Source organism: Equus asinus, unplaced genomic scaffold (genome assembly GCF_041296235.1).
Source record: "Equus asinus isolate D_3611 breed Donkey unplaced genomic scaffold, EquAss-T2T_v2 contig_1, whole genome shotgun sequence".
NCBI lineage: Eukaryota > Metazoa > Chordata > Mammalia > Perissodactyla > Equidae > Equus > Equus asinus.
In genome coordinates this window covers 1,933,305-2,066,652 of record NW_027224738.1, presented here as the reverse complement: position 1 = coordinate 2,066,652, position 133,348 = coordinate 1,933,305, and the positions used below count along the sequence as shown (strand labels likewise).

The window sequence follows — 133,348 nt, the reverse complement described above, 5'->3', positions numbered from 1 at the left end:
GAAAGAAATGACCCAGTTTTTGGAAGAGTGGTTGAATACTCATTTTGATATAGGAAAGCTTAAAAATGGCATCCAGAAAGAAAATGATAGGATTTGTGAAGTGAATATCTTTTATAATAAAAAGATAATTGTAAGTAGTACTTTTTTGGTGCTCATTCTTTTTTTTTGTTTGCTTTAATTTTTCTGCCTCATTCTTAAAAAGACTTAGAGCAACTTAATTTTAAGTATATTTTCTTTCATTTATTTGTATATGCTTCTTTATTTTTTTATTTGAAAAAGAGTGACTGTAAATGTGTTCTTCCTCTAACACATTTTGCTTCCTTAAGGTAATTAAATATATCAACTTGTAAAGAAGATAATAAAATGTTGCAGTATAACAATCCATTTCCACTGGTGAAACCTCAAATCTTGCCATTTTCCTCTGTCCTTTCTCGCTTCCGTAGGACCTGAGCCTTTTCCCCCAAGTATCCTCAAACAAGGTGAGATGCTAGCCTGTTTCAGGGCTGTGGGCAGCACCTGTGGTCAAGCCAAAGACAGCTCTAGTCCACTAATTAGTGAGGCCTTGTGCTTCTCACCTCGGTGCTGTTGCTATCATACGTGCTGATCCTTCAACTGTGAGGTTCAAACATGTGGTTTGTATCATTGTTCCCAAGGTGACCAGCCCTTGTGGACAGATTCATATGAACCAAGATTGCTTGAGATCAGTTTTATTAATTTGTTTTACTTTCCACTGATGAGAAGATTCATTCGGCTTTCTGAAGTAATCTCTACCTCATACACCTGGTAAAATTGTCATTAATCAGAAAGTTGCTTGTTATATAGGCAGTTGGAGCAAAGGGAGCTAGATTAATATTATAGCTCCTAAGATTGGTTTTATATTTCATTTGTTTGGGTAGTTCTTTCCTGACACTTTAATTTCATCTGGAAACTATACTTAAATCACATTGAAATGTAGATAACATTTTTAAAAAAGGTTTTCCTGTGGATAGTGAATCCCATTTGTCGAATACCCCAAGCTAGCAAAACAGTAAATGAGCTTTTAAAATAAAAAAAAAATGGTCCACAATCAATGAAGAAAAGCATAAAACCAGTGTTTGGGATAAGATAATTTCCATATAATTCAGTGTTTTTCTCATAATATTGAGGGCTCACTTGTGGTTAGAAAGTAGAGATTTCTGCTCTGTGGATCAGCATGGATATGTGGCTTCTTCCACCATCTGAGCATAGCAATTGATAACTTGGTGTGGTGTGGGGTCAGTAGTCCAGAACCAAGGAGAGTCCAGGGTGCCAGCAAGAACACAACTAATTTAGGATCCGCATCTCACAGAACTACCATAAAGCCACAAAGAAAGATACAGGTAAGGCCAAGAAGGCATTCATGATGAGAGCAAAAAGTACATCCCATAAGAATAGGAAGTAAAAAGATGCTAGAAGCAATTTCAGAGTGAGTCAGCCTTTGATGTAACGAGGGTATGGATTGGCTGTTACTCCCTGCACGGAAATAGAAGATTTTCAGATTACGAAAAGTCAGTAAATTTTTTTCCTTATAAACACTGAGGTTTGAAATGAAAGAGGAAAATAGATTGTTATTAAGTTTACTGGGTATGCTCTGCTATTAGATGTCAGTTAATGTTTATATATGACATTATATATGTCATAACATACATAATGATTTTAACCTGACCAGTTCTTCAGATTCCTCTTCATATGTCAGTGCTGATCTAATAGAATGAGATTATCATCTTGCAAATCAACATGAATCCTCTCTAGTCCTTATTCTTCTTTTATTCTCATAATCAATATCCAGCGTCTTCTGAAATGTCAGGAACTGGTGCAAGCCACAAAGAATGTTCACATTCTTTTAAAGTACTATTCTAGAATGTTCTGAATAATGAATTTCAACATATGCCTTGTCCTAGAACTCTAGTATTTTCCATAGTGGTTTTTTTAATACGTAATTCATTTTAGAAGCTATAGTGTTGTCTTTACTACTCAATAGGCTATAATAAATGAATCAACAGAGTTTGAGGAAAGAAATGTGACCATCACCAAAGAATGGGAACATGACCTGAAATCAGTGAAAGAGAAAAATGAAAAACTGTTGAAAAACTATCAAACTTTGAAGATCTCTCAAACATCTGGTGCCCTTGTTAATCCTACTACACAAGGCGATAAGAATCTTCATGTCACATCAAGAGCTACACAACTAACCACAGAGGTATGAGATTTCTTATAAGATGTTTTTCAATTTGCAGCTTCATTGTAGAGTTAAAGATGTATCATATGTAACATTTCAGAGCAAAATCACAGTATTGAAGGTATTAGGGAACATGCATGATGGACTTGTTTTTTAAATATAGTTCTATTGGGGCGCTCACTCAACTAATTATAAAGCTACATGTTACATAAGATCTTACCTTTGAATTATAAAATAGAAGTAACTCATGCCTTAATTTGATTAATAGGTATGTATACCACTTAAGGTGTTATTACCATACATTATAAGTTTTCTAAATCATGTGACTTTCTATTAAATTATAATCTATGTCTATAGTACCAAACTAGTTTAGAGAGAAAGAGCAATTTAGCTTTTCTCTAATTATCATCAGTGTCTTTAATATTGGTTAATGTGATCAAAACAAAAATGGAAGAGGCTAAAAGTATAATAAATTTCTTATACAGATTAACCTGTGCCCAAGAATCAGTACATTATTTGAATAATCCAATAACTGTATTAACTGCCCTTACTTGGGAATCTGTACAGCAAACACGCTGTTTTATTTTGTTAGCACACACGTCTTAGTGGGGAACCCGAGTGAATTACAACTTAGCATTTTTACCAAAATAAATATTTATAATAAAACATCAACTGCCAGTTTAATAATTATTACTAGTGGAAACTAGAAGATCACTAATATAGAGTTTATTGATTTGCTGATCACTACAGACCTCAGTCAGCTGCAGAGGTAAAAATAGTGGAAATATGAAACCCATCTTCCAAAGCAATAAGATAAACAAGCACAAGGAAATCCCATTTTCAATGACCCCAGGAAATACCCCATCAGATAATAAATCGTATGTTATTAGTTTGATAATTAGGCCAAATCAGAGTAGCACAGAGCAGGTCAGTGATGTGGAGGTAGAGCAGTGGGGCAGGCAGAGAGTTGGGCAGTCCACCCAAACAAGTAGGAGAATTCAGTGCATGACAGTAGGAGCAGTCAACTCAGGGGGGAAAGATAGTCTGCTTAATGTTTGAATCAGAACAACCAACTAGCCATCTTAGAAGAATAAGTCTGGACTCCTACCTCATTCATTAAACAAAAGTAAATTCCAGGTGGACCAAAAAGAAACGTTTTCCAGGAAAACCTGCATGTGTGTATATGTGAACAGTCTTATATTATGAACAAATTAAGATATTTTTGTACTTATAAAAAACTGGAAATAACCTAAATGTTCATTAGTAGGTGACAGGTTAACTAGTTTATAGTACCTCCATGAAATAGGATATATTTACCCATGAAAACAAAAATGCGAGAGATCTATGTGTTGATAATGAAAAGATCTGGAAAATATATTATCAAGTGAAAATAAAATTTTTAATTTTTTAAAAAGCAGGAGGCCAGCCCCATGGCATAGTGGTTAAGTTTGCATGCTCTACTTCGGCGGCCCAGTTCATGGTTCAGATCCCAGGCACGGACCTACACCACTCATTGGCAGCCATGATGTGGCAGCAATCCACATATAAAATGGAGGAAGATTGACATAGATATTAGCTCAGGGCTAATCTTCCTCAAGCAAAAAAAGAGGAAGTTAGCTCAGGGCTCATCTTCCTCAGCAATAAAAACCCACAAAAAACCAGAAGTATATATTTATTGTTGTTATGTGCTGTAGAGTCAGCTCTGATTCCTGGCAACTCTATGAATGAGTGATGTCCAATATCCTGTCCTCAAGAGCCCTACTCAGCTCCTGTAGACTCACGCCTATGGCTTCCTTTCTGGAATTACGCCATCTCGTATTTCGTCTTCCTCTTTTCCTGCTGCCTTTTACTTTTCATCATGTCCCCAAGGTAGGATAGTCTCAGTTTTACAATTTTTGCCTCCAGAGATAGGTCAGGCTTAATTTGCTCTTGGACCCACTTGTTCATTTTTCTGGCAGTCCAGGGTATCTGTAGAGCTCTCCTCCAACACCATATCTCAAATGAGTCCATTTTTTCCTGTCAGCCTTCTTCACTGTCCAGCTTTCGCACCCACACATAGTAATTGGGAATGCGAGGGTGTCGATAATCTTGGCCTTGGTCTCTAATGATACTCCCTTACTGTTGATGATCTTTCCTGATTCTTCCATCGCTGCCCTTCTGAGTCACAGTCTTCTCTTGATTTCTTGGCTGCGGTCTCCATTTAAACTGATGACTGAACCAAGGGAAACAAAACCTTTAACAATTTCAGTGTCTTCATGGTCTACATTAAAGTTGTATAGTTCTTCTGTAGTCATATCTGTCTTCTTCATGTTCGAATGCAGTCCTGCTTTGGCTCTTTCTTCTTTCACGCTATTCTGTGTGAACTTTCTTCTTACACACTATTGTGTGTGTGACTTACTGTTTTTGTAAACTGTATATTCACATGCGTAGATACATATAGAAAATTTCTAGAAGGATACACTTGAAAGAGTTTAGTAGTCATCGCTTTAGAGTCAGTGGGGGTTCTGAGATGGGGGAACTTAATCTTAATTATATGCCTTTGGATTTTTCCACATACTTGTATTTTTCAGCATAAAAACTAGGTAATAAAAATAAAGGGAAAGATATGTTACATGTATTCCTCTAAAGTGTCAATTAACAAATATACTTTCTGTAAGTAGTGTTAATTTAAAATGTAAGTGCCTATTTAATATGCTTAGCACCATGCTAACTAGTAAATAAAATAAGTACTAACCTTATATAAAATCTGGGCCTCTTTTAGTCCTAAATGATCAGCTTCTAAATGAAAAAAATAATACATGTATAAATTGAGTGACATTTGGAGTCTCCATCTATCCTATGTTGATGCAATCTGAAAGATTAATACCTATATATGATCTTTGTTTCATATAAACTGTGATTCTGTCTTCAAGGCACACCTTATATATGTGTGTTTTTTTTAATAGAAGATTCAAGAGCTGGAAACTTCACTACGTGAAGCTAAAGAAACTGCCATGCAAAAGGAAGACAAGATTATAAAGATGCAGAAAGAGCTTGAGATGACTAATGATATAATAGCAAAACTTCAATCACAAGTTAATGAATCAAATAAATGCCTTGAAAAAACAAAAGAAATGATCCAAGTACTTCAGGTAACTTAAAACTCATTTTATAAATAAAGGCATAATTTTATAAATTATGCATAATAAATATAAATAAATGCATACGTTTATTTTCATGCCAAATAATGATTGTTTTCATCTTCCTGTAAAAATTATTTTTAAAAAACATAAATATTCTTGACAGTTTAAAATATATCTTATTTTTTTAATTTTTTTTAATTTTTTTACTTTTCAAAGTAAGGAAATTTTTTATTTTCACTTTAATTTCTGAATGCCAAAAATGTAGAGGATGTATGTTTGTATATCTCTAGTAGTATATTGCAACATTTTTTCATAAATATGTTTTTTTTTAAATTTTTTATTATTGCAGTAACATTGGATTATAACATTATATAACTTTCAGGTGTACATCATAATATATTTCGAATTCTGTGTAGATTACATCATGTTCACCCCACAAAGACCAATTATCCATCACCACACGTGTGTCTAATCACCCCTTTTGCCCTTCCCCCTCCTCCCTTCCCTTCTGGTAACCACCAATCCAGTCTCTCTTGCTCTGTGTTTGTTTGTCATTTTTATCTTCTACTTATGAGTGAGATCATATGGTATTTGACTTTCTCCCTCTGACTTATTTCACTTAGCATAATACCCTCAAGGTCCATCCAGGTTGTCACAAATGGCCAGATTTCATCATTTCTTATGGCTGAGTAGTATTCCATTGTGTATATATACCACATCTTCCATTCGTCCCTTGATGGGCACCTAGGTTGTTTACAAGCCTTGGCTATTGTGAATAATGATGTGATGAACATAGGGGTGCATATATCTTTTATGCCTTTGTGTTTTCAAGTTCTTTGGATAAATACCCAGCAGTGGGATTGCTGGATCATATGGTAGATCTATTCTTAATTTTCTGAGGCGTCTCCATACTGTTTTCCATAGTGGCTTCACCACTTTGCACTCCCACCAGCAATGTTTGAGGGTTCCTTTCTCTCCACATCCTCTCCAACACTTGTTGTTTCCTGTCTTGTTAATTATAGCCATTCTGACCAGAGTGAGGTGATATCTCCTTGTAGTTTTGATTTGCATTTCCCTGATAGCTAATGATGTTGAACATCTTTTCATGAGCCTGTTGGCCATCCATATATCTTCTTTGCAGAAATCTCTGTTCAGATCTTTTGCCCACTTTTTAATTGAGTTGTTGGTTTTTTTCTTGTTGAGACTTTCTTTTTATTTTTCAAAAAAATATGCTTCTTATCTAAATATTTAATACTCTGTTAGATAAGTACATTTTAAAATTATATTTTTTTCTACTTAATCCCCTGTTATTGAGTCCCACCTGGTAGCCTATGGGCTTAATCTAACCTGTTTTCTCTAGAAAGAGCAGAGTTGAAATGTTTTTGAGCTTGAATGCCGTTACACAAGTCGCACCCTCCTTCATCACAGCCTTCCTTCCTCGTCTGAGCCACAGCTACTTCTCACTCTTCTGCTACTTGGGTCGGATCCTAATAGGCATTTTGTTCACTGTTCCTGCTCCAGTGTCTCTTCTCTTCATTCCAAAATTAGAAACAAGCCAAGAATGCCTACTCTTTTCATTATTTAACATTGTTCTAAAAATTCTGGTTCTTTCAATGAGACATGAAACAGAGAGGCAAGAGAAAATAATCTTAATTTTGTTTTTAGAAATTGTTAGTATAGCTAAAAACCAAGAAAATCAACTGTAAAGCTTTAAAATCTTTGAGAGTAATTTTTTAATACTTCAAATAACTAAATGATCACATTTTTATTCATTCAACAAGTATTTGTTGAATACCTACTATGTGTTGGTCATTGTTCTAGATGCCATGTGTACTGCAATGGAAAAAAAATAAAGCCTCCTTGAAGAGGCTTACATTCTGCTTCATGAAGTCAGAAAATAAACAAGTATATATGTTTGTTAAACGGTGAGAAGTGCAATGGAAAAATATTAAGCCAGACAGAGGTATATAGGTGCAGGGTGAGAGTGGGTGTGAGTAGGAGTGTGATTTTGTAAGGGGAGTTGAGGAGAGCCGCACAATTAAGATGACGAAGTGATGGTGTGAGCTGTCTGGTAGGGAAGGGCCTTCTAGGCAAAAGAAGTAGCAAATGCGAAGGCCGCAACACAGAAGTAGTTGAGATGTATTCAAGGAAACAGCAAGAAAGCCAGCGTCTCCTGAGCAGCGTGGGCAAGGATAGAAAGGGAAATAGGTGAGAAGTAGCAGAGAGCCAAATCATAAAGCATCTTGAAAGCTATTTGTAAGCACTTTGGGTTTTATTCTGGATGAGATGGGAAGTCATCAGAGGATTTTGGCAAAATGATATAGTCTGACTTAAATTTTTAAAGGCTGCCCTTTGAAAATAGAATCCAGGAAGGCGTGTTTGTTAGTGACGTGCCAGCTCCTACAACAAAGGGAACCACAAAATGCAATGGCTCAAACAAAACAGAAGCTTATTTCACACGTAAAAGTGTGGGTTCCAGCTTGGCAAGTGGCTCCTTTCCACATGGTCATTCAGAGGCCCCCGTTTCTCCCATCTTGTTTCTCCAGCACTTCCTTGGTGCTGTTTTCATCTGCATGGTTAAAGCCCAGTTGTAAGCTGTCCGTGCTCAGGCTCACAGAAAAGGGACAAGATGGAGAAGCTAAAAATTGTCTTAAAATCTGTACTCATAAAGGCTCTGGCCCAGAAGTGGCACATGTCTCTTCCTCTCATATTTCCTTTTTTTTGCAAAATATTTAGATTCAATTTATCAAAGAGAAAGCCAAACACGTACCTCTCGTATTTCTTGGAGTCAGAGATGATTCCAAAGTTTTTGGCCTGAGCAGCCAAGAAGATAGAGTTGCTACATACGGAAATGGGAAAGACTGCCAGAAGAGGAAGTTTGAAACCAGGAAAGTTCAGTTTTGGACATGCTGAATTGGAAATGCCCACTGGGGACACCCAAGTTGAGATATGACTTAGGCAATTGAATATCTGAGTCTGAGCAAGATATAGGCGAGAGGTTTAAGTTTGGGGAATCATCAGCATATAAAAATCATGAGACTGGACGAGGGCATAAGCATAATGGAGAGGAGATGTGGAGTAACCAAATGATACTGAGATGGAGCAGCCAGTGAGTGAAAAAGAAAAGGGGGTCTGGGCAACAGAGTGGTTCCAGTTTCTTCATATAAGTGAAGCTAGTGTTTCAAGAAAGAGGGAGTAAGCGACAAATTTCTCCACACTCAGTATAGATTGGTACAGGTGTCTATGGAGAGAGGAATATCTTTCCTGCATACTAAAAGTAACCATTTAGATAATATAATAGAGTATGCCATTGTACAGCATCCATGAGGAAAGAAAGCAAAGTATAGGGTATCCATAAAATCTTTATACAGTTTGAATTTTTAAGAATCTGTTTCTGTATTTTATATAAATATTCTATAAAATGCAACAGTATATTTAACTCGAGATTTGGCATAGTAAAATGCAAAGATATTAACTTTTAACCTATTCACCACTATTTTAATTCACCTGGATATAGCTGTCCAATATAATGTAGGGTTTATTAAGTGAATATAGAAGAAAGTAATTTGAACAAATGACTCATTAACAGTTTTGTTTAAATCTTGATACATTTCCTCTGTTGTATCTTTACAAATTATTTATATCAAGTAGCAGTAAATTTGTTAAAAATTCAAAGTGTGCTAGTACTTTAGGGACATCCTGCACAGTGGGAAAAAAAGATCTTATTTATAACTGGCACAAAATATAAAATGCTCAAGTGACTAACCTTAACAAAAAATGAGGCAACATATATGAAAAGAACAACAAAACTCTAAAAGGAAATATAGGAGAGCATGTGGTTTAAAATAATAAATATGCCATTTCCTAGGTTGTAACCTAAATACTGTACAACCATCAGTTTTTCCCAAATTAATTTCTAAAGTTAATGTAATTCAAATCAGAATCTCAAAGGAATTCTTTTTCTGGTAGAGCAAAGAAAGTTTCTCAGCAGACTCCATCTAAAATAGGATGAGCAGGTGCTGTTCACTGAGAACACAGGCGCTCAGACTCCTCAGGCGGCTAGAGGATGTTTAAGGCTGTCAGCGCTTCTGAGTGCAGCTTGGGCACACGTCGTGTGTTTGAAATAAGGAATTCTCACTGTCTTTCATTTCTAAGAGAGTATTTCCAATTTCAATTTCTTTTACTCAAGAATTGTTTTAAAACTGTTATATATGACTAATTTATTTCATTATATTGTGGCAAAAAAATTACTGCAATTTCTCCATTTTTAGAATATATTGAAATTTTCTTTTAGGTGTCATAAATGAATAAATATTTTTAGAGTTCTTTGAACTTTTAAATCAAAATGTATACGAATAGATCAATGGAACAAAATAGAGAGCCCAGAAATATATACACACAAATATAGTCAGTTCATCTTTGACAAAAGAGCAAAGGCAATTCAATGGAAAAGGGTAGTCTTATCAACTAGCGGTGCTGAACAACTGGACACCTTTCACAAAAATTAACTCAATTGATTGTAACCTAAATCTAAAACACAAAACTAGAAAATGCCTAGAAGATAACGTAGGAGAAAATCGAGGTGACCTTGGGTTTGGCATTGACTTTTTTTACATACAACACCAAAAGCATAATCTATGAAGGAAAAAAATTGATAAACTGGACTTCATTTAAATTAAAAATGTTTGCCCTATGAAAGACAAGCCACAGACTGGAAGAAAATCTTTGCAAAACACATATCTTTCAAGAACTGTTATCCAAAATATACAAAGAACTCTTAAAACTCAATAATTAGAAAGCAAACAGCCTGATTTAAAAATAGGCAATGGATCTGAACAGACACTTCACCAGAGAAGATACACACATGGCAAATAAGCATATGAAAAGATGCTCCACATCATATGTCATTAGAAAATTGCAAATTAAAAAACAATGAGATACCACTGTACATCCACTGTAGCTCAAAATATAATGGCCAAAATCCGGAACACTGACTACACTAAATGCTGGCAAGGAGTGGGGCCAGGAGCTCTTGCTCACTGCTGGTGGGAATGCAAGTGGTACAGTAGCCACTTTAGAAGAGAGTTTGGCAGTTTCTTACAAAACTGACACCACTCCAGCCAGTCATATGCTCAAGGAGTCCCTGATATCAGCATCTGGTCCAGAAAGCCAGGGTATTTTACTGGTGCCATGACTGAGCAAATACTGGGCTCCTCCCAGAATGGGCTTATCTGACCTAGTCAGCAACCCTCTTAAGCTGAGCATCTCAGCTTTGGAAGCTTGCATCTTTTTAGTCTTTGCTAACTACGTGTGTGTGCAAATGTTTTTATAGGCACTGGGGGTAACGCCTAGAGGAATGAAGAGCTCTCTGGGTCCCTATTTAGATGGGTTTATTTTTGTATTCAATATATAATAGTAATCCATAGTATGGCTGTGGTAACAGCAATAAAAGAAATGAATGATTTATTCAGCAATAATAAGAAATGAGCCATCAAGCCACAAAAGACATGGAGGAACCTTAAATGCACATTGCTAATTTTAAAAAGCCCATCTAAAAACACTGCATACTGTATGACATTCTGGAAGAGGCAAAACTAGGCGAACAGGAAAAGATCAATGATTACTAAGGGTTCTGGGGGAGGGTGGAGGGATGGATAAGTGGAGCACAGGAGATTTTTAGGGCAGTGAAACTATTCTGCATGATACAGTGATGATGAACACGTGTCATACATTTGTCAAAACCCATGGACTATACAATGCAAACAATAGACTCTAATGTAAACTGTGAACGTCAGTTAATAATGTATCGATATTGGCTCATCATTTGTAACAATCATACCACACTAAGATGCTAATAATAGGAGAAACTAGGGGAGGACACGGGTATTACCGGGACTCTATGTACTCTGCTCAATTTGTCTATAAACCTAAAATTGCTCTAAAAAGTTAAACCTATTTATTAAAAAAGATTTTTGTATATGTTTGTATGTATATATGACTGATTTTTTTTCTGAGTCGAAGTAGATGTATGGCTAGATTGAACCAACCTTGAGTACAGAATATCCCCAATAATGTTATATAATATTTTGTGCCTTGAATTCAGTTCTACTTTGATATTTATATTACTGTTCATCTCTTGTCTTATTTTCCTGATTTACCTTTATCTACCCATTTCATTCGTTTCAACCTTTCTGTTTCATTTTGTTTAAGTATATTGTTTTTTAATTGGGAAAAATATTTGTTTTAAGAAATAGAAGTCATAGGTTTTCTAATTACACATTAGCTTCCAATAGCTTCACATGTACTTCACATCAAATATCTATTTGTTACTCATTTTAGGGTTAAAATTTGTGCCTTTCCTCCTTTTCATATGTTTGGAGTTTGCTGTTTTAAAATGTTCCTACTATATTAGGTAGTTAACAAGTCTTTGAAACTGCTCTAAAATTACTTTATTTCTCTTTTCTCTAAAACCTTTAGGACAAAGTTGCTTTAGGAGCTAAGCCCTATAAAGAAGAAATTGAAGAGCTCAAAACAAAGCTGGTGAAAATAGACCTAGAGAAGATGAGAAATGCCAAGGAGTTTGAAAAGGAGTATGTCTTTGTCTTAATTGAATATGACTTTAGTAGCTTAAACTTCCTTTCTAAACTGTATAAATTTAAAATATATTAAGATATTGTTATTGCTTTTTATAAAATAAATACAAACATCTACAGATTTTAAAGTTATTAAATTCTCATTATGTATGCAAAGGTTTTGAAAACAAGCACAATTCTGATCAATTACTGACATACTATGTCTTTGGATACTTCTTGTTCAATCATATAGGAACAGCTTAAAAATGGCCTTTTTTGTTTGAAAGTGAATATTAAGAACGTGTGTGTGTTTTTAGCAGTTTGTCTAAGGTTTCTGTTGGTTCTCTTAATTTCATTTGTTCTTCCTATTGTATTTTTGTGTAAGGTTTTATTTCCTTTTAAATTGTAGTACTTAGTGCCCAAGAGCATATTCCCTTTTTATTGATTTATTTATGTATAGTACCATATACAATAGCATGCCTAAAGTTCTTTGTGGTATAGCATAATGAAAAGAACATTAAACAGAGAGTCAAGGAAACTGAATTAGAAATATAATGTTGCCACTTATTAATATGTCACCTCTGACTCCTCACACTTTTTATTCTTCCTGTAAATGTTTAATAAATGTTTAATGATGATATCTAATTTTGCCCAAAAAGTCGCACTCTGAATCTTCATGCATTCTAACCAGCCTTCTATTGATAGGACTGTTGGTTTTAGTGGAGCATCATTAAAAAGGCAATTTTAGTGGCCAGCCCAGCGGCACGGTGGTTAAGTTTGCACATTCCACTTCGGTGGCCCAGGGTTCACCATCCTAGGTGTGGACCTACACATCACCTGTCAAGCCATGCTGTGGTAGGCATCCCACATATAAAGTAGAGGAAGATGGGCACCGATGTTAGCTCAGGGCCAGTCCTCCTCAGCAAAAAGAGGATTGGTGGCAGATGTTAGCTCAGGGCTAGCTAATCTTCCTCAAAAGAAAAAAAATTTTTTAAATAAATGCAAAGCAATTTTATATAGAATAGAATCAGCAGATACTTTCAGTCTCTAAGAAAGGCAGAAAGTCTCATAATTTAGCATTGCCAATTAACACTCAAGCAAATAATTAACAGAATGTCTTTTTCTCCTGGGTGCAATGAGCAGACTGTGACCTCTGACTGTGTCACCTCAGATCAGAGCTGCAGTCGAGTGTGCTTTCCTTACAGTGTATACAGAAGGTGCTTTTGGTTTTACGCTTTGGTAATTGTTGTACCTTCAAGAGGTTTCTAGGACCTCATGATAACAACCCAATTATTTGTTTTATGGTGCCCCTGAATGTAATTTTGCTCAATATCCAGTTAATGATACCTATTGGGCTTTCAGAAATTTTAAAAGAATTGGTTTCTCAATGTTAAAAAAAAATTGCCCCTGCAGCCAAACAGAACACTTCCAATTTGATGGTGTTATTTATGGCTATAAAGTGCATGATACCAGGGGGTATCGTGAGGGCTTACCTACTGCTGCTTATGCATATCATATCAATGTGATGTATCTTATCAGAAAATTCTTGACAGCAGTTCTGTTTATTCTTCCATTAAAAATTAGTGGCTGGCCTTTTACATATTTCTGTTGTTATTCTTAATAGAATTACTTGTACAAAAGCCACTGTAGAACATCAAAAAGAAGTTATAAGGCTATTGAGAGAAAATCTTAGACGAAATCAGCAGGCCCAAGATACTTCAAGTAAGTAGAAAATGCTGATATTTCCAGATCTTTTTCCATCTTACTTCTCAGTATACTTACACATTTTGAAGACTGCTACTATATATATGACAGTCAAGAATAAACCTGTTAATCACTAATTTATAAAGAACTATTTTTAAAATGAATTCATTGAGATCATATTTATCCTGTGATACCTCCTTAAGTTTCCTGTAATCTCAACTATTTATCCATTATAGATTCTTAAAAACTATGAATGTAACCTGTGCGCTATCAGATCTTTACATATCAGTGAAGATACCTTCAGTAGTATACAAGAATGACTTACCTGTCAAGGTAGACGTACCCTTCCCAATAAAACACAAGCATATCTTAATAGATTTTAACCATGTGCACTGTAAAAACATAGTCAGTATACAGTAAATATTATCCTACTTGTTGTTGGTACTGAAAATACAGACTTGATGCTTACTGGCAAACTCTTTGAAACTTATCTTAGATACAGTTTTCAAATCTAATCATCAAATTTCTGCATATACATTCCTCAAACTGTATCTTTTCCCATATTTCTGTCTCTTATGTTTCATTTGAAAAGAGAGAATGCTGAACAGTACTTGGGGCAGCTTTGTGTAGTGGGTCCAGCATCGAAATAACGTCACGAACAGTTCTCTAAGCTGACTGCCCTCACTTAACAGCCTGTGAAATCATGAGGAGAACGCCTGACCTTCTAGATTGGATATAGACTTGTAAGGATCAGGCTAAAAGTTGTGTGTGAAAGCACACTGAAAATTCTAAATGTCAGGCAAATGCAAGATGATGTTTGTGTGCATTATTGTCCACGCATTGTCTGGTGCTTGTTTAGTTTGAACTGCCCTAGTGTCCATTGCAGGATAATTGCAGCTCCTACCTGGAAAACTTCAAGGGGTAAAAATAGAACTTTTGTTGTTAGAGAAGGGTCAGGATGATTCCTTCTAATTTGTGACTTTCAGGTACGTGTTGTACCTGAATTCAGAATAATTCAAAAGGAAATGGACATTGAGTGTCTTCCCCACACTCATCTTGCCCCTCCCTTGTAAACAGTCAGTGACCCAGTGGATCATTCCACTTTCTAAGCACCTCACACTTTTATGCAATTTTACCTAAAATTTACAAAACAGTTCTTTACATTACTTGTACACATATGGTGTAAAATACTGAATAGTATATTCTTTAATAGCAGTCTAAGGTTTATTTAGTTAACAAATACGTGTTGAGTATTGGGAGCACATTGACTGCCTTGGGGTGGACCCCACACACGCTGTGTGGTGGAAGCAGCCCTCCAGGGGACCCCACTGGCGTCGAGAGTAGACAGTGAAGGGCAGCTCCGACTGCTGCCGTCACCGTGAGTGATCCTAGCAGGTGGTGGTGGTGGAGGTAGTGGATGGAGAGAAGCAGGGGTTCCGCAGATACTTAGAATCCATGATGGAATTGGCATAGGAGGTGAGGGAAGAGGAGGAAGTCAAGGATGACGTTCAGGGAGATGGTGCTGAGATGTTTTGTTTTTTATAGTGATTTATTGAACTTACTAATGTTTCCTTTATTGTGAACTTTGGAGATAATTAAAATTATCACCTGTCTGTGTGTTTGCCTCCCACAGTGATATCAGAACATACTGATTCTCAGCCTTCAAGGAAACCCTTAACCTGTGGGGGTGGCAGCGGCATTGTACAAAGCACAAGAGCTCTTATTTTGAAAAGTGAATATATACGGCTAGAAAAGGAAATTTCTAAGTTAAAGCAGCAAAATGAACAGTTAACAAAGCAAAGGAATGAAATGTTAAGGTAAGATCTGCTTACCTGATACAGGAATTATGCTTATGGTGGTACGTGTGGGAGAGGATGATGCCTACACATGCATATATATTTTTTGCAGTGGGCAACCCCTCACACATATAGGGGAAGTAATTTTTAGAGCTCATGTAATGTGTCTTTTTTAAAAGGAATGAGAATATGGTAGCACCATTCCAGAGGTTTGCTATCCATCAACTGACCTTTTTTTTTTCCTGAGGAAGATTCGCCCTGAGCTAACATGCCAATCTTCCTCTATTTTTAGTATGTGGGCTGCCAGCACAGCATGGCCACTAACAGAGTGATGTGGGTCCACACTCGAGAACCAAACCCAGGCTGCCAAAGTGGAGTGCCCGGAACTTAACCACTAGGCCACAGGGCTGGCCCATCAACTGATTTTAGCTAAGCCTGTTTTTAACTAAGCCAAGAACCAAAAAGTAAACCAAGATCTTTGAGGGGAGCTTAAATATGCCACAAATATGCCCAAGTCAGTGAGGCTTTACTCAAAGGAGAATCCCTGAGGTCCATTATTGTAGCCCATTAACCTTTATAAACAGTTGTAAAAAATTTAATTAATTGGCTTCTACCAAAGATTAGAATCTTGTGCTAATCTTTACTAATGATGCAATAGAAGAAAAATAGGCATTAAATAAATATGCAAATAGCTACTGTTCTGTGTGAGGCTATTAAACAACAAAAAAAGCAAACAGGACATTATGAAAGGGTCCAACAGAGGGATCAGACCTTATCTAGATGTGGGGAGGGGCGGTGATCAAGAAACTAATATGTAAGAGTAGATCTGAAAATGAGTAGCAGTTAGGCTTGATGACAGGAGAGATGGCTAAGCCTTCTAGGCTGAGGGAACAGCATGTGCACAGGCTTTGAGTCAAAGAGGAAAGTGGAACAGAAAGACATGCAGTGTGGCCAGAGCATACAGAATGAGGCAGAGTAAGTGCAAGATGCGATGCCAGAGGCCACTGGTCCAGATTACACATTGCAGGTCATTCTGAGGCAGCTGGGGTGGTCTCCTAAATGTAACGGGAGGATTACCACCACTGGAGGATTTTAAGCTGGGGCCTAATGAGCTCATACGGCGTCTCTAGCTGCTAGAGCAGAATGGGGGGGGAACCCAAAAGTGTGAGGTTGTATCAACACACTTGGCTGACTGATCAAAGAAAGGAGAGCAGGGCCTAGGATTGCTTCCCAGGCTTCTCTGAAGGAGTGAATAAATGCAGGCAGCATTTCCTGTGGGAAGCAACACTATAAGTAATCCAGAAAAGCACAGTGTAATATATCTTTTAAAATAACAAAGGTACATTAAAGATTCATCCATCCAGAAGACTAACTTATCAAATTATTGCCACAGAGTATCAGTAGATAAACCATGCTGGACGACATCACTGATTCATTTGAAACCTAATATCATACTTTTCAAGATTCTGTGATCACGGAGATTTAGTACAATTTTTCAATTTATATTGACCTGATTTCATTTTCTGAACTGTGGAAATAATCCAAACCTAGGAAGCATTAGCTTGAAATTAAAATGTAAATATGATAAAATGGTAAATTATATGTCACATATATTTTACCACAATTAAGAAAAAAAATTTTATGTAAATATGAATATATTTCTGGAATTGAGCAGTCTTACAGTCTCTTTTATTTTTCCCCACATTTAAGCAATAATCATCATCTTTCCAATGAGGTCAAAATGTGGAAGGAGAGAACTCTTAAAAGAGAAGCTCACAAAGAAGTGACTTGTGAGAATTCTCCAAAGTCTCCTAAAGCGACCGGACCAGCTTCTCAAGAGAGACAGCATACGCCTTCTCAATGCAAGGAACAGAATTTACAAGATCCTGTGCCAAAGGACTCACCGAAATCTTGGTTTTTTGATGGCCGATCAAAGTCTTTCCCAGCACCTCACCCAGTTCGCTATTTTGATAACTCAAGTCTAGGCCTCCGCCCAGGTGGGTAAATATACTGGTTACTTGGGGATCGGGGATAACGGTTGGAACTCATTTGTCACCTGTGGCCCCAAAGGGCAAGTTTAGACAAGAGAAGATGTCATGGAGAAGCTGCACTGCAGAGATGTCATTTGCTGTCTCTGTGAGAAGTTTCTCCAAAGCACAGCACTGAAGTGAAATCACTTTTTACCCCGAGGGAAGTCTTATTCTGCCTCCTGAACCTTCAACTTTTCCCTCAGATAGACAAGCAGCTCTCGAGGACACAGAGAGACACCATCCTACAAACATAACTACTTTTACTGCAAAAGACCTTCTTATCAATTCAATGGGCCAGTATTTCCAGTAGCATTATATTCATTTTACACAAGCCAGATCATAGACTTATATCATTTACATATTCATTCAATGAACAGAAATTTTTGGTCTCCACCTATGTGTCACATATTGCACCCTGATGGTACATTGATAACCAAACCAGATATGGCCCCTGCCTTCCTGGAGTTCACAGTCTAGTGGGTATAGACGGTGATCAAGTAGTCAAAAAAGGAGGTACAGTTCTAGAGTTCAAAAGCCTATGAGTTTTTAATAGGTTGTTTTAGGAACATAAGGAAGTCTTCCTTGAAGAAGGGGACTGAGATCTAACAGGTTAAGGTGAGTTAGCTTAACAAAGAGGGGAGGGGAAGGCGATTCAGGCAGAGGGAACAGGGTCGGCCCAGCTGGGAGAGACCGTAACCAGGGGAAGGGTTGGAAAACCACGTGTGGCCAGAGCGCAGTGCACACAGGTTCCTCTGGGTGAAGTCGGTGAAGCCAGAGAGAGAAGAGCCAGATGCGCAGGACTTTGTGGGTTGTGGAGAGGAATTTTTACTTCATCCTGGGAGCATGCTAGAGGAAGCCGTTGAAAGATGTTAAAGAACAGCAGGAGAACATAATGGGTTATCAATTTGAAAACATTACCTCAGCTGTAAGGTAAACTGTATATAAGCTGTATGTTGTGTTGCAACCAAACGTGTTTTTTAATAAGATGACTTTTGCTTTCCATTTTTTTCTCAGAAGAACAAACTGCTGGAGCAGAGAGTGTGGATCCTCAGCCAGGCCCTTGGCACGCCTCCTCAGGACAAGCTGTGCCCGAGTGCAAGACTCAGTAAACTCTGCTGTCACTTTTCTAGGGGCCTAGTGTTCCTTATTTAGAAATGACTGTATTTGTTACTTTATTTTTCTATCCCTGGCAATGATGTCACAGTCCAACTTAATTTCAATTCAGTTTGCACTTTGCCATTAGAAATTGAGGCATTCCAGTCATTTAGAATGGTGATAGACTGCCTTCTTCCTGAATGTGGTAATACTTTAGAAGTTGAATTGTTTTATTTATTTATATATTTTGTGAAGAATAAAGTTATTGAAGGAAATTTCCAGTCTTTCCGTGTATACATAAAATGTATACATTTTCATTAATCTCGTTATCCACATGTGACTTAGATAATACATAAATTAAAGCATCATTTAATTAACAAAATTCCTAAACCTGGGCTCCCCGCAACACATAAAGCATCTATGGATGGGCTTCACACAATCTGTAAAACCTCTGAAATTTTATCTTTTGTGTGTGGATTCAGTTTTCTAGGATACTAGGGTCCCTACTTTCTTATAACATACTCTCTGAGAGGTCTGTTACTCTATAAGAGGTTAAGAACTGTGGTTTTAGAGAGTATCTGATAGTACTTTTATATCATATGACTTTGAAAAACCATATAAAACAGCAAGTTGCATAAGGTTTAGAACAGAGTTAGTGATTTCAAGGCATTCTTGGCTCTTTGGTAAGAAGACTTATTCAAAGGGAGAGATTATTAATTGTATCATAGCCATCACTGTTAAAGTCTATGAATTGGTTATTTCCCTTACCTTAACACACTGTCACAGGTTCACTAGGGTGAAGTGAAACTGTGCCTTCCTATAACGCTGTCCCTCAGGCCTGTCCCTTGGGAGTTTGGTTTCTCCTCTGCACCCAAACCAGACATGATTACAGAGCTGCAGGTTGATTCTCTACGATGTTCACTCCTCCACTGAATAAGAGTAATGCAAAGTAGTAGGTATGTTCACCTGGGTAATAAAACGACTTTAAGGCCATTAAAAATATAATCAGTCTTAAAAATAGATGATGACATAAAGAGATGGAAAGAGATTCCACGCACATGGATTGGAAGAATAAACACGGTTAAAATGTCCATACTACCCAAAGCAATCTACAGATGTAATGCAATCTCAATCAGAATCCCAATGACATTCTTCATGGAAACAGAACAGAGAATCCTAAAATTCATATGGGGCAACCAAAGACCCCAAATTGCTAAAGCAATCCTGAGAAAAAAGAACAAAGCTGGAGGTACCACCATCCCTGACTTCAAAGTGTACTACAAAGCCATAGTGATCAAAATGACATGGTACTGGTACAAAAACAGACACACAGATCAGTGGAACAGAACTGAAAGCCCAGAAGGAAAACCACACATCTATGGACAGCTAATCTTTGACAAAGGAGCTGGGAACATACAATGGAGAAAGGAAAGTATTTTCAACAAATGGTGTTGGGAAAACTGGACAGCCACATGCAAAAGAATGAAAGTAGACCATTATCTCATGCCATACACAAAAATAAAATGGATCAAAGACTTGAAGATAAGTCCTGAAACCATAAAACTCCTAGAAGAAAATATAGGTAGTAGACTCACTGACATCAAACTTAAAAGGATCTTTTTGAATACCAGGTCTTCTCAGACAAGGGAAACAGAAGAAAAAAATAAGTGGGACTTCATCAGACTAAAGAGCTTCTGCAAGGCAAAAGAAACTAGGATCAAAACAAAAAGACAGCCCACCAAGTGGGAGAAAATATTTGCAAATCATATATCTGACAAGGAGTTAATCTCCATAATATATAAGGAATTCACACAACTGAACAACAAAAAGACAGCACAATCAAAAAATGAGCAGGGGATAAGAACATTTTTCCAAAGAAGATATACAGATGGCCAAGAAACACATGAAAAGATGTTCAACATCACTAATCATCAGGGAAATGCAAATCAAAACTACACTAAGATACCACCTTACACCTGTTTAAATGGCTATAATCACTAAGACTAAAAATAACAAAAGTTGGAGAGGGTGTGGAGAAAAGGGAACCCTCATACACTGCTGGTGGGACTGCAAACTGGTATAGCCACTATGGAAAACAAGATGGAGGTTCCTCAGAAAACTAAAAATAGAAATACCATATCCAGTTATTCCATTACTGGGTATCTACCTAAACAACTTGCAATCAATAATCCAAAGAACATATGCACCCCTGTGTTGATAGCAGCACTATCCACAATAGCCAAGACCTGGAAGCAACCCAAGTGCCCATTGACCAATGATTGGATAAAGATGATGTGGTATATATACAATGGAATACTACTCAGCCATTAAAAGAAGACGGATCCATCCCATTTGCAACAACATGGAAGGACCTGGAGGGAATTATGCTAAGGGAAGTAAGACTGAAAAAGACAAACACCAGATGATTTCACTCACATGTGGAATATAAACAAACACATGGACAAAGAAAACAGTTCAGTGGTTACCAGGGGAAGGGGGGTGAGGGGTGGGCATAGGGGGTGAAGGAGAACACTTACGTGGTGACAGACAAGAAACAATGTACAACTGAAATTTCACAATGATGTCAACTCTTATGAACTCAATAGAAATTATATATATATATAAGATCAGTCTTCAGATATCCAGTCTAGTAGAATGTTGCTTAACTCTTGAATTTGGATATCTTTCATTCCTCAGATTTGGGAAGTTTTTGGCCATTATTTCCTCAAATAAATCTTTTGTCCCTTTCTCTTTCCTTCTGGAAGTTCCATGATGCATATATTGGTCCACTTGCTGATGTCCCATAAGTACCTTAGGCTCTCTTCACTTTTCTTTATTCTTTTTTCTTTTTTCTTCTCTAACTGAGTAATTTCATATGACCTGGTTTCAACTTATTGATTCTTCTGCTTGATCAAGTCTGCTATTGAACCCCTCTGTGAATTTTTCATTTTAGTTATTTGTATTCTTCAGCTCCAGAATTTCTGTTTGGTCCTTTTTTATAGTTTCCATCTCTTTAATATTCTCATTTTGTTTGTGCATCATTTTCCTGATTTCATTTAGCTGTCTATTGGTGTTCTCTTGTAGATCATTGAGCTTCCTTAAAACTATTATTTTCAAGTGTTTGTCAGGTATTTGTTCATAGGTCACCATTTCTTTGGAGTTGGTTTCTGGAGATTTAGTTTGTTTCTTTGATTGCATCGTGTTTCTCTGTTTCTTTGTGTGCCTTTTGATTTTTTTGCTGACTTTTATGCATTTGAAAAATAGCCACCTCTTCCAGTCTTTGTGGGCTGCTTCATACAGGGGAAGACCTTCATCAGTCAGCCCAGTTATAGATTGTGGGCCCTCTGAAAGCTTTTGGGCAGATGTGACTCTCTAGGCTTGTGTATGTGATTTGCCAATTAGAGAGGTTTGCCAGTTTCTTTTTCAGGAGCTCATAATCTCTTGCTCCCTCTAATATCTGTCTGTAGTACTGCAGCTTCTTTGGTGCTGCAGCAGGAAGCCACCCCACTCTCCTTTGTTCTCATTGGCCCCCAGGCATCCAAATTACGTCAGCTCCCATCAGCACCCCAAATCAGGTGAGATAGAAACCAGTCCCAATGGCAGCCCTCCAAAACGCTGGCACATAAGACACACGCTCTGCTCTCCTCCCTCCCTCCCTCCCGAGGATGAAGCTTCGAGTTGGGCACCTACTCCTGATGGTGCTGAGCCACACTAGGCTCTGTCTGGTGCCAGACCATGCCAGTTCCATCAGCAGTTCGGGTCAAGTGAGACAGAAACCAGTCCTTCAGGCAGCTCTCCAAAAAGACGGAACTGTGACTGAATTTTCGTCTCTTTTCTTTCCCCTGCTCCTCACGATGGAGGAGCTGTAAGCAGGGGTGAGCTGTGCTGGCTTGGGGGAGAGGTGGTCGCAGGGAAAATGAAAGGGCTCTTCTGCCTAGTTTCAGGGTGGAAGTTGTTAGCTTTGCCCTTACCCAGGGGACTGCAACTTCTTACCTGGCTTCTGAAGTTCTCACAAAGATACTTTGGTCCATGTATTGCTGTTACGACAGTGTCTCTGTCAGGGAAAAAGAGCCGGGACTTTGTATTCCTCCGTCTTGCTGATGTCTCCCTCAGAATGTTGCTTAACTCTTATGACCTGAGTTTCAGTGTCATGATGAAAGATTGTGAAGGAACAATGATGAAAGTTAGCAATGGAAACTTGCGAGAATGTTAAAAAGCAATAAGATGGTCAGACAACACTAAAATCTGAAAAGTCAAGTCAGGACCAGAGAAGACAAAATACAGTATTGTTCATAGGAAACATTTTCTTGAGAGCCTAGCAGAATCATGTTCAGGAAACTTATTGAGAGCCTGCCATTCATACTCAAATATTTAACTACCTTCTACTGTGTGCTGATCACTGGTCTAGGCACCGAAAGGCACTGCCTTTGTGGGACTCATGTTGTAGCTGGAAAACAAATAACTCATACTTTTAATATGAGCTGATCACAATGTAAGGGTGAAAAAGATATGGTCCCTAACCTTAAACAAATTTAGTCCACTGACTATACAGAGGGGTAAGCAAATATCTGCAATACCATGTGACTTAGGCGGTCGTAGAGTAAGCATAATTGTTGAAGATCTGTGAATAAAGGGAGGCTGAAGACAGCTGCATCGAGAAAGAGGTACCTGAGTTGGCCTTGATTAGGGAACTCTCATATTCATAAAAAGTCTATTCCAAAATCCTCAAAAGTCAAAGGAAAGGTATTGGCGCTGGCCCCATGGCCAAGTGGTTAAGTTCGCATGTTCTGCTTTGGTGGCGTGGGGTTCACTGGTTCAGATCCTGAGCGTGGACCTACCACCGCTCATCAAGCCATGCTGTAGCAGTGTCTCACATAGAAGAGCTAGAATGACCTACAACTAAGATATACACCTATGTACTGGAGCTTTGGGGAGAAAAAAAAAAAGAGGAAGATTGGTAACATGTTAACTCAGGGCCAGTCTTCCTCACCAAAAAAAAAGCATAAAAAAAAAGAAAGGAAAGATGTTGTTAGGAACACAAGGAGCACAGCTGCGTGTGATTACAGTCATTAGACCCAGTGTTAGAAGCTACAGTGGGGCAATGAGAGACAGTTTTACCAAAGACCTTATGTGAACACAAGCAGAAACTAGGGCAGGGTTTTAAAAAATCTTTAAGGGTAATTTTTACCATCCATTATAATTGAATTTCTAATAATCATTCACATTTTTAAGTACAAATGTAACAAATATTGTACATGCCAAGTCCTTCCTCCTCACAACATCCCTGAGGTAGGTGCTATGCCTACCTTCATTTTACAGACGTGAAACAGGTTTGGTCAGCTGTGTAACTTACTCACTTAGCTGGTGAGGGAAAGATGTGGGACTTACCTGCATCTTTCTGACTCCACAGTCTGTTCTTAACCACTGTGACTGTTACGGATACACTTAGCTCCAAGAACGAAAAACCTGAAAAGTGACTAAAGTTTATTTTTCTCACATAAGAAGTCCAGAGGAGTTAGTTTAGGGATTTTGTCTTAAGCCTGTCTTCAAGGAACTAGGTTCCTTTTCTTCCCTATTGTCCTTAGTGTGTGCCTCTGACCTCAGACCAAGTCACAAAATGGCTGCTAGGTCCCAAGGCATCATATCCACGTTCCAGGACCGCCCCCCCCAAAAAAGGAAGGAGCAAAAGCCAAAGGCCTTTCTATCCAAGAAGAAAGGCCTCCTCAGAAACTCCAGCCCACATTTCATTGGCCAACCCTAGCAGCAAAGGAAGCTGGCAATTTGAGAGTTTTGTTTTCAGCCCCTTGACACAAATAATCCACATCAATCTACAAATCAAAATTGGGGTGAATTTATTATGAGTCAGGTCTGAGGACTAGCCTGGGGCCTTCCTCCCCCAAGGAAGGAAGGGCACCAAAGAAGTGGGGTGTACCAAGTGGTTATACACAGTCTTGGAACAAAGAGCATCCATCATATATGGCAGGAATATCCCTTTTACAATTATCGCGAGATGCTTTGCTGGCCCAGCAGGTCAGAGGTCAGTGGTCACAAGGTGGGTGGTCACACGGTGAGCACAGCAGGTCCATAATTAATCCTTAGTTTAGGGAGAGATGCATATTAAAGGAAATGCCGATGTGGGGGGAAGCTACCTCCTTATCTTTAAGGGCATTGTTCTTATCTTTGGGACATTGTAAGCGTTTAAAGCAGATGTACAATGCATGCTCAACAGACCTTTCTGGAAAAACAAGGTCAGGTCAAATTAGTTTCAAACCAAATGGCTTCCTCATATCCTCCAATATAGCCTACTGCTTGTCATTTATTTATCACCCTTACAGTGTAGGAGGCAGGTGAAAGTGAGTTGGGTGGGTGCTGAGTGAAGCCACTTAAACAGCACGTGCACAAACAACCTACACACTCACTCTGCTCAGTTACCTGCCTGAGAAAGTTGGAGTTACGAAGCCTAGTGTAGAGGGCTCACGTGACCCAGTCCTTTCTTTTCCTTCTTGTGTCTCTGTTCTCTTCAGCCAGACTTGGCTTTTTGCTCTTACCCAGCATGTTCTTTCCTTGAAGCCTCCACACTCCCACTGAGGCTCAACCTGCTCCCTGACGCCACCGCCAGTGCAGTCAGGACGCCTGCATTCCGCCACTAAGCGTGTATTAGTGTTAGAAGAGACGGCGCGTCACAAGAGAACCACAACCATACCTTCAACGCGAGAGAACGTGTGCTGCCCTCTCAGCAATCATGTCAAGGGCCAGGAGAGAAGGCTCTAGTATCTTCAGTGACCTGGGCTCCTTCTGTTTCGCGGCTCTGCCGTCTTCCACGTGCGACTTCTGCCTCATTCCATCTTGAACACCGCAGAACAGCACGTAGTAGACACAAACGACAGGGACTGAGAGGGGTCAAAGCCAAGGGAGTGGTTTCCAGTCCTGAGCATGCTGCGGGGGCTTTTTCCGCTTTTCACCGTTTACTCGGAGTTAGCAGTTCGACCTGAGCTCCACTAGACGGCAGCACGTACACACATTGAGTATACCAATGTGCGAATCCTTAAAAACTCAAGGAAACAGAACCAGCAAACTAGGAAGAAACCTGAACTACACATCCCAGCATTCATCATTAAGCGCCTGACTTGTCTGCACGAAGGTCGGTCTCCGTTTGCCGCTCGCGCAGTGACCTGGAGGACGCCATCCACCTGCTGCTACTCTAAAGTAAGATTTCCTGGTATTTTTTCAATGAAACTTTAAATGGACTGGGAAAAGGAGATGTTTAATTTTTAGATGTTGCTTTGCTCTGCACGTTACTTATTTCAGGAAATCTTAGCAGTTAGATCAGGATAAGGATGCATTTGGAAGTCTGGTATCTTAAGTTTTTCAAAATAACCAAAGAAGAGAGGATTTTTCAGTGTTTTAAGTGAACATTTTTCTTCCGGGCTCACGAAGACAGAATTCCTGAAAATGCTCTGTCTCTGATAATGAAAAATTAACACTTTGATTCCAGTGTTTACAGTAAGAAAGCCATCAAGTTTGCTTTTCATATTGGATTTTACCATTTCAGTCTATGTTTGCAACTCATTTTCCCAAAAACTCTGTTTTAGCGTGGCAGTGCAGTTGACCTAACAGTAAACCTTCGGCTCCAAACTCCAGGCCCAGAAAGGCAGGGAGGCCGCCCGGAGCACGGCGCCCAGAGCCGCGGGGCGCACGGTCTCAAGTCACAGCGTTTGATCCGCACGCTCAGGACTGGGGGTGGGTAAAGGTTCCTGGAGTCTCTCATTCCTAAAGTACATACTGAAAATATCTCAACTCTCCCCAAGTTTAAAGTGAGTATGAACCTCTCGTGTAAGAAGGGGGAAAACCAGTGAAAATTTCGTTGCCTCAGAGTGGCTGGGCTTCTTGGTGGCTGGCGAGGGCGGCCGCGGTCGGAGCGCCTCGGGCAGCGGCGAGCTGGTCCCGGAGTCGGGCGCCGGCAGCTCGGGGCAGCGCTGGGAGCAGAGGGAGCGAGCGCCCGGGCAGGGGCGGGGACAGCGGGGCACCCCCTGGAACGCCCGCCGCCTGTCCGCGCGTGGACGCCGCGGGCCCCGGGCGGCCGAGGGCTGGACGGCAGGCGTCCGGGCGACACGAGGCCCGCTGGGCCGGCTGGTGGGAGGCCCGGGTGCGACGCCGGCTGGGACGCGGGAAGGAGCGCGCGGGACCCGGCCGCACCTCGGGCCTTCGCCCCGCGCCCCGCCTCCCCCGGCGCGCCCGCCCCCGCCTGCCTGACGCCCCCCGCCCCGCCCCCCTGGCGCGCCCGCCCCCGCCTGCCTGACACCCCCCCCGCGCGTCCGCCCACGCCTTCCTGACGCCCCCCGCCCCCGCTTGCCTGACGCCTGCCCGCGTGAGCGCCCCCGGCGGGCGGAGCCGCGCGTGGCTGAGGAGGACGGAGTGGGGCTCGGGAGGAAAGGGCTTCGGGGCCCAGGCCGGAGAAGCCGCCTGCGCCTTCTCGGGCGCGGTGTGTGTGCGCGCGTGCTGCTTGAGTGCGTTCGCTCAACGCCCTCCCAGCTCGCTTCCCTGCCTTTCCCATCCTGAGGGGGGAAGACGGCGCCCCCACACGCCGGCCCCCGCGGCTGCTAGGGCTGGCGGGTGAAACGTGGGCCGGGGTTCTGAGCAGGCCTTCCTTCTTGGGTAGAAAGACCTTTGGCTTTTGCTCCTTCCCTTGGTGTTTTTTGACGCGGATGCGGATATGGTGCCTTGGGACATAGCAGCCATGTTGTGACTTGGCGCGAGGTCAGAGGCACACGTTGAGAACAGCAGGATGGGGGAGAGAGCCTGGCTCCTTGAAGACCACCTCATTTGATCATCGTTTGACTCCTCGCCACCCCGACCTCAGCACTAGCCGTTCCGCGCGCCCTGCAGTCGGCACTGATCAGACCTGATGCACGCCACCTTTCCCCCGGTCACAGTGTCTCAGTCCTGCCTGTCAGAAGTGACTGACTGTGGCTGTTAAAGCGTTAACTCCCGCCGGCTTAAGCTTGAGAAGAGGATTGGCAGCGTTATGGGGAGGCCTGCGTTTCGTCTGTCTCTCTCACCTGGACCAGGCCACATCAGTTTCCTCATCTGTAAAATGGGGGTATTGGACATGATTTGATTTTCCGGTTCTTTTGTTCAGTGACTTTCTGAGGCCGATGGTGAAATCTTTCCAAGGGACAAGGAAAAACCACAGATGAGAGCCAGCCCTGATGGCTTAGTGGTTAAAGTTTGGTGCACTCCACTTCAGCCTCCTGGTTCAATGTTAGCTTAGGGCGAATCTTCCCCTGCAAAAATAAGAATATAAATAAACAAACTAGAAATGATTGATGGTGCAAACCCAACGGAAGTTTACAGGACAGAAAGCAGGAAGGACATGCCCAGTGGCATAGCAGTGCGTGCGGGCACAGCGGGGAGGATGGGCAGGGGAGGACTCCACCCCTTCTGGATCAGCATTGGGTTCTCAAAAAACCGAAAGGTGGGTCAAGTCCAATGTCTGTCTCTTACTGAGTATCAGTTGAGTGGGCTGTGCCAAATGGTTTTGATGTACAAAGCTAGGTATCTAGAGTGGGCGCTCTTGGAGAATTCTCATGGTGGGAATATTTGTGCTGAGGTGCCATCTTCAGGTTCTTAAAGGAGTACATTGAACCATTCATTCTAGATGTTACTGCATAGGACCATGTCTACAGTGCATGCCATTAAATACACGTGTCTGTAGATTAAACCGCAGGTTCCGTTATGGGTCGACTTGATGGGAAGGTCATCGTCCTGACAGCTGCTGCTCAGGGGATCGGCCGGGCCACTGCCATAGTAAGTTACTATCTCTGTTTGCTTCCTGCCTTTGGAGGTGTTGAATCACGTGGACAGATCCCATGGCTGTTTAATTCTGCTCTACTTTTTTTTATTGGCTTTTGTGCTTCTGTTGTCTTAAGTTACAAAAATAAAAGTTGCTACTCCTGATCCCAGGCGGATGAAGCAAGGCTTACCTCACATATTTATTATGTGACGTCTCATAACTTTTGACTCTGAGAACTTATTTCTTTGCCTCAGTTTCTCTGCACTGTAATAAATTTATTACAGGGGGCCTAAAGGAGTGCATAGCCCTCTGAAATCATGTCAGTTCAGACATAGGACTCCAGAGTTCTAAGACTATCAGGTTACCGTTACCTTTACCTTGTAATTTATAGCAGCTTCTTGCACATTATATTCCTCACCTGAGCTAATAATGCAGCTTAACTGTAACGGTAGGATATAGTTTGATATTTGTGAAAACACTAGTATACTCTTAGGAGGAAAAGTGTTGAAATAACCCATTTTTCTCATTATTTGGGGTTTAGTCACCTGCTCAGAAATGGAATAAAGGCTGTCAAATCACAGAATAGTAGTATTTTGAGAGGTGTTAATAACAGAATCCTAGTTTTTTAAAAACACTATTGTATTTGATGTTACTAAAAGGGACAAAGTCAGATGACAAGCACAATGTATGTCATGTTGTACTAATTAATGATAAAAATAACAAAGGGAAGGGCGAAGCGAGACTAGATAGTTTGAAATTCCACCCATGTATAAGGAAAACAATGAAAATAAGATAAAGGGAGAAAAGGCTAAAGGATTTTCTATTCATGAGAGCAGCTTAACCAAGTAAACAAAGGATTCATTTGTGTGTTGTCTTCCAGGCTTTTGCAAGAGAAGGTGCCCAAGTCATAGCCACAGATATCAATGAGTCCAAACTTCAAGAACTGGAAAAGTACCCGGGTAAGCAACTCAGCAGCTTGAACTTGGGATTCAGAGTCCATAAGGTATTATAAAAAACAGTACTCGTCTGCTGAAAGAAAATTACTTGGCTGGTCAGCTCCACCGGCCTTCTTCTTAGAGCCTGATTCTTTGATATCAAATCTATATTCTGTGAACCTACAGACAAAAATCTGTATACTTAAATATATAAAAGTTGTATACTTAAAATTTTTTTTATCCAGCATGTTGAAGGATTCAGTACCTAATTACAAAGTTGTATGTGAAATTTAACAGTTGTTGCGTTAACTTTTAATGACAACTTTCACTTCTGTGCCCTACTCAGCACAGTGCTGTCCAGTAGGAAAATGATGTGAACCACGTGTGTGATTTAAATTTCCTGTGGCTACATTTAAAAAGTAAAAAGAAACAGATGAAAATTAATTTTAGTAATGTATTTTATTTAACTAAATATATCTAAAATACCATTTTAACATACTCAATATAAAAAAAATTTATGGAATATTTTACATTCTTTTTTCATACTAAATCTTTTAAATTCACGTGTGTTGTACACTTACAGCGCATTTCAGTTCTGACTAGCTGCATTTCAAGTGCTTAGTAGCCACATGTGCCTGGTGGCTACCATATTGGAGACAGCTCAGCCCTAAAGTCACATATGATCAGAAACCCTAAGAGATCATGCAAATTATTTCGCTGTGTATCACCCCTTACTGCACCACACTGAACTCAACTCCAGCATCAAAGGACTTCAACTAGAGTTCCTCTGAAAGAAATCAGAACAGACAGCTCATTTGAAAGTTAATTCTTCCAGCAAAATAGAACAGGTTATATAATCAAATGCAAATTAGCACATTGAATTCATGAACGGAATTAGACTATGCTATTTTAATTATTGGATTGTTTATTTATTATTGGAAAATTATTTAATTTTAATAATAGGGAATTTTAACTCCAAGTCAGAAAAACGCTGTTGTACTGAAAAAGTACTAAGGGAAGAAAGTCCTCCCAAAACTTTCTCCCCTTTCTCTCCTTTTCTATGTTTATAATCTTTTCTTTCTATATCTATAAAAGAATAATAAACCATATTTTTTTTAAAAACATTAAAATAGTGACTTTCTTTTATTAGAGAATGTTTGGGGTTTTTTAGTAACTATTACAGTGTGTCTCTGAGATCCAATGCTGGATCTCTCATGTCTAGCTTTCAAGTGTTTCATCCCTTCTCCTGGCCCCTCATTTCTTCTCCTTGCAATTTAGTGCAGAAATAAGTGATTATACCCTTGACTGACAAAGTTGTTTCCAATAAATAATGGAATTGACATGAAGGTAAAGTGCACAAATGGAAACAGTCTCCTGTCTCACTGCCCTGCCCTTCCCTACCCCTCACTCAGATAGGATTCAGTGTTCCTGGGGCAGTGACTCGCCTCTGGGGAAAGAGCAAGCCTGCGCTCTGTTATTACTGCTGGCTCACTGAGAAGCATCTAATATAGATCATTCATACTTCACTGTAAAGTCTTTTCTCAGAAAAGGCCTTTAGTATTCAATTTAGAGAGTGAAGAGAAAGGGAGGGAAAGAGAGGTGTGTTATTGGGAGTTCAGGATGGGGAGGATTTTAAGATTTTTATTAATGAGATTCTTAAGATTCTTAAGACCCTACCAATGGTCAACAATCCTATGAAGGCAAAATGGACAGATACTGTAATCTTTGTACTTCAAAGCAGCTACATCTACAAGACTAAACATTTTTTATGGGTATAAGTAAATAGTTTCCCTTGTTTTATGTTTCAGGTATTCAGACTCGAGTCCTGGATGTCACAAAAAAAAAAACAAATTGATGAGTTTGCCAATGAAATTGAGAGAGTTGACATTCTCTTTAATGTTGCTGGGTAATTCATAACTTTTTAATTTCATTCTCCTCACAGAAAGTTTTCTATGTCTTTTATTAAAAGAAATTTGATAATATGGCCAAATTATTCTTTGTGAACCCTAATATATTCCTTAGGAAATAAAGCTGGATTTTGGACAGAATTTTTGTTACAAGTAAGATTCAGCAAGTAAAACAGCCATAGAAGTTGACATGTGCTTGGGGCCTAAAGGCACTTAAGGATACTCAAGACAACTGCTACCAATCCAACGCTGTTGATCTACCTAAGGCTGGGGACAGGCTCACACCAGTGGACTTGTCACTGATGTTCCACTAAGACTTATAAAATAAAATTAAAAACTGTTTTCCAGGAGTGTCTTTAAGGCAAAGTATATCTGCCAAAAACTGAGTACTCAGTTTATTGAAATGCGAATGTTCCCCATTTGTTGGCACAACATTCTGGCAAGTTCTTTCTACCTCCCAAGCGCAGCATTTCTTATTAGGACAATTAATCCCAGCAAAAGAAGTTTCACTCTGTTGCTTTATATACAGCACAAAGAGAATGGCTTAATTGAACTTGATAGAGTAGTACCAAACTTGCTGAACCATGCTTGAAGGATGAGAGACTGGAGCTGGAGCAGCCCCATGTGGAGCAGCTAGTGCTTGTGCTCACTCTCCCTTTTCAGGCATGACAGTAGAGATGAGGACAGTTGAGGCTTACGCAGGACTAAGTAGATAGAGTCTGATGTTCCACTTTTCTTGTGTGGTGTTAACGTTTATACTGTGGCATTGATAGAAAAATCCTAGAGCCTTCTTATGTATTTTTATGATTCTTCCTAATCATGTTTCAGTATGAAAAAAGTCTGTCTATTCATAGTTTATCATGTGTTACAATGTATGGAAATTAAAGCAACAATTTATGATTATCTATTTTATAAATAATCTGCTCATCTTTCATAGAAGAATATATTCAGAACCATGAAAAAATCAACTAGCAAAATTATTTTTTGAGCATCTATTAAATTTTCAGCAAAGTAAGGGATATAGAAATATAGCATGTGGTTCTTGCTGTCATTTGATTGAACTGGAAGTACAGTGGTACATGGGAATCACAACTGACAATATTTTATAAGTAATTACATAATTTTGGTCCAGGGGACAGTGAAATCAATTAGGACCCCATTGTTATAAAGCTTCCTTGAGGAAATGTGACTTGGAAAATAGCAAAGGCTATTTTGAGGGTTTTCTTTTGTTCTGCTTTGTTTACTCAGTATGTCAGAACTGTACAGTAGCGATATTACTTTGCTGCCCTGAGATGGTGAGATACTTGTTTTCCCTGCAACTTTGATTTCCCTTGAGAATGATAAGTTCTTGCCACCTGAGGGCACTGCTGCTCTTGAAATCAGAGTCCACTGGGGCAAGTGTCCTCAGTTGTTTGTAATGGCGTTGATATTTCCTGTGCATTTGGTATAGAGCTTCTTATGTTTGGGGGCTCCAGACACTTGCCGCCTTCTTTTAAAAGAAGGATCTTGTTTTCAAATAACAAATTTTTTACCTTAAGTTGTTGAGACACTTACTTACCTAATGTACCAAGTGATACTATGTTTGAATTGTTAAAAGTCTTGGTTAGGGAAGGGACAATGGTCTAAGTCAATAAATGAAAATAAAAATGAAAAGGAAGTGGAATAGAAATCGTTTTTAATGATAACTTTTCCCCATTGTTTAATTACTCTTCCAGTTTTGTTCATCATGGAACCATCCTGGACTGTGAGGAGAAAGACTGGGACTTCTCAATGAATCTTAACGTCCGCAGCATGTACCTGATGATCAAGGCCTTTCTTCCTAAAGTAAGGTGACCACCACCAGGATGACCACCACGTTAGTCTCCAGGTCTCCATCCTGGGCATCCAGAAAGAATCCTCACATGTGCTGAAGAGTAATGGTAGTTAACGTAATGACTAACATGTAGTGAACATAAATACCAAGGCATTTAGTATAAATTAATTCGTCTGACCTTCCAGTTCATCCATTCAAAGAATATTTATTAAGCACTTTCTACATGCCAGGCTCCATTCTAGGTGCAGAAGACAAATCAGAGAACTAAACAAAGTCCCTTCTGTCAGGGAACTTCCATTTTGGAGAGGTGAGACAGGATAATATGTAATCAAATAAACATATAACATGTGAGGTAGTTATAAGTACTATGAAGAGAAAAAAAGCTCAGTTATTAGAGAGGTCCCAGAGGGCCTCACTGATAAGGTGAGATTTTCATAGAGGCCGAATGGAGCAACGGAGCTAACCATTCAGGTGTTTGGGGAGAAGCTTCCAGGGAGAGGGACAGCAGGAGGCCTGTGGGACCAGAACAATCCGATGAGGTAGGTACTACTTTGTCCCATTCACTGTACAGAGAAAGAAACTAGGAGGTTAAGTAACTTGCCCAAATCACATAACTAGCAAGTGGTTAGAGCTAAGATTAGGCACACGCTCTCAGGATGGATGTACCCCACTGCTTTTCTGTACCTTGAGTACCCTCCTTACTCTCCTGTCTTTAGCTGAGCCACTGAAGTTCCAGAGAGGTGAGAGACAGCATGTGCTGAAGAGAGAGTATTCCTCCTGAGTCTGCCACCCTTGAATTCTCCAGCCTTCACACAGCTCATCAATGTTTTTCATTTTGTTATACAAATAAGCTTTAAGTACCTTTTGATACAAAGCACCACACCAGGTGCTCTAGGGGAGACAGGTGTAAATATGAAAAATGTTGACTTCAAATGAGCTTGTAAGCCAGCAGTAGCAGACAGCACGGGCTCAGACAATGGACGGGTTGACTGTGTACAGAACCAGCTCAGTTCAAGGTTGTAAATTAAATCCTAGTGAAATGCAGAAGAGCCATTCTTTCCATCCATCCCTGCTGGATGAGATGACTGGAGTACTGAATGCTGCCCTGTGCGGGACAGGAGAAGAGCTTTTTAATGGCGCAGCAGGACTGATACTTTGCTCTGAACATTCAACCTAACGTCAAGAAGGATGCAGATGAATGCTAAAAGGAAAGTTAGAGAAATTGACTTAGTAACAAAGGAATTTGTTTTTAATCTATTTGTTTAGTGCCTAGAAGGGATCTTTGGGTGGGCCCACAGATTGTTGAACTAGCAAATTTTTTAAAAATATAAATTGCCTTTTTTACCTATCTGGAGGTGATGAAAATCTGTTATTTGGAACTTGGATGCATTTTTTGAAGGCTGGTCCTTAACACAGGATTTGGGGAGAAGCAGAGGCTGTGGTAAAAGGGGAGAGCGTCCGTCACAGCTGGTGAGACGTGTGAGACTCATTTGTAAAATGAGCTTGTTCGTGTCTGCAGTGCTTCACGAGTATCAGTGAGGAACGTAGGTGTGAGGCACAGTGGAGCTGAAATTTACACTTGTAAGTGTTAACTTTTAAAATATCGAACAATAACTTGCAAATTAGTGAGTTTGCCTGTGATTTAAAGCACCTCAACAATAATCCATATGAAACAATGACACTCGTTTGTAAAAAACGAAAAGAAAAAAATCCCCCAAAATATTAACCAGTGGGATGGGGAATCAAAAGGAGTCAGTGCCACTTGTTAAGGTGACCCTAACCAACCTGACCCCAAGGTCAGACTCTGGTGTCAAAAAACCTTCGGCACAGCCTGAGCTCTGCCCCTAATTCGCCAGGTGCCCTAGGAGATGGTACTTAGGCTCTCTCAGCATGTGTTTCTTCTATTTATTTATTTACTTTTTTTTTTTTCTAAGATTTTATTTTTACTTTTTCTCCTCAAAGCCCCCTGGTACATAGTTGTGTACTTTTAGTTGTGGGTCCTTCTAGTTGTGGCATGTGGGATGCCACCTCAGAGTGACTTGATGAGCAGTGCCATGTCCACACCCAGGATTCAAACCAGCAAAAGCCTGGGCCACCGAAGCGGAATGCGCAAACTTAACCACTCAACCGCAGGGCCAGCCCCATGTTTCTTCTGTTTAAAATGAGGGTGATAGATTACACAATCCCTTCCAGCAGTAATTGTCTAGGATCCTCTTGTGTTCGTTAACCATGACACACATATACCCAGTTAGAACTTTCCAGAGGAAGCCAGGATTTGGAGTCCAAGCAGATCTGCAAGGTCAGGTGGTCAAAATATAGGAACACTTGTAGGAAATTTCTGTTCATGGATAGACATTCCAAGACTGAAAGATCGGTCAAAAGGCAGAGGACAAATTGAAGATTCTGTAAGAGGTCAGTGCAGAATCCAAGGTCCACTAGAAAAGAAGATCCATTACGACAAGGATCTGGGGAGGGCTTGGATGTTTGGGGATTTTTCCTCCTTTGCTGTATTGTAGAAGAGTCCCTAGCACACGGAAGTGCTTAGCAAATGTTGGTTGAATGAGTAAGTGAATCTAGGTTATCAGTCCAGGTTGGGGTCAGGCATGGAATCACTGAAGACCCAAGGAGCCAAGGTCTGCCAAGTTTAGGAGCTGAGTTCTGGTTGATGGGGACAGAAGAGCTGAGTCAGAGTGGGACTGACTAGATACAGCTAGAGGAGATCTTTAGAGACCTTTGTAGCCCTGCCTGAGCTTCTGGAAGATCAGTCCTATGTGGCCTTACTATGTACAGACACTCCACTTTATGGGCCACAGAGGGCTGCTGCTTGGCAGGCAGAGGGAGCATCACACGGGACAGCAGGTTCTGAGCTGGGGGTAGGAAGGCAGCATGGAGGGAGGCAAGGACTTTGGGCTGGAGAATCAGCAGACAGGCCCAGCCGAATGTATGGTACCAGTGTTGGGGCAGCAGTAGCATCTCTAGGCGCGAAATTCTAGTTTGCCTGAGAGATTATTGCATTTCAGAAGATTGGAGACTGAACTCACTTAATAGCCCATTTTTATATATTAAGTTGGGCTATATGTATTAAAAATGGATTATGTATGTTAATTATATTTCAATAAAACTGGAACAATAAAGTAAAATGGGTTATTTGCTAAAATGGATAAGAAAGAATAATTTTAAGGCTTAGTTTTCAACACCATTCTACTCTACTAATTTTCCTAGTGTTTTTTATGAGGACCCCATTTCATTATGATTCTCTTTATTTTATAGACACACAAGTTGAGTTAAATATATTCTCCCCTCCATCTTCCTTGACTTGGTGGGTCACCTCAGCCTCTCCCAGTGTCCTTCGCTGTCTCCAGCACCATGCCATAGGCTGGTTTCAGACTCTCTGCTTTTAGTATGATTGGTAGCTAAGTATCAAAACGGAAAGTAGGAAGATGACCATAAAGAGATGTATAATCTTGGCAGCCTCATCCCTGATCCATTCGATCATTCACCGTCTCCATTCCTGCCTCTGTCTGAAAGCTACTGGAGAAACTCACCCCAACGGAAGTGACTTTTTTCTCTAGACCCTTTACACTGCCTCTCAAGACTCTGCTCTTTTAGAAACTTCACTTGATTTTCATGATAGAGTATATCCTGGTTTTCCTTCCTCTGTTCTCTAGTTGATATTCTCCCTTTTCCTCCTGGCAGTTATTTGAACTCTTCCCCACTGTCTCGTGGCCACCATCTCCCCTTGTTCTCTATAGTCATCCTCCCAGCCTCTGACTTCCATGAAAAGTTAGTGCCCATTAGGCCCATTCTCTCAACCTCTTGCTTCTTCCTCCAAAACGTTTATGAGTACCCATGCCCTTGCATGTACATAATATTATCTTGAAAACATACGTATATGTTATAATTAATAAAGTGTAAGTTCATTGAAAACAAAACATTTTTTAAGTCATAGCAGCCTGTTTCATTATATATTCTTTTAGGTCTGGGGCAGGGCCCAGTAATCTGCACTTTAAACTAGCACCTCAGGAGATCTTAATTCATCAAAACGTATTGACCGCCTACTGTGCCCCTTGTCTAGGAGGACAACACAGCCCCAGACCCTCCTCTCTCAAAGTTCACAATTGAGTGGGGAAATCCTGCAGGACGTATTTTTAGGAAACACTGCCCTTGACAGGAGGCTGCCATCAGTGCATGTGGCCATGGACTGAGCTCTGCCTGCTGTGTCTGCTTTTACCACTCCTTTCCCGAACCACTACTGCAGCTTCCAGTCGTCTCCAGCATAGGCTGCCAGAGGAACCTGTAATCCCCGGATCTAGACATACCGCTCCTCCTCTGCACTAAGGCCTGCCTTATCTTCAGGGGAAATCCCAAATTCCTAAATTTAGTCCCTGTTGGCCTCTAAGGCCTCTTTCCTCCCAGGGCCTGCCTTCCAGCCAGACCCATCCCTTCCCCCCAGTTCCATAATAGAACCTTTATACCTATGGTTCTCATTCCTTAAAACACGCTTCTCTTTTGTTTTTCTGACTGTTACTCCACAAAAATGGGGTTATCCTACCCAATGCACGTAGAAAAAAAACAATTAATTACAGCATCAGATTTGGGGAAAGAAAAAAGCTTTATTGCTAGCTTGATCTGCAAAGAGACAGGAGGCGTATTCTCTCAGATCTGTCTCCCTGATCAAGGACTTGGGGCAAAATTTATGGGATGAAGGGCAGGGTGGTCTGAAGGGTGGAGACGGATACTTGGAGGTGAGAAATGAGGTGAGTGATGATCTGTGCAAGTGCAGTCAGCTCCATGGCTCTTCATAGGACGCATATTCACAGAATGGTGATGTTGGCATGATCTGAGGGTGGAGTTTTCAGCCCTTTGATGTCAAAAAGATTACTTAACAGGCATTTGCGCAGGCCCACTTGATGGAATGGTGGTCTTACCTGGCCTGAACTGGACAAGGGGGGACTCTCAGTTCCTGAAAACCCACTCTTATTACTCTGTTGGTAAGACGGGGTCAGTTGAACTGGTCCTGGAGGGCCCACGGTTACACTAATACTCTAGTTTTCAAAAACCGACCCACATATTTCCTCCTAGGAGCCCTCCTCTGAGTGTCCAACAGTGGATTGGCCCCTTCCTACCACCCACCACCTGTTCTCTGTGAAGGCCCATGCTGTCTCTGGATGCTGATTATGTCAGCCGCCCAGTCAGACTGGCAGCTCTCCATAGGCAGGGACTGTGTCACTTATCTTTGAATCTCCTGGACCTACACAATACCCAGCCACTGTAGGTATTCATCAAATAATGTGTTCACTGGAGTAAGAGTTTTCTAACATCAGGAACACAGTAAATATGAACATTCATTTGCACTGGCTTAGAGTTCATCCTCGGTCTTGCTGATACTCTTGTGACAGGGGAGGTGGTAGTCCCCCTGGGAGATGTTCTTGCCAGTGAGAGTGTACTCTGCCATCAGTTCCCAGCAGTGATGAGGAGGTTGTTAAGACTGCTTAATAGTACTTCATGTTAACAGCTAATAAGATGGTTCTGCAAACCCAGAGTAAATGCAGATCTTTTAAAGAGGTAGTATTTTTAGCCTGCAGAGTGGCATTTTTTTTTTTATTATTTGTTTTATTTTGGCAGATGCTCACAAATCTGGCAATATTATCAACATGTCCTCTGTGGCTTCCAGCATCAAAGGTAAGTCTGTTTTCCTCTGGGGGTTGTGATGAACATACTCATAATCTTCACAAGCTAAGGGTTTTGGAAACAAGCATAGCAGATATGATAAAACTTACCCATAACTTCAAAACTGCTCTTTTAAAATTAGTATTAAGTTCCTTGTCTACCAGTCCTTTCACCTTACATGTGATCCAGTGACATTAAATGAAAGTTTGTTTTTTGTGCTCTCCCGTTTAGTTCTTCTAATGGATATGGCAGTGGAGATCAAAGTGGGAGAAGGAAACATTTATTCATTTGATTAATCAAAAATGTATTGAACACCTACTGTGTGCCCCTGCCCCCAGAGAGTTCACAGTCCAAAACGGGGAGTGGGGAGAGGCTCAGGCAAACACACGTCTTCCACCATGTGATAGTTCCACTAAAGCGGAACACGCGCACTTAACCACTGAGCCACCAGGCTGGCCCCAGCTATTTCATTTTAAACTTGAAAATCCATGTGTGCCAGACTGTGCCCTTATCTCCATCTTGCACTGCAATCCTGGCCCTTCAACTTGACTTCTCGTTTAGGGCCCAGATCAACTGTCTTTGTGAAGCACCCCCCCAAGCCCACAGGCAGAGTTACTTCCCGTATTGTCACAGCACTTCATACAAAGCTCTGTTACAAAAAAAAAACAAAAAAAGAAATAGCCACTGCTGAGAGAACATTCCTTCTCTTTGCGAGGATACACACATTAAGCCTGCATGAGAGAGAAATGCAAAGAAATGCCTAAGCTTCTTGGTCTTTTGTTTTGCTTTGCTTTACCCTAATTTTCTTTTCTTTTCTTTCTTTTTTTTTTTTGAGGAAGATTAGCCCTCAGCTAACATCTGCCGCCAATCCTCCTCTTTTTGCTGAGGAAAGCTGGCCCTGAGCTAACATCCATGTCCATCTTCCTCTACTTTATATGTGGGACACCTGCCACAGCATGGCTTGATAAGCGGTGCTGTGTCCACACCCGGGATCCAAACCGGCGAACCCCAGGCTGCCAAAGCAGAACGTGCAAACTTAACCACTGCGCCAGTTTTCTTTTTTTATCTTTTTTATTTTATTGAGGTCATAATAGTTTATAACACTGTGAAGTTTCAGTTGTGCATTATTATTTTTCAGTCACCATATGTTGCCCGCAGCCGCAAAGGGCAAGGAATGACAGGCACCGCCAAGGCTATTTGGTTGTTTCAGCAATCAAAGGTTTTGGATAAAGGGAAACAGAACAAGGAGTGGGCATAAGGGAGAACAACAAATCGGTACTTACAACATCCACACCACAATCAGCTGGGGAAGTCCCAATAGTTTGTACGGCGGGTGGGAGTGCCGATTGTCCGGGTCTGAGGCAAGGTGTCCTTTCCTCAGTGAGACTCCCAATTGTTCTATGCCTGTGACTCCCTTTTACCCTAAGGTTTCTCTGGGTTCTGACTCAGGGTTTTAGACATTTGGATATTTTGAGTTATTTCTTCTTGTTCCCACAGATGGGGTGCTTCTATCTTTTTCGTTCCCATGGATAGGATGTTTCTAAAGTCCTGTCAGGTGCCCGTCAGGGTGGCCAGCCCAGACAAGGAACATGACACAGGACTCATTCTTTGTAACTTGTGCCTTAGAGTCAGGGCCGAAGTGGCCCTGAGCCCAGACACATTCCTTTGTGTAGGGCCCAGGCCCAGTATCCTTGGAAGGTGGGGAGGTCAATGAACTCTGTGCACCTTATAAATGGTGCCCCTTTACCCCTTGTGCCCACACCCTAACCCCCTTCCCCCTGGTAACCACTAAACTGTTTTCTTTGTCCATGTGTTAGTTTTTCTTCCACATATGAGTGAAATCATATGGTGTTTGTCTTTCTCTATCTGGCCTATTTTGCTTAGCATATTACCCTCCAGGTCCATCCATGTTGTGGTGAATGGGACAATTTTGTCTTTTTTATGGCTGAGTAGTATTCCGTTGTATATATACCACATCTTTATCCATTCATCAGTCGGTGGACTCTTGGGTTGCTTCCACATCTTGGCTATTGTGAATAATGCTGCAGTGAACATAGGGGTGCATATATCTTTACACATTCATGTTTTCATGATCTTTGGATAAATACTCAGTAGTGGAATAGGTGGGTGGTATGGTTATTTCTATTTTTAACTTTCTGAGGAATCTCCATACTGTTTTCCATGGTGGCTACACCAGTTTGCATTCCCACCAGCAGTGGATGAGGCTTCCCTTTTCTCCACATCCTCTGCAACATTTTTTGGTTTTTCTCTTGGTAATTATAGCCATTTTAACAGGTAAAAGGTGATATCTCATTGTATTTTTGATTTGCATTTCCCTAATAATTAGTGATGTTGAACATCTTTTCATGTGCCTGTTGGCCATCTATATATCTTCTTTGGAAAAATGTCTGTTCGTGTCCTCTGCCCATTTTTGGATCAGCTTGTTTGTTGTTGAGATGTATGAGTTCTTTGTCTATTTTGGAAATTAACACCTTGTTGGATTTATGATTTGCAAATATTTTCTCTCAGTTGGTGGGTTGTCTTTTTGTTTTGTTCCTGGTTTCCTTTGCCTTGCAGAAGCTCTTTAGTCCAATGAAGTCCCATTTGTTTATTTTTTTCTTTTGTTTCCCTTGTCCAAGTAAAAATGGTATTCGAAAAGATACTGCTAAGACTGATATCCAAGAGTGTACTGCTTATATTTTCTTCTGGGAGTTTTATGGTTTCACATCTTAGCTTCAAGTCTTTAATCTGTTTTGAGTTAATTTTTGTGTGTGGCAAAAGATAATGGTCTAACTTCATTCTTTTGCATATTTCTGTCCAGTTTTCCCAGCACCATTTATTGAAGAGACTTTCCGTTCTCCATTGTATGTTCTTGCCTCCTTTGTCGAAGATTAACTGTCCGTAGATGTGTGGGTTTATTTCTGGGCTTTCAGTGCTGTTCCATTGATCTGTGTGCTTGTTCTTGTACCAGTACCATGTTGTTTTGATTACTACAGCTTTGTAGTATATTTTGAAGTCAGGGATTGTGATGTGTCCAGCTTCATTCTTTTTTCTCAAGATTGTTTTGGCTATTCGGGGCCTTTTGTTGCCCCATGTAAATTTTAGGATTCTTTGTTCTATTTCCACATCATTGGGATTCTGATTGGGATTGCATTGAATCTGTAGGTTGCTTTAGGTAGTATGCAAGTTTTAACTATGTTTATTCTTCCAGTCCATGAGCCTGGAATATCTTTCCATTTCTTTATGTCATCATCAATTTCTTTCATTTAACGTCTTAAAGTTTTCATTGTGTAAGTCTTTCACCTCCTTGGTTAAATTTATTCCTAGATATTTTATTCTTTTTGTTGGGATTGTATATGGGATTGTATTCTTAAGTTCTCTTTCTGTTAGTTTGTTATTAGAGTATAGAAATGCAACTGACTTTTGTAAGCTGACTTTGTACCCTGCAACTTTGCTGTAGTTGTTGCTTGTTTCTAATAGTTTTCCTATGGATTCTTTAGGGTTTTATATATATAAAATCATATCATCTGAAAACAGCAAGAGTTTGACTTCTTCCTTGCCAATTTGGATTCCTTTTCTTTCTTTCTCTTGCCTAATTGCTCTGGCCAAAACCTCCAGGACTACGTGGAATAAGAGTGGTGAGAGTGGGCACCATTGTCTCGTTCCTGTTCTCAGAGGAATGTCTTTCAGTTTTTCCCCATTGAGTATGATGTTGGCTGTGGGTTTGTCATATATGGCCTTTATTATGTTGAGGTACTTTCCTTCACTACCCATTTTATTGAGAGTTTTTATCATAAATGGATGTTGGCTCTAGTTAAATGCTTTCTCTGCATCTCTTGAGATGATCATGTGGTTTTTATTCCTCATTTTGTTAATGTGTATCATATTGATTGATTTGCAGGTGTTGAACCATCCCTGCATCCCTGGAATAAATCCCACTTGATCATGTTGTATTATCCTTTTAATGTGATGCTGTATTTGGTTTACCAATGTTTTGTTGAGGATTCTTCGTCTATGTTCATCAGCAATATTGGCCTGTAATTTTCCTTCTTTGTGTTGTCTTTGTCTGGCTTTGGGATCAGGGTGATATTGGCCTCATAAAATGTGTTAGGAAGTATTTCATCATCTTCAATTTTTTGGAATAGTTTGAGAAGGATAGGTATTAAATCTTCTTTGAGTGTTTGGTAGAATTCTCCAGAGAAGCCATCTGGTCCTGGACTTTTATTTTTTGGAAGACTTTTGATTACTGTTTCAATCTCTTTACTTGTGATTGGTATATTCAGATTCTCTGTTTCTTCTTGGTTCAGTTTGGGAGGTTGTATGAGTCTAAGAATTTATCCATTTCTTCCAGATTGTCCAATTTGTTGGCATATGGTTTTTCATAGTATTCTCTTATAATTCTTTGTATTTCTGTGGTATCCATTGTAATTTCTCCTCTTTCACTTCTAATTTTATTTGAGCCTTCTCTCTTTTTTTTTAAATTAGTGAGTCTGGCCAAGGGTTTGTCAATTTTGTTTTTCTTCTCAAAGAACTAGGTCTTAGTTTCATTGATCCTGTCTACTGTTTTTTTGGTTTCAATTCATTTATTTCTGCTCTAATTTTTATTATTTCCCTCCTTTTGCTGACTTTGGGCCTTTTTTGTTCTTCTTTTTCTAATTCTGTTAGGCGTAATTTGATTGCTTATTTGAGATTTTTCTTATTGGTTAAGGTGGGCCTATATTGCCATGAATTTCCCTCTCAGGACCACTTTTGCTGCATTCCATGTGAGTTGGTATCGTGTATTTTCATTTTTATTTGTCTCCAGTTGTTTTTTGATTTCTCCTTTAATTTCTTCAATGATCCATTGGTTGCTCAGTAGGTTGTTGTTTAGTCTCTGCATGTTTATCTCTTTCCCAGCTTTTTTCTTGTAGTTGATTTCTAGTTTTATAGTATTATGGTTGGAAAAGATGCTTGATATGATTTCGATCTTCTTAAATTTATTGAGGCTTGCCTTATTTCCCAACATGTGGTCCTTCTTTGAGAATGTTCCACGTGCACCTGAGAAGAATGTGTATTCTGCTGGCTTTTGGGTGGAGTGTTCTATATATATCTATTAAGTCTGTCTGGTCTGTAATTCATTTAGTTCCACTATTTCCTTGTTGAGCTTCTCTCTGGATGGTCTATCCATTGATGAAAGTGGGGTGTTAACATCACCTGCTATTACTGTGTTGCTGTTAATGTCTCCTTTTAGGTCAGTTAATAGGTGCTTTATGTACTTTGGTGCTCCTGGGTTACATACACATATGTGTTAAATCCTTTTGGTGGAGTGTCCCTTTTGTTGTTATATACTGCCCTTCTTTGTCTCCCATTGCCTTTTTTTTTTTTTTTGGGTGAGGAAGATTGGCCCTGAGCTAATGTCCATGCCAGTCTTCCTCTTTTGTATATGGGATGCCACCACATCATGGCTTGATGGGCAATGTGTAGGTCCACGCCCAAGATCTGAACCCATGAACCCTAGGCCTCCAAATCAGAGCACGTGAACTTAACCACTACATTACCAGGCTGGCCCCATCTCATTGTCTTTTTTATCTTGAAGTCTACTTTGTCTGCTGTAAATATGGCAACACCTGCTTTCTTTTGTTTGCCATTGGTTTGGAGTATTGTCTTCCATCCTTTTACTCTAAGCTTGTTTGTCTTTAGAACTGAGACGTGTTTCCTGGAGGCAGCATATTGTTGGGTCTTGTTTTCTAATTCATCCAGCTATTCTATGTCTTTTGATTGGGGAATTTAATCCATTTGCATTTAGAGTGATTACTGATATATGAGGGCTTAATGCTGCCATTTTATCACTTGTTTCCCAGTTGTTCTGTATTTCCCTTTTTCTTATCCCGTGTATTTCAGACGGATGATTCAGTTTGGTGGCTCTCTATGATGGTTTTCTCAGTTTTCTGCTTATTTATCATTTGTGTCTCAGTTGTGATTTTTTTAGTGGTTAACCTGCACTTTGTGTACAAGATCTCATAGATGAGATAGTCCATTTCTGATAGACTCTTATCTCTTTTGACTAAGCAGTTTCCATCCCTTTCCCCTTCGCCTTCTGCATTATTGTTGTCACAACTTGTTCCATTTTGTATTGTGAGTTTGTGGTTAAAATGATGAGACTATATTTATTCTTGATATTTTCCTTCCCTTCATCTTTAATGTTATGCTAATCTGTTCTGATAAAGAGTTGCAGTTTTCTGATTTTGTCTGCCTGTTTATCTCCTTGCTGAAGGCTGTGTAAACCCTTTCTTCTTCTTTTCAGGTATGAAGGCCTTCTTGATCAAATCTTGTAGGGGGCCTTGTGGCAATGAACTCCCTGAGCTTTTGTTTATCTGGGAAAGATTTTATTTCTCCATGATATCTGAAGGATATGTTTGCTGGATAGAGTATTCTTGGCTTAGAGTTTTTGTCTTTCAGAATTTTTAATATATCATTCCAGTCTCTCCTAGCCTGTAAGGTTTCTGCTGAGAAATCCAATTAAAGCCTGGTGGGGTTTCCTTTGTAGGTGATTTTCTTCTGCTTTACTGTCCTTAGTATTTTTTCCGTGCCATTAAGTTTTGCCAGTTTTACTAATCCATGCCTTGGAGAAAGTCTTTTTACATTGATGCAATTAGGAGTTCTCTTAGCTTCTTTTACTTCTAATTCCAGCTCTTTCCCCAGGGTTGGGAAGTTTTCAGCTATTATTTCTTTGAACAAGTTTTGTGCTCCATTCTCCTTCTCTTCTCCCTCTGGAATACCTGTATTTCTGTTCACTAAATTGCTAATTTTATCCTCCGTAATATCAGCTCTGTCATTCAAGGTCTCCAAATTTTTCTTTATCTCATTTATTGTGTTTTCATCTCCAACATTTCTGATCGTTTTTTTCTTTATAGTTTCAATCTCTTTTGTGAAGAATTCTCTCCGTTCATTAATTTTGTTCCTGATTTCATTGAACGGTCTTTCTGAGTTCTCATAACTTATTGAGTTTTTTATGATGGCCATTTTGAATTCTCTGTCATTTAGATTGTAGACTTCTGTGCCTTCAGGATTGCTTTCTGAGTATTTGTCTTTTTCCTTCTGGTCAGGAGTATTAATATACTTCATACCATTCAATGGGGTGGATTTGTGCATTTGCATACTGATAGTATCTGGTCATACATTCCACCTGCCACCACTGGAGAGGGGGCAGCACCTGTGTAATCTGAGCCCACCGTGATCCCTGTCAGCCCTGCTTGTCCGAGCCTGGGCCACTTGTTGGGACTGCAGAGGCCCTGTGGGCTCTCCCACCAGACAAGAAAGCAATTATGCAGGAGCTCAGGGCTGCTGCCTGCTCCCACAGTCCCACTGAGTTGCAGTCCACCCCTTGGGGCCGCAGTGGTACTATGGGCATTCAAGGCAGCTGGGAATTTGTTTGCCTGGGTGCACAGCTCCACTGCCATCTGCTCCTAGGTCACACCAGCCATTAGTGCTTTGTGGGCAGGGCCTCCCCACTGGGTCTGAGCCTAGCCATTCCCTGGGACTGCAGTGGCTCTGGGCTCTCCCACCAGATGAGAAAGCGATCATGCGGGGGCTCAGGGCTGCCATCACCTGTTCCTGTGGTCACACCGAGGCATGCTCCCACCCTTGGGGCTGCAGCAGTACTATGGGCCTCCAGCTGGGAGAGCAGCTGCATGCGTGTACAGGTCTGCTGGGGGACCAGAAGAGTACTCACCTATCTCCACCACCTCTCCAGGGGTAGTCCATCCCCCTTCAAATGTATAGCTGCGCAGGTCTCTCAGGCATCCTGAGGTGCTGTGTGGGTATCTTCTGCTGATCAATGAATGACCATTTAGTTGTAGTTCGAAGAGGGAGAGACAAAGGGAACAGCTCACTCCACCATGATGCCGATGTCACTCCTAATTTTCTTTTGGAATCTGCCTAAGGTTTCTCCCAGCTGATGATGAAAAACTAAAACCACTTGTCATTTAAGTGCAGCATCTCAACACCTGAGTCTCAGTTGAGTTGTGCCGATAATGATACTATTTTCCTAAATTCAGAAACTCACCCTATTAAGGGAGAAAACCTGATATCAATTTTTAAAAAACAGTGGGGTGAGAGGAAGCATGACACTGGTTACTGGGGACACTAATTTGTGTTCCCTTTCTAGAGGAGACTGTGTTTTTCATTCCTTCACTTGTCGAACCTTCTCTTCATCCTCAGGAGTTGTGAACAGATGTGTCTACAGCACAACCAAGGCAGCCCTGATTGGCCTCACAAAGTCCGTGGCTGCAGACTTCATCCAGCAGGGGATCAGGTGCAACTGTTTGTGTCCAGGTGAGTTAGGCTCCACAGGGCTATGAAATTGTCCTTTGTGACATCCCACTTGCCACTGTGAGAGAGATCTCCATAAGCTTGTTTACTACCTGTTACTGTGGCCTGTCATTGGGACAAGTTCAAAAGGGAAAGAGTCCCATCCTGTTAAGGTAACAGTCTAACAGTCAGTTGGGAGAGAGATCCTAAGTCATCAGGAATAAGCCACTGAGGCAAACAGTTTACATGCTGCTCATGCACGTGGCGGCAATTCTAAACCACTGGGTTAAGAGACATGAGTCACCAGGGCTTACTGTTTTGGAAGCAGACCAGGGATGACTGTGTCGGGGGGAAGATGAAAAGTAGCCCATGCTCACAGGACAGCGGAAGAAAGTAAGAGGAGCCTCCCAGAACACAGGGGCTCTGCCGTGGAAATCACCTGGGTTGGCCCAGGGATAAAAAGGAGGGATTAATACCTTCCTTGATGCTATACAAAGTGAGTCAGCAAACTATGGCCTGCAGGCCAAATCCAGCCCACCGCCTATTTTGTAAATATAGTTTTATTGGAACACATCCACACCCAGTTTGCTTCTTGTATTGGCAATGACTGCTTTCATCCTACAACAGCAGAGTTGAAAACAAATGGTTCTTAACACCAAGAATATTTACTGTTTGGCTCTTCACCCAAATGTGCTGACCGCTCATAAAAGAAAGGAGAAAAGCAGAACTTATTAGTAGCAAGGACATTCAATGTGTCCAAACTAAAGCATTCAATAACCTATTTCTTAGGAATGACTTCTCATTTTCTTAATATCTGTAGGTGTGTCTATTAATTAGATATGCCCTTTCACCTGGTTCCACTGACCAACATGAATATAGGCTACCTAAGAAGAATTACTAACTTCCTCTCTGGAAAGAAATGAAATGAACATCCAGGATCCAGGTTTTTCTCAGTAGTTCACAGCTGGTGTGGGGATTGAGGAGGGGAAGCATTGCAGTTCCCTGTGGGACCTTTCACGACCTGGAGGGTATGCTAGGATCTGGGGGGGAGTTGACGGGGAATAGGCTGGACAGCCCCACAGGAGATTCTGATGTAATCCAGCCTGGTCTCCCCTCAGGTTGAAAACCACTGATTTATTAAAGAGGGAAGACGACTATATACCTTTTGTTGACACAGAATAACTAATAACCATTTTATAGATAAGAAAGATAAGGTGCGTTTTACTTGAATCAGGCAGTCTCTACAAAGGAAGAAAGCGTTCCAGAGAGGCATGGTTTTCAGTACAGTTTTATACCTTTTTAGAACACAGAACATCCATAAAACACACCCAGGATACATATTCATCAAAGTTTCAGAGAGATACTCAGTTGCAAATTAGCAAGCAGGTCAACATGACCCTGATGTCAGGAAGGGGAACCTATCTTTAAAGAGTTCTGATACTGGTGGGCACAGGAGGGGAAGTGTGCATCCTTATCTTCAAAGAGTGCCTTCTTTTACTTTGAGATAATGCATAATGCCCTCTTTAATGGTTAAGGCAGATGTTTGATAGGCTATAAGTCAGGTGTCTTTAGTTCAAGCCAAATCAGTTTTAAACCAAAATAGCTACCCCATATACCTCAATATGTGAAAATTTCTTGTCACTTTCAAGCTACAGCATTCCCCTTATGGAGGTGTTGTGTATAATTTTTCTTGGACTAAAAAGGTAAACATCGGTAACACTAAGAAACAGGAGGATACAGAAGAGACAGTTTCACTTGGTTTTAACATACAAACTGGTGATACCTGAGCCTAGCTGTTCTTGGTACCATTTACCCGGTGGAATAAATGGCAAAATGATTTGGAAAATGTGATTGTTTTAGCAGCTAGCCTTTTCAGAAGATTGGAAAATATGTTATCAAATTCTCTGGGACAAGGAACTAGCTGTGACTCACTGAGCCAGTCCCAGAAGGAAACATGATGGGGAATGAGTGTGTGTGGGATGGTGCTGATGGCTGTAGAGTCACAGCTGGTCAGCACGACTTGGGTAGACAGTAGCATGGTGTGTCAGCCTGTGCCATGGACACAGCAGAGTCAGGTGACAGTGGAATGAAGCAGAAGGCATAGGCTTGATCCACAGCTCTCATTTAATGGCCATTCATACTGGCCACATGTAAGATGTGACGCTCATTTTCCTCAGTGGGAGGAAGCTGTAGAAGCTGTAAGGATTTTGAGGAGAGTGTTAGAGAAGCTCAAGGCATCTTGAGCACACTGCTGGTGAAATTTTGGACTTTAAGGAGGCTGTTGATGAGAGAAGTAAGCAAAATGTTGTCTGAGGGGCTGGCCCCGTGGCCGAGTGGTTAAGTTCGCGAGCTCCGCTGCAGGCGGCCCAGTGTTTCATTGGTTCGAATCCTGGGCACAGACATGGCACTGCTCATCAGACCACGCTGAGGCAGCGTCCCACATACCACAACTAGAAGGACCCACAACGAAGAATATACAACTATGTACCGGGGGGCTTTGGGGAGAAAAAGGAAAAAAATAAAATCTTTAAAAAAAAAAAAATGTTGTCTGAAACTGGATACAAGGGGGTCTTTGTTATGTGGTTTCAGAAATTTTATCAGCACTATTGGCTGCAGTGACATGGAAGGTATAAAATGTTTCTAATGAACCAGGCAATGTAGCGAAGGCAATTTCATCCCAGAGTGGGGAGAGTGCCGCCCCTCCGAGTAAAATGTGAGAGGAGAAAGGGTTCTTAGACAGAAAAGTGTCAGAAAGTGCAAATTTTGAAGCTTCCCAGCCTCTCCAGAGAAATGGCAAATGGTCATAAATTTAAGGAATTATTTCTGAGCAGACCTCAAATCTGCAGTGCTGTGAGGAGCCCGCTCTAAAGATGGACCTGAAGGATGACTGCAGATCATTTTCCGTGACCGTAGGAAGACCGTGTGGCCTCCTGGAGTACTGTCAGTCAGAAAGAGGCTTCCTGAGAATTTACAGGTTACATACGTTAACAAAAAAAGTCTGGGGAACTTGCTCTGTAGGAAGGTGAACTAAGTGGGGTTGTAAAAATTTTAGTGTCATTCTTATTTTTCTTTTTTTAAGTAAAATATTGTAAATTATATTTTTCAATGAAAAACATGAAACAATGTTAAAATAGGAATTTGAAGCCAATGAAAACTGGCAAGATAATGAGGAAAATTTAGAACCAAGGACTGTGACAAGCATGGAGCTGTCCCTGAGGATTCAGAGTGAACGTGACAGCAAAGAATGGTTTTGAGATCATTGAGACAATGTGGGTCCTTGTACTGGTAAAGAATTGTGTGATATTACCTAGCCCTCAGGGTTGTTGTGAGGATTACTGAGATAATACCTGTAAAACTGCATACAGTCCATAAAGTATCATGTCAGTGTAATGCGACTAAAATGCTGGTGTTTCACTCAGAGTCCCTGCCTAGTGTCATAGTGAATTGTAGTCTGTGCTTTTAAAAATCATGGAAATGCTGTTAAAGAAGTTATAAGCCTATGAAATAAAAGGGCAGGCAGAAGAGGTGAAATTGCTGTTCCAAGTTATGGACAGGATTTCTCTGGTACCTGTATCCTACGGAAAGGAAGTTTAAAGTTGAGTTGCCAATTTCTTTTTCAGTCTAAGTAAGTAACCAAGCTGAATGTCACCCTTTGATTTAGGAACCGTTGATACCCCATCTCTGCAAGAAAGAATACAAGCCAGACCAAACCCTGAAGAGGTATGTCTCCTATTTTAAATGTGTTTAAATCTTTTAGTTAAAAAAAATGCCCTCTTCCTTACGCAGAGTAGACAAATGCATAGAGACAGAAAGTAGAAGGGTAGTAGCCGGGCCTGGGGGAGGGGCCTGGGGAGTTAGTGTTTAGTAGGCATAGAGTTTCAGCTTTGCAAGATGAAGAGACTTCTGGAGATTGGTTGCACAACAGTGTGAATGCACTTCATGCTACTGAACTGTACACTTAAAAATGGTTAAGATGATAAATTTTATATTATGTATATTTCACCACATTTTCAGAAAAATTTAAAAACCCTCTACTTTAAGATTAACTTCCTGATCTGTCACAGTGTCTGTAGGTTTTAGTATAACACAAATAGTTTGAGCAGCGTAGGAGTCACCATAGTCCTGCGTGGCCCACAGTTAATAATATTAATGATACTCTCATGTATCATGCGTGAATAATCGAGGCAGCAGGCCAGTGGCCTCTGTAGATCTCTCTTGCTTTGCCTCCTGAAGGAGCTGCCAGTGAGTTCATACTTTAGCTCACACCACTGATGTCTGGTGTGGTGTCTGGTCACAGGCACGGAGCGACTTCCTGAAGAGACAGAGGACGGGAAGATTTGCAACCGCAGAAGAAATAGCCCTGCTCTGCGTGTACCTGGCTTCTGATGAAGTAAGCGCTATTCTTCCCAGGGAGGTCATTATTCTCAATCACATTGGCCCGCTATTTTTGCTCATCAAGTAATGTCATTTTACAGAGTTACAGCATATGATCGTTAAGTTGCTGCATTTACGAGGTAGGGATAAGTTCTGATTTAATTTGCTCAAAGAAAGACCACTTTGATCTGAGCCACTAACTCTTCCTCATTCAAGTTTATATGTCACCAAATCTTGTAGCAAATAAAATGGAGGATGGAAAAAAATTAAATCACTCAATTTTATGAGAAACAGTTACTTTCAAAAATTACAGTTGGGGAAGCCTTGATTAAGTGTAAATCAAACGAACCTCCAAAATCATGAGAGCTTCAGGTGAAATGGGGAGAGAGTTAACCAGATATAATTGTGTCCAGGAGACACAGAATTGGCATCTGGTGTTCTTAGTTTTACTGGAAACTTATTTAGAAGAATCCCACTGACTCTTTTCCTATGAATTTTTACTGTTTGTCATCATATATGGAAATTCCTAATTCTGTCTCTTTCCACTTTGCATCTATTTAGTAACCAGTTTCTTCCTTTTTTTTTTTTTTTGAGGAAGATTAGCCCTGAGCTAACTACTGCCAGTCCTTCTGTTTTTTGCTGAGGAAGCCTGGCCCTGAGCTAACATCCGTGCCCATCTTCCTCTACTTTATATATGTGGGACACCTGCCACAGCATGGCATGCCAAGCGGTACCATGTCCACACCCAGGATTCAAACCAGCGAATCCCGGGCCGCTGAGAAGCGGAATGTGCGAACTTAACCACTGCGCCACCGGGCCAGCCCCCCAGTTTCTTCCTTAATGGCTATTGTATATTTTTAAATGGCTTACAACTGTGAAGGCAGAAACTACATTTATAAGGAATAGAGCACAAGAATATCCCCCTATGTTATGTCTTGAAATGTTACATGCCCTGGAAACTAACGTGTGAGCAGAAAGAAGGAAAAGGGAGCAGGCAGGAGAGAGGTGTGTCACTGGCCACTTAGCTCCTCTTTACAGTGATTTGGTGCACATGAGGTGGTTGATGAATGTGGCAGATAGAAGGGTTGAAATGTTTTAGTGACAGAGCAGTTACTACTTGTCAGAACTATTACAACAGCTGTTAATAGCTGGGGAAATTGCTAGGCATTTGATTAATGGAGCATACATTGGCTTTTGTGATTTCTCTGAATCTATATCTTCAGAAGAGCTCACTTGATTTTGAGGTACTGCTGATAAGCTAAATTGTCCTTGTTTAGCCAGAACTTAAGTTACCAAATATTTAGAAATGTTCTGGCTTGAAATGTGCAACAAAAGGACCATTGGCCTTTTAGAGGAGACCAGAGGAGTCCATATATAAAACAGAGAACTTGCCTTTTTAAAAAAACTTGAGGGAATTGGGGTTGTTTCTTGATAAACTGATTTATCTGCTTTATATGATCCGTTTTCATATATTGAACTTGGGGCCAGCCTGGTGGCGCAGCAATTAAGTTTGCAGTCTGCACTTTGGTGGCTAGGGGTTCACTGGTTTGGATCCCAGGTGTGGACCTATGCACCGCTTGTCAAGCCATGCTATGGCAGGCATCCCACATATAAAGTAGAAGAAGATGGGCATGGATGTTAGCTCAGGGCCAGTCTTCCTCAGCAAAAAAAAAAAAAAAAAAAGAGGACGATTGGCAGTAGATCTTAGCATAGGGCTACTCTTCCTAAAAAAAAAAATTTCTGTTCTTCTATTATGATGTCTTTCCTTCTTGCCTCTTCCATTGTCTCAGGCTTTAGATGAGTTTAAAACTAAGAACACAAATTAGAGTCTTTATTATCCATGTTTAAGTTAAAAGACTGTTAAACCTCTACCACAAGGATCACTTCACCTTGAATTCTTTAGAAAATGAAAAATTCTGTGGGGAAAAAACAGTAATATTTTTAACTCCTTTAGTTTTACACAGATTTAGATGTCTGAAGTTAGTATAGAATATTTTTTTGTAGTTCAATAGATAATTATTAGTATTCACATAAATTTTAAAAACACATTTAGCATGCTCCAGTTCGTGGAATTACCTGTGTATGTTGACCAACTAAATATACACCATCTTTTAAAACAATTCTATTTGTAAATTGACACCACCACTTTATGACTGACACACTTGATTATGTTCAAAAGTTTATTAGTGGCATAAAACTCAGCTTGTTTAGAATAGTTCTGAGTCTCAAAATTAAAGTGTACTATTTTAGCCTCGACTTTATCCTAATTTGGAGAATGGGTATATATCACCAAACTGCTTAATTTTCTGATTCTGAGACCAAATACCTAATAGCCCCTGCGTAGAATGTGATACATGCTCAAACACCAGCTAGAGGCCACTTAGCTCTGGATCACAAGAACACTCAGAAGTTTTAAATCACCCAAAACTTAATTCTAATTTTCCTAAATTCTGTTTGTTAAGTGAAGTTTCCTGTTACCAGGAGAGTAAATTGTTTAGTTATCTCAGTCATACAAAAATTGAAGAAACACAACCTGTGTTAAACCTGGCTAATTGTTGGGTCTCCTTGTGTTTATCACTACAGTCTGCCTACGTCACAGGTAATCCTGTCATCATTGATGGAGGCTGGAGCTTGTGATTCAGGATCTCCTTGCTGGGAAGGCAGGCCCTTCCTATACACTGTAAACCCGGCTATGAAGAAAACTCACTCATCATCTCTTTCGTATTAATGGAATATTAATGAAAACAAGCCCTTTTTAAGGATGTCATTGTTCACAAGAATTTGATTCTTTAAATATATTAATCTCTTTTGAAATCATTGTAGCTTAATAACATCACTGCAAAAGAATAGTTTTTAAAATAAGCCTCAATTTGTAAGCATATAAAATTAAAATATGAAGGAAAAAAGTAAGTTTTTTAAAAGAAAAGTGTATTCATTTCTATTTCCCAATATTCAGATGTTTTTGTTCAGGTCTGCATTGGTCTGTATGTGGATACTAATTTAAAATTTTTACACCGTTATAAATGAACAGCAAAGGTAGGAAGGAGTTTGCCTTCACTAACTTATGTTAAAAGAACTATAGACTATTCAGAACTATATGTTGGTCTGTTATATAAAATAAAAATAATCATCAGGTGTTTATACTTAATGGATGTTATCACTTGTAATTAAGTACTATTTTCTTAGTCTAACTAAAAGATCTTTATTAAAATAAACAATGACATTTGACATGAGCCTAAGAAACATAATAGTTAACTAACGCAGTGATGCAGTCTTGGCGAGCCGAGGAGTCAAAAGAAAGATTTCTTGGACTCTCGAGGTCTGGCAGTAGTGCTCTTTTATTAAGAGAATAGCATGGAGTAGCATGGGGACAGGACCCATGGACAGTGAAGAGCTGCAGGCATGGGGACAGGACCCAGGGGCGGTGAAGAGCTGCAGCATGGGGACAGGACCCAGGGGCGGTGAAGAGCTGCAGCATGGGGACAGGACCCAGGGGCGGTGAAGGGCTGCAGGCATGGGGACAGGACCCAGGGGCGGTGAAGGGCTGCAGGCATGGGGACAGGACCCAGGGGCGGTGAAGAGCTGCAGGCATGGGGACAGGACCCAGGGGCGGTGAAGAGCTGCAGCATGGGGACAGGACCCAGGGGCGGTGAAGGGCTGCAATGGGTTGACGGTAGGGCTAAATTTATAAGGCATAGGTATGTGAGTTATTTCTTTACAAGACAAAGGAAAGATCATGAAAAAAATGTTAAAATGGTGTCTTTGCAGGTGGCGTCTGGTTATTGGGTGGTCCTAGAACTTTGGGTAAGAATCAGATCAATGAGGTCAGGATGTCCTGTGCTTCCCGGAGGATGATGTAGATGGGTATGTAGGCCAGGACGCCTTGGGCTTCTCTCCAGTGGGCAGCCTTAATCTGCATCAGCAGTATCATCAGTGTGAGGGATATTTTTTAGATTAAGTATAGATTTCTTCACCAAATTCCAGGATAACAGACAGGAGGATATAAAACTTAGAAAGTCTCTGGATAAATAAATATAAATGAATCATATAACAGGAAACAAAACTAAAGAAAATAAAAGTTCCAAGAAAAAGTTCAAGTAAATTCATGTATGAGAGAGTACTAGGAAGTTTTTTCTTGTTCTTTTAGTTTTAGCGTTTTGTGTTTGTTTTTTATTTGTAGCTACCTCAAAAGACCAAATGGTATGATGCACATATAGATAATAAATGAGCAGTCTTTTCTCTTAGAATGTTAATTAATATTAACAAGGAAATTTTTAATGGACAATGAAAGGATAACATTTTGTTATAATAATTGCACTGGATTCTAACATTAACACATGACCCTCAGGGTCAGTTCTCTCAGAGCTAACTGTAAACTATAAAACAGTGTCAACAATAAAAGTAAACTGGAGCCCAAAAGTTCATGTTCTCTAAAGTAAGGTTAATTAATCAGGTTGATGGATCAATGAGGAGCATATGACTGAAAGAAAAGGAAAAATACATTTCACTCCTGTGGTAAGAGGAAGCTGGATGTCACCAGAAGCCTTTCAAGCTTTAGGGAGGAAGAGTCAGTGTAGGAAAATAACCATTGTAGACGGCCTGAGCCAGGTCATGGGACGGGACTTGGGTTCCTCCATCCTGTCCACAAAGGAGCACCTGAGAGACGAGGAGGAGCGGCTCCTGTCTGCTGGGGACGGTCCTGGACACTGTCTGTCTCGCCTGAACAGCGGTGATTAAAACTGGCAGTTGCTTAAAGGAGTAAAAAACAGGTAAGAAATTCTTTATTTCTGAAGGACATGGAAATGCCCCGGAAGGGGCGCGCGCCCAGGCTCACACTCGGGTGGCGGGGTCGATCAGGGAAGGCAGACCCGAAGCGGAAGGGAGGGGAGGGGAGGGGAGGGGAGGGACGCGGGCTGCCGCCGGCACCGCAGCATCCACGCGGGCCAGCGGGAGGCTCGAGCCAACACGCGGCCGAGGGGACGAGCCGCCCGCCACGCCGCTCGCTGCAAGGGTCCTGTTCTCGCGGCGCCTCGGAGAAGACGCGCCGCGGTGCGCCCGGAGCGCGCGACGGCCCGGCCCGGGAACCGGGCTCCCCGCCGCGGGCTGCCGGCCCGCCCTCCCCGCGCGGCCTCGCCCGACCCTTCCCGCCGGCTCCCCGCCCGCACAGCGCCTAAGGCCGCCAGCGCCGCGCCGCCGAGCCCCGGACCCGTGGAGGCCGCGGGCCCGCCCGGGTCTCCCGCGCCGAGAGGGCGGGGCGCCGCCTGGAGCGATGCGTGCGGGCGCCCGCCCGGCCGTCCCTGGGCCGCGGCGCAGCCGGGTCCCCCGCGGGCCCGCCCGTCCCTGAGCCGCGGCGCAGCCGGGCCCCCCGCGGGCCGCGAGCTGGGGCCCCGAGACGCCAGGGTAAGCGGAACCGGCGGGGCCTCAGGGCTTGCGGGCCGGGGGCGCGGAGGCGGGCGTGGCCCTGGGGTGCGTGGCTGTGTGCACGCTCACTTGTTAGTTGTTGCTGCCGTGGGTTTCTCTCGTTTATTTTAGTTCTTAAAACAACCGGAGGGTGTGGCTCCTGTGGGCCGAGGTGCCGCTGCGCCCAGACGCCGCCGCTGGAGCCGGCACCACTGTCGAGTTGGGGGCGGCCGTGCTGCCCGGGCCTCCCGCGGGGGCGTCAGCGGCCCTGCAGCCGGCGGTGCGGGCTCTGCCGCCGGGGCTGTGTGCGCGCTGCGGGGCGCGGAGAGATGCTCCTCTGCCTTCCGGCTCTTCTGGCCGCTCTATGATCAGATCGCCACGAGAGACTCTAACGGGAGAAGGAAAGCCTAATAGCGTGTGTACAGGAGAGAAACCCAGGAAAACAAGTAACTTGCCAAAATGGCCGAGGCCCTCGCCTTAAATGCCATCCTCAGCTGAAGACAAAAGATGTTGGGGGTGGGGAGAGCCAGGGGCTTCAGAGGGTAGGAAGGCAGTTCACAGGTAGGAGAAAAGGAGCAAACATTTGGAAAACAAGTGTTTGGCCACGCAGAAACAGAAGACAGAGGGGAGCCCAGCAAACAGGCTTTTCTAGGCTCCTCCCGCTCTACTGCCTCGTTCTTGTCACACCAAGGTGACATAGCTCGCTTCCTGAGACAGGTTTTTGTATCACTTTTAGGCGCTTAAAGTGAAGGTAACAAGAAAAACCTCTGAGTCTTTTTTTTCTTACAAATAATCCTAAAATAATGTTCATGTTGAAAGAACACATTTTGGGGTCACACATTTTGTTCCGCTTCAGTACACTCTGATGCTTGCACAACAAAATTGCCCGAGAACGCATTTCTCAGAACTATCAACATGTCAAGTGACTGTACTTCCCAGGCAGCAGCCTGTTATCTCACCCTAGAAGCTGGTGTACTTGTTGCCCTAGAAGATTAACAGCAGGAAGCCACATTTCCTTTAGCCTCCGGTCAAGAAATGGATAACATGAGTGGATAGAGAGAGGCAGATACCCTACTGAGACAAGTCAACCTCTGTTTCCACTGAAAGACTAAAAGCCCTTTTCAACCCCACTCCATCTCTCTAATGGGGCCTCCGCCTGAAGTTATTGCTGCTACAAAGTGCTCTCGTGAAATTCTAGTTTACTGTTTCTCTCCAAGTCAAGAATGTAACGTTTCAATTCAGCAAGTACCCGTGTGTCTTCTCTGGGCCACGCAGGCATGGGGACAGGAGATACAAATATGAATTAAATAAAGTTTCTGCCATTCAGTAACTCAAAATCCAATGGATCAGAATATACCTAACAAAAAATTAGGTAGTGGATTCATGGTATGCTAATGATGTGAGCAAAGTGACTGAATCGCATAATATATTTTCCAGCATATTTTGCCTGTATTTTTATTTTTTAATTTTTTCCTTTTTTTAGGATTTCCCTAGAAGGCATTGTAGAATAAGTGGGAAAAGGTCGATGATGTAGGTCTGAGCCCTGGGGCCTACACCAAAAGTTGCTATCCTGGATGTGGAAGTTTGGCCCTCACATCCATTCCTGCTTGCTTCTTGTATGCCTCTTTGTACAGGCGAAACTGGAAAGCTAAAGTATTTCCTAGACTCCCTCGCAGGTAGAGTTCTGGATGTAAAATTAGCGTCTGGCAAGTAGATGACTTGCCTGAGATTTCGAAGGCAGGGATGAGGCAGAGGCATCTCCCTGCTATTTTTGGCGAATTTCTGTTGACAAGGACGGTGCAGGAGATGCGAGTGTCCAGTCTCCAGAACTGTGGGTGTTGGGAGGGCCTTACAGCAGCAGGGACAGCCAGGTCAGCGTTGTCGTGTTGAAGCACCAGCTCTCTGGCTGTCCGGAGGTGGTTGAGGGAGGTGGGAAACATCTTCTGTGTTCTCTGTCCAGGCAGCTTCCAGATCCCAGCCTCTCTGGGTCTCAGCTACAGTGTTGTTCTTGAACGCTGTAGTCCCTGTGGGGTCTCCTGATTGAGGCAAAAATAGTACATTCCCCAGTGGTTCAGTTACTAGTGTTCTAGAAGTCCTTCCTGGAGGCCCAGCGTAGACCCTGCTCTCTAGCCCTTTCAACAGTTCACTCAATTCCCTGTAGAATCTCTTTCTGCTTAAAATACCTGGAGTGGTTTCTATTTTCTGCGCTGACTCATTAATATGTTTGCTCTGTAGCCTCCAAGAGTCATCTAAACCTAATCTCTTCAGTTTCTTTTGATGGGAAGTGAAGACATGAGATGAGGCCCAGGGGCCTGCAGTGATCTGATGCCTTCAGCTGGGCTGTGCCCTCACCGGGTGCTGCAGACCCCACATTGAGTTTATCCCTGAAGGTATTTGAGTTTGTTACGCATAGACTAGATTATCTCTGACATCTCTTGCTGTACAAATATAATGTAAACGCCTTCTTCATTTAAAACATTTACAGAATGTATTCTGTAACAAGAAATTGTTGAGTATCTGGTTCATGCCCAACTGTTTCCTAGTCCTATTGATAATTGATAGGCTGCTCACAGACCCCAATGATAGAACAGATGTTTCCTCTAGGGGAAAGGATTTACATCTTTTGCACACAAAGCCTAGGAACACAGTATGTGGGGAATGGAGCTGCCTGTATATGCACTTGTGTGAGGCGGTGGTGTTCTCAGTGTTTTTAGAGTCATGTATCCTGCATGTTAAAGAAAGCACAATTATGATAAGTTCTAAAGAGTTTTTAACAGCTTTATAAAGTTATTAAAGATATCTTGTTGATATCATAAAAGCTCTTTGCCTTTTTCGAAATCCATTCCTTTATTTTTCTGTGGTTTACATGAAGGACTGAAAGGTTTGAATTTACCAGTGTCCCTTCAGCACATGTATGCTTTCTTCTCAGGGAAAATCCTATAAAAGGAGGAGAAAGCATTGAGGGGACTATTTTGGGACTGCATGATGTACTTAGTACTTTTTTAAGATTTTCTGTGACATAGGCATTTTCACCATTTTACTGATGAAGAAACTTATCTGTACTGGTTAAGTAACTTGCCCCAAATGGCCCAACTAGGAGGCAGTGACACAGGATTTACAGTAAGGATTAATCCCATTGTCCTCTAACCACTCCGCATCTTGCCGTTTATGGTGTAGTTGATGCAGATATACACAGAGTTCCCTACAGACACATTCTCTTTCACCTCTCATCCTTTAATCCTGTGGTTTCTCTGCCTGTACTGGTCTTTATTTTCTTCACAAGAGTGGGTCCTCTTTCAAGGCTTGACCCCAGCCAAGTAGGCAATACCTCCTTTCTCCGTTTAACTATGTGACTGTACTTCTCACATCACAATTAAATTACCTTGAGGTAACACTAGCTGCTATAACAGATAAACTCAAAATCTCAGTAACAACACAGAGGCAGCTTATTTCTCCCTCATGGAAAGTTCAATCAGGTGTTCAGCTAGTGGCCTTCTACTCAGTGATTCAGGAACCCACACTCTTTTTATATTATGGCTGTGCCATCCCCTAAGACCGTCGAGTCCTTAGTTTCCAGGCAATGGACAGGAAAAGAGAGGGTATGTGGAAGACTGCATGAGAGGTTTCTTACAAGTGAAGAGTAGAAGTAGCAGACATTGTTCATGCCCACGTCCTGTGGCCAGAGCTCAGTAACATGCCACACTGACTTGCAAGAGAGGCTAGGAAATGTCAAATACCTGTGTGTGCAGGCAGCAGGGGAAACTGGTTTGATGAACACATATCAGTCTCTGTGCCTCCCTTAAAGAATAGAGACTGCATCTCAGTCATCTTGGTATCTTATCCAGTGAAAGTCTGATGAACGTCACTGATTTTGAAGTGATGGGGTTGCTGTCTTATGTGCCCCAAATTGAAACTTACTACATTCTATTATGGTTGCTTAAGGAATGATCTGTCATTCTCTGATTAGGTTTTAACCTCTGAGTAGAGGAACTATGTCAGACTGTTTACTTTTGAATCCCCAGCACAAGGACTAGAACATAGCAAGAGCTTAATAGATGTTTGTCAAATAAGTGAGTGAGTCCTCAGAGAGAAGAAAGAGGGACAGAGCTAGTCTATGTGGAGTTAGGAAATACTAATTGACAAGGTGACTTGTAAGTTAAATGTTGAATGACTGATAGAATTTTACCAAGTAGAGAGAGCAAAAAGGAAGTGCAGGCAGGGATGGTAGTGGTGTTGTGTTACTGTTTTGTTTGTTTCATGGGTAGAAATTTAGAAAACAATCACATGTTTATAAGCCCAATTTTTTTTAATTCGATATTCAAATATTACAAATGAACTTCAGGGATGGGGAGGGAAAATATACAACTTTACAATGTATATGATCTCTATTGACTAAAAGGGTGGTCCTAAAAACCTTGGTATTGGTCTTTAGCTACTAAAATTGTTATTTTCGGTTTATTTGTTGAGATATATCAATACAAAGGCAGTGTTCTGGTTGTGTGTCCTCTGAAGATTTTGCACCATGTCAAGAAGCTAGGGAGATAGATATGTGTGAGCCAAAGGTCCCTCATCACTGCTCCTCATCAGAACTTCTCAGAGCTGGCTCTGCATCAGAATCACCTGTTGGATTGGTTAGGGTGCTTTTGGCTGCAAGTAACAGGATATTTGGCCAAAATTACTTTCAAAAATACAGGTTTAATTTTTCCCACACAACAAGATGTCTGAAGGTAAGCGCGTCCAGGGTTTGTTCGGTCCCCAGTGATATCAGGCTCTAGGTCACTTTCTATGAGCCAATCTTGCCTTTTTCTTCATGGGTGAATGATGGCTGCTAGAGTTCCAAGAAACATAGTGCCCCTCCACAGCTCCATTTCCACACACACACACACACACACACACACAATTTAAAGGCACAAAGAGGAGAGGGTTTTCTTGCTTTCCTGTCTTTTTATTAGGAGTCTTACCCAGTGGCCTCCAATAGCCTTGCTCACAAACTTCATTGGACAGAGTGAATTACGCTCAGCTCTGAACCACCAGCCGGCAGAGAGGAATGGTGTTAGAGAGATTGATTTAGCCCAGTCGTGATTTACCCCTTGGGGTGGAGGAGGGCCCCACCGGCATGCCTGAGCAGTGGTTTTAGGTAGTTAGTAAGTCCTGTCTGCCACACTTGGGGGGTTCAGTCTCTGGAGATTCTGATTGTAGTAGGCCTAGAAATAATATTTTAAACTTTCAATTAAATGCTTTTTTCCTAGGTGAGGAGAGAGATTACAAAGGAGAAAAGCAAGTACTGGGTCCTTTCTTACCTAGGGATAATTTCCTTTCATTCATATCTCATTATACAGTGTTTTACTTTACGGGTCTGTATCAGTTAACCAAACAGCAGAGCAGTTGTTTTTCTCTGATAACTTGGTCCCATGTGGTTGGCACGCTAACACTTTCAGATGAGGTCGTTCTTGTTCAGGAAAACATTCTCAGTCGTTTCAGTACTTATTTATCAAGGACATTTTAAGCCCTACTCTTCACTTGATCTGAATTCGTCACGGCTGGGCAGTGCTCCTTTTGGAAAATGAGCCTTAGATCAGAGTTGGTTAGCAGGACCCAGGAACTGGAAGGTTTCTGTATGTTCTATATAGAAGTACTGCGTGAGACTGAGAACCCCCCCTTTCAACACGTGAATGGATAAACCCCGAAGGTAGGTGATGTTTATCATTGTAATCATTATAGAAGGCTTCATGAACAGTCCTGGAGATGCTCCTTCAAATGTACGAATACAGCACATATTGTACTCCAGCAATATATGTAAATTCTCAATAAGAACATCCCAGTAAATGTTGGACAGTCCATATCACAGACAACAAACAACAGGAATAATCAGCCTTTATCCATGTAATGATCTTTTAGCAGTAATTCAGTCGATAGCAGTAAGCCTTTGGACATTTGCAAATCATAGTTCTTTTATTTCCTCTGAAATATTACTGAAAGCACTTTTTTTTTTTAAGGAAGATCAGCCCTGAGCTAACATCTGCCTCCAGTCCTCCTCTTTTTGCTGAGGAAGGCTGGCCCTGAGCTAACATCCATGCCCATCTTCCTCTACTTTATATGTGGGACGCCTGCCACAGCATGGCTTGACAAGTGGCATGTCAGTCCGCACCTGGGATCCGAACTGGGGAACTTTAGGCCACCGAAGTGGAACGTGTGAACTTAACCACTGTGCCACCAGGCCAGCCCGCAGAAAGCACCTTTAAACATTTAGATTAATAAGATAACCTGAAAAAGAGAAGGCTGATTTAACAAACATCTCCTCTATGTGAAAGCGTGTTTACAAAAGGGTTTTAATTGTGCTTCACTTGCCAGAAGGAGCAGGGCAAGTGATAGGCTCCTGCAGCTCCACCTTTTCTCTGTCCCATTTGTTGGGTTTCAGGAAAAGGTTTCATTTGGTGAAAGATTTTTGGCTTAAGAAATATTTGAAAACTGCTGTAGAAGATTCTAGGCAGTTCTCCATTTTCTTAACCACAAAAACAAAAATGACCTTAAATTGTAGCGAGATTAAGTTACCTAAAGTCAAATGACGAGATTCTATCTCTGAAAAATAGTGTTACCAAGGAAAGCTGTATTCCTTTTCTCTAAAGCTTTAAGAATTGCATAAATTTTTTCAATGTATTTTAAATTGCGTAAGAAAGTCTTCTTGTAAAAATCCTAACAGTACAGAAATATAGAGAATGAAAATGAAATTTCAACCTCTTCAATTCCATTTTCCACCCCAAAGGCAACTACTATTAACAGACCTTTTTTCTCTATTTACATCCATACTCATATACAGAACTGCTCATCTTCTTGATGTGCAGTTTTCTCTCAGGTTTGGAGGAAAGACTAAGGAAACTGTTCAGGTCCACAGCTCTATGATTTTGGTGGCATATATCCATAATACTGGAAAGCAAAGCTCAAATTGAGCCAAGATTGTTTCTAAGTGTTTGGGTCAGTCCTGTAGGAAATTCTGTATACTAAGAATGCTAGAGAGTCAGCAGCCGTTGGCGTGTGTATGCAGGTGACACCTGACCTACTGACCTACATGCAAGTGGACAGGCAGATGGTCTTAGCAGCCACGTCCCTGGGCTCAGGTCAAACCTCCTTCTTCTATTGAAATCTGTATTTGAGTCACAGAATTTGATTAAATTCATGTTATTTACTGAATTTATGAAATCTATAAAATTTCACCATTTGACGCAGGATAGGTTTTTTTTCCTAATATAGTGTACAGGTTGTGATATCAGTCTGAATAAGGCACTACCTTGATGGAGAAGCAGAAAAAAACTTGTTTCTGTGTATAGGCGCTTTTATCTAAAATATCTTCCGAGTTCTCAGTGTAATTTTCTGATAAACAAAAATCTCTCAAAGCCTCTCAGCTTAACTGGATTTTTTTAAAAGAAAACCTCCTTAATTCTTAGAATCTTAAGACATGGTTAAGTGGCAAGGTGTCAGCCAGTTAACTATTAATTGAGAATATGTAAATAATATTTGTCATGAGAATAGGACAAAAGTTCTTGTTCCATTCATTTTGTCACCAATGTTGTACAACCATTTAGGTTAGTACAATTTTTTATTCATAATAAACTCTATTAACATTTCTAACAATGGGAAAGAGTAAAGCTGAACATAATACAAGGTAGAAAATAAAAATATTTGTATTTGCTTGTAGAAGATGTTTTCAAACTTCTTGTGGAATGTGTTTTCAAACTTAGAATTAACTATGAGTATATATGAGTGGGATTTTAAATAAAATATTATAGCAAAAATGTAAAAATATAATGTAGTGATTTGGTAGAGATGCATGAAGTCAATGATACAGATTAAAGAACCAACTCATTTCACAAGTTTTTACACGGTTTTACTGTGAGGCTTGGCTGACATTGGCTATTAGTTGAAAAAGTTACTTAGCTTCTCTAGGCAGTAGTTTTCTCATTTGAATGTTAAAGAGATTAGACTAGGATATTTCTAAAGACCTTTCCAACTTTTTTTATACCATTACCCTGTGATTCTTAATTTCTTGGAAACCACCTAGTTTCTCTGAATTTCCCCACTTTTTCATTTTTCCATCCCAGATACTCAGCATCTCAGATGCTTAACAGCACTTAAACCTTCCCTGGGACTGAGGACTTCAAAAGTCTTCCGTGAACACAATGAAAAAATAATTAAGGTCCATTAACTAGAGTATTTTATTTAACCAACATTGTTTAAAAAAAGAGCATTTCACTTAAATTTATTTTTTGGATAACTGACACCTATTTTATTGAATACCAGATTTTTGCTTATTTTAACATTCTCTTTAAAGACAATCTCTAAATTGTATTATATATTTTAATGCCTTTAATAACAGAAAATATCTCCACATCATTTTCTTTTCTTTTCTTTTCTTTTTCTTGGAGATGTAGAATCACCTTTCTAAACATCTCTTATAATACTGGGGATCTTTCAGGGCAGTTCAGGTATGAGGGTTCTTATGAAGGATGCATTTGGTGGCAAGTGACAGGAACCCAGCTCGAACTGGTAAGGAATTAATTGGCTCACCTAACTGAAAGGAGCTGCTTCTAGGTGTACCAACAATATGAGTATTAATCTGGAGCTCTCTCTCTCTCTCTCTCTCTCTTTGCATATTCAGAATCTGCTTTGCTCTATGATCATTCTTTGGAAGGCTTTTCTTATATGTCACAAAGATTGTCAACAGCAAGTCTGGGCTTAGCAACTCTAAAAGAAAGCAAGCTCTTTCCCAGTGATTCCAGGAAACACCATAAAGCTGACTCTCATTAGCCAGGTATGAGTCACTTGCTCATGCCTAGAACAGTCAGTGTGACCAGGGAAGGAGCTCCTCATTGTCTAGGCCTGTCCCCCTCTCTGGAACATTGGTGCAGTAGGGGGTTGGGGAGGTGAGGATGACGTGAGCCTCACATGAACCATGGATGGAGACTAGGGGAGCTGTGGATTCCACAAGAGAAAATTAGTGTGCTGTTGCCAAAAAAGGAGGGGAAGAGACACTTGGCAGGACAAAACTGTAAATACTCCTGTGGAAAAGAGATTTATCCCCACGTTTTGTACACCTAGATTGCTCTTTTCCATCTCTTTCACTATCAGCTGTCACTCGTGCTGTTGTCAGTTTGCTTCTTTACAATCTCTTCATTCGTTTGTTTTAATTTATAACGTCTTATCTTCTGAGGGTTTGGAAACCAGATGAGCAGAGTCATTAGAGTTGTTTTCAAAATAAGAGTTAATCGGCTCTGAATGAGGACTGGAGAGCCTCTCTCTGAGTAAGGGGTATAAACTTTCTACTTTTTAATGGATTTCATCACATTTCTTTTGGCCCTTCAAAAGTCATTTCTGGGGGCCAGCCCTGTGGCCGAGTGGTTAAGTTCACACGCTCTGCTTCGGCGGCCCAGGGTTTCGCTGGTTCAGATCCTGGGTGCAGACATGGCACCGCTCATCAGGCCACGCTGAGGCAGCGTCCCACATGCTGCAACTAGAAGGACCCACAACTAAAATATACAACTGTATACTGGGGGGAATCTGGGGAGTTAAAAAGCAGAAAAAAAAAAAAAAGATTGGCAACAGTTGCTAGCTCAGGTGCCAGTCTTTAAAAAAAAGTCATTTCTGCATATTTTCTGATTTCTTTGCCAAAACTGCTTTCTTAATAGGTGATATACTATTGTAATTTTAAGATCCAATGACTATGAACAGTAAATGCCATGAACACGGTTGCTTTAAGTAAAAGTTACATTTTTGTGATTTTTCTAAATTTAAGTGGGTTTCTGATGATAGCTTACGTGTTCTTTTGGAAATGAAAACAGCAGAGAATAAACAAAGCTGAGCAGCTGTAAGTTGCTTTACTGGACTTACTAAAAGACTGGCATTTTATTTTACCTTTCCTCTTTGTAATACTGCTCTGATTGCAGATAAGTAGTTTAGCATTCATGGTGGAGTTTAGGGGAGAATAGGGAAATTTTTTTGAAACACAAAACTATGTATTTCCACAAATATCATATACTGTGCAACACACCAAGTTTTGATCATTTATGTTAAAAAGGACCAGAATAACATTAATAAAATAAATTCTCAAAGGCTTCATTTTAGTCAATAGTTTATCTCTACTAGAAATAATCAGTTGTACTTGTTGGCTGTTTAAAAATACTCTTCGTAAGTAGCATAATTGGCTGATTTTGAGAATTTGGTGGAGGTAGTTCTAGTGGCGCTGCCCAAGAGTTTCTATGTAATTCTACTAAAGAAAAAGGTGAAGAAATGACAGTGGTGAGTGTTACATCCACCTAATCAAGAAGCTGGCCTTGACAGAAAGAAGTAAAAAATATGGTCAAAGAAAATCAATGGGCTTAAGTAATAAATTCTTCAAGGTTAATAGGAAAAGCAGAAGGATTCTTAGAGATTTATGATAATTAGAGAGAAGGAATATGAGTGGCTTATAACCAACACTGTTGGATGCTTATCGTGTGCATGGTTGGAACTACTCTTGTCTCCATTTTGTAGATAAGGAATTAGTTAGAAAGAGGCTAAGCGATTTGGTATATGATGGAGCTGAACTTCAGACCCAGGTTTGTCCAACTCCAGAGCCAGCAGACCTGGTCACTTACTCTGAGATGAAGGGTCATTCTCTACAGAGGGTAAAGGCCAAGCCCCATGGTTTTGGACGTGATATTCCAAATCTCTACCCTCCTCCCCCGTTACTCTCAGCCTCCTCCTACATGCAAAGTGGGAGCAGCAAAGTTTCCCTCACACCCCACTGGCTTTCATGCTTCTATGCCCTTAAGACAAGGGTTTTCTGAGCCCAACATTTTCCTGTCAAAATGCTGTTCTTTCTCATTATGAGTCTAAATTTTGGAGTAAGTTTTTTAATTCAAAAAATTATATATACATATATATAATATGTCATCATATATGCATATGTTTATTATACATAATAAAAATCAAGCTGAAGGTTCTTTGAGATGCCTTTCTGGCTAACACTGTGTTTTGTAAGGAAGAAAAATGGTGGTGATGGTGGTCGTGGTGGAAAGGATATAATTTTCTTTGAAATTTTAAATTCAAACATCTTGGCACTTTGTTAAACAGAAAATGATTCCTTGAGGCAGGAGTCCTGTCTAATTAATCTTTGTCTTTATGGCCTAGCATAGTGCCTGGCACATATTAGGCACTTAAATATGTGTTGAATTAGATTTTCCCTTATCTTACATAATTTTTCCTTTGGTCCTACCTAGGTTTGTAGTTTGTACCTCTACTATAATATTCATCATACATGTTGCATTAGGAATAACTTTGGTTACTAGTAAAAAGAAAACTTGACTAATAGTGGTTTAAACCATTACCTCAAAGCTTGGCAGCCCAAGACTGATGCAGCAACTCAAGGATGTCATCAGGGAACCCACTCCACTTCTGTACTCTCTTTGGTATAAGGCTTTTTATTCTCTTGGTGGAAAGAGGGCTGCTGTCCCCCAGGTAGTGTATCTACATCCAAGGAAGGAGAAAGGGAAATGTTAGAGGTGAAAAGTAAACAGTATGATTCTCAAAAGTCCTTCCCTTATTATTTGGGAATGAAAGCCCTTCCCAAGGACTCCCACTTATGTCTCATTACATAGAGCTGGGACACATGGCTACCTCTAGCTGCAAACATGGCTAAGAATTGGATTATGTGGCTTTTCAGCCTCTATAGCCTGGGCAGCCAGGGGAGAAAAGGTTGAAGTGGGTGTTTACGAAGCCAACCTTGTAGGTCTGCCCTACAAGTTTTTAGTTACTTGGTATAAGTTTATGTTTCCTGGCATACCATAAGCCTATGGAAAACAAAGAATGTGTTTTGGCAATCTTTGAGTTACCCATAATAACCAGCAGGAGACTACCATAGCACTTATAGTGTCTAAGACATTGTGGCTACTCAATCAATGTTGTATTTTTTTACTTTAATTCAGAAATACGAGCCGGGCAGGAATTAGTGACTCTGGTTTCTCTGAAAATGATGGAGTCCATAGATTTCTCTTTGGTGACTCATTTCCTCTATCAACATTGGAAAATTACCTGGAGCTTTCCTGCTTCATCAAGTTGGCCCATTACAGAGGACAATTTAACAGTAATATTGCCTGGAATGTGTAAAGTATAACTCAAAAAACAGGATGGGAGAGAAATCATGAACATATGATGGTCAACAAGGGCTTTTTTAAGAGAGATAAAAAGGTAGATAAGCAATAGGATAATATATTGTAATCAAAGAAAAGATTAGCAATTGAAAGTTAAGAATAATCTAAAATATCTTAGCCATTCAGAGTTCTAAGGGGAAAAATAAGTACAATTCATTCCTTTAAATGGCTCAAATTGCTGTCTGATTCATTTATTTAAATCCCAAATTGCTATTCTATATCTATACTGTTTCTCCTTCAGAACAGATCTTGTTCCTTTTCCCTCTATCATCTTACTCTTAATTATCAATCATGGAGAATGAAGATAAGACAATTGAACATGAAGATTTGGCACCATCCACAGAGATGAATAACATAGCCTCTACGGATCAAGAAACCCAGGTAAATCTGTGATCAAGTGTAGACCATCTCAACCATTTCCTTAAGGAAGGGACTTCCAAATCTATGATAGCAATGTGTCCTCTTCGTTCTCTGTCACTCAGTTAACAATTCTCCCATTCTTAATCCCCAAGCTTGTACAGTAGGTGTGACTACCAATTTTCCCAGTCATTTTAGCAGCTAGCCCTACATAAAACTGCAGAAATAGAGAGCCTGTGAAATGCTTTGTGTTCGCAGCCTAAACCCTAGAATGCTTCTGGTTTCTTCCCTCTCTGTTTTTATTGCTTAAATTTAAGTAGATGAATGAATGTGAATTGTTTTTCATCACAGATAGTTATTTTTTTTTCTGAACCACTTTGATATATTTACCAACTATTGCTTTGAATCATATCTTAAATAGGCTAATTTTTAAACAGTATTGCAAATGTAATGACATTGTATGTGACTCAGGCATTTATAATGCTACAACAGTGACTCAGTGGTAAACACCCCTAAGAGAGTTCTTGTTCCAAGCAGTAGCTGATTAGCTAGAAATGAAGCTGTATATTTCCCCTATGAACTGTTACCCTTAATTCTAAAAACGGAAATTTTATTCGTGATGTGGTGGCTCAGTGAGTATAAAAATGGACAGAAAATATACAGTTTTAAGTATTTTTTAAATTGCTTTAAACACAGGAGGAGACAGTTATGAACCTCAAAGGTTCAGAGGGAAATGAACCAACAGAAGGAAGTAACCTATTGAGTAGCAGTGAAAAAAGGCTGCAGGAAACACCAACTGAATCAACTCATTTGCAAAGACTGAGACAAACATTTGCTTGCCCTCCACGTGGTTTACTGGATAGAGTGATAACAAATGGTATGTAAATGGTACGGGTGAATTCAGAAAGATGGTAAAAGATGAAGTTGTCATATAATGAAAGATTTCAAATAATATGGTTTAAAGGACAAAAAGAAGTTTATTTCTCTCACACATAAAAACTACTAGGTGGGGTCAGCCAGGTGGTGTACTGGTTAAGTTCACATGCTCCCTTTCAGCAGCCCAGGGTTTCACCATTCGGATCGTGGGTGCAGACGTAGCACCCCTCATCCAGCCATGCTGAGGCAGCGTCCCACACAGCAGAACTAGAAAGATCTTCAACTAGGATATACAACTACGTACTGGGGCTTTGAGGAGGAAAAAAACAAGAAAAAAGAGGAAGATTGGCAACAGATGGTAGCTCAGGGCCAATCTTTCTCACCAAAAAAAGGATACCTTAAAACCATATTTAAAAAAAAAAGAGGGGTCGGCCCCATGGCCGAGAGGTTAAGTTGGCAAGCCCCACTTTGGTGGCCCAGGGTTTCACCAGTTCAGATCCTGGGCGCAGACATGGCACCACTCATCAAGCCACACTGAGCGGCGTCCCACATGCCACAATTAGAAGGACCTACAACTAAAAATACACAACTATGTACCAGGAGGCTTTGGGGAGAAAAAGGAAAAATAAAATCTTAAAGAAAAAAAGGGGAGAGTAGAAACGGGTGGGCTTCCCTTCTGAAAAGAAAAAAAAAAGTTACTGGGTGAACAATTCACAATGGTATGTGTCTTTATTCCACACAGTCACTAGGGGCCCAGGCTGAAAAGCTCCACCATCTTCAACATGGAGGGCTTCCAAGAGCACTGTGGTCACCACCATTCCAGCTGTCAGAAAGAGGAAAAGAGCAGAGATCAAGGACCTTTTCCTCTTCTGCGTCAGAGTAATCTCACAGGATTATGTTAGACCTCCAATGAGAAAAGTGATTGAGAAATCAGTTGTAAACAGAAAAGCATTACATAAATGTTGGTTGTTATTACTGTTAAGTAATGCAACTAAGGTTTAAGCCAACACAGCTACACTTCCAAATGTCACATCATTTTATAAGGAAGAATCCTCGTTTGCAATTCAATTTATTCCCATAGAGCTGCTATTACTTAAAACATTTGGGAGGAGTGACGTCAGCAATATGGCTGAGTGAGCTAGTCCCTTCCTCGCTCTCCCTTTTGAGTTATAACTAAATGGACACTTACTGACCAACAGAGGAAACCCACACAGCACAACAGGATGCCTGAGAGACACACGCAGCTATAAATCTGAGGGTGGGTGGACTGGCCCCCCAGGAAGTGATGGAGACAGGTGAGCACACCCTGTTCTCCCCGCTAACCCTGTGCATGCAACACGAACACTCCAACCTGGTGCAAGCACCTGGAAAGTGGGAACACGCAGCAGGGCAACCATAAGAGGAGGCGGCGGTAACCCTTAGCCTGCACTCGTGGTTGATCTCCCAGTGGAGAGAGGGAGCCCACCACACCCCTGTGCGGTAAAGGAGCAGCCATAGCCCAGGTCCCAGCAGGGAAGCCCTGCCCACCAAGCTCAGCAGCCCCACGGACTGCAGATCGTAAACAGGGACCTCAGCAGATTTCCAAGCTGGGGCAAATACTTCGCAGGTGTGCCTGAATGCTCACAGTGCAGCTGTGCTCCCAAAGAGGTAACCAGTCCAGGCAACTGTGGGAATAGGTGTGGCAGCTTTGAACCCACATGCACTTACTTTCCTGGCGGGGAGGGGGAGCCCACCATGCCCCAGGGCTGTCAAGGAGCAGCCATAGCTCAGGTCTCTGCCTGGAAGCCCTGCCCACCAAGCTCAGTAGCACCACGGACTGTGGATCATAAGGGACCTCAGCAGATTTTTTGTGCTGGGACAAACACTTCCAGGCACACATGAGTGCTCCCAAAGAGGGAACATGTCCCAGGCAGCTGTGGGAATAGGTGAGGTAGCTTTGAGCCCACTGGTGATCACTTTCCGGTGGAGAGGGGGAGCTCAGAGTGCCCCTGAGGCACCAAAGAGTGGCCCTAGCCTAGTGAGGAAGCCCCGCCTGACAAGGACAGTCCACACAAGTGCCTGAATGCATCCCAGGCTGGGGCAAGCACCCATAATACCCCCACAGCTTCCAGCAGATGGGGTACGGCCAGAAACACTACTCCTGCTCCCCGCTAGCGGTAACAGGGGGAATCTGCATCCTAAGAATACCACAAATGCCACAACAAAAGATTAGTTCATCAAACACCATGAGAAACTGCAGCAACAATTCAGACCAGGAGGAAAATGACAATTCTCCAGAAACCAACATGGAAGATACAGAAATATACAAGCTAAATGACCAAGAATTCAAAATAGCCATCATAAGGAAACTCAACGATTTACAAGAAAACACAGAAAGACAGTTCAAGGAGCCCAGCAACAAAATGGATCTCTTCACCAAAGAGATTAAAACTATAAAAAAAATCAAGCAGAAATTCTGGATATGAAAAACACAAATAATAATCTAGAATCATTAAGAAATAGAATTGATCTTATGGAGGAAAGAATTAGTCTTCTTGAGGATAAAAATGTAAAAATTCTACAGGTGGAGGAGGAGACAGAACTAAGATTTTTTCAAAATGAAGGAATTCTTCAAGAAATATCTGACTCAATTAGGAAAAGCAACATAAGGATTATAGGTATCCCAGAGGGAGAAGGGAGGGAGAAAGAAGCAGAGAGCTTATTCAAAGAAATAATTGCTGAGAACTTCCCAAACATGGGGATGGTTTCAGATTTACAGATAAACGAAGTTAATCATATGCACAACTTTATCAATGTGAAAAGACCCTCTCCAAGGCATATAATAGTAAAAACGGCAAAAGTTTGGGATAAACAAAGAATATTAGGAGCAGCAAGGTACAAGAAGATAACCTACAGAGGAAGCCCCGTCAGGCTTTCAGCAGATTTCTCAGCAGAAACCTCACAGGCTAGGAGAGAATGGAATAATATATTCAAAATACTGAAAGACAAAAACTTTCAGCCAAGAATACTCTATCCAGCAAAACTTTCCCTCAGATACAATAGAGAAGTGAAAGCTTTCCCGGATGAACAAAAGCTGAGGGAGTTCACTGCCACCAGACCTCCCCTACAAGAAATAATTAAAGATGCCCTCACACTGGCAACAAAAAGGCGAAGGTCTACAAAGCTCTGAGCAAGAAGGTAAATAGACAGACATGATCAGAAACCTGCAGCTCTCTACCAGAATAGGAAGGTAAAGACTCAATTACAACTTAAAAGAGAAAGGGAAAGAAAGCATCAGAAGCAATGGTAAACACTTCAACTTAGCCACAAACTCAGGAAATTAAAAACAGAACATTGTGTAACAGCAATTACCCAGAAGGGGAGAGGAAATGGAAGGAACTTGCTTAGGTTAATGGCGATAAGAGGCTATGAGAAAATGGACTGTCTCATCTCCAATATCTTTCATACAATCCTCACGGTATTCACTAAACAAAAAAATCAGAGCAAAACCACAATTCACAAAGAGAGAGAACTGAGAAATCCCTCTTGGAAAACCAACAAAATGAAATGGCAGTCAGAAATGCAAAGGAAGAGAAACAGTGGAAACATAGAACAACTAGAAAACGAGATAAAATGGCAGCATTAAGCCCTCATATAACAATAATCTCTCTAAATGTAAATAGACTGAACTCTCCAATCAAAAGACATAGAGTAGCTGGATGGATTAAAAAACAAGACCCAACAATATGCTGCCTCCAGGAAACGCACCTCAGCTACAAAGACAAACATAGGCTTAGAGTGAAGGGATGGAAGACAATACTTCAAGCTAATGGCCAACAAAAGAAAGCAGGGGTTGCCATACTTTTTATCAGACAAGGCAGAGTTCAAGTTAAAAAAGACAATGAGAGACAAGGAGGGGCAGTATTTAACGATAAAAGGGAAATTCCATCGAGAGGACCTAACACTTATTAATATATATGCACCTAGCACAGGGTCACCAAAGTACATAAAGCGATTATTAACAGACCTACAGGGAGAAATTAAGAGCAACACAATCACAGTAGGGGACCACAGCACCACACTTACTTCAAGGGACAGATCATCCAGACAGAAATTCAACAAGGAAATTGCAGATTTAAATGAAACACTTGACCAGATGGAGTTAATGGACATATATAGAGCATTCCATCCAAAAACAGCGGAATATACGTTCTTCTCAAGTGCCCATGGAACATTCTCAAAGATAGACCATATGTTGGATAACAAGGCCAGCCTCAATAAATTCAAGAAGATTGAAATCATCCCAACCATCTTTTCTGACCACAATGCTAGGAAGCTAGAAATCAACCACAAGAACAAAACTGGGAAAGTCGGAAATATGTGGACATGCTATTGAACAACCATTGGATCATTGAAGAAATCAAAGAGGAAATTAAAAAATAACTGGAGACAAATGAAAATGAAAATACAACATACCAATTCTTATGGGATGCAGCAAAAGCAGTCATGAGAGGGAAATTCATAGCAACACAGGCCCACTTCAACAAGCAAGAAAAATCTCAAATAAGTAATCTTAACATACAGCTAACAGAGCTAGAAAAAGAAGAACAGATAAAGCCCAAAGTCGGCAGAAGGAGGGAAATAATAAACATCAAAGCAGAAATAAATGAAATATAGACTAAAAAAGCAGTAAAAAGGATTGATGAATCTAACAGCTGGTTCTTTGAGCAGATAAACAAAATTGACAGAACCTTAGCCAGACTCAACAAGAAAAAAAGAGAGAAGGCTCAAATAAATAAAATTAGAAATGAAAGAGAAATTACAACAGATACGGAAGAAATACAAAGGATTATAAGAGACTATTGTGAAAAACTGTATGCCCACAAATTTGATAACCTAGAAGAAATGGATGGATTCCTATACTCATATAACCTCCCAAAACTGAATCAATAAGAAACAGAATCTGAACAGACCAATCACAAGTACAGAGCTTGAAAGAGTAATCATAAACTTCCCAAAAAACAAAAGTCCAAGACCAGATGGCTTCTCTGGAGAATTGTACCAAACATTCAAAGAAGATTTAGTACCTATTCTCCTCAAACTATTCTGAAAAATTGAAGAAGAGGGAACATTTCCTAACACATTCTGTGAGGCCAACATTACCCTGATACCAAAACCAGACAAAGACAACACGAAGAAGGAAAACTACATGCCAATATCACTGATGAACTTAGATGCAAAAATCCTCAACAAAATATTGGCAAACTGAATACAGCAATACATTAAAAGAATCATACACCATGATCAAGTGGGATTCATTCCAGGGACGCAGGGATGCTTCAACATCCATGAATCAATCAGTGTGATACACCACATTAACAAAATGAGGAATAAAAATCACATGATCATCTCAATAGATGCAGAGAAAGCATTTCACAAGAGCCAACATCCATTTATGATAAAAACTCTCAATAAAATGGGTATTAAAGGAAAGTACCTCAACATAATAAAGGCCATATATGACAAACCCACAGCCAACATCATACTCAATGGGGAAAAACTGAAAGACATTCCTCTGAGAACAGGAACGAGACAATGGTGCCCACTCTCACCACTCTTATTCCACATATTACTGGAGGTTTTGGCCAGAGCAGTTAGGCAAGAAAAAGAAAAGGAATCCAAATTGGAAAGGAAGAAGTGAAACTTTCACTATTTGTAGATGATGTGATTCTATATAGAGAAAACCCTAAAGAATCCACCAGAAAACTCCTAGAAATAATCAACAACTACAGCAAAGTTGCAGGGTACAAAATCAATTTTAAAAAATCAGTTGCATTCCTATACGCTAACAATGAACTAGCAGGAAAAGAAATCAAGAATACAATCCCATTTACAGCTGCAAGAAAAAGAATAAAATACCTAGAAATAAACTTAACCAAGTAGGTGAAAGATGTGTACACTGAAAACTATAAGTCATTACTGAAAGAAATTGAGGAAGATGTAAAGAAATGGAAAGATTTTCCATGCACATGGGTTGGAAGAAGAAACATAGTCAAAATGTCCATACTACCTAAAGCAATCTACAGATTCAGTGCAATCCCAATCAGAATCCCAATGACATTCTTCACAAAAATAGAACAAAGAATTCAAAAATTTATATGAAACAACAAAAGACCCCAAATAGCCAAAGCAATCCTGAGAAAAAAGAACAAAGCTGGAGGTATCACAACCCTGACTTTAAAACATACTACAAAGCTACAGTAATCAAAACAGCGTGGTAGTGGCACCAAAACAAACAGATCAATGGATCAAAATTGAAAGCCCAGAAATAAAACCACACATCTATGGACAGTTAATCTTTGACAAAGGAGCAAAGAATGGAGAAAGGAAAGTCTCTTCAATAAATGGTGTTGGGAAAACTGGACAGCTACATGCAAGAGAATGAAAGTAGACCATTATCTTTCACCACACACAAAAATTAACTCCAAATGGATTAAAGATTTGAATGTAAGAACTGAAACCGTAAAACCCCTACAAGAAAAAACAGGCAGTACACTCTTTGACTTTGGTCTTAGCCACATCTTTTTGAATACCGTGTCTACTCGGGTAAGGGGAACAAAAGAAAAAGGTAACAAATGGGACTACATCAGACTAAAAAGCTTCTACAAAGCAAAGGAAACCATCAACAAAATGAAAAGACAACCCACCAACTAGGAGAAAATATTTGCAAATCATTTATCAAACAAGCGGTTGATATCCAAAGTACATAAAGAACTCACACACCTCAACAAAAAAAAACAAACAACCCGATCAAAAAGTGGGCAGAGGATATGAACAGACATTTTCAAAGGTAGATATACAGATGGCCAACAGGCACGTGAAAAGACGCTCAACATCACTAATTGTTAGGGAAATACAAATCAAAACTACAATGAGATATCTCCTTACACCAGTCAGAATGGCTGTAATTGCCAAGACCAAAAACAACAAATGTTGGACAGGATGTAGAGAAAAGGGAACCCTCATCCACTGCTGGCGGGAATGCAAACTGGTGCAGCCACTATGCAAGACAGTATGGAGATTCCTCAAAAAACTAAAAATAGAACTACCATGTGACCCAGCTATGCCACTACTGGGTATCTACCCAAACAACTTGAAATCAACAATCCAAAGTAACATATGCACCCCTGTGTTCATTGCAGCGCTATGCACAATAGCCAAACATGGAAACAATCCAAGTGCCCAACGACCAATGACTGGATAAAGAAGATGTGGTACATATATACAATGGAATACTACTAAGCCATAAAAAGACAAAATCTTCCCATTTGCAACAACATGGATGGACCTGCAGGGTATTATTTGCTAAGCGAAATAAGCCAGACTAAGAAAGACAAACACCATATGATTTCACTTATATGCAGAACATAAACAAACACACGGACAAAGAAAATAGTTCAGTGGTTACCAGGGGAAGGGGGCTGGAGGGTGGGCACGAGATGAAGGGAAGCACTTATGTGGTGACAGACAAGAAATAATGTACAACTGAAATTTCACAATGATGCAAACTATTATGAATCTCAATTTTAAAAAAACAAAATATTTGGAAGATTTTTCCTTGAGAATTTATCTCAGCACAATTTTGGATATTGTTAGAGTTGGGGTATATTTGTCTTTTAGGAATGGATTTGGTCTTTGGAGGCAGCCAAACATTAAGCTGATATCAATTTGATTAATAAATGGATGTTCAGATTCAGTAATGCTGTTTTTTGTTCAAAAAAGAAGTGTGTGAATGTACCTGTGTGTGTATGTACGCTCTGAAGCTCACGAAATGAAAATGAAAGACATTTTACCATTCTCAACTGGAACAATGGTATGTTATACTTTAGACTCTGAATATGTTTTTACTGAAATTAGTTAATTTTCTAAACTAGCATGAGAAAAAAATCTCAAACTTTATTTAAAACACATGGAGAAAACCAGGTTCCAAAATGTACACTAGTTCATAAGGCAACAGATAATTTAATACCTTTTCTGTCCTTTTTATTATTTTTTTAAACTTTTACCCTTCAAATTATGGCACATTTCTAGTTAAAACATTTACAGGAAAACTGATACAGATTGACATAGGAAAGGTGTAAATGAACGATGTGGTCTGGAGACTCACTGTTTTGAGTTCTGTAATCGTTGTCCATCAGCTGCCTGAGAAGTGGACTCACGTGTGTGAGCGCCTCTTCTCTTGTTTTCTGTACTTCTGTTCCTGAGGCTCACAAGAGGGCTTTCTCCTGTACTCCTTCCTGTGCCCATTTAGAATACATAAGTATTTGTCTTAAGAAGTCAATCTTACATGTGAAAAAATGATTTTCCAAAATCATAAATGAGAAGTAAATTATTAACTAAATTAAAGATGATTTAGAGAAACCTTATACACATATATTTACTGTGTATTTAGAACTGAATTTTGAGTATGGGAGAGGAAAGGAAAATTAGAGATTTTTTTTAAAAGTGGTCTTGAAGTAGAAAACTACCTTGCTGAATTTAGTATAAAATCAGGTTCATGCTGTGATACAGTAAAATTTAGTAGCTGGTAATTCCTACTTTCCCATTATACCTTCAATACTGTATAGAAATTTCAGCCCCTATAGCCAACTGGAAAATACTGAAGGCCTTAAGTTATTTATTTCATTGTAACATCATCATAAGCCTAGAAAATCAGGAAGAATTCTGTGAGGATGTAAAAACTGGGGCATTAGATTCAGTCTCTAGCAGTATGGTAGACAAGATTCAGTGAACAATTCTCTCACTTATGCCAAGATGAAAACAGTATTTTAAGTCTTTTTAAATGTACCTTTTTTCTGTGAAGAAAACAGGAAGTCATTGGACACCAAAACCAAACTGAGCAGAGGAGATAAATATGCACTCAAGCTGGCCTTCACCCTGGAGGCTTCTGCAAAACACCTGTGAGCTTGAGAGTCATTCTGAGGCCCTGAGAGCATAGGGGGCTGCGCTGGAGCTGGTCCAGGTGGGCAGAAGTCTCAGGAGCATTCATCCTCCCTCACCCACACAAAGCTGGAGCCCAGCGTGGCAGCTGCAGATGGGGCCTGCACCCACACCTATCTCAACTATGGTGCTGGCTGGGGGAGAGGAGCGTCCCACTAAAAATGTGTAACTCCATGCTGATCTGTGCTCCAAATTCACATAAAAAACACAAGCTGAAAATATATCTAAAAGTGATCCCAGATTGGAAGCTTCTAAGCACATGGTAGAAGCAAATGCAGATCCGATCCAGGAAAACTCACATTCAACCTAAGGCTCCAACAATCCCCAAAGGTAAAGTTCCAAGGAAGAGGTCACTGTCACAACAAATTTTAAAAGATCACAACATGCACAAGGAAACAGAGATTTCAAAAATTTGCATTATCAGAAAATAGAATAGAAAATATTTTTGGTATCTGTAAAGAAATTAAAGAGGAGATAGCAAATATAAGTACAAAACAAGGAACTATTTTTAAAAAATAAACATTTTGCTAACGACCAAGTCGAATTTCTAGAAATGAAAGATATAGTACAGTAATTGACATGTAAAACTCAGTGGATAGATGAAGCAGTGGGTTAAGTGACAAGAGAATTGGTGAACTAGTAAGAGATCTGAAGAGATTATCTAGAATGCAGTTCACACAAAGATGGAAAATGTGAAAATGAGGGATAGCAACATGGAGAAGAGTATGACTGTCTGATCTTAGTTCCAGAAAAAGAGAATAGAGAATGGAGAAGAGGAAATATTTGAAGAAATGAAGACTGAGAATTTTCCAGAATTAGTGAAAAACTTAAATCCCAAGCAAACCGAAAGGAAGTCATACCTAAATACATCAAACTGAAATTGCAGAAAACCAAAGAAAAGGAAAAAATCTTAAAAACAGCCAAAGAAAAAGAATTCCCTAAAAAAGCAGAAATTAGACGTAAAAGCAGCAATGAAAGCCAGAAAGCCAAAGAGTAATATTTTAAGGACCTGAGAGAAAGTAACTCTCAACCTAGAATTGTATATGCAGAAAAACTCTGTCTTAAGAATGAAAATGAAGATAATTTCAGACAAAACTAAGACTTTACTACCAACAGAGCCTTATGAGAAACATAACATGCTTTGCTACAGAGAGTTTCTGTACCATCAATTAGCTCTTATGCGATGGTAAATAGGGAATTGTGTGAGTGCCAGATGGAATTTGCATTTTTGTACATAATTTTTCCTGTCACCTTAGTATTTTTCATCATCAAGCAATAGCAAGTGAATACAAAGTGAATTGAAAACAAAAATCAGATAGATGTTTTCTTACAATTAAAGATAAAGCCTTATCAACTTGAGGACCTTTTAAAAAGCTGAAATCTCTGTGAAAGTGCGTTCTTTTTGGGCAGTTAGTTGCTGGTTTAGGGGCTTCAAAGACTTTTTAAACTTCCCACAATGTTAAGCTATCTAATGAAACCACACGTGGATGAAGAAGCTGACAGTACAGGTGAAGAAGCTGCCAACACTTTTCCCTCAGTTAAAAACAAACAAACCTTTGTTTGATGAATAAGCTACAATCTGCATAAGATTTTGATGGAGCTGCTCTCTATTTAAAGCAAATGCCCTCAAGATTCTACATCTCGGGAAAAAGGAAGTGTGGTTCCAGGGTTTAAGTCTGCAAAGAAGAGACTGACTTTAGATGCGATGTCAGTAGAGATTTAACTGTGCTGATACTGTATTAGAATTGTTACTGTTTTTTAGTGCTTTGGTCACAAGTTTTGAGTTTTGAGTTTTGGGTCGTCTGCTCCAACTCTGTTTTTCCCATAAGTCTTTTTGTTTTCAGTGTCTGATTTTGTAGAACACAAGGTTTTTGAAACAGGGAAACATATTTTGCATTCTAACAGAAATGCCTCTACTAAAGCAAATACTTCAGGTAACCAGATGATTGTCCCAGAGGAAAGGTTTGAGGTGCCACAATGAATGATGGCCCCCCCAAAAAGGTAAGTATCTGAGTAATTCTAAACAAACGTCAACATAGAAGAGAAACAATGCTAATGTTTAATTCAAGGCAGAGCTAAAATAGGGGAGTGTGGTTGTTCAAGTATTCTCATGCTCCTGTGAAGAGGTTAAAGATAGTGATTGTTTCTCTTTTTATTAACTACTGATATATTTATAGTAAAATTAAAAAAAATAATAAGGGAATGGTAAAAAGAAAAAAAGTTCAAGGTAGTAGTTGTAGCAGTGTGGAAGGCGATGGGGGATGGGATTAAGAGGAACACAGAGGTGCCTTCAAGGCACTGGTAGTATCCTATTTCTTCAGATGGTTGGTAATTACCCAGTTGTTCATATCACTGGTGTTCTTCAAAACTTACACATGGTTGTAAATATTTGTATGTGTATTCAGTATTTATTTTTAAAAACTTTTAGATTATATCAAAACCGACATATGACAACCTATTGATAGAAGTTTTCCTGGTTTATTTCAGTTACCATCCTTGTTCTTCTGTGGGCTGTAGTGTGGTCAATTACTGGCAGTGAATGTCTTCCTGGAGGAAACCTATTTGGAATTATAATCCTGTTCTATTGTACCATCTTTGGAGGGAAACTTTTGGGGCTCATTAAGTTACCTACGTTGCCTCCACTGCCTCCTCTTCTTGGTAAGTACCAAACACTTCCTGTGTCCTTCAGAGTAAATCATATTTTTAAAATAGTAGTTTGGGAAATAAAGGAATAAACTATTTCTGTATTTGCTGTGCTGGCCCTTAAAGCTGATTGTTAAATTGTGATGAGTTTTATGAGCCAGTTGGTAAACAGCAATTTGAAAATTAAATTATATATACTTACAATTAAATAACTTGCATTAAACACAAGAGCAATACTCAAAACCAATCACTTCTTAATTATTTTACTACATTTTCCTCTTATCTCTCCTCTTGAGATTATGGAAATACTATATCACGGTGTGTCACTGCCCATCTGTTCCCAGCTCCACGTTCAATGACGTCAGGTTGGTAGGTTAACATCAGCCCTGGTAGAAGTATCTGTAATACAGAAATCAGCAAATGCTGCAGCCCAGGGCTTAATATGTTGTCAGTCACTCACATCATTGACAAACGAGTGAAGTTCCAACATGTATTACAAAACTATTCTTCCAGAGGCCATGAGAACTGTGCAGATACGACACGTAAAAATTAGTCTTAAAACTAGGTATTATATCTTTAATGTTTCTTTTAAAAATTCCATATTACAAAATTTCAGTGTACTACTTTCAGGGTACCACAAAAGACATTTTGTGTCCCTTTCTCACAGATTTATAAATCATTAAGTTTTATTTAAAAACCATGTACCTTTTACACATGCATATTTGCACACATCTCCTTTTTTTATTTCAAAAGATTGGCCCTCGGCTAACATCTGTTGCCAATCTTCTTTTTTTTTTTATTTCTTCTTCTCCTCAAGGCCCCCCAGTACATAGTTGTATATTCCAGTTGTCGGTTCTTCCAGTTCCTCTATGTGGGACACCACCTCAGCATGGCCTGATGAGCGGTGCTAGGTCAGTGCACAGGATGCGAACCAGTGAGACCCTGGGCTGCCAAAGCAGAGTGCATGAACTTAACCACTCAGCCACAGGGCCAGACCCCCCCACACACACACATTTCCTAAGTAAAAATTTTTTTCTATTAGTGAGGACCTCAGGATTGGTTAACATAGACCAAAATTATTTTCTTGTGAATTTGTGGTGAGCAATTGAAACTAAATGTAAAAAGAAGTAGAATTATTTACATCTTACTCTACACTGTTTCTCAATATATTTTTCAATTTAGGTAAAATTCAAGTTATTTCACTTAATTCATATTGTTTATCATGGGTGCTTTTTGTTAAAGTTTTTAATTGAATTATTATGACAATGGGTTGTTTCTAGGCCAGCCCGGTGGTGTAGTGGTTGAGTTCCGTGCACTCTGCTTCAGTGGCCCATGTTCGTGGGTTCCGGTCCTGGCTGTGGACTACACCCTTGTCAGCTATGCTGTGGTGGCGTCCCACATACAAAATAGGGGAAGCTTGGCACAGATGTTAGCTCAGGGCAAATCTTCCTCACCAAAAAACAAAAGGGGGGCTGTTTCTAAATATGCCTGTGTGCTATGATAAAGGGTTGGCAAACCATCTCTTCTTGTAAATAAGATCTTATTGGAGCACACTCATGCTCATTCATTTACATATTGTCTGTGGCTGCTTTTATACTACAGTGGCAGGGCTGAGAACTTATAACAGACACCATGTGGCCCACAAAGCCTGCAGTGTTTCTTGTATGGCCCTTTACAGAAAATGTTTACTAACCCCTGCATCTAAGTCAGAGCTTCTCACACTTTATTATCCAGAGAATGACCTTGGATCTTGTTAAAATGCAGACTCTAATTCAGTAGGTCTGGGGTGAGGCCTGAGATTCTGCCTTTCTAATAAGCTCAAAGACCACACTTTCCACAGAAAAATCATAAGTTTTCAAACCTGGCTGCACGTAGGAATCATCTGGGAAATTTTTTAAAAAGCTGATGCCTGGGACCCACCCCAGAGATTCTGAACTAATTGAATGGAGTAGCCCTGGGTATCAGAATTTTTAAAAGCTCCCCAGGTGATTCTAATATGCAACCTAAGTTGAGGACTACTGTTCTAGACGCCATGAAAAGGCCCTTTACACCTCATCCTTCTCTTTTCCACTCCATGCCTGTTATTGCAACAAGCAAAATACACATGTTGCAAAATGATAAATCCTTGGGCTTTGTGATTACATGAAATCTCCTGAGGTCACTGAAATCATTCTTAAAAGTCACGTACGTAATGTGTCTTACCATCCCTTTCTATAGTGGTACGCTTGTGACAGAAGTTTACTGGCTCTTAGCGTATTAGGGCCAGTATCTAAAACTGAAACATTATCTGAATCCATAAAGAAGACTTGTTAAGGCAGACATGTGTGGTGATTGCCTATTCCATATTTTTAAAAATTCATTGAAATAATTGCCAGAGATGGAGGATGAAGGAGCATTTTTTATTCCAAAAATGAATGTGAAAACAACTTTCCTAGGACACTGTTTCCTTTGCTGATGGTCTGGGTTGCTGGAAATTTTTTTCAATAATGATTTGCTTCAAAATAACTTGAGAGTAGATGAAATAAGATTGGCCATGTATTGATAATTTTTGCATGTTTTAAAAAATTTCCGTAATAGAAATTAAGGAGGAAAGAAGAATACTCCTTATCAAAGAAGGTATTCTTTTCTCCACACCCAAGGGAAAGGCCCCCCCAGGGGCTCAGAGGCCAGAGGGGGCGCCTTCCTAATCACAGTCAGGTGGCCACATCAACGGAGGCCATCGGCAAACAGAACTGTCTCAGGGAAATTGTTTGTACATTCATCTCAGAAATGAAAAATGCTCCTTCATCCCCTCCAAAACTCCAAAAGAAACTCCTACATATTTGTGAGTTCTTATTAGACTATTATTCCTTTTGATTTCAGGTAGTTGTATGCTATAATCAATTTAGGGCTGGTTTAGATTCACATTTTAAGTTTCAGTAAAGAACTGTTGACAAATTAATGAAATGTAAGGTTAGTGCAGCATTTTTGGCTGGTAATTCATTAATATCTATAAAAATGATATACACTGTACCCTGGAGCCTAACATTTCCACTGCTAAGAATTATCCTATGGATATACTTGCACAAACCTACAAATATGTAAGCTCTATGTGGACAAGGCCCATGTTGGTGTAGCTCGCCTCTGCATTACCAGGGTAGAGTAAGGCTCTGGCATGCAGTTAATAAATACTGTGCTCATTTCAGCACTGTTTGTAATGAAAAGTCTGGAAAGTTCCTTCAAGTCCCTTACTTAGTCCAAAAATTATGGTACTTCCACACAACGAGAAACTATTCCAACTATTAAAAAAAACAAGGCAAATATATATGTGCATCATTGGGAATATGTCCACGATATATTGTTAAGTGGAAAAGAAACAGATTATACAATGGTATTTAAACATGCTCTCATTTGTGTCCAGTGCAAAAGAGCACACGTACACACACACAGAGAAGCATGCTTTAATAGGTAGAGAAACTTTCTGGAAGGGCACAGAAAACTCTGGACAGTGGAAACCTTTGGGGAATGAAGCTGGAAAGTTGCACTTGGGGTAGGACATGTACTGGTCACTTTACATTGTCTGTCATGGTTTAATTTTATCATGAGCAAATATATTATTATTCTTTTAAAAACAGCTATTGTAGGCTGGTTCTTACTTTCAAAAATTCTAGAAAGATCATGACTGCAGAATTCATAACTTGTTCTAGATTAAATGGCAGCAATGAGAAATGCCTGGAAGAGATGCTTCCTTGCCTAATGGTGTCTGGAACAAGTCACAAAAAGCTATACTTGTAATTCATCTCTATTCTCATAGCTTACATATAAAACAACCCAAAGTTAGTAAATTTATTTAGTCCTTTGAAGTGTGGTCCATATAAGGACGTGGTAAGAAAAGAGTCCTGCTGGAGAAGAACGGAGTGTGGACGGCTTGCAGTCTCTGAGGAGAAATCCTTCCCCTATCTGGGCATGTGGTATCAGGGAGGGCAGGATTCTCTGACAAACTACCCGGCTTCCTCAGGCACACTCAACTACTTGCAGTTCCCAGAATGTGTCACACTTTCCCTTCATACCTTGGAAGAAACTGTTATTTCTCCCAGAAACTTCTCAACTTCTCCAGCCCCTTCTTCATTCCCCTTCCCCTTCTTTGGCCCCTGCTGACTCACCCTTCCTTGTCTCAGCTTGTATAAGGCCTCCTCATGCTTCCATAAAATTGAGGTTGCCCCCATAGACTGAAAGCTTGTTGAGGGATAGTACTGAGCCTTTGTTCATTGCAATATCTCTAATACCTACTATAGTGTCGAAAGTACCGAAGGCATTTGATAAATGTTGAATGGCTGAAGGAAAGAAGAGTCACCAGCTGACATGACAGAACAATGTCTATTTCATGATAACTCACTTCTAAGCCTTTGCAAAGCAGGTTATATGTTTTTTATTAAATTATCTGGTTTGAAAATAGGTAAAATAGAGCCCATATAGGTATTGATATTTCAAGTAATCTGACATGGTAAATAATTTTAGAATCTTTCTGCTGTTTGCATACAAAGAGATGACTGAATTGGGCCTTGTATTAAAACATTTTATATTCAGAATTTGATCATACTTTCTACCCAAATACTACATCCTGTTTCTCTCTTTCAGGTTCAATTATTAATGAATTATTAATTATTCTAATCTTTCATTTTTATCTGCATATTAAAGCCTTTTCTTAGCTCCTGTAATTTTTTTTTTCATTAAAAGTTTGACATAATTTCATCTAAGGACTAAGCATAAAAGAAGTGGTTCCTGGGATTATAATCCTGGGATAGTCTCTTCTACATCTAAAGTACTGAAAATATTTTCTGTATTTGAAAACTAAAGATTTGTTTGATTTCTCCATCCCAGGCATGCTGCTTGCTGGGTTTCTCATCAGAAATATCCCTGTCGTCAATGATAACGTACAGATCAAGCACAAGTGGTCTTCCGCTTTGAGAAGCATAGCACTATCTGTCATATTGGTTCGTGCTGGCCTTGGGCTTGATCCACAGGTATTGAAGTATAAATTTCTAATTATTGACTTGGAATTTTGTTCTTCCAATATTGCAAGTATTTAGAATGACTGAGCTTTAGGAAATGGATGTGGACACTTTGCACAGCATTCAGAACGACAGAATGAAATTTATTTCATACAGGACTGTCCCAAAAGATGTTCCCATACTCTCTCTTGGAGAAAGGTGGAGTTACTGTCTATCTAGGGACAGCACCAAGAATAAAGGCTCCCCTTTTCTCTGACAGAGATACAGGCCGTAGTTATAAATAAGGGTTGTGAGAGAGAAGACATCATATTTTTGGTGTGGAAAGCCCTATACGAGTGTTTAGGACTAACTATGCTGGCTCAGAAAACTGCCTAGCATACAGAATGAGTCTCAAAGTGTGCTTTTTTCGTGTTTGCTTTTGAAAGCAGGAATGAATGTTCTTGAGGATTGCCTTTACATCAGGTTCATTCTGGGGCCACAAATTATACATATGGCCAACACCGAGACGGTTAGATCAGCTAGTGTGGAGGTTATGAGCACAGACTCTGAAAGCAGCCTGGCCGAGCTCAAACCAAGCTCCACCACTCACTAATTTCATGATCTTGGAGAACAGCTTTAACTTGTGCCTTTTTGGATGAGAAAATCTAAACAATGATGATAATATTATCCCCTGTGTCATAGGTTGCTATGAGGACTAATAAGCCAACTCTAAAACACTTAGAACACTGAAATGTTTGTTAAATAAAACTCATTACCTGGAAAATTCATGATGGATGATCCAGACAGTCTGAACACTGAAGAAAAAGCATTTAATGTCATTCTCTCTGTGTGTCTTTAGAGGGTTATTTCGTATGTCTATTTTTATATTTCAGGCCCTGAGGAAGCTGAAGGGTGTCTGTGTAAGATTAGCCATGGGTCCCTGTCTTGTGGAGGCATGCTCATCTGCTCTTCTTGCCCACTTCCTAATGGGTTTGCCGTGGCAATGGGGATTTATACTGGGGTAATGATTTTTCTTTGTCGTATGAAAATACACACGGACATTTAGGACTTTCTCTGACGCTATACAAGTGAATGCATAATATTTTCGTAAGGACATCAGAAAATACAATACAGATATTCCAGCATAATATTATGACTATTAATATACCAGCATATAAACATTATAACTTCAAAATATAGTGTATGTCTTTGTAGGTGCTAACTTTGACAGTTTTATAATAATTTAAACTATTGAGGAAGTAATAGACTTTTATTATGCCTGATTCCATGCCAGTGAGAGATGCCAGATCTCTCCTCAAAGTCCATACAAAGGATAACGAATGCTCAACGGTGATCCACACCTAGCACAGGCCTCCTCCTCCTTTCACCAGGCTCTTATGATTATCTGTTCTGCTGTATTTTCCTCCTGCTGTTAGTTCTTTCTTCTTCTTCTTCTTCTTTTTTTTTTTTTTTGGTGAGGAAGATTGGCCCTGAGCTAACATCTGTTCCCAAGCTTCCTCTTTTCTTTTTTTTTCTCCCCAAAGGCCCAGTATATAGTTGTATATCCTAGTTGTAAATCCTTCTAGTTCTTCTATGTGGGATGCCACCACAGCATGGCTTGATGAGCAGTATATAGGTCCACACCAGGATCTGAACCAGCAAACTCTGGGCCGCCGAAGCAGAGCACATGAACTTAACCACTATGCCACTGGGACAGCCCCCGGTTCCTACTTCTAAGATTTAAGAGCCATAAGAAGTAAATAAATATGAAAGTACTTGGTAAGAATTTGGTGTTGGGGCCAGCCCCACGGCTCATGTTGAGGTGGCATTGGCGTCCCATATAGCACAGCCTGAGGCACTCACAACTACAGTTTACAACTATGTACTGGGGGGCTTTGGGGAGAAAAAAGAAAAGATTGGCAACAGATGTTAGCACAGGTGCCAATCTTTAAAAAAAATAATAATAATTTGGTGCTGATAAGTAGGCAAGAAGTAAGAACTACTTACTTCTCACGGTTAACACTCTCGAGCTATACTGCCTAGATTCAAATCTCGGCTCTGACTTTCCAGTATGTGATCTTCGGCAAATTACCTAATCTCTTTGTGCCTCCATTTCCTCATTTGCAAAACAAAGATAATGATTGTAGCTACCTCATAGGGTGGTTGTGAGGATTAAATTAGTTAATATATGTGAAGTGCTTAAAATGGTGTTAGGTACATAGTGAGCTTCATAAATGCTTTCTGCTATCCTACTGCTGCCGTTATCAGTGTCACTGTTACTGTCACTATGGCCTTCCTCTTCTAATCTGTTGTCTGATTTTTACATGCCAGGTCCTGATAGAAGGCCTCGCATCACTGGATTCCAATCCAAAAAGTCCATGGCCGTGTTTTTCAAACCTCATGCCGTGGATGTTTTGTTTAGATAGAAGGCAGATTCCTGGGGCCTCACCCCATTAGGTCTTCCAGACCAGCCGTAAATACAGATTTCAGACAGGCTGCGTAGTCCCAACGCAAGTTGTCCATGGCCACGCTCAGAAGAAGTGTTCTGTAGAACTTGTAGCTGTGCGTGTGTTTCTGTTTGGGACTTCACTGCCTTTGAAAGACTGTAATTGTCTAAAGTGTAACCTCTGAAAGAGTGGAGGTTATTATAATTTCACTAATAATAGTAATAATGAAGAAGATGCTATCATAAATATTTAAAGTGCTGCCTGCTTAGTTTTGTCTTAGGTGCTGTGTCTCCAGCTGTGGTGGTGCCTTCAATGCTCCTTTTGCAGGAAGGGGGCTATGGTGTTGAAAAAGGTGTCCCGACCTTACTCATGGCTGCTGGCAGCTTTGATGACATTCTGGCCATCACTGGCTTCAACACGTGCTTGGGCATGGCCTTTTCCACAGGTAAACTGATCAGTTCATGTGTGCTGTTCTCTTATGCTCTAGCGACATAGATATGATGTTGTGAGTGTGGCATATTTCCTTGATAATTGATTAAGGCAAATTAAAATAGAAAAAGCAACTCCAAGAGTTAGTTCTATACCTAAGGAGAAACCAGTGGCTTCTTGTCTTTACTCCCTTCACCCTCTAAATATAAAATGCTCAAGTACTGTGGTAGGTGCGTGAGGGGGCTTCAAAAGAGCAAAGTCGAAAGAAGGAGAACAGCTTCTGCATGCAGCCACCCGGGAGGGTCAGCCTTCGAGACTGCGCACAGAGGGTGAGCAGGTGTTTCAGTGAGCACAAAGGACAAAGTAGTCCAAGTGGGAGGGACAGTTTCTGTTCTCTCGTCTTTAACATTTTAGGGGAAATAATTATTTTAATGTGTATCTTATTAATACTTAATAACTGTCTGATACAGACATATTTTGTTTTAAGTAGTAATAAAACAGGAACTTAAGGCATTTTTTCCCTACTGTTATTCAACACCTTTATTATCCTTTGGGACAGCACACATTTAAGTTCACTTTTTAATCTGTTTCCAAGACTGGAAGATAAGATTTGCAATTTCATATTATTGACAAAATGTAATTGTGGGCTAAGTTTAGCTTCAGATTATTTAGTGGGAACACACCTTAGAAAGTCTTGTGTTCTCAGTCTCTCTGCCCCATGGTTATCCTCCCATTTTATGACTATATTTGACGTATGCCAATTACCTAGTACTTCACCTCTTCCCACACCCTGAAGTTGCCTTACGTCTAGTCCCCACCGTGTATCACTGGTGAATTAATCTTCTCAAAGCATTGTTTTGATAGTCTTACTTTCTTGTTCAAGCACCAGCAAGGATTCTCTATTACCAATTAGGTCGAATCTACACCCTTGTCTCTATTTTAACTCTACTGTACCTGTCCAATCGTACATTCTCCCTGCTTCCTGGTATACACCTTTAAAACAATAGTTCTCAGCCTCAGCTGCACACTATAATTACCTGGGAACTTTTTAAAAATACTCATATGTGGGCCCTACCTTAGGCCACTTAAATCATAATCTTTGGGAATGGAAACCACAGCTTTAGAGCAACAGAGTTTGCATTAAAATCACACAGGAGCAGGGTAGGGAGGGCCGTGGGGAGCGGCTGCTGGGGTTTTCATAATCTGAGGGGTGGGGGTGGGGGTGGGGCTAGCCTGAAGAACCTTCCTACTTGACAATACTCTGTACCCTCTGCCCTGCCCTACTAAATGCAGTCCTTAGACCATCTGGATAGGAGCTACCTGGAGCCTCTTTAAAATGTGGATCCCAGGCCCGGCCAGACTTACTGCATCAGAATTTTCAGAGGTGGGGCCCAAGAAGTCTTTTTTTCTTTTAAACAATCTTACTACACGGGAGACTGAAAGTGGTTAGTTACTTTCTACACATTTATAGTAAATTATTTACTGTAATATCTTGCAACGTATACTATTATCACAGATAAATGTTTTTGACAGTCACACTATTACCTAATAGAGAGCTGTCCTAGCTAAATAAAACTACTACAGAGGTAATCATTTTTTTAAATACAAGAGATAATTGAAACTGTAGGGGAGGAAAAACCGTTTCCCACACCAGGTTCGTTGACTGGGGCCCTGTAATCAGACTGACAAGAGACAGACTAACAAGAGAAAAACAGTTTATTAACGTGTGCATTGTGCTTACACAAGACCTCAAAGATGAGTAAGTCAAAGGAGCGGTCAGAATTTGGGCTTGTTCAGCATTTTAGCAAAGAACAATAATTATGTGGAGAAGCACAAGATAAAGGAGCTTTGAGCTTCTAGAGGCAGCAAATTGTGGGAAAAGAAACATATGGGGACCTAACGGTAGATAAGGGCTTGTTTTAACAAAGTTTGTGATGTGAATTCCTCTGGTGCTGTCTTGGGGCTGATAAGGGCCCATAAGTGTCCCAAGTTGTCTCAGTGATTAACTTCTGTCCTTCCTGGTAAAAAGGAGAGGGGACACCTTTATGAATGTATGTCCTGCTTTTGGGCAAATAGTGAGAGGGCAGAGAGCTTTTCTTATATCTGCTTCTTCTCAATTGCCTTCAACTCAGAATAATCCTTATGCCCCAGTGGCATATTTGGGGTGACATATTGTGTACTCTAAACCACAATGACAAAAACCCACAATAACTAGTTAGTACATTTTTTCTTAGAATAGTGTGTGAAGAAGGGCTTTATGTGTTGAACAACTTTTTTTTTTTTTTGAGGAAGATTAGCCCTGAGCTAACATCTGCTGCCAATCCCCTTTTTTGCTGAGGAAGGCTGGCCCTGAGCTAACATCCTTGCCCATCTTCCTCTACTTTATATGTGGGACGCCTACCACAGCATGGCTTGCCAAGTGGTGCCATGTCTGCACCCGGGATCCAAACTGCCAAACCCTAGCCGCCAAAGCGTAATGTGTGAACTTAACCATTGCACCACTGGGCCGGCCCCTTTGAGCAACTTTAATATAATTTTCTGCACAATGTGTTCACAAAGTTTTTTTAATTAAAGTTTCCTAAGTTCTGTATGATATGGGGGAAAATATTGGTTCTACTTACCTCTCTATTATTTCAAAGAAGCTGAGTAAGAAATAAAGATTCTTCTAAGAGCAATTTCAAAAATAATTTGTTTTCAGTTTGCTTTTAGAATAAACATTCAAGAAGGAATGAGTCCTTTACACTCATCATAGTAAGAAAAGATTCTTGATTTTAATTCTCAAATTAAGTTCCTGTATTCTATACATATCAAACCTACTAAAATCAGTGTACATTTGTTATTTTAAAATCAGGCTCGTAGGGCCAGCCCTGTGGGGTAATGGTTTAAGTTCGTGTGCTCTGCCTTAGTGGCCCAGGATTCGTGGGTTCAGATCCCAGGCACGGACATAGTGCTGCTCTTCAAGCCATGCTGTGGCGGTGTCCCACATAAAATAGAGGAAGACTGGCACAGATGTTAGCTCGGCAACAATCTTCCTCAAGTAAAAAGAGGAAGATTGGCAACGGATGTTAGGTCAGGGTCAACCTTCCTCACACACAAAAAAATCAGGCTATTAAATGGCTGTTTGAAAACTAGGTCAGTCTACTCACCCAGCCTATGCATATCATACCAATTAGCTCTGAATCATGAATTTTATCTTTCATATTTTCTTAGGCCCTTTAGGTAAAGTTTTTTGAAGTAAATGTACAAAAAAGTGCACAAATCATAGTTTATGCCTATTTTGAAGTTTATCTCTAATAATGCATACCTTTCTTATAAGATAGGCCCATTTTATTAGAGACTTTAAGTCACATATATTTAAGACTGTGGAGAGCAGGAAATATCTGTAAACTTTTCCTTCTGTGTAATCAGATGCTTTGTGTGATGATTGAAGTAAAGTCTTTGTATTTATGGATTTAGAGTTCTGACTGAAGATTTTTTTTTATGTGTGTTTAAGGTTCCACGGTTTTTAATGTCCTCAGAGGCATTTTGGAGGTAGTAATTGGTGTGGCAGCTGGGGCTCTTCTTGGATTTTTTATTCAGTACTTCCCAAGCAGTGACCAGGTAAAGGAAACCATCTGTGGGAAAGTCGTGCTCTAAAATGTCACGGGAAAACATTCTGGAACACTCCCTCAGAGCCATGTGAAGGACGTGATTTAGCAAATGACCCCCATTTTAAAACTGCTTGCTGCTCTGTCAGTGCTGTCTGTGAGGCTTAGGAAGACAGCTAAACCTTGAAGATGTTAATGCAGTCCTGGGATTTTCTTCTCCTATTTATATTCTGTACACTTCAGCTTGCGCTGTAAAACAAATAACATGAATTCCAAACTAATAGGATATGCAAGTCTTATTTTTATTTTCATTTTTTTGAGGAAAGATTAGCCCTGAGCTAACATCTGCTGCCAATCCTCCTCTTTTTGCTGAGGAACACTGGCCCTGAGCTAACATCCGTACCCATCTTCCTCTACTTTATATGTGGGACGCCTGCCACAGCATGGCTGGACAAGCAGTGCATAGGTTGCACCTGGGATCCGAACTGGCCAACCATGGGCCGCCGAAGTGGAACGTGCGAGCTTAACCACTGCGCCACCCAGCCAGCCCCGCAAGTCTTATTTTTTTAATTAATTTATTTTTTATTTTTATTATTATTCATAATACTCAACTAAATCAAGATATAAAATGGTTCTTTGGGCCCACGGTTTTAGTGTCAAAATACCTTAGATTCTAATACTATCAAATAGATAGACCTTAACATTTCATTAAAATATAGTCTCTTTCTCACCGAGTAGATTGAAGTTCTTTACTGTACATAGTGATTCTTAATGAGAAACAAAGGCTTGTTTGTTTTCCTTTACCCTCTTTAGTCTCTTCTGATAGGTAAACATATAAAAATCTTTTCTTTTCTAAAAGAATTGGTGTTATTTTGAGATTTCAGAGCATTTTGAATGGAATTCAAATCTTAACTGAAGTAAAACTTTAATTAAGAAAATTAATGTTTGCATTATCAGAATGTATGTTGATGTGAATTTTTATTGTGCTGCAAAAAAAACTCCAAGTAAAATAGTCTGTAAAAGATTTTATGAATGCATAAAAGAAAATTCAAGGATTTTCTAATTATGCAACAAAGTACAAAGAAAAATGATGGCTTACATTTTGTTGCTTACTGTGTATAAAATGACAGGTGAGTTGAGTAAAGTCCCGCTGTGCTCATCAGGGCAGCGACTATCTACATGCAGCTCCAGCAGACACAGGACATTTCCAGAGACAGTACAGACATAGAAATTTCCAGCATCACTGATCGTTCTGTTGGGAAGCGCTGATCTAGTGCAATCCACACAATAACCCATGAAGAGAATACCTTTAATATGACCATTTCACTGCTGAGGCTCAGGGAGAGATGACTTAAACAAGGTCACGTAGCTAGAACGCCGTAGAGCTGGGTATGAACTCAGTTCATCCACTGCCAGGGCCTGTGCGCTTCCAGTCGAACCCTTCTAAGGACCTGCTGCCTTCTAAAGCAATCAAGAAGTTTAAAGGCTGAACAGGGACAAGTAACGAAAGAGAGGAGCACATTGCTTAGATTTTAAAAATCAACACCACAGACTCCTCTCAGTCTACAGCCACCTAGAGTTTCTTGGTATTCAAAGATTTAGAAAGAAGAACTGGAGAGCATCACATTAAAGAGTAAATAGAGAACCTAAAAATAATAGAGATATCATATCTTTAAGCTTCACAAAAACCCCATGATGTAACTGCTTTCAAGGAGGAGGAAACAAAGCTTGGAGAGGCTAAGTAATATGGCCACTGCATAGCCAATGGTGGGAAAGAGCTTGCATTTTAACCCTAATTTGTCCACTTCCAAAGCCCACACACTCTTTTCTGCTGCTCCGTTCAGCCCTGCGGACTTCTGCGTCAATGACTTCAGAGGAGGCTCACTGAGGTTCCTGAACGGGGAAGCTGCGTTTGTACACATGCTAACTCTACTTTTGTTAAGGAAAAGAAAGTAAATGTTATGTCATGCATTTATGTGCACAGATACAGACATTTTTATTTTCTACTAAGTCCTGAATATGGAAAAATCAATAATTAAAAATCAGTTCTATGAAATAATTGAGCTAATCCACGTTTTTTCTCCTCAAGGACAAACTTGTATGGAAGCGGGCGTGCCTTGTTTTGGGGCTGTCTGTGCTGTCGGTGTTCAGCAGTGTGTATCTTGGTTTCCCTGGGTCAGGAGGACTGTGTACGTTGCTCATGGCTTTCCTTGCAGGCATGGGATGGAGCAGTGAAAAGGTGAATTTCATTTTAAGTTCTTCTTCTCATGACTACTTTCTGATTAGATTAGTTTTTTTCCAGATACTTTCATAATATCAAGTTAATAAAATTAATCATAAGAGCTATTTTCTGTACATATACAAATGTATGCCCAAATGCACACATACACTTCCTTTTTTCCTGTTACATACCAATCTATAACTTGATGTTTTTACTTAAAATGTATCATGGTCATATTTCCATGATGCCTCCCTTATTCTTTGTAAGGGTTGCAGAGTATTGCATTGTATAGCTGTACTGTACTTTATTTAACCAGTTTCCTGCCTAAATTTAATTTAACAGACATTTAAATTGTTTCTAATTTTCTGCCAAGACAAAAAGTGCATCAATAAAATATCCTTGCATATACCACTAAGACACTATCAAGTCTAAGAAGCACCATTATTTTACATGCCACCAAGAGAGAAAAAGAATGCTGCCAATTAAACTATGACATCACTTCCTAATTTCAGAAATGAAAAAGTGTGTTTCTTAAAATCAACAAAATATAGCATATCTTTGAGTGTATCTATAGGATTAATTTCTAGAAATAGGATTTCTCTATGAAAGAGTATGCACATTGATACTTTTGATAGTATCAATTTGCCCTTTTTTTAACGTATGCTTTTTAAAAATTTTTTGGTGAGGAAGATTGGCCCTGAGCTAACAGCTATTGCCAATCTTCCTCTTTTTTTCCTCCCCAAAGCCCCAGTACGTAGTTGTATATCCTAGTTGTAGGTCATTCTAGTTCTTCTATGTGGGACGCCGCCACAACATGGCCTGACAAGCGGTGTGTAGTAGGTCTGTGCCCAGGATCCAAACTGGTGAACCCAGGCCGCCAAAGCAGAGTGCACGAACTTAACCACTCAGCCATGCAGCCAGCCCCTTGAGTTGCCCTCTTAAACAGCAGTACCAATTTATATTCCCACCAACAGTTTGTGAAAGGATCTGTTTTTCTGATCTGTGTACTTTCAATCTTTAGATATTTTGCTAATCTGACAGGTGAAAAATGTTTCTCATTATTGATCTGATTTGTATTTCTTTACAAGTGGAGCTAATCATCTTGTCATATATTTACTAGCCAGTTTATTCAAAAGCCTGTGCCCATTTTTTATGATTGTCTGTTTTTCTTACTGACTTTCAAGATCATTAAAATTATTCATTTCCTTTATGTGTATTATGGAAATTAGCTGGTTGCCATTTATTTAATTTCAAGGTACATTTTTATGGATTTGAACTTGAGAGGATCATATACTATTCTGCTTCATGAAGAAATTAGATGTGGGTGACCTAAACTAAATACACATATATCATTTGGGAAAACCAAAGACAACTGTTGAAAATAATTCAGCTTAAAATAATACTACATGAAAAATATATGTTGGTTATCAGTCCTGAGGTTGGGTGTGCAGTGCCCTGCAGGTGAGCGGTCTCTGCAGAGGTCTGTAGAGGCAGGGCTTCACTGTGGGCACATGGCACTCCGTTGGAGGCTTTCACTCTCGGGAGGCAAGACATGTGCAGTTGGGCATCCCTTTGCTGTAGAGGAGGGTGGATTGGTGGGGCTGCCTGGAGCCTTGTGTAGATAAGGGACTGAGGCCCCAGAAAAGCAGGCCGCAGTGGATTGGGCTTTGCAGGCAAGGAGCAAGGCTCTGCAGAGCCCTGCTGCAGGCACTGCATGGGCCCAGGGCTGCTGCGTCCTCCTGGGGAGGCTTGGCTGTAAGGCTTATTTCAGGTCTACTTTTTTTTCCTTAGCAGCACCCGTATTATTAAATTCTCCTTTGTGATTTCACGTAACTTAACATCTGACAAGAGGAAAGCTAAAACATAAACTTCCCAGTATAAATTGGGTCCTCTTATCATCCCTCATCTCTTGTAAACATTTGCTCTTGTCAAAATTTGCTTTTCCGTGGCTTCACTTTCCTTGCAGGCCGAGGCAGGTGATCACACATTGCTGTTCAGTCTCGGGTCTGATCTCAGCTCCCTGGCTCCTCGCTGAGCGCTCACTGCTGAGTGCCTTCCATCCTGCCTGGGCTGCTGACCAGCGCACTGCTCTCGGAGCACTCTGGCCCCCTTGTCCGGGACAGAGCTCGCAGTCTTCACTCCGTGAAGGCATGCCACTGTGTGTGCACTGTGACCCTTGTCGAGCATCTGGGAGCTTGCCTGACATTAGCATTTTACAAACTGTCCCTTCACTTTTGAATGGTAACCTTTTTTAGCATTTAAAAAAATAAATTACCAAAGAGAATATTGTTTAGAATAAAGTTTATTTGATTTCTGAGTATGAAAGCGGTATATGCTTATTGTAGAACTTTGAAAAATTTTTTAAAAGTCAGATAAAAGGAAAGAAAAAATGATTTGTAATTTCTCCACCTAAAGCCAACAGCTCTGTAAACTATTTTGGTTTATTTCCTTTCATTTATTCAACAGGAAAATTCTCAAATATGCTTGTAGTAAGTTTCTTCAAATTGAATTTTATAGGTAAATGCTTTCTGTTGTCACTTGTTTAAAAGTCTTCAAAAATTACAACCAACTCATTATATTATACTGTCATGGGTGAAAAGAGGGAAGAGAATTAATCAATTTTTATTGCCACTCCGTATGGCCCTGTGCTAGCCAGTGAGGGGATATTCTCATTTATTCTCATCAAAAAAACCTTTGAAAAAATATTACCATTTACATTTTATAGAGACTGTAAGTCAGAAGGACTTAAATAACATGTCCAAGGTCACAAAATTAGAAAGTGGCACTGGGATTTAACTCAGGTTTATCGACTCCAAAGTGACCAGAATATACCATCATTGTGCAGGGCACGTTTTTATGTTTCGACATCTATTCGAATAACATATAGCAAGTGTATTAAAAACATTATACTTCCAAACTTTGCAATTTCAGATTGTTTGTAAATTAATAAATGATAGGATAAAAAATAAACAGTGAAAAGGAACCATATCATTTGGAATAGAACATAAAAGAGTAGTTTTAGCAACAGACGTCGAGGGGAAGACGGGTGCCCACCACAAGTGGACGTGAGCCACTCGCGCAGAAGACAAGGGAGGGGGCCCGGCCAGTTCCGGTTACACGATTCTTCAGAAAACGAGGATGTGAGTCATGTAGAAAAGACCGTTATAAACCAAACAAATCATCTGTTTTTCTGCATTTGCCATAACTTTGCCTGAATTGCCAGCAGCCTGGCTGATTACATAGAAGATCAATGTAATCCCAAAACCCGGAGAGAGAACTGACAGCTTTTTTTTTCATATTTACCTCTGGTTAATCTCCTATGTATGTCTCTTTACACACACACACACACACACACACACACACACGTGGATGCACCATAAGCTTTTTAAAACCAGTCTCTGCTATTTTAAATTATGCTGAAATCCAATATCGTTTCCTTAGGGCAGATTCTTAATGCTAAATTTTTTGGGTCAAATAACATGAACATTTTTAGGTTTTTGACACGTATTACCAAACTGGTTGCTTTCTAGAGTTGTATCCATTTACTTTTCCACCAGTAATATGTGAGGTACCTATATCATTACATCGTCATCAGCTTAGAATAATGTTTATCCAACTTTAGCACCACCTGGAAGTCTTGTTAAATTGGACTTGTGGACCCCACCCCGAATTTCTGATTTAGTTAGACTACGGTGGGGCCTGAGAATGTGTACTTCTGATCAGTTACCAGGTGATGCTGATGCTGCTTCCCTGGGGACCACACTTTGTGAAACACTGCCTTAGAATATTATTGTTTTTAATTTTTATCCTTACTGATAGTCAAAAGTGGTATCTTTTTTTGTTTTATGCCTCCTTGCTTAACAATAAAATTGAATGCTTTTTCATATATTTAGCTATTTGTATTTTTTCTTTTTCTTTGATAGGTTTTTTGTCCATTATCTCCTAAAGTTGAATGTACTGATTATATATATGATATTAGCCCTTTGTGCCTTTTTTTATTGTTCATTTTTAACACACAAATATCTTATAGTTTCACGTGGTCCGATCTATCAATCTCTTATTATGACCTTTCCTCAGTTTATTTTTTCTTAAAGATTCCTTTCCTAGTGAAATCTTACCTATGTTATCTCATTTATTCTTTGCAATAACCTTGAGAGGTAGATAGGAGACCCATTTTACAAATGAGGATACCAAGGCCTAGAGATAGTAGATAGAGTGCCTAAGGTCACCAAGCTAATAAGTGGCAGAGCCAGGATGAAAACACACTGTTTGAGTATATGAAAATGATTTCCTAAAGACAGGGTAAAAAAACCTTCATTGAATCACTTATATGGCAGACACTCTCCATATCTTTTCTAATTTAGTACTCAGGCAAGTCCCTACTTCTGGAGGCACCAAATCAATGAGTCCAGGTTTTGGACTGCTTTTCCTCCTTGTTCCATGGTGTAGCATAGGGTCTGAGCACTCAGACTTCCTGGATTAAGCTCAGCCCTACACCTGAGTAGCTGTATGCCCATGTACAAAGTATCTGACTTCTCAGTCTTCGATTTCCATATCTCTCAAGTGGGGAATGATAATAGCAACAACTTCATAGAGTGGAGGATTAAGTGAAATAATCTATATAAGGCAAAGTGCTTAGTCAGAACACACTAATAATTTTTATGACTATCTCTGAGCAGCACAATGTAATAAAAAGAGCATAAAATTTAATCTATGGAAATTGGGATTCCAGTCCCAGAGATTCTACTGTCTAGATGTGTAATCCCAAGCAAGTCACTTACCTTCTCTAATACTCAGTTTCCTCAACTGTACACTGAAAAAAATAATAATAATCACTAAAGAATTATTGTGGCTATTATGTGGGAAAATGGAAATAAAACACTTGTAAACTCAGTGCTGTAGCTATATTGTTGTTGAATTATGCTTTGACAAGCTACAATATTTTATAAAATTTTGTTTGCGCCTGTAGTTTTCTGACATTATCTCATACTTTCCTGCTTGGTTTTCCTTATAATCTTGCCATTATTGTATTCAAATGCACTCACTTTTTTAAGGCCTTTTTCATCTATATTTTTCATCTGTTTTCAAATGCAGTGCTTCTTCTGATGACTTTAACAGCTACAGGATGTTTTTCTTGATATATTTTCAATCTTCTGAATCTTGAAATCTTCTCTCTAAGAAGAGAAGTGTCAGCTTAAGTAGATATTTAACTCATGATGAAACTTCTGTTTCTCTTAACTTTCTCTTTTTGTCCATAATGGAAAGTGATTTCCATTGTTGAAGATTCTTACTAATGGTGCATACAGATAGGTAAAGTGGCCTTAACTTTCAGTGGACACCACAGTCTTCATTCCTCTGAACTCATGTCTTCTTTTGTACTTAGCCTATTTGATGACTCCTTTTTCTTTCTTTTTTTTTTCCTGAGGAAGATTCACCCTGAGCTAATATCCATTGCCAATCTTCTTCTTTTTATTTTTGCTTGGGGAAGATTGTCACTGAGCTAACATCTGCACCAGTCTTCCTCTACTTTGTATGTGGGTCACCACCACAGCATGGCTGATGAATGGTGTAGGTCCACGCCTGGGATCTGAACCTGCAAACCTGGGCCACCAAAGTGGAGTGTGCCAAACTTAACTACCACACCACGGGGCCAGCCCCTCTATTTTCTTTATAAACAGATTCATTTTAGTTTTGAAGTTACAAAAAAACCCACAAGAAGGTACATTGTGGCTCCTCTCTCATCTTTAAGTTTTACAATATATAGGGCCATGTCTGATATTAAATTAGTCTACAGTATTACAATCAAAAACCAAATCGTGGGGCCAGCCCTGGTGGTCTAGTGATTAAGTTCAGCATGCTCCGCTTTGGTGGTCTGGGTTCAGTTCCCAGGCACAGATGTACACCACTTGTCTATCAGTGGCCATGCTGTGACAGCAGCTCACATACAAAATAGAGGAAGACTGGCAACTGATGTTGGCTCAGGGCGAATCTTCCTCAGCGAGAAAAAAAAAAAAACCAAATTGTGGCCTTTGTCCAAGTTTAGAAATAAAAACAATTTGATAGAGAAAACTCAATATGCCTCTGCTTTCATTGGAGTTCTCAGTACATGAAATACTTTCGAGGACTTCTGTTAAGCCATTAGTCATGGCAACAGAAGGCTAAGTAACCTAAAATTAATAGAGTTGATTTTTGTTCTTTACAACTATGGATATCAGCTAAAGTCTGAACTTTAGCTATGATATACTCTAAAAACTAAATTAAAAAGTAAAATTTAAAGATATGTAGAAGGGTGGCATCTGGACCTTAGTTTGGCAGACGATTCACTGTCATTAAGTGATAAAGGATCTTGGACGTTATCTAATGTAAACCTCTCATTTTACAAATGAGGAAAATTAGGTGCTGAGAGGCGAGTGGCTTGCAGTTGGTGTGTGGCAGAATTTGAACCTCAGTCATGATCTGATTCCTTACGATGTGAAAACATAACTTTATAATGATATAGGAATAGAACTATATAAATAAATCAACCAACCCCTCATATACGGTGTCTTTAAACATTTATAAACTAAGAGGAAATAGAATCTTCACCTTAATAAACATACCAGAAATAACAAAAATTAAGAAAATAGGGAAACGAGGTAATCCTCCTTTGTCAAACTGCTGAGTACGTAAATGAAAGTATAGATCCTTAGATGTGTAAAAATGGTAAAAAAATGTTAAAATGTCGTTCAAAAACATAGATTCTTATTAGTTGATTGAAAAAATCTGTTAAATGTAAATTCTTAGACACTGTTAAGGGTACTGCTAAATTGCCCTACAAAAAAAGCATTATCAATTTGCTCTCCTACCAATTGCTGAGTTTCCTTACAGTCTTATAAATACTAGACATTATTAAAACTTTTTAGTGTTTTTTTCCAATATGATGGCTCCCCCCCCAAAAAAAATATATGGTATATCATTTTAATTTGTGTTTCTCTGATTACTGAGTTTTAGTATCTCATGTTTTTTGGCCCTTGTGTTTCTTCTGGTACAAATTACTTGTGTGTATGCCTTGCCCATTTTTCGATTAGGTTCTATGTCTTTTTCTTATTGATTGGATATTGCTCCTTATTCTGTTACACATGGTACAGATATTTTCCCCTGGTTTGTCACCTATCCTTTTTTATGGTTTCTTTTGCCACAAAATATTTTCGTTTTATTCTAGTCAATTATGTCAATCTTTTCCAAGGGTTTTTGTATTGTGTGTCATAAAGTTAGTACTTATATCAATTAGGGTCTTAGAAGGAATGAGAAACCATATAGTAACTGGAATAGGGAAAGCTTATTATTAACCATACTGGGGATTGTCTTGTAAGATGTAAAGAGGCCCCTAAAGAATATAGGAATAGAAGCTATAAACCCCTAGGGCTGAGATGCAGCATCCGCTTCCACCTCCCCACCCCACCCCACCTACTTCGGCACCCAGGGCTGAGAACCCAAGCCTTGTTAGAGCCTTGGTTCACTGGATGGCAGAGAAGTCACCATGGTACCCTGCCTGCAGAAGTTGCTGGAAATCTACCCTCTAAAGGTGTATGGGGTGGTATGTTGCCCAGGGCAGTTGGCTATGAAATCACCCGAGGAGGAGGCTGGGGGCAGCTGCTGACCGCTGAGTGCTGCTGGCCGCCATACACCCTAGGAGCCTGGCTCTGGAGAAGCCACCCGGGCCGCAGGACCCGGTGCGGAAGCATCCTGCTAGGAGGAGCCACCGAACCAGACGAGCGCCTTCCTCTTGGAGTAGCTCTTGGGCGCCCTCTAGTGGCAAAATTTAATATGGTCCAGCTAGCAAAGGGGAAAGACTTAAAAGGGTCCAGCTCCATCTTCTTTTTTTTTTTTTTTTTTGAGATTTTATTTTTCCCAAGCCCCCCGGTACATAGTTGTGTGTTTTTAGTTGTGGGTCCTTCCAGTTGTGGCATGCGGGATGCCACCCCAGCATGGCTTGTTGAGCAGCGCCACGTCCACATCCAGAATTCGAACCGGCGAAACCCGCGGCCGCCAAAGCAGAGCGCGCGAACTTAACTACTCGGCCACTGGGCCAGCCCCTGGCTCCATCTTCTGCAGAGCAACAATTGAAAGGAGGATTTGGAGCCGAGGGGCAGTAAGTTAATAACTGGCACAGCACTTCACTATACCGGAATTTTATTTTTGTGCATGATTTGAGATAGTCATAAACAGTATTCTTTTATAATAAAATAAAATTGGAAACAACTTAAAAGTCTATTAATAAAGAAATGGTTGAATAAACTATGGTACTTCCATATCATACATTATTATGCAGCAATAAGGTGCATTTCTAGATATATGTATAAATATTACAAGATCTTTTAATCATATTGTTGAGTGAAAATTAACTATAAAGTAATACTAAGTATTATGGACACACACATCATGTATTCAGAAGTCGAAGTCCTCCTGAGATGACTTGATGAGATTCTTTATAGTTAACATCCTTTTGCAAACCAACACCAACGCACCTTATGTAATACCTTAACTGTTAGAAGTATCTTTATGCAATTTTTTGCTGTATTCTAGCTACCTTCTTATTTATAGATGCCACATAGATAAAGCCTATCTCAGGTCAAGTTGACTCAGATTTCAAATTAGTAAAATTCTTAGATCTTCTAACTTCACATAATAAAAATCCCTGTATGTGTATGTGTGTTTCTTTTAGGCAGAGGTTGAAAAGATTATTCCAGTGGCCTGGGATATCTTCCAGCCCCTTCTCTTTGGACTGATTGGAGCAGAGGTATCTATTGCATCTCTCAGACCAGAAACTGTGGGTGAGAATTTCAAAGTAGTGTTTTTGCTAAAATCAACTTTTTATATTCAGTTGTAGTATCTGTAGTAGGTTTATATTTGGTGGTTCCCATTGTCACAATTATATAAAAAGTTAATACTGATCTCTTAAGCAGTTGGTTAGAAAAGAATGTTTGTCAATCTAAGACAGTAAATTTTATGCCTTAAATATTGTTGCTTGTAAAGAAAAGTGTCGCTCTTAACTACTATCAAGAAAATGCAGGCCTTAAAATTTTTTTCCAACGATAAGAATGTTCATCTAGGCTTGTCCTGACCAAGGGCCAGAATTTTAAAGATAATTAGGCAGTTCTATAATATGTATCCATGGGATAGAAATGTTTGTTCATTCATTCTTTTATTCATTCATACATTCAAAAGCCATCATATTAAAACTGTTGACTTTTAGTACCATACTCAAAAATTAATTTGTACACGTATACAGATGGTCCCCGACTGACGATGGTTTGACTTAGGATTTTTTGACTTTACCATGGTATGAAAGTGATATGCAGTCATTAGAAACCATACTTCGAATTTTGAATTTTGATCTTTTCCCCGGCTAGCGATATGCCATATGATCCTTTCTCGAGATGCTGGGCAGCCGCCAGTGAGCTGCAGCTCTAGTCACCACAGGATCATGAGGGCAAACGACCCATACACTTCTACCCTTTCTGTTTCTCAGTTTCAGTAAGTATTCAAGAAATTACATAAGATAGTGAACATTTTATTATCAAATAGGCTTTGTATTGGATGATTGCCTAACTGTAGGCTAATGTAAGTGTTCCTAGTACATTTAAGGTAGGCTAGGCTAAGGTATGATATTTGGTAGGTTAGGTGTATTAAATGCATTTTTTTCTTTTTCTTTCTTTCTTTCTTTCTTTTGGTGAGGAAGATTGGCCCTGAGCTAACATCTGTTGCCAATCTTCCTCTTTTTGCTTGAGGAAGATTGTCGCTGAGCTAACACCTGTGCCAGTCTTCTTCTAATTTGTATGTGGGATACCGCCACGGCATGACTTGAGAGCGGTGCTAGGTCCACACCTGGGATCCAAGCCTGGGAACCCTGGGCTGCTGAAGCGGCAGGTGCGAACTTAACCACTATGCCACCAGGCCAGCCCAAAGTGTATTTTTGACTTACAATATTTTGACTTAAAGTTGACTTTCAACTTATGATTGGTTTATCAGGATGTAACCCCATCGTACATCAAGAAAGACCTGTACTCATTATTTCCTTCTTTTCTTGCATCACAGTATTATTCCGTCCATACTAGGGATTCCATCCCTGCCACCTCCTTCTAGATCTCACACAGAGTCTCCCCTTTTTCTGACACATCTTCAGATATCCTTGTCACAGCTTTCTCTTCTGCAGAATTGAAACAGATTTTAATCTCTCCTATCTTAAAATAGTATCTTTCTATTCTGACGCATGTGACAACATAGATGAACCTGAGGACATTACACTGGGTAAGATAAGCCAGTTACAGAAAGACAAATCCCGCATGATCCCACTCCTGTGAGGCATCCAGAGGAGTCAAATTCATAAGGACAGAAAGGAGAGCGGTGGCTGCCAGGGTTTAGGCGGGGAAATGGGGACTTGCTGTTTAATGGGTGTAGAGTTTCAGCTTTGCAAGATGAAAATGTTCTGGAGATTGGTTGCACAAAAATGTGAGTGTTTAACTTAATGCTGCTGAACTGTACACTTAAAAATTAAGATGGTAAATTTTACGTGTATTTTACCACAGTCAAAATTTGAATAAATATATATACATATATATATATCCCTTCTTCATTTCACTTCCCCCCTCACCTACCACTCTCTCTCTCTCTTCCTCTTTTCAAACTTTTCTAAAGAGGTAACTGTGTCCCCCTTTTCCATTTCAACTCTCATGCCCTCCCTCAGAACATTTCAGCCCAGCTTCTGCCCCATTCCACAACCAGCCCCGCCCTCACCACGGTCGTATTGCTGGATACACGAAATACGTGTTAGTCTTGACTTGACTTGATCTCTCAGCAGCATTGGACGCTATTGACCTCTTTACAACACTTTTTACGTTGAATTTTTACATTTTCCAGTGCCCTCTGAGTCTTCCTTTACACTATATATGGCTTAAGTGCTGCTCTTCCTCCAAGTTCTTTCAAAAGATTTCTACACTTCACGCTGGGTATCATTTCTCTGAGCTCAGCTACACTCAGTGGCTTCGATTATAAACTATGTAATTGCAAAATCTTTATCTCGAATTCAACATAGCCAGTTGCTGCTTGGACATCACCACTTGTAAATCCCACAAAACTTGAGGCTCAGTGTGTCCAAGGCTTCCTCATCATCCTCCCCAGACTGCTCCCTCCTGGGAATGGGATCGTCCCTTTTGTATCTTGTACTTAAGGCAACAAATACTTTTGAAAATCTACCACGCTGGGAAAAATACCCTCCAATAAAGAGCCACAGAACCTTTTCATAAAGAAACCATGTTGCAGATTCACAATAGAGCATCAAGCAATGTCTGTCTGGTGTTTTACCAGCCTCTTGAACTTGAGAAAGTTATTTATCCTTTCTGATCTTCATTTTTTTTCAACTGTAAAGTGAGAATAATTACTCCACAGGTTGTAAAGATTAAGTAAAGAGATGCATTTAAAGCTTAATACAGAACCTAGCACAGAGCAAGCACTCAACAAATGTTACTTTTTCAAAAACCACCCTATTACCTAGTACTCACCTTAGCTTTGCCTTTCTCAGGTCCGGTAGCTTGCCTTGCCCTAGTCACAATCTCTTATTTTGCAAATCAGAATGAACTTACCTTTATCAGCAAAGGATTCTGAAGGACTGAACGAAGTAGCTGTACACATCAGCCAGGGTGATGGGCAGTCAGTGCACACACCAGTATGGGGAAACAGGTGTAGAAGCCAGTGTCTATTCTGACTGGTCAGTGCCCAGCCAGCTCTCTTCTGACTGCCTGATTGCCTCCATACTTGCTGATAAATATTTTGAATATCACCTCTGGTCTTATCCTCTGTAAAGAATTCTCAACCACTTTGATGAAAATATTAAGTTTTTTCTCTTCTTCGCCCTCTTACCGGTATATTTACACTGCACTCACCTTTTGGTTCTTTATGTTTCTGTCTTCCTCTGACTTTGGAGTTCATGGAGGCAAAGTCTGTACGTTATGCGTGTTTGGGTATCAGAACCTAGTCCAAATTCTGTTATGCGTAGTTATAGTTTAATAAATTCTTGTTAAATAAACACATGGGAAAAAGTGTGGTTCTTGCTATAAAGCATAAGATAAATAACATTCAAATCTCCTTTGTGGAAATTCAAATATATTTAGTTAATTTCTGGCTTTAATTTAGGGCAAATACCTTCTTTTAAACAAATGGTCTGATTGATCCTTAATATTGATGTTTTGACAAATTATGCCTAATCATTTTTGTATTTTTAATCTTTTAATGTTTTTAGATTATTTCTGTTGATAGAATTTTGAATCAATAATCAGGAGATTCCATTTCTTCCCCAGTATTTCGTTATGTCTAAAAATTGAGTATTTCTTACAGGCCTTTGTGTTGCCACCCTGGGTATTGCAGTACTGATACGAATTTTGACTACATTTCTGATGGTGTGTTTTGCTGGTTTTAACATAAAGGAAAAGATATTTATTTCATTTGCATGGCTTCCAAAGGCCACAGTCCAGGTAATGATGGATCTTAACTCCTATTTCAATATGATCCCTTAAAATTTTGAATAAGAGGGCTTGTCCAAATTTGGTGAACAAAAGTAACTAAAGTTTGATTTATGAAAAGAATTTTTACTAATCTACTCTAAAAGTTTTATTTTTGGTATGCTGATTCCTTTAATATGATGGCTCATTTAAATTTCTTTAGATCTCCAGGGTACAACTGAAAATCCAATAAATCCCTATGTTACTAGAAAGCAGTAGTAGAGGGAGGGAAGAGTTTGAATTTTCATCAGTCAGAGCTCTCTGAATCACCTAGAGATTTTTCGTTTTGATGTCTTCTAAGAAGAGAGTGAAACAGAAATAGCGCGGCCCATGTTAGTGTTTGGAAATACTTCACTGTCAATATGATTGATGATCAGTTATGCTCAACCTCGGTCTTTATATATAATGGAGAAAGATTTATTGAGAAACAACTCAGAAAATGCTTTATTGATTTCCTAGATTATTAGTTAATATTAAATTTTTCAAACTAGCTGTACTTCCTGTCAGTTGTCTCAATCACATGACCCAAAATTTGTGCACTCTAACAAGGCACTAACAGGTGCTTGAAATTATTGACCATGCATTTGGTAGAATACCTATAATTGCTAATTAAATTAGAACTGTATAGATTATCATTTGTTGCAAATAGCCCTGATTGTATTGTATATTTTCAGACTAATTATAGCAAACAAGATTTAACTGTTGCATCCTTGATTATTTTGCAATTATTTAAATATGTAAATTTCTATTTCATGAGATGAAAATCAGATATTTTTAATTTAGGAAACTTTGAGGGTTGTGTATGCTCTGTAACTATATGCCAGATTTGGTGTGGCTATAGGTTTGGGCATTATCCCAGAGAAGTTTTTTTTTCATCAGACTTTGAAAGATGTCTGGGACATAATGGCTAAGAATACTGTGAGGTTTATATGGTACAATAAGTGGAATAGTTTCTCCCTCAGTGTCTCCAGCTTCTACACTACTTCTGGTAACTTTATTAGGTAACTATCAAAATAATTACTCTAGTAGCTTTGGTTTGAAAGATTTGTTTCTAAAGGTTAAAATTTGAAAGACAGCACTTTCCTGCTGTCAAAGCAAATTTATAATAAGGAGAAATTATCTTGGATGTGGTGAATAATGTATGTACTGTGAAGCAAGTATTGTATGGAATTTTCTTTTTTCTTCTTTTGCCACTGCCTAAGAAACAAGACTTTCTTGTATGTTTTTTTCCATATTAGTGTTCTTCAAACTTTTTGGTCCATGACCTGCTGTAAGAAATATATTTTAAATCACAATATATTTTAAATCAGCATACCTACAAACCTCAAAACATACACACACAACGGAGAACTGAAAGAGAAATATACATTGTAATGAGTGCAGTTCTTGCCAAGAATTCTTGAAATGTTGAATTAGTTATGGTACAAGGAACCTGAAATAACAAAGAGCCCTCACATACAGGGACTAAGTGAGATAGATTTTTCCTTCTCTCCCACCAGCAGTCCAGCATGGACACTCCAGAGCTGGCAGGGTGACACTGTCCTCAGCATGTGCCTTCCATCAGTTCACCATTTCTCATCAGGGGGAAGGGGAAAAAGAATGATGTGCAAGTGTCCATTTCTCTTCAGGGAACAATCCAAAAGTAGCATTTATCACTTCTGCTCACCTCTCAGTGGCCAGAACTTAGATATATAGCTTCATCTAGTTGCAAAGAAGGATGAAAAAAAGTCTTGGTTTGGACAGCAATGTGACCAGCTAACACTCAGGAGTTCTAGTTTAGAAGGGAAAAGGGGCATTCAGATATTTGTGGGCAATTAGTAGTCTCTGCCATTGTGTCTCATCCACACCAGCATTCTCTCTTCTGATTCATTGTCCTAGAGGACAACATTGTTGTGTTTTGTGGAATAAGGGAATAACCAGATTGATTAATATATTATTTTCCCAAGTGCACTAATATGGCATTTTGCCTCTAAAAGAAAATGAAGGTTTTCATAATACTTCCCAGTAGACAAATTTTAAATAAAACATTTCACCAAGACCTAAGGCAAAGAGTTCACCAAATACCTAATAAGATTACCTTCAAGTTTTGACAGTGCCTACCACTTTCAGGTTTCTTTATGTTTAACAATTAGTTTAGCTCTATAGCAATACATATTCTTATGTTTTTTCATTTAAAACTTTGCCATCTTCCAGTAAGTATCACTACACTTTTTTTAAAAGATTGGTATCTGAGCTAACATCTGCTGCCAATCTTCTTTTTTCTTCTTCTTCTTCTCCCCAAAGCCCCTCAGTACACAGTTGTACATTCTAGTTGTGAGTGCCTCTGGTTGCGCTATGTGGGACGCCGCCTCAGCATGGCCTGATGAGCGGTACCATGTCCACCCCCAAACTAGCAAAACTCTCAGCCGCTGAAGTGGAATATGCAAACTTAACCACTCGGCCACAGGGCTCACTGCACTTTTTCATCTTGTTCTTTTTTAATTCCAGATTCCTGAAGATAAAAGAGTGAGATGACCAGTGACTTTCTTTACTCATAAGGAATTTAGTATACAGAATAGTCTTATAGTCAATTATATCATGAGGCTGTATTTACCTTGTGTTTTGAAATATATTTGCCTGATATTTTTGTAACCCTGCCTTCTGCAACTAAGTACATATGAATCACCATCCCTTCCCCATGCCAGGGCAGGAGAATTTTCAGAATACCAAAACCAATTGCAGTACACTTTGAAAGAAAGAACTTTCTTAGTTGAACAAAAGAACAAGCAGTTTGTTTTTGCAAATGATAAAATAATTCACCTTTTTTCTATGTGCCTGTCTTATATGCCTGTGTCCAACTTTACCATTAAACTTTTACAGGCTGCAATAGGATCCGTGGCCTTGGACACAGCAAGGTCACATGGAGAGAAACAATTAGAAGAATATGGAATGGATGTGTTGACAGTGGCATTTTTGTCCATCCTCATCACAGCCCCAATTGGAAGTCTCCTCATTGGTTTGCTGGGCCCCAGGCCTCTCCAGAAAGCTGCACATCAAAATAATGATGGAGAAGTTCGAGGAGAGCCCTCTGAAGAAGTTTAGAGGTGAAAAGAGAGAATGCTAAATATATGATTAGAAAGCTGTACCAGAGGCTGCTTTTATCAAGATAGATATTGAAATATATAATATTTAAGCTTAAAATGTAACAGAACTTAAAGTGTGGTTATTTCTTTAAACAGCATTTTCAGCCATTACCCTTTCCATGTAGGTGGTAATGTTCTACATTTCTAGCCTGATTTCTCTATCTTCTTCTTTTTGCTTCAAACACTCCATCATTATCTTAATCTGTGTGGGGAGAAATACTCTTTAATGTACTACCACGATATCAGATTAACAGGGGAAAGACCGAGTTCGGTGTGGCGTTCTGCTGGCCAACAGCTCGCTCTGAGTGACTGTTGCCGCCACAGTTTTATGATGCGTGGCCACCTAGCCTCTCATGCCTTGAGTTGTTTTTGGATCCTCTTTTCTTTTTAAATACATTGTAATCTCTCATCAGTTTCTCCCCTCGCTTTCCCTGTTAATCTGCCTCTTCTCCATTTCTGCCCCTCTTACTACCTTTCTGTGAAGTATTGTAACTGATTGGCCCCACCAAAATTTTTATGTACACAAAGTATCTTCATTGGCTCTTCCTCTTGCACCTATTTGGATGACAAAAGCCCTCATTCAACTTCCTGCCTGGCTCCACAGAGTCCCCCACTTCAGTGGCCCCTCTGAGTTTGCCTCCCGCTAAGACGTGCCCTGGTCTAGCCCTTTCTTAGTTGTTTCTTGTGACCCACGTCTTCAGGCTCTTCCTGTTCTCTAGGTGACAGAGAGCCAATTTTCAAATCTATGCCACTCTCAAGAATATCATATTAATCAGGGTAAGTTAAGCTGCTATAATGAAGAAACAAGAAATACAGTACTTAAAAGAAAATGGAAATTTATTTACCTCTCATGAAACTGGCTGCCTGGTCGATGCTGACAGGGTTACTCTGCTCATGAGGTCTACTGAGATTTGTGTCCTTTTTTTTTTCGGAGGAAGATTAGCTAACATCTGCTGCCAATCCTACTCTTTTTGCTGAGGAAGGCTGGCCCTGAGCTAACATCTGTGCCCATCTTCCTCTACTTTATATGTGGGACGCCTGCCACAGCATGGCTTGCCAAGTGGTGCCATGTCCGCACCCAGGATCCGAACCAGCGAACCCTGGGGCCGCCAAAGTGGAATGTGCGAACTTAACCGCTGCGTCACCAGGCCAGCCCCGATTTGTGTCCTTCTGTCTTGATGTTCCGCCACGCCCTAGCTTAGGACACAGGTTGGAAGTAGATCTCTCCCATGTCTCCTTTCTAGCCTTCAGGAAGAAGGAAAAAAGAAAGTCCAAGGCAAGCAATTTATTTTTAAGAAAGTTGTGAGGAAGTTAGACACATCTCTTCTCTTACCTTCTATTGGTGATAACCACACCCAGCTATGAGGAAGCTGAGAAGTGTCTGTCAATAAACATTCACATTCCTATGAAGATGGAAAGATCAGATTTGGGAGTCAGAGGTACCATTGTATTGGGTGTTACCATCACTTAGTAGCATGTTCTTGCATGTTAACAAGGGCTTTCTAAAGATAGTACCTTTGACCAAAAAACTGACTTCTGTGGCAGGAATTTCAGACGTTGTGACATGACAACAGAGATGATATTAGAAGAAAGGCTTATCTGCATAGGTCATATTTTATCCCACTTATTCAACAGACCATCTTGGCTTTTGTGTATCACCCGTAAGTTTCTCTTTAGTCTAGGTCAACTCCTGCCTAGTTGCTAGAATAATCATGTTTAAATACAGTTTACACCTTTTATCATGCTGTATACCTGAAGCGTTTATTACTTATCACTTCCCATCTAAACTCTTTAATCTAGAATTTGAAGTTGAAGCTAATCTTGAAGGAGATATTAAATACGTATTAAATGAATGAATTAGAATCTTCTGATCCCACCAAGCTGATCTGCATATAGCCTGTCCACTCCTCTCGTCATTAGACTACCATTCCAGCCACTGCCACCATGACTTTCACCCCTGTCCAAAACTAGCTTAATTCTTATTAAGCTAACACAATATGAAGCCTTAACAGGCTTAATTTTTATGTCAGCCTGACACTGGTTACTCCATGGTAATATATTCCCTTAGTGTTTGTGCTGTCAGTTTGGACTGGGTTAATTCATGCCGAAGTTCAGACAGATGTTTCAAACTGCACTTCGTTGGTTAGGTGCCCCTTGGTGGTACCATAAACCGAATGCTCATCTGGTCCTCCACTTTCACAGACTCTGAAACTAGATCCATTCAACAAATACTTACTAAAGGGCTTTGGTGACCCAGGCACATTATTAAGACTAATATTGTTCGTGTCCTTAAGGATCTGACAGTCTGATAGAAGAGAGAGACAATTAAACAAGAGATTGAAGAATGGTGTGATAAGTGCTGTGAGGCAAGAAGTACAGGAGTGCTAGGGAGCTCGCAGCAGGAGCCCCCAGCTAATCCAGGGGGTGGCCTCGGCTGGGACATGGGGGACGATGAGGACCTGGACAGCAAAGGGCACGTGAGACCGAAGGGCGCAGCAGTTAGCGCTCGTTCCCCCCTTCACCAGTAGTTTAAGTACCAGGCTTTGAATACTTACTAACTTATACAAAGTACAGTTAGTATAAGTAAATGAGAATGTTATTATAAATATCCAAGTCCCCAAAGAAGTATCAGAAATGGAACTTCAGTGTGAAGAAATAGTTGAAGAGCCCACTAAGCCCCTGCCGATAGCGTGTTCCATTTTGCACAGCAGGCAGCAAGCTCTTTCCTCCCTCTCCTCGGTGGATGGCCACTGTCTAAATCTCTGTGACTCTGTCCAGTACTGGCCTCTGCAGGGCTCACCGTGTGAAGTCTCAGGTTCATCACCACATCCTAAGTCACAGTTCTTGACTTGGTTGGTGAACTCAGAGTTAACTTGATACAGAGTGTTGACTCCCACCAAGCTAATTTACTCCACCCCAACCACAGATAGAAAGGGTTACTTTAACCTCTGGGTGCCTGAAAGAAGGCTGTATGTACCCTACACACACTTCTGTCAGAGGACTTAGAACCTTTTTTCAGTTTTTTTTTTTTTTTTACAGGTTTGTCTCCTATTAAATCAGCCCCTTAGGGGTGGGAGCCTTGCCTTGGTCATCTTTGAATCCTCAGCACTTTGCACAGGGCATGGAACACAGTAGGCATTTAATAAATGTTTGTTGACCAAATCAGGAGATCCTCTTCCAGTATCAGAAAACTCCTTGCCACTTAAGAGTTCAGATCTTAGACTGCTTCATCTGTCTCAGTCAGCGCGGGCTACTACAGCAAAACACCATAGACGGAGGGGCTTAAACAGCAGACGTTGACTTTCTCACAGTTCTAGACACTTGAAGTCCAACAGGAGGGTGCCAGCACGATTAAGCTCTGATGAGGGCTCTCTTCCTGGCTTGCCGATAGCCTCCTCTCCCTGTGTCCTCACATGGTGGGGAAATAGAGGGGTTTGGGGCAGAGTGTGCAGCCTCTCTGGTCTCTTCTTATAAGGCACTAATCCCATCATGAGAGCCCCACCCTCAAGACTCGTCTAAACCTAGTCACCTCCCAAAGGCCCTACCTCTAAATACCATCACACTGGAGGTTAGAATTTGCTGCGACACAATTCAGTCCACAGCAGGGGTGTCAGAGTTCCAAGGATGGTGCTAGATAAACAGAATAAATTCTTGTTCTTCAGTGCCCTTTTCTCCTAGGGCTGGTGTCATCCATCTTCCCTCTGAGAAGCTCTTTTTTTTTTTAAGCAGACTAAGTTTCAGCTCTTTAAGTATTAACTCCAAATAACCCTGATGAGATTTGAGTGTCCTCAAAATTTCCTCAGCCATAGATTTGCAAATGATCTCATCCATTACATTCTTTAAAAATAATATTATTTTTTTCTGATTACAAAATAATATATTTCCATTGCAGAAAATTTAGAACACAGAAAAGTGCAAAGAAGAAAACTGAAACTACTCTTAATGTAAACACCCATTTTATGATTCTTTTAAATTTTGCTCTTACAGTTTTGGGAGGTGTCTTATTTTCAGAAAGATATATCATCCACTGAATTAGTTGGGTGAAAGGTAACATAAATACTTTATATTTGAGTTCCGTGAAGATATATAGATTGAAGAATTTTTGTTGTCTATAATGAATGCTAAGCTTTCCAAAAAAATCATTTATTCACCTGGTAATATTCAAATATTCACTTTGCAATGAATAAAACAGACAAATCCCTGCCTTCATGGAGCTTATGTTTTAAAATCCATTCATTCACTCACTCGAAATATTCTCATAACATGCCTACTATGTGCCAGGCATTATGGTTGCTGGGGAATACAGTGATGAACATGATAGTCAAGGGCTCTGTTGGTGGAACTTGTATTCTAGTTGGGAGATTGACCCTGTGGGGAATACAAATATGAATGAGACATGATACTTGCCTCCAAGAACCTTACAAGAAAATAAAATATGTACAAATAGCTGTAATCCAAAGGAAGGATTCAGAGTCTGAGTGAGGGGAACTTCTTAAAGGAGATGACACTTGAATTGGACCTTCAAGGGTGGCTATGGTTTGCATTGGTGGGTTAATATTAGGGAGTAAGGTGAAGAAAGGGTTAAGTAGGTGGAGGGCCAGTATATTAGCAAAGTTTAAAAACAGTAAAGCTTAGGATATAGTAAATGATTGACACTTAAGGTTGATAGAATTAGTGAGAGGTAAGACTGGAAGAGAAGATTGGCACTTAATTCATACCAAATATATCATTAGCCAAATTTCTATTTTTATTGAAGTGCTTTCAGAAGTACAGAACCATTTATATAGAAGATATTTTAAAAACTATTTTTGGGGCCAGCCCCGTGGCTGAGTGGTTAAGTTTGCGTGCTCTGCTGCGGTGGCCCAGGGTTTCGCTGGTTTGGATCCTGGGCTCAGACATGGAACTGCTCGTCAGGCCACATTGAGGCGGCGTCTCAAACTCCACAACTAGAAGGACCTGCAACTAAGATATACACCTATGTACCAGGGGGGATTTGGGGAGATAAAGCAGGGGAAAAAAAAAAACAAAGATCGGCAACAGTTGTTAGCTCAGGTGCCAATCTTTAAAAAAAAAAACTATTTTCATCATATTAAATTTATTGAAAACTGCTGTCATGAATAAGGTTCTCCTTGTTCCTCAGAAGTTTTTTGCTTTCAATGGCATTGATGCTAATATAAACAATTTAATTATTTTTAAGTTGCTGTTAATTTTTTACGAGAAAAAATATCAGATGTTTCTTTAGATGTTGTTTAATCCATTATTAGATGTTCATCACATTGTCCTTAAATAAATGAAGGACATTATTTTTTAAACATTTCTGAACGTATTTCTATATGAATAATTTCTGTAGTTCTCCGTAGCAGGTGGGAATTGCTTCATGCCATTTTGGGAGCAAGTAACATCACAAGTGTTAGTTGACTAACTCAAATCTGGCCTGAGCCCTCTGACCTGGTGAGAATTCCAAAACGCCATTTGTTGATGTGCCCTTCACTTCTTTAGATGGACCCGGAAGCACTTCACCTCCAGCAGTCCACTGCATCTGAGGCACAGAGCCGTGCCCTGGAGGTCATCGGACTTCTCTCAAAGGTCCTTCCTCCCAGTATCCTTGGGGATCTACCTGCTTTCCCTTTCCCTACCATGAGAACAAAGCGTTTAACCCTATAAGCACAAAAGACTTTGTCTACTCTTCTAAAACAAGGAGGAAAATAACTTTCCATCTTTGCTGAGATGTCTACACCATGCTGAAGGTGGGAGGGGGTTACAATGAAAAGAGAATTTCTCATTGTCACCCAAGAAAGAGTTGTAATCTGAATCAGATCTTAAGTGATAAATAGGAAAAGGAGAAAGAGAACACTGCCGATAGACAAACTAGAAAAAACACAGAGGCAAAAAGGAGTACTGTCTGCAGGAGGAAAAGTTCGGATTATCACAAGAAAAATTAGATACAAAAGAGCAGTTTGTCCTTCTAAGAAGTTTGGATATTCTCCCATAATAGTTGTTTTTGTCTATATTTTAGGAAGCTTGGAGGAACCTTATAGACAACCTTTGGGATTGAGAAATCAAGGCTTCTGGGCCCACCTTCAACCAGAGCAGTTCTGCTTTCATTTGTTTCCTATGAAGGTTATTTTGTGAGGGGGGAAAAGCCAAAGGTTCTATACTGATAACAGGATATTGTGTTTACTTTGTACCAAGCCCTATTCCAGACACTTGCCAGGTATCAATTCATTTATTCTCACCACCACATCCTTTACAGTGAGAAAACCGAAGCTCAAAGAGATCATGTAATTGCCGGTGGTCCCATAGCTAAAAAGTGGCAGCGCTGAACTTTGAACCCTGACGGTCATGACCCCACAGACTATGCCCTTTTACGATTGCACTATACTTAAGCTGATTTAAGGGGAAATACGATCTGAGTTTTGATAAATTACTTCTGGCACGTGCAGCCCCTGGCGCTGTTTTTTGGCTAACGGGCTCTGTGACGTCAACTCTGTCCCTGGACTTGTATAACCCAGTAGGTCAATAGTCAGAAAAGACTGAAAACACATCAGGCGGTCCCAGGTGATCCTGGAACCCACGCCTCCGCAGGCCAAGGCGGCCGCCAAGCCACTGGAAGGCGCCGCCGCCGCCAGCCCCGCCCCGCCCCCACCGGCCTGCACCCTCAGGCCCCGCCCCCGACCCCCGACCCCCGACCCCTGCCCCCTGCCCCCTGCCCCGCAGGCCGGCCCGCCCGCTCAGGCCCCGCCCCCGCCCCGCCGCCGCCACCCGCCCCGCCCCGCCGCCCCCGCAGCGCCCGCCGCCTTCAGCCTGGCCCCGTGACCCTCGCAGAGGTCCGCTCCTGGCGGCTCCTGCCAGAGCGGCGCGCCGTCTCCGCGGCGGTTGCTGGGTGCCAGGGCCGCTCCTGGGGCGGCGGGGGATGCTAAAGGAATTGTAGGTAGGGTCCATTTTTCTCGACACTGCCCCTTTCCAGGCCCCGGGGCACCAGCGCCTCGTCCCCCGCGCTGGTCCCTTCCGGCGGCCGCGGGAACGCCGCTCCCCCTCCATTCGAGGGAGCGCCCGTCTTCTCCCCACGACGCGGGGCACAGCCGCGGACCCCTCCTCTCCCCCGACTCGGTCCTTCACGCCCTCGCGTCCCTCGCATCGCTGCTCCTGTTCGCTGCCTCCTCTCTCTCGTCTTACAGGTACTCACAAGTAAGAAAAAAGCGGGTCTGTCAGTCCAGACCGCACAATCCATTTTATTCAGCGCAGCCTGTTGTACAAATAGTGAATACCTGCACAGGAGCCTTCACGCGCGCCTGTGACTGGAGACGTGGCCCAGGATTGGCTGCTGATGCAGGGAGAGCGCTCCTCCGTGCTCCTTCACCCTGCCCCGCTCCCGGTGTTGGCTTTCTCACAGTGGACCGCGCTGTAGCTCAGTGCGTTTAGAGGATGGGACAGCTGTTGCACATGCACCGTGTGTCAGGCGCATCATTTAGGAGGCCGCCCAAGAGCTCTGCAGGCCCACGCCAGGCCCCTGACGCCCTCCAAGTGTGCCCTGTAGTCTGTGACAGATCAGACGCAGTGATGGAGAGGGCGATTGGCCCGGTGGCACTGAGGGAGGCCACACCCTACTCCCTGGTTTTTCGCAGGGAGGTAAATAGAACTGTTATTTGTGCAATACAAATGCAGAAAATTAACAGATTATTATCACATCTAAAACATTAATGCGCCAAACGTCTTAGTCGTTTGGCACATTATGAAAACCTATGAAATGCTATTCATATTTGTTACTTTCTATGAGTACCAGAATTTATACTTGTGTTTCTGTCAGTTGATTCTCTCTTGTCATAAGCTCCTGCCCATTACCAGACAAAAAGAAAGAGGCAGGTGCAGGGATAGTAATATATAAGGTAACATTTTGATAGCAGTCCTCTTTTTGTGCATAATTTTCATACTCATCCTGTTTATACACTCTGTGAGATAGAGTTAGTTAACAAAACTCCATTTTACTGAAGAGGGAACTACATAATGACATTGAACAGGACCTGGAACATAGTAAAATATGCATTCAGTATATATTTGTTGAAGAGATAAATGGATAAGATTCTCAAGGAGCCATGCCTTATTCACCTTTGTAATCCCGACACCCAGAGCTAAGTCTAGCAATAGTAGCCCCACAAATATGAGTCAGAGAAGTTGAGTGACTTGCTCAGAGATGGGCATATGTCACATCTTTTTAAGGAATCTACTGCTTTGCCAAGCGTTGTGAATACAACGGTAAGGAAGACTGGTAAGATTCCTGTTCTCATGGAGGTTAAATTCTGGTGAACAAAGATAGAAAATAAACAGGTAATATATGAACAAGGAAGTGTTGATAATGGTGAGTGCAGTGAAGAAGTAAAACCGTGTGAAGTGAGAAAGACTAGGGGAGGGGTTACTTTAGATTGATTGGTTAGGGAAGGCCTCTCTGAGGAGCTGACATTTGTGCTGGCCTCAGTGATATAAAAAAGCCAGCCACAGGGGCTGGCCCCGTGGCCGAGTGGTTAAGTTCGCGCACTCCGCAGCAGGCGGCCCAGTGTTTCGTTAGTTCGAATCCTGGACGCGGACATGGCACTGCTCATCAGACCACGCTGAGGCAGCGTCCCACATGCCACAACTAGAAGAACCCACAACGAAGAATACACAACTATGTACCGGGGGGCTTTGGGGAGAAAAAGGAAAAAATTAAAAAATCTTTAAAAAAAGCCAGCCACAGAAATATTTGGGGCCAGAGGATTTCAGGTAAAGGGAACTTCAATTGCAAAAGCCGTAAGGTATGAAAGAGCTTGACTCTTTCAAGGAACATCATAAAGACCGCTGTAGCTGGAATGTAGAGACAGCGGTACAGGATAAGCATGAAGAGATAGGGAGGGGCGAAATCAGGTAGTGCTCTGAATCAGCCATGGCAATATACCCATGGTATACATTTGGAATGTATGTAAAGTGTGATGAGAAACTAGTACAGAGTGTTTCGGAAGGGAGTAATCTGATTACTTTATGAAAAGGTTTGTTCCACCTGTCATGTGAATGGGTCATAGGGATGGGGAGCAGATTAGTAGCAGAAGACACTTGCAGTAATCCAGGAGGGAAGGAAGGACAGTAGCTTGGGCTAAAGTGGTAGGAAGTAGATGGCTGTGAGATAGATTTGGAGGCAGAGCCTACAGACTTGATGATGTTTTAAATATAGAGGTGAGAAAAAAAAGGGGAGCTCCTGATTTTCATCTTGAGCTTGAGTGGATGGTTGTGCCCTTTACCAAATGGAAAAGACTAGGGAAGAAATTGTGTGTGTGTGTGGGGGGGGTATATTCTTGTTTTGCTCACCTTAAGTTTGATGTGCTTATTAGAAATCTAAAGTAATTTGGGAGTCGAGTTCTGTGTAAGGGACGAAAGATAAAAGTTGAGAGTCATCAGCATGTAGGAAAAACTACCTAGAGAAAGTGTGTTTGTAGAGTATTCCAATGATCAGAGGTAACGCCGAGGAAAAGAAGCAACCAAAGGAGATGGAGAAGGAGTATCTGGTGAAGAAAACCTGAAGAGTATGATGACTTAAAAGCCAAGACAACAAAGCATGGCCAATGGTATTGAAACATGCTGAAGAGTCACGTAAATAAAGAGATCTGACCATTGGATTTTGGCAACATATGGTGATGTGCTCTGACAAGCACAATGAAGACGAAACGTGACGTGAAGAAATGGACATAGCACAGACTTCTCAAGATACTTTACTATGAAGAGTTGAGAAACGGAGGTAACAGAGGAATATGTGGGGTCAAATTAGGGTCTTAAAGATGGGGATAAAAAGTCTGATGGGAACGATCCAGTAGAGAGGGGGAAAAATTATAGTATAACAGAGAATGTGTATATTAGAGGAGTAAAGTCTTTGAGGAAACAAGAAGGAATAGGATCCAAAGAACTTGTATGAAGTATTGGCTTAGAAATATGAACATAAAATTTACAGTAATAGGAAGAAAGGTAATGAGTATAAGTAGAGATGCAGGTGGATGGGTAGATTCAGTGATTAGAAGGTGAGAGAGTTTCTGCCTGATATTGATTCACTTTTTCTCAATGAATTATGAGCATGATCAGTAAGAGGAGACTAGGGATGTTTGGGTAGGCAGTTTAAGGGGCAAAGGGAAAGTAGAAAATAATCATTGGGAGGACAGAAGGCAATCATACTTGTCTTAGTCTGGGACGCTGTTATAAAAATACCATAGGCTTATAAAACAACAGAAATTTAAGAATTTTTTTTTCTCTAAGTATACTTTTTTGGTGAGGAAGATTGGTCCTGAGCTAACATCTGTTGCCAGTCTTCCTCCTTTTATCTTTTTTCCTCCCCACAGCCCCAGGACATAGTTGTATATGCTAGTCGTAGGTCATTCTAGTTCTTCTATGTGGGATGCTGCCACAGCACGGCCTGATCATAGGTCCACACCCCGGATCCAAACTGGCAAACCCCAGGCCACTGAAGTGGAGCACACGAACCGAACCACTCAACCCTGGGGCTGGCCCCTAAACAACAGAAATTTATTTCTCACAGTTCTAAAGGCTAGGAAGTCCAAGATCAAGGTGCCAGCCTATTTGCTGTCTGCTGAGGGCCCAATTCCTGGTCCATGGATGGCCAAAAGGGGCAAGGGAGCTCTCAGGGTCTCTTTTAATAAGAGCCTTAATCCCATTCGTGAGGGCTCTGCCCTCATCACATAATCACCTCCCAAAGGCCCCACCTTCTAACACCATCACGTTGGGGGTTAGGATTTCAGCCTAAGGATTTTGAGAAGACACAAACCTTCAGTATATAGTAATACTAGAGGAGCATGGTAGCATCGCTGGGCTCGATGGAGTGGCCATTTGATATTTGTGGCCTTCTGAGTGTGTGGCTGAGATAGGGTGGAAAAAAAGATGATAGGAGCCAAGGAGATCAGGAGCTGAAAGACCAGAGTGTGGGGTGGGTAGACTGCCTGGGGATTACTGGTTAGGTTCGTAGCTAAACTAGTTCTTGAACCCAATCTCCTGACTTTGCAGCTCAGTGGGTTACCATTTTACTGAGAAGTGATTCAGATCATTACTCTTTTGTGCCACTTACCCTTCTAGTTAATATAAAAATAAAAAAGTAATTGTGGCCTGATTTTTTTTGGTCTATATATCAAAATTCTAGACTTCATAGGCTGGTGCTTCTGTCTCTCTTGTCCCTTTAATATTTACTTGTTAAATTTTTTGGCTTGGTTTTCCTGGTGTTGTGGGGTGTTTTTTTTTTAACCATTTCCATCAATATGTGTTTATTAAAGTACAGAAGCCTACCTCTTAAATGATAAAGGGAAGGTGAAGGATGAGATTTGGAAATCTCGTTGCCTGTAGAGCTGGGATGACCAGTGACAGGGAGGCCTGATCTGTGTTCACTCTAATAACAATCGTAATAATGGCATTTGGATAGCCCTTTACATTTTGTGCTATGCTTTTATTTTCTCATATCTCATTTGACTTTGTAACTAACTTTTTCAGATGAGGAAACTGAGGCTCAGAGGGGTTAAGGCTCTTGGCCATGGGCACAGCCTAGTAAGCGGCAGCATTATTACACTGTTCTGATACTGAGGCTCACGTTTTTCACTGCTGAAGTTTGCCTAAGTGTTTACACTCCATTATATCCAAAGTGATATCAAAGAAAAACTCTGCTAGGTAGAAAGTAATGGCTGGGTGCAGTCCTCTTACAATGCAAAAATTGTTTGTATATGTTTAAAATCCAACAGTTAATGAGATTAGATATTTATCTACCATCCACTGTGTTAGGTAATTCAAAGAACTCGGAAATGATTATGAAATTTAAACTGGTAGGGAAATAGATGGAAATGCAAGTCATTAAGAGACATTTCTTGGACCGTCTCCCACATACCTTATGTGCTTACACAATACCCTGAATTGACTAAATTCTATATGCAGAGGAGAATGCAGTACCAGTGACATAGCGGACTCTCAGTGAATATTTGTCAAATAAAAGAATGATAATAGTTAAACAAGCAATTACAGTAGTAAGGTGGATGCTGTGAGAAGGGGTAGATGCTATGATAAGGATGCATCCTGGGGGCCGGCCAGGTGGCATAATGCTTAAGTTTGCACACTCCCCTTCAGTGGCCTGGGGTTCACAAGTTCGGATCCCAGGCATGGACCTATACACTGCTCATCAAACCATGGTGTGGCAGCATCCCAGATACAAAATACAGGAAGACTGGCACAGATGTTAGCTCAGTGGCAATCTTCTTCAAGCAAAAAGAGGAAGATTGGCAACAGATATTGGCTCAGGGCCAATCTTCCTCACCCCCCCAAAAAAAAAAAAAAAGAATGCAAAGTGAAGAGAGCTTCCACAAGAAGGACTTCTTACACTGACATAGAGTTTGCTGAGCAAAAAGCAGGGGTGTGGGGTTAGAAGGCAGCATACAGAATGTAAAGTCTCAGAGATGTGATGCATGGCAAGTTTGAAGAACTGAAATTTCATATGCCTGAAGTTTAGAATGTCAAGTGAAGAATGAAGAGATAGGCAGGGACAAGGTTAGCCCTTATTACAGAGGGCTCTGTAAGCTATGTTTAAGGAATTTGGACATTTTTCTTCTATGGGAAGCCATTGATGAATATTAAGCAGGAAGTTCTCATAATTGCCCTACATTTTAGAAGATTACTCTGGATTGTGGAAATTCCACTGGGGAGGACCAAGACTGGAGGCCCTTATGGTGTTTTGGGGGAAAGGTGCTTATGGCCTGGACTGAAATAATGGCAATTTATATGGAGAGAGATGGACAAAGTTTTTAAATATTTAGGAGCCTGATTTAACATGATCGAGTAACTCAGTGGATGTCAGCAAGGAGGGGTAGTGCATAGAAGGAATGACTCCTCGGTTTCTAGTTTGAGCAACTAGGTAGATGGTGGCTCCAATCTCTAAGACAGGAAATTCTCTGAAGAAGGAATAGGTTTGGTGGGGAAAGGTCTTGAATTCAGTTGTGCGTATGTTGAGCTTAAGATACTTGTAAAGACAATCAGGTAGAGATATCCAATGAATAGTTAAATATGCTAGTCAGAATCTCAAGAGAGCTTCTCTAGGCCAGGCTCATTAGCATACTGGTCACCATTAGAGCCACAGGAGTGAAATACATTGCTTAAGAAATGTATGGAGAGCAAGAAGAGAAGAGGGCATAGGGCAGAATGCCGAGGAAGTCTAACATTTCAGTGCGCATTGAGGAATGGACAGAGGAAAAGAAGCCTGTAAAGAAGACCAAGAAGGGACAAGCAGAGGGAGAAGGAAGACAGAGCAAGTGACAAAATGATGTAAGAATTCCAAAGGGGAAGACGACTGCCAGTTTGGTGGTACACCTGCAGGAAGCTTTCCTTGGAGTGACCCTCAAGCGATAGACAGATATCATTTACAAAGAAGAGATGCGGTGGGAAGGTATTCCGAGCAAATAAAAGAAAACAAATAATGCGTGGGAGAACATGTAACAGTTTAATTGACTGAAATGCAGGGTCCAGAGAACTCAAGAGAAAGCTGACAAGATAGTTTGTGCCATGTTGTGGAAAACAGATTCTGGGTAAGTTGTTGGCAACTGTTCTATAGGTGAGAAAAACCAATGTGTTTGGTGCTAAGGGAAAGAGAATAATATAAAGCATACTCTGAACCGTGGAATGCCATTTTATTGTGGAAACAAGATCTAGGCACTTGAAAAGAATATAAATTCAAGATAATATCTGATTATTGAGAACAAACACCAAATACTATAGGAATTTTAACAGTAGCAAAGTCTATTTGAATTGGAATAGTAGTTTTGCCCAGAGTTGTATTTTTCTGATTGAACCTTAATGCCAGCTAGTCATTATCTTAAAAAAGAAAAAATAGATCTAGTTTGAATGCTCTTTATAAAGAATATTCTGTTTGTGGGTATGACTCTCAAATTCATTTGTTAAAAGATTTATACTGTAGTTGTTTTTAGTTGATGACCTTTGATGTAAACTCAGACTTGTCTGAAAGACAGCAACAGTTCCAAAGACTTCAAAGGAATACAGCCTCACAAACACAGAATTGATGCACATTGATTTGATTTTGGAATGCTGATACAACCTTGCATACCTGAATAAATTTCCTCTTTGTCCTGGTGTATGATTGTTTTACATTGTTGGCTTCAGTTTTCTAATATTTGTAGAAGACAGTAATTGCTCATTTCTGAGACTTGCTGTTCTCAAGTTTTCCCTACTTTTAAACTCTAGTTTTGCTTTTAGGGTACTGCTGGGCTCATAAGATGAGTTGGAAAGTGTTGTCTCTGGTTATATTTTCTGGAACAGATTGTTGGGAGCACTAGGTTTCTGGAGGGAGACCTGGCTGAGGCCCTAAAAGCTGCATCCCACAGCTTTCCCCTTGGATAGGCAACAAGCAGGAAATGGTATTCGGAGTCAGGGACCAGAAGCCCAGGGGGATCCAGTCTAGGTCAGAGGTGAACAGGGAGCCCCTAGTGGGCCCGAGAAGGAAGAGTCCTGCCTGCCCATGGTCCATGTCCACAGGACCTTCCTCTGGCCTCGTCCTCTCTATGTGCACGTTTTGAGCTTTTGACGGTATTTTCCCCACTTAGAGCTGAAGCCATTGCGGAGACTGAATCAGAAAACAAGGTCCTAATCTGTGTGCAAGAGAAACCGGGAAAATGTTCCCTCTTCCGGCAGAGTGTCGAAAGGCAGCCACTGTCCTGGGCAGGACGTGTGCTAGGGACAGGCACGTGCTAGTTTGACAGACACGCCCAGCTTAGTGGTTGTGGCTCTGCCTGAGAAAACGCCTCCAACCGCTTAGTCCCAAGAGGTCGGAGGGGCCCTCTCTGCTCCTGGACAGGGTGAACCACACTGCAATGATCCTGTTCTCGGCGGGAGGGGCACTTGGGCACGTCCTTCAGTAGCCAGGGAGGGGACTGGCACTTCTCCCTTCTCCACATAAACTGAGCCGCTCACTCTGGGAGATTTCTAAATTCGAGGAGGAATGTGAGTTTCTGGATCTGGTTTCCATGAGCGCTGCGAGCGAAAGACTCACACCTCCACTCCCAGGATTAGAAAGAAGCAACAATTTAATATAATACTCAAACGGAGCATTTACCATTGACAACAAAATATGGCCCCGCCAAATAGGGAAATAGGTGCTGGGCAAAAGGGGGGAGGGGGAAGAGGGGTTGGTGCCTTCCCTCGTGGCCAACAGGGGACCCCAAGAAATGGATCACAAAGTTCTCCTCATCAGAATCAGGGGAGGTGGCCCTGTGCACCCTGAGTATCAACGCTGTGTCCCCGCTGTAGCTCAGCTGGTCTCAGGAGGGTCATCGACCACCACCACTGGGCCCTTGGTTGGGGGTCTGGTGTCTGGAGAAAGAGAGGCATTTCCTGAGCGGCCTGCCCTGGAACCACAGTGCACACCGCATCCCGGCCCCCACTGCGCTCTGTGCTCCAGCCCTGTGCTCAGTGCTCAGTCAGCCAACAGCACCCCATCTGTCCCTGACACAGGGGCTGATATTTAGCGTCACCCACTTCACAGAGGAGGAAACCAGTCCCAGAAACGTGAGTGCAATCGCCCAGGACGGGACTGCTCAGCAGTGGAGCTGGAACCCAGGGCCAGCTGTCTGCCTCCCCAGGCCCACGCTCAGCCTGAATGTTTCCTGAGCCCATGGTTTCAGCCACTGCCGGTCTGGACACTCACTCTGGCCTGAGCGGTTCTTCTTGCCTTTGAAGAAGAGTCGAATCTTTCTGACCCAGTGGTATCGGGGCTCCAGCTGGCAGGACAGGCTGTAGCTATGGGACAGAGCGGAGCTGGGAGCTCTCAGGAGCCACACATCACATGTGCGTCCTGGAGCCTGCCAGCAGCTGGGGTCGAAGGGCCCCAGGGGTCGCCATGCAGTCAGATCAGGGGCTGACCATGGAGCAACGGCCATGGGCTCTGGAGCTGGTCAGCAGAGAGAGGCTGCCCTGCCCTCCCCCAACTCCTGACCCGACTCACCTCTCCTCCTTGCTCAGGGGCTCCACGGCCTGGAACCAGGCCCCAAAGTGCTCGTCGGGCTGCACGGTGTACAGATTTGCAGCCTCCTGGAGCAGCTCGATCTCGTCCATCAGTTTGAATTGCTAGGACAGAGCAAGCACAGGATGCCCACAGGGCCTGAGTGGGGGACCCTGCAGGGCTCGTGGAGGGGGTGAGGAAGGGGGCAAGGGGCCAGTCTGGGGCCTTTGCCCACTTGGGAGCCCTCCCTCCCTGCGATTCCAGTCAGGGCTTGCCTGCTCTCACACTTGGCCCAAAATAGCTCCTCCTCCAGGAAGGAGTCTTTGATGCCAGCCCTTCCCCCACCCGCCAATGCCATAGGATCCCTAGCTCTGTATATCGAAGTGGGCAAATAAATGTTCCACCCTGGGGATTGGGCCAGAGGGGGTCCTGCCCACTGCGGGGGGGGGTCTCTGATTTCCAACCCCCACCCTCCCCACCGGGAGGCCGCAGCCGCTTACCTCATTCCATTTCCGACAGTTGAGCACATTGCCCTGGAAAGCAGACAGCCGCAGTCCATCAGAAACAGCCCCCTGGGGCCAGCACTAGCCCCCGTCCACACCTCTTGCAATGTTGCACTACTGCCAGTGGGCAGGCCCATCCAGAGCCCGGACTTGGACCTGGGCCAGTCTCTGGGCTCCAGAGCAGGGGGCGCAGAGCAACTGAGGCAACAGACCTTGTGACCCAACCCTCTCTGATGACACGTGGGGAGACTCAGGCCTCAGGCAGGAAGGGACAGCTCAGCGTCTGATGTGCTTCCTGACTGGGAGGGGCCCGACTTCTCTTCCCTCACTGGCAGGGCCAGAGGGAGACGCTGAGTCCAGCTCAGACACCACCTCCTGCGGCCACACAGTCAGGCAGCTCTGAGCCTCAGCAGCCCAGGGAACCTGGACGGTGGCTTATGCAGAGCCTGCATCACCCACTGGGGAGATGGGCCTGACACCCCAACTCCCACACGAGGCTGGAGGCCCTGCTGAGAGGACCTTTGCCAAACGCAGAGAGCTCAGGGCTCAGGACAGGACTCTCTCCTCCCCACCCTCAGGAGCCTGAGCCCCCGGACCCACCTCCGGGCTCACTCACCTCCACAAAATCCTCCATCGTAGCGTCCAGCAGCTCCAGGGACTGGAAGAACGTCACCAGGGAGGGGACGACACCCTGTGCCGCCATCGGGATGGGCATGGCGATGAGCTCCCGCTCTCAGGTGCCCCCATGAACCTTCCCCTGAAACCCCTCAGCCCAGCCTCCTGCCCACCCCACGCTCCCACACAGAGCAGCCTAGGATCCTCGGGACACCCCAACACACACAATTCCCTCCCCCGCTCCCCGCCAGGAACACCAAACTCCATCAGTCAAGTCCCAGGGCTGGCTGTTGGCCCCTCCCAGGGGCAGTGGCCCCTGCCCTTCCCCACCCCAAATCTGCCCTGCTGCCAGCCCTTCCAGGCCTCCTCCTGCTCACTGCCACTGCAGGCCCGTCATGCTTGGCAGCCACAGCAGATTCGCCTGAGGAGGAAGGCCCCTCTCCTGAGGGAGGTCTCCAGCTGGGAGGGGGAGCCCCCTCTCCTCTGACTCCTAGGCCCCTCCTCCACAGTCACCCTCACCTGCTGCCGGTGCCTCTCCTGGGCTCCCTGGCGGGCCCTCTCTGCAGTCTTTAACACGGAGGTCGCCTCCTGTCGGGGCCGAGGACAGGGTCAGTGCGCCCATACTCCCCTCCGCATGTCCCCCAAGGCCCCTGATCTCAGACCCTGGCCATCGGCTCCAGTCCCCTGCTGCCTCTGCTGCTCCCACCTCCAGGGTGCTCTGATTCTAGACCAGTCCCAGCTCCAGGACTCAGCCCTGTGTGACCTTGGGCCTGCCCAGGCCTCCCTGGCCCTCTTTCCTCAGCTGAAAAGTGTGAGGAGAATGTCACCTGCTTCCAGGAGTCTCCTGAGCACTCAGAGTCATCTGCGTGTCATCACTGCTCTCCCCTCACCTCTCGAGGAGGAGCCGGCACAAATCTTGCGTTCCTGTCCTCCCTTGGATGGTAGCACCTCGCTGGGAGGTCTGCACCACTGATCAGTTCCCTCCACTTCCCAGAGGAGGAGACGGAGGCCCCCAGAGGGGCAGTGACTGGCTCAAGGACCCACTTGGAGAGGCTGCTCCCCGTGCCAGCTACAGGCCCTGTCCCCGCTGCCTTCACCCCAGCCCTGGCTCCAAATCTGACCAAGGCCCCGACCTCTGGACTGCAGGGGTGCGTCCAGACCCCAGCTGAACAGACAGGGAGGGGGAGGGCAGGGTGTCTTGGGGGACCTGGCCGAGTGGCCCCGGCCTGCCCCACCCTCACAGGGCTGTCTGACACCCAGCCTGGGCCAAGCCTTGCCATAGCCTCACCTCCTAGGATCCCCTCAGGATGCTCCCCTCCCCTCTCCTTCTGGCCTCCTTCCAGATCTCCAGCCTCCAGGTTACCTGCACTAGCAGCTCCCTGCTCACGCGTTTCTCTCTCCTGACCCACTTCTTCCAGGTTCGAGAACTCTCCCTGCGGGGTGGGGAAAGAAAGAAAGCAAGCAAGCAAGAAAAACTGTGGGATGCTTGAAGGCAAATCCCATTTGTTTGAGAACCCAGCAGATCCAAACTGCCTGGGGCCTGGATGAGGGATTTCACTGGGGTGTTCTGAGCTCTAAGGTCCCCATGGGACTGCGGAGGGGCCTCTCCTCTTGTCCCTTGGGGCCTCCATTCCCAGATGTCCCAAACAGATCTCTTTGGAACAGTGTTGGTTTCAGCTGCATAGAGGCTTCTGTTGCTGCAAAGGAAACACCTGAGAATCTCCACCTGGGCTCAAGCCAGGATCTGGTCTGGAAGGAAATGAATCCCTGGGACGGAACTGCTGGCTTAAGGGCGCTGAGAGACTCAGAGACCCAGCACCCAGGTCAGTCCCTGTGCCCGGCGTTCGCTGTCTCCCAGGTGGTCTCACCTGACTTTGGGGGACATGCCGGCCCAAATCAGGCTGCCTGGGCCACCTCACCCTCATGGTGTTTGGCTGGAGAGCAAACCACCCACTACCCACCTGGAAACTTGTCCCCAGGTGTCTTGGAGACGGGCAATGGCAGGGCTCTGCAGGGCAGAAAGGATTGTGTGGAGGGAACAGAAGTTCCCGAGGCCTCGACACTCCTGGGGAAGCGAAGAGATGGAGCCGTGAGGGGGAGCTGAAGCTCTGCTGCCTCTGGTTTCTGTCCCCTCACGGACTTCCCCTGTCCTGGAGGAGACACATGCCCAGGGAAGCCAGGGAGGGCACACCTGCCACCCGATGAGTAACACTGCCAGGCACAAGGATTTGTAGCTCAACACAAGGGAGGAAGTGAGCTTGTCCCCACTGGGACCTCAAGTCAAGGTCAACGTGGCCCTGGCATGAGGGTCAAGGGACAGTCCAGGGACTAAGACCCCAGACTTCAATCCTGAGAGCTGAGAAACAAGAGGCAATTCCCACGCATCCAGACAGAGCGTGCCAAGGCTTACCTCAGCCACCCTGATCCACAGCTCAACCACCCTGGCCCTGTCCCGCGCTGTCATGCTGGGGTCCCCAAGGCAGGTGACGAGGATGCAATTGGCCACGGTGTTGTCGTGCATCACACTGTCACGGACAGTGGGTGCCAGGTACTCTCGTTCCCTGTTGTCGCACTCGGACCAGATGGAGCCGAGGCAGTGGGCGGGCACCAACGTCTTGAACAGCTCCTGCAGAAGATTCGGAGTGTCACCCGGTCCTGCCGCACCCCAGCTCAGCGTCCACATTCCCCCATAGGCCCAGCAGGCTGAGATCAGAACTGGAGCTCAGGAAGCAGAGCATGTGGCCTGAGGCTTGTGGGAGTCCCTGGGTTTTGTCTGTGTCCACTGAATGCACCCAGTCCAGGATGACCCCGGACACAGTACTGTGGGGAAGGGAGGGGACATTTGCTCCCAGCCCCGTCTCACTTCCTCCAAGCTCCAGAAGGCAGCCCACACATGCCCACCAGAAGGGCCATCATCCACCCATCCCAGTGCCCCTCAGGTCCCACTCCCCATTCCCATGCACATTCCCCCTGAGGCAGGGACAACCCCCGGCTTTGTTTGACTGTCTCCACTGGAGTCAATACACATCACCTTCCTGCTAAGTGCTGAGGCTGTCCGGGCCACCTGCACAGATGGGGGATCCACCCAAGGACCTGGCAGCACTTCAGTGAGTGCCCATCCCCCACCAAAGGGCCAGACTCTGCCCACCTTCCACTCTCTCCCACCTCATTCACCGGCACAGCCACCCTGTACAGCAGGTGCTCTGAGTGTCCATCTCTACTGTCCCCTGTTCTCTAGGGGACAGTGAAGGCTTGGGGAGAAAGAAAGCTGCCCAGGTCACAGTGTTGATAAGGGAGGGAGCAGGGATTTGGACCCAGATCATCGGAATCCCGAGCAGGGAATGGCAGGTGTGGGGCGGCTCATGGCACCGGGAAGGCAGGGGCCACCCGCCCCGTGAGCTCCTCTGCTCACCGCAGCCATCCTCGTCAGCTGCTCTGCCACCAGCTGGGGAGGGAAGTCCAAGATGTTCAGCTTCTCCTCCCGCAGCTGGTCCTCGGTGGTCACGGCCCGGGGGCAGCTGGGCTCTGGGGCTGCCTCTAATGGTGGCCCTTGCTCTGGTCCTGGAGTGGCCGACTCAGGGGCTGCTGGCTCCAGCTCTACCACACGTGGTGAGACTGGAGGTGCAGCTGGCTCCAGCCCGGGGGCTGGCACTGACTCTGGCTCTGGAAGTGGCAGGAGCTTTGGAGCTGGCTCTGGAGCAGGATAAAGAGAAAGTTGCACCCACACACCTGACAGTTTCTGTGCCTTTCCAAAGATAGGAAGGGCTCCACTGCCTCTAAGGGAACGCTAGCCCATGAACCTCAACACAGACAGTCTTCCCAGACTCCAGTCCCCTCACCTTTCCGTTCGGCCTCAATGGCCTTGAGATGCTCCAGGTGGCCTGGCAGAAGGTAGGCATGGCCCTCCACGTGGGAGCCACCAAAGCTGACGTGCAGAGTGGCCAGCTGCAGGGTCCAAGAGGGAAACCGCAGGGGCTCCCTGCAATCCTGCCCTTGGCCCAGCCAGGTTCCCAGCAGGAAATAGATAGCACTGCGTGGAGGCAGATGGGCCAGAGAGTCAGTGGCCTGGCCTTTCCTTAAACACCGTCCTCCCAAGGCACTCTTGTTAGCATCTGCGCCCCTTTGCCAGACCCTCCCCCTCCAGAGGAGGGCCCCATCCCAGCCCTGAGCCCTGGCTGGCTGTCCTGGCTGTGGCAGGCCTGCTCATCCAGCAGGCTGAACACAGAGTCTGTGAGAGTCTCTTGTTCCCACCGATACTCTCCTCCCCAAGGGTCTGGACAGAGCCCACCCAAGCCCTGCATGAATGTGGGCCACTGGAATGAAGACTCCAGCAGATTTGGGAGCAGCTTGCTCACACACCTCCTACTATGGACCTGGCGGTGGTGCTCACAAGGTGTGGATGTGGAGAAAGGGAGGCAGGAGGGGCTGGGACTCTGCTGGGAGTGGGTCTCTTGGGGACAACGCAGCCCAGCCTCCCTTCCAATTCTCAAGGGGCCTGGGACCCATGCACAGCTCTCTTTGAGTCCAGTCCTGCCGGAGTGGAAGCCACCAGAACTCAGCCCTCCCATGGGGATCAAAAGATGGGTGAGATGCAGGGTTCTCCCAGGCCTGACCCGGCCACAGCCTCCATCCTCTCCCCACACCCTGTTTGCTAGAGACAGGAGGCCCTCCTTCTTGACCCAAAGACCACTCACTTTATGAGGTGGTCCTGTCCTCCAGCATCCCGCACGCAATGGGCCAAGCTGCCTCCATGTGTCCCAAAGGGGATGAGGGCATCGCCCGGGATGGAGGGTAGATGGGACCTGTGAATGCTGTCAAGTGTGACTGTCTGACTCTCAGATTAGAGGGGAGGGCCAGGGAGGCTGTCTGCTTCAGTCACTGAGTGACACTTAGTGTGTCCAGAAGTCCTGCTCAGAGTAGGTCCTTCATAGACATTGTTGAATGACCTCCAACCAGAACCACCCCGGGTGTCTGAGTGGGCCTGTGGCCCCTCTGTGGCCCTAGAGATCCCTAAGTGGCTACACCAAGGACAAGCACCAGGACCAGCTGGATGGCATCTCAAACTCCTTGACAGGGTGCTCTCCAGGTGCTTTTCCAAACTCAAAAAGCCACAAGCCAGTGAAGGGAGAGGAAGACTACTTTCCGTGGGGGACAGAGAAATAATCACCACCAGCA

At 41.6% G+C, this 133,348-nt stretch overlaps 3 protein-coding genes across 17 annotated transcripts; 2 read left to right on the top strand and 1 right to left on the bottom strand.

Moving 5' to 3' along the window:
* Window positions 1–25,626: 25,626 nt before the first annotated feature.
* LOC139042836 (dehydrogenase/reductase SDR family member 6-like) lies at window positions 25,627–55,059 on the top strand. Of its 6 annotated transcripts, none has more exons than XM_070503394.1 (10): window positions 26,873–27,991; window positions 28,232–28,323; window positions 29,190–29,268; window positions 31,053–31,150; window positions 32,867–32,975; window positions 38,590–38,646; window positions 46,834–46,947; window positions 50,585–50,643; window positions 51,221–51,313; window positions 53,881–55,059. In XM_070503394.1, the coding sequence occupies exons 6-10, from the start codon at window positions 38,619–38,621 to the stop codon at window positions 53,932–53,934; spliced, it is 348 nt and encodes a 115-aa protein (XP_070359495.1). In that variant the 5' UTR covers window positions 26,873–27,991; window positions 28,232–28,323; window positions 29,190–29,268; window positions 31,053–31,150; window positions 32,867–32,975; window positions 38,590–38,618; the 3' UTR covers window positions 53,935–55,059. The 6 variants fall into 6 exon arrangements, 5 of the variants coding, with proteins under 5 accessions (XP_070359497.1, XP_070359495.1, XP_070359494.1 ...); XM_070503393.1 differs by having other exon boundaries at window positions 32,867–34,545; XR_011499985.1 differs by lacking the exons at window positions 26,873–27,991; window positions 53,881–55,059 and adding an exon at window positions 25,627–25,722 and having other exon boundaries at window positions 51,221–51,568.
* An 888-nt stretch (window positions 55,060–55,947) lies between these two features.
* On the top strand, window positions 55,948–116,358 carry LOC139042835 (sodium/hydrogen exchanger 9B2-like). 8 transcript variants are annotated; one of them, XM_070503387.1, is made up of 13 exons: window positions 55,948–56,066; window positions 56,830–59,087; window positions 69,126–69,260; window positions 69,933–70,113; window positions 81,579–81,749; window positions 86,595–86,737; window positions 87,598–87,725; window positions 89,421–89,596; window positions 93,074–93,180; window positions 95,257–95,406; window positions 104,093–104,201; window positions 107,761–107,897; window positions 110,784–116,358. In XM_070503387.1, exons 3-13 carry the CDS (start codon window positions 69,171–69,173, stop codon window positions 111,003–111,005), a joined length of 1,614 nt encoding a protein of 537 aa, XP_070359488.1. In that variant the 5' UTR covers window positions 55,948–56,066; window positions 56,830–59,087; window positions 69,126–69,170; the 3' UTR covers window positions 111,006–116,358. The 8 variants fall into 8 exon arrangements, with proteins under 8 accessions (XP_070359488.1, XP_070359486.1, XP_070359487.1 ...); XM_070503385.1 differs by having other exon boundaries at window positions 69,121–69,260; XM_070503386.1 differs by lacking the exon at window positions 56,830–59,087 and having other exon boundaries at window positions 69,121–69,260.
* A 9,767-nt stretch (window positions 116,359–126,125) lies between these two features.
* LOC139042853 (ral guanine nucleotide dissociation stimulator-like) lies at window positions 126,126–127,810 on the bottom strand. Of its 3 annotated transcripts, none has more exons than XM_070503423.1 (4): window positions 127,556–127,810; window positions 127,059–127,180; window positions 126,762–126,853; window positions 126,126–126,427 (listed from the first exon to the last, which is right to left on the bottom strand). In XM_070503423.1, exons 2-4 carry the CDS (start codon window positions 127,166–127,168, stop codon window positions 126,366–126,368), a joined length of 264 nt encoding a protein of 87 aa, XP_070359524.1. In that variant the 5' UTR covers window positions 127,169–127,180; window positions 127,556–127,810; the 3' UTR covers window positions 126,126–126,365. The 3 variants fall into 3 exon arrangements, with proteins under 3 accessions (XP_070359524.1, XP_070359526.1, XP_070359525.1); XM_070503425.1 differs by having other exon boundaries at window positions 126,786–126,853; window positions 127,556–127,796; XM_070503424.1 differs by lacking the exon at window positions 127,556–127,810 and having other exon boundaries at window positions 126,127–126,427; window positions 127,059–127,314.
* Window positions 127,811–133,348: the final 5,538 nt, after the last annotated feature.

Coding starts and splice junctions, on each gene's coding strand:
- LOC139042836 (XM_070503392.1), top strand. CDS start 29,233: ATGAGTCCAAACTTCAAGAACTGGAAAAGTACCCGG. Junction 29,269..31,052: donor AGAACTGGAAAAGTACCCGG/GTAAGCAACTCA, acceptor TTTATGTTTCAG/GTATTCAGACTCGAGTCCTG. Junction 32,976..38,589: donor TCAAGGCCTTTCTTCCTAAA/GTAAGGTGACCA, acceptor TTATTTTGGCAG/ATGCTCACAAATCTGGCAAT.
- LOC139042835 (XM_070503386.1), top strand. CDS start 69,171: ATGGAGAATGAAGATAAGACAATTGAACATGAAGATTTGGCACCATCC. Junction 69,261..69,932: donor CTACGGATCAAGAAACCCAG/GTAAATCTGTGA, acceptor CTTTAAACACAG/GAGGAGACAGTTATGAACCT. Junction 93,181..95,256: donor ACTTCCCAAGCAGTGACCAG/GTAAAGGAAACC, acceptor TTTCTCCTCAAG/GACAAACTTGTATGGAAGCG.
- LOC139042853 (XM_070503423.1), bottom strand. CDS start 127,168: ATGGACGAGATCGAGCTGCTCCAGGAGGCTGCAAATCTGTACACCGTG. Junction 126,854..127,058: donor CCCCTGAGCAAGGAGGAGAG/GTGAGTCGGGTC, acceptor TCTGTCCCATAG/CTACAGCCTGTCCTGCCAGC. Junction 126,428..126,761: donor GAAGAACCGCTCAGGCCAGA/GTGAGTGTCCAG, acceptor CTCTTTCTCCAG/ACACCAGACCCCCAACCAAG.